The sequence below is a fragment of the Schistocerca gregaria genome, chromosome X, assembly GCF_023897955.1.
Source record: "Schistocerca gregaria isolate iqSchGreg1 chromosome X, iqSchGreg1.2, whole genome shotgun sequence".
Taxonomy (NCBI): domain Eukaryota; kingdom Metazoa; phylum Arthropoda; class Insecta; order Orthoptera; family Acrididae; genus Schistocerca; species Schistocerca gregaria.
Genome location: NC_064931.1, coordinates 744,173,060 through 744,317,238, shown reverse-complemented (window position 1 = coordinate 744,317,238; position 144,179 = coordinate 744,173,060). Strand labels below are relative to the sequence as shown.

General features: G+C 40.0%; 1 protein-coding gene across 4 annotated transcripts; it reads left to right on the top strand.

Annotated features, from left to right (window-relative positions):
• The first annotated feature begins 66,230 nt into the window (after positions 1–66,230).
• On the top strand, positions 66,231–143,880 carry LOC126297548 (dnaJ homolog subfamily C member 5). Of its 4 annotated transcripts, none has more exons than XM_049988472.1 (9): positions 66,316–66,455; positions 66,559–66,661; positions 76,624–76,762; positions 91,558–91,710; positions 93,829–93,960; positions 115,278–115,343; positions 138,539–138,680; positions 139,061–139,155; positions 142,348–143,880. In XM_049988472.1, the coding sequence occupies exons 2-8, from the start codon at positions 66,642–66,644 to the stop codon at positions 139,129–139,131; spliced, it is 723 nt and encodes a 240-aa protein (XP_049844429.1). In that variant the 5' UTR covers positions 66,316–66,455; positions 66,559–66,641; the 3' UTR covers positions 139,132–139,155; positions 142,348–143,880. The 4 variants fall into 4 exon arrangements, with proteins under 4 accessions (XP_049844431.1, XP_049844429.1, XP_049844430.1 ...); XM_049988473.1 differs by having other exon boundaries at positions 66,325–66,455; positions 139,070–139,155; XM_049988474.1 differs by lacking the exon at positions 115,278–115,343 and having other exon boundaries at positions 66,231–66,455.
• Positions 143,881–144,179: the final 299 nt, after the last annotated feature.

Sequence of the window (144,179 nt, the reverse complement as noted above, 5' to 3'; positions counted from 1 at the left end):
ATAACACTTACGTTTTGTTCGAACTTACCACTAACAAATCTAGCACTCTATGTAAAATCGGACTGGGATTCCATCTGGACCTAGTTATTTATTTACTTTCAAATGCTTCAGTTGTTTCTCTACGTCAGGTACACTTATTACTATGACGTTCGTACGGGAGTCTGCCCGACAGTCAAACAACGGTATGTTTGTACGATTCTCCTATGTGAACGATTTCTCTAAATGTAAAATTTAAAACTTCAGCTTTCGTTATTTTGTCGTATTTGTGTATTTATTTAATGAACAGTTTGCTATTATTGCCAGTTACTTCATTCAAATGTTGATGGTAAGTGCTAGTGAAAAACTGTGCTAATCTGAAAGTGGCTAATCGCACCGCAATTGAAAAGAAAATCAAAGGCGCTCTTGTTAAGAAGGCATAAATAATTCATGTACATCTTTAAGTTTTCGCGACGCAAAGACTGTTCCATAAAATTTCGGGCGTGCAGCCGCATAAATTCAGCTTCTTCTTCCAACATTTCGCCTGAATACTGTGGTGTCACTGCCAGACACCACACGTGCTAGGTGGTAGCCATTAAATCGGCCGCGGTCCGTTAGTATACGTCGGACCTGCGTGTCGCGACTGTCAGCGCCGAGCGCCGCCACACGGCAAGTCTAGTCTAGAGATACTCCCTAGCACTCGTTCCCAGTTGTACAGCCGACTTTGCTAGCGATGGTTCACTGTCTACATACACTCTCATTTGTAGAGACGACACTTTAGCATAGCCTTCAGCTACGTCATTTGCTACGACCTAGCAAGGCGCCATATTCAGTTACTATAAGTACTATCTGAATAAATAATATTGTGTCTCGTGTACCGTCAAGAGCGACGTTCATCATTAATGAATTAAAGTTAAGTATCAAATTAATTACGTCCGCTTTCTGAATTCTAATTCCTAGTGATGTTCCAGACCTCACGCCAGCTCTTCCCTAGTCACGCCAGCCTAGGTGAGTTAAACGCGTGCATCTCGGCATCCTCTCGTAACACGGTGTTGGCTCTTCTGCCAACACAACAAATACCGTTCAGTCATCTTCAGAGTGAGCCGAGGTGACTATCGCTCCAGCACTTGCTCCGTCCTTTTAAGCCCGAGGACAGGACCAAGATCTTTGGCCGCATACACAGTGGTTCGGTCCTCGGGTTTAAAAGGACGGAACAAGTGCTGGAGCGATAGTCACCTCGGCTCACTCTGACGATAGCTCGACGGTATTCAGTCGACGTATTAGAAGAAGCTGAATTTATGCGGCTGCACGTCCGAAATTTTATGGAACAGGCATAAATAATTGTTTAAATAATATTTAGCGCTAGTCTGTAGTCATTTAACGTGCGCGCACTTGTGCAAGAATACTGACTTATTTATTTATGAACCAACTGTTACTTATATATTACTGGCCATTAAAATTGCTACACCACGAAGATGACGTGCTACAGACGCAAAATTTAAACGACACGAAGAAGATGCTGTGATATGCATATCATTAGCTTTTCAGAGCATTCACACAAGGTTGGCGCCGGTGGCGACACCTACAACGTGCTGCAATGAACACAGTTTCCAACCGATTTCTCATACACAAAGAGCAGTTGACCGCCGTTGCCTGGTGAAACGTTGCTGTGATACCTCGTGTAAGGAGGAGAAATGCATACCATCACGTTTCCGACTTTGATAAAGGTCGGATTGTAGCCTATCGTGATTGCGGTTTCTCGTATCTCGAGATTGCCGCTTGCGTTGGTCGAGCTCCAATGACTGTTACCAGAATATGGAATCGGTGGGTTCAGGAGGGTAATACGGAACGCGTGCTGGACCCCAACCGCCTCGTATCACTAGCAGTCGAGATGACAGGCACCATCATGGCTGTAACGGATCGTGCAGCCACGTTTCGATCCCTGAGTCAATAGATGGGGACTTTTCAAGACAAAAACCATCTGCACTAACAGTCAAGACAACAACCATCTGCACGAACAGTTCGACGACGTTTGCAGCAGCATGGACTATCAGCTTGGAGACCATGGCTGCGGTTACCCTTGACGCTGAATTACAGACAGGAGGGCCTGCAAGGGTTTACTCAACGCCGAACCTGGGTGCACGAATGCCAAAACGTCATTTATTTCGGACGAGCCCAGTTCTGTTTACAGCATCATGATGGTCGCATCAGTGTTTGGCGACATTGCGGTGAACGCACATTGAAAGCGTGTATTCGTCATCGCCATACTGGCGTATCACCTGGCGTGATGGTATGGGGTGCCATTGGTTATACGTCTCGGTCACCTCTTGTTCGCATTGGCGGCACTTTGAGCAGTGGACGTTACATTTCAGATGTGTTACGACCCGTGGACCTACCCTTCATTCGATCCCTGCGAAACCCAACTTTGCAGCAGGATAATGCACAACCGCATGTTGCAGGTCCTGCACGGGCCTTTCTGGATACAGAAAATGTTCGACTGTTGCCCTGGCCAGCACATTCTCCAGATCTCTCACCAACTGAAAACGTCTGGTCAGTGGTGGCCGAGCAACTGGCTCGTCACAATAGGCCAGTCACTACTCTTGATGAACTGTGGCATCGTGTTGAAGCTGCATGGGCAGCTGTACCTGTACACGCCATCCAAGCTCTGTTTGACTCAATGCCCAGGCGTATCAAGGCCAGAAGTGGTTGTACTGGGTACTAATTTCTCAGGATCTATGCACCCAAATTGCGTGAAAATGTAATCACACGTCAGTTCTAGTATAATATTTGTCCAATGAATACCCGTTTATCATCTGCATTTCTTCTTGGTGTAGCAAGTTTAATGGCTACTAGTGTATTTCTTGTAAATGATCGTAGTGTGACCGATAGTTTAGACATTTCTTTATTTAAATACAGTTATAATATTCTAGTTTAGTCGAAGAAGTGGTTTTGCTGAACCAAATCATGTCTGTAGAGCTTCAGAACGATGTATTGGATAAGCAGCTGCAGCAGCAAGTCGTATACCCCTAGCTTACTTATTTGTTACATAGTTTAATTCTTAATTTCTTTGCGTGTTTTTGGTACCTGCATTGTTCAATTCATAAATTTCGGGCGTATTTTAGTATTTGAGAGTTGTAGCATCGCGATTTAGTGTTTACTTCGTAGATTCTTACTTAAATTGCGTGTGAGTTTCGTATAGGAGGTGTAATTTCGAGTTTTAGTTACTGTAATCGTAAATTCAGGCAGATTGTAGCGTAGTCGTTAGGCATTTGTACAGGTTAGTTGATACATTCTTTGCGTGTTTCGCTTGCGTTGTCTAGGCACGAACTCGTGTTTCAGTAACTGTTGTTCAACATCGATTAGAATGGACAGGCACTGCGATTGCTGTGTTCGGATGAGGGCTGAGTTGGCATCCCTTCGCTCGCAGCTGCAAGTGGCCCTGACTTTGGTCGCGCAGCTGGAGGCTGTTGCGAATGGGCACCACTGTGGGGAGCCGGACTTGGGTATCACGGGGATGTCAACCTCGTCCCGTCTGTCCCCAGACCGGTCTGCCGCTGTGGTTGCCCCGGTTGTTGCCCGCAGTGGGGCGGAGCCCTCGCCTGTGGTTGATTGGGAGGTCGTTCCAAGGCGTGGCAGGCAGCGAAAGACGTCCCCGGAGGCTGATCAGAAAGCCTCCCCGGTGCGTCTGACAAACAGGTTTCAGTCACTGTCTCTGGCTGAGCCAGATGCAGCTGCCTGCCCTGTTTCAGAGGATCATTCTCAGCCTTCAAGGTCTGGGCAATCGCAGAGGGTGGGCTTATTGGTAGTTGGGAGCTCCAATGTTAGGCTCGTAATGGGGCCCCTTAGGGATATGGCGGCTAAGGGGGGGGGGGGGGGGGAAGAAATCCAGTGTGCACTCTGTGTGCATTCCGGGAGGAGTCATTCCTGATGTGGAAAGAGTCCTTCCGGATACCATGAAGAGCACAGGGTGCAGCCAGCTGCAGGTGGTGGCACATGTCGGCACTAATGACGTGTGTCGCTTTGGATCTGAGGAAATTCTCTCTGGATTCCAGCGGCTATCTGATTTGGTGAAGGCTGACGGGCTTGCTTACGAGATGAAGGCAGAGCTCACCATATGCAGCATCGTCGACAGAACCGACTGCGGACCTTTGGTGCAGAGCCGGGTGGAGGTCCTGAATCAGAGGCTCAGACGGTTTTGCGACCGTGTTGGCTGCAGATTCCTTGACCTGCGCCATTGGGTGGTGGGGTTTCGGGTTCCGCTGAATAGATCAGGAGTTCACTACACTCAGCTGGCGGCTACACGGGTAGCGGAGGCTGTGTGGCTTGGACTGGGCGGTTTTTTAGGTTAGAAGGCCTCAGTAAAGTACGGGATGGGCTGCAATCTCAAAGGGTGCATGGTAAATACAGGACGTGCTTGGACCAAGGAACAGTCGGAATTGTAGTTGTAAATTGTTGTAGTTGTGCTGGGAAAGTCCCTGAGCTTCAAGCGCTAATAGAAAGCGCAGAAGCTGAAATCTTTATAGGTACAGAAAGCTGGCTAAAGCCTGAAATAAGTTCTGCAGAAATTGTTACGAAGTCTCAGACGGTGTTCAGGAAAGATAGATTAGGCAGAATTGGTGGTGGAGTGCTTGTGTCTGTCAGTAGTGGTTTATCTTGTAGTGAAGTAGAAGTAGATACTCCGTGCGAATTGGTATGGGTGGAGGTTATACTTAACAGCCGAACTAAGTTAATAATTGGCTCCTTCTACCGACCCCCAGACTCCGATGATGTAGTTGCGGAACAGTTCAGAGAAAATTTGAGTCTCGTAACAAATAAATACCCACTCATACGGTTATAATTGGTGGGAACTTCAATCTTCCCTCGAAATGTTGGCAAAAATACTTGTTCATAACCGGTGGTAGGCAGAAAACATCTTCCGAGATTGTCCTAAATGCTTTCTCCGAAAATTATTTCGAGCAGTTAGTCCACGAACCCACGCGAATTGTAAATGGTTGCGAAAACATACTTGACCTCTTAACCACAAACAATCCAGAGCTGATAGAGAGCATCATGACTGATACAGGGAATAGTGATCACAAGGTCGTTGTAGCTAGGCTCAATACCGTTTCTTCCAAATCCACCAGAAACAAACGCAAAATAATTTTATTTAAAAAAGCGGATAAAGTGTCACTAGAAGCCTTCCTAAGAGACAATCTCCATTCCTTCCGAACTGACTATGCAAATGGAGACGAGATGTGGCTCAAATTCAAAGATATACACTCCTGGAAATGGAAAAAAGAACACATTGACACCGGTGTGTCAGACCCACCATACTTGCTCCGACACTGCGAGAGGGCTGTACAAGCAATGATCACACGCACGGCACAGCGGACACACTAGGAACCGCGGTGTTGGCCGTCGAATGGCGCTAGCTGCGCAGCATTTGTGCACCGCCGCCGTCAGTGTCACCCAGTTTGCCGTGGCATACGGAGCTCCATCGCGGTCTTTAACACTGGTAGCATGCCGCGACAGTGTGGACGTGAACCGTATGTGCAGTTGACGGACTTTGAGCGAGGGCGTATAGTGGGCATGCGGGAGGCCGGGTGGACGTACCGCCGAATTGCTCAACACGTGGGGCGTGAGGTCTCCACAGTACATCGATGTTGTCGCCAGTGGTCGGCGGAAGGTGCACGTGCCCGTCGACCTGGGACCGGACCGCAGCGACGCAAGGATGCACGCCAAGACCGTAGGATCCTACGCAGTGCCGTAGGGGACCGCACCGCCACTTCCCAGCAAATTAGGGACACTGTTGCTCCTGGGGTATCGGCAAGGACCATTCGCAACCGTCTCCATGAAGCTGGGCTACGGTCCCGTACACCGTTAGGCCGTCTTCCGCTCACGCCCCAACATCGTGCAGCCCGCCTCCAGTGGTGTCGCGACAGGCGTGAATGGAGGGACGAATGGAGACGTGTCGTCTTCAGCGATGAGAGTCGCTTCTGCCTTGGTGCCAATGATGGTCGTATGCGTGTTTGGCGCCGTGCAGGTGAGCGCCACAATCAGGACTGCATACGACCGAGGCACACAGGACCAACACCCGGCATCATGGTGTGGGGAGCGATCTCCTACACTGGCCGTACACCTCTGGTGATCGTCGAGGGGACACTGAATAGTGCACGGTACATCCAAACCGTCATCGAACCCATCGTTCTACCATTCCTAGACCGGCAAGGGAACTTGCTGTTCCAACAGGACAATGCTCGTCCGCGTGTATCCCGTGCCACCCAACGTGCTCTAGAAGGTTTAAGTCAACTACCCTGGCCAGCAAGATGTCCGGATCTGTCCCCCATTGAGCATGTTTGGGACTGGATGAAGCGTCGTCTCACGCGGTCTGCACGTCCAGCACGAACGCTGGTCCAACTGAGGCGCCAGGTGGAAATGGCATGCAAGCCGTTCCACAGGACTACATCCAGCATCTCTACGATCGTCTCCATGGGAGAATAGCAGCCTGCATTGCTGCGAAAGGTGGATGTACACTGTACTAGTGCCGACATTGTGCATGCTCTGTTGCCTGTGTCTATGTGCCTGTGGTTCTGTCAGTGTGATCATGTGATGTATCTGACCCCAGGAATGTGTCAATAAAGTTTCCCCTTCCTGTGACAATGAATTCACGGTGTTCTTATTTCAATTTCCAGGAGTGTAGTAGCAACAGCAATTGAGAGATTCATACCCCATAAATTGGTAAGAGATGGAACGGATCCCCCGTGGTACACATAACAGATCCGAACGCTGTTGCAGGGGCAACGGAATAAGCGTGCGAAGTTCAGAAGAACGCGAAATCCCGAAGATTGGCTAAAATTTACAGACGCGCGAAATTTGGCACGGACTTCAATGCGAGATGCCTTTAATAGGTTCCACAATGAAACATTGTCTCGAAATTTGGTAGAAAATCCGAAGAAATTCTGGTCGTATGTACACAAGCGGCAAGACCCAGTCAATACCTTCTCTGCGCAGTGCCGATGGTACTGTTACCGACGACTGTGCCGCTAAAGCGGAGTTATTGAACGCAGTTTTCCGAAATTCCTTCAGCAAGGAAGACGAATGGAATATTCCAGAATTTGAAACACGAACAGCTGCTAGCATGAGTTTCTTAGAAGTAGATACCTTAGGGGTTGCGAAGCAACTCAAATCGCTTGATACGGACAAGTCCTCAGGTCCAGATTGTATACAGATTAGGTTCCTTTCAGATTACGCTGATACAATAGCTCCCTACTTAGCACTCATATACAACCGCTCGCTCACCGATAGATCTGTACCCACAGATTGGAAAATTGCGCAGGTCGCACCAGTGTTTAAGAAGGGTGGTAGGAGTAATCCATCTAACTACAGACCTATATCATTGACGTCGGTTTGCAGTAGGATTTTGGAGCATATACTGTATTCAAACATTATGAATCACCTCGAAGGAAACGATCTATTGATTTGTAATCAGCATGGTTTCAGAAAACATCGCTCTTGTGCAACGCAGCTACCTCTTTATTCGCATGAAGTAATGGCCGCTATCGACAGGGGACCTCAAGTTGAATCCGTATTTCTAGATTTACGGAAAGCTTTTCACACCGTTCCTCACTAGCGACTTCTAATCAAGCTGCGGGCCTATGGGGTATCGTCTCAGTTGTGCGACTGGATTCGTGATTTCTGTCGGGAAGGTCGCTGTTCGTAGTAATAGACGGCAAATCATCGAGTAAAACTGAAGTGATATCAGGTGTTCCCCAGGGAAGCGTCCTGGGACCTCTGCTGTTCCTGACCTACATAAATGACCTGGGTGACAATCTGAGCAGTTCTCTTAGGTTGTTCGCAGATGATGCTGTAACTTACCGTCTAGTAAGGTCATCCGAAGACCAGTATCAGTTGCAAATCGATTTAGAAAAGATTGCTGTATGGTGTGGCAGGTGGCAGTTGACGCTAAATAACGAAAAGTGTGAGGTGATCCACATGCGTTCCAAAAGTAATCCGTTGGAATTCGATTACTCGATAAATAGTACAATTCTCAAGGCTGTCAATTCAACTAAGTACCTGGGTGTTAAAATTACGAACAACCTCAGTTGGAAAGACCACATAGATAATATTGTGGGGAAGGCGAGCCAAAGGTTGCGTTTCATTGGCAGGACACTTAGAAGATGCAACAAGTCCACTAAAGATACAGCTTACACTACACTCGTTCGTCCTCTGTTAGAATATTGCTGCGAGGTGTGGGATCCTTACCAGGTGGGATTGACGGAGGACATCGAAAGGGTGTAAAAAATGGCAGCTCGTTTTGTATTATCACGTAATAGGGGAGAGATTGTGGCAGATATGATACGCGAATTGGGATGGAAGTCATTAGAGCAAAGTCGTTTTCGTCGCGGCGAGGTCTTTTTACGAAATTTCAGTCACCAACTTTCTCTTCCGAATGCGTAAATATTTTGTTGAGCCCAACCTACATAGGTAGGAATGATCATCAAAATAAAATAAGAGAAATCAGAGCTCGAACAGAAAGGTTTAGGTGTTCGTTTTTCCCGCTCGCTGTTAGAGAGTGGAATGGTAGAGAGATAGTATGATTGTGGTTCGATGAACCCTCTGCCAAGCACTTAAATGTGAATTGCAGAGTAGTCATGTAGATGTAGATGTAGATGTAGATGGAGATGGAGAAGCAGACAGCAGAGGAACACTATGGGAGTTAAGTGGAGACTGGCAATTTTCGAGCGAAGAGGTCAAAGGGGCTATTCTGGACACTTCATGTCGAGTTCTACATCTACATCTACATACATACTCCGCAATCGGAGGGTGCTTCGTACCACAACTAGCATCTTCTCTCCCAGTTCCACTCCCAAACAGAACGAGGGAAAAATGACTGCCTATACTCCTCTGTACGGGCCCTAATCTCTCTTATCTTATCTTTGTGGTCTTTCCGCGAAATATAAGTTGGCGGCAGTAAAATTGTACTGCAGTCAGCCTCAAATGCAGGTTTTCTGAATTTCATCAGTAGCAATTCACGAAGAGAACGCCTCCTTTCCTCCAGAGACTCCCACCCGAATTCCTGAAGCATTTCCGTAACACTCGCATGATGATCAAACCTACCAGTAACAAATCTAGCAGCTCGCCTCTGAATTGCTTCTATTTCCTCCCTCAATCCGACCTGACAGGGATCCCAAACGATCAAGTAGTACTCAAGAATAGGTCGTATTAGTGTTTTATAAGCGGTCTCCTTTTCAGATGAACCACATCTTCCCAAAATTCTACCAATGAACCGAAGACGACTTCTTGAATAAGGCAAACCTGCCTGCAGCAACGTGCATGATTCGGTCTTAAGTGATTGATTCTGGGCTGTGAACGGCCACTGGCATATTTTAACTACTGAAGGGACTTATATTTCGAGAGGTTTGAATGTGCTCCAGAGTAGGAATCCACCTTTTGGCGCTTGATTTACAGAACTGAGAATTGACGAAGTATGAGAGTCTATTCTTCGTATCATACCTGATAATTTGTGAATTATCACGTTGAACTCTGAACTATTTTGAGCTGGTGTATGTTAACGTATTGTGATTACGAAATGAGCTTAATTTTCCCGAGACTTTGGTGACTATTTAGTTTGGTGGTTTTGCTACCATTCTTGTAACGCTCTCAACGTAACTTTACTGCATGTGATAAGGGTATTCTCTGTCTGTATATTAACTGAATATCGTAGAACCACTTTCCATTTATTCGAGATGTCATTTCTTCAATAAACAATATTCAACATAATTCCCAGTCGTCTGCGTCAATAATAGATGTGAGAACACAACGCTTTTTATTAAATTATTCATTTATCTTTTATTTTATATTTCTGTGTACTTTATTAGCTCGCAGTTGTAGCGAGTGCATGGACTGTTTGACTGCTGGATCGCAGCTATAGGTTATTTACTTACAGCGAATTAGCTGCGCGGCATTAAAGCAGACGTGCAGCGCTCGACCATATCGAGCTGTTCTTTTTAAACAGAACCGTGCATAGGGCAAGTACCTAAATTACGAGTAACCACAGGTAAACATGCAGCTGGTTTGCTTGTATCGGATGCTGTTTGAAAGAGCAATTACTCAGCAGCAACCATTAGGTAACGTCGCAAACTGTCAGTATTCACTGAACCTGTGGTTTTGAACAGAATTGTTGCCGAACTGAAGTAAGACTTCGTATTGTGTATAAAGTACATCTCGTTACAAATATGGAAGATGCCAACTGTTAACTCAGTTTGTATTTGCCGAATACTAAATGGTCATTCCAACTGTGTGGAATTCCATGAGAGGTCTATTAATTTGCTGGAAGTAAAACTGAAAGACTCCATTGCCGCACTGACAGCATGGATGGATATCCGACTATTATGAAACAAGGTAATTGACTATGGTTTGATGGATCGGAGCTCCCTTATATAGCAATGATTGATGATGATTGTCTATCTGATTTTGAAACACAGGAGTCTTTCACCTCAGGCAATGCCCTTGCTTCAGAAATCGAATTAAATTTGCCCTTTCTTCAGAAATCGAATTAAATTTCGGCTGTAAGAAATCTGTGGTTGTGGTTTCATCAGTGCAGCATAAGTATCACGAAGTTGCGTCAGAGAAACAGATTTATCACTGGAAAAAGTATGTTCTTCATGATGGCTGAAAACGTGATAAGATGAAGGTAACATACTGCTGACTTTACAGGAAGTGCGACAGGCGACGGACCATCTACTGGCTGTCCGTGATACTGAGCTTCAAAACTGGGGCTTGCAAATGAGCAAGGAAGTAAAGTTACATAATTTGGCAAGCCCCAAAAGGATTTTGAATTTTAAAAAAGAGCACGGAATTGTTTCTCACAAAACAACGTATTTTATAACTTGATACTACAGAAATGATATGCCGGCCGCGGTGGCCGTGCGGTTCTGGCGCTGCAGTCCGGAACCGCGAGGCTGCTACGGTCGCAGGTTCGAATCCTGCCTCGGGCATGGGTGTGTGTGATGTCCTTAGGTTAGTTAGGTTTAAGTAGTTCTAAGTTCTAGGGGACTTATGACCTAAGATGTTGAGTCCCATAGTGCTCTGAGTGTAAGTTGAGGAGGACATCAGCGTTTTGGGCCTGGAAATGTATACAGCTCTGATCAGAGCGGATTCGACCTGGAGTTGCACTCTGGGCGTACTTTGTTCAAAACGGTGCAAAGAAAGTGGAATCCATGATGCAGTCATGGTCATTAGTTACTCACAGTTACTCGGTTCAACCTGGAATCTCTGCAGCTGCCAAACTGCTTACCCGCCTTTTCATAGTATTTGAAGGAACTAATGGGGAGTTTGGACCGACAATTAGAAAATCTCCTTTTGAAGCCCCAAATGTTGTAGTGATGGCATCGAAATATGGTAAAAGAACGTCTGACCACGTCAGAAGATATTTGACAGAAGTTTTCTTTCCCAGTTTGGGACAAAAATCCGTATTATGCTGTTCATTTTTGGAACACAACCTACGGCCAGCTTAGAGACAGAAGTGATGACACTTTCTGCAGGACCTGACCATCATTTTGCAGGACAATGCTCAAGCACGTACAGTGCAAGCTGTTACTGATTTGTTTGACTGATGGGGCTGCTAAGTGTTATACCACCTACTGCATTCCCATGACTTAAGCCCTCGTAAGTTCAACTCGATTTCTAAAGTGAAGGAAACACTTCACGGCATTCGCTTCAGAACTGCTACAAATTCGTCGGACAATAGATCGCGCCGCTCGATCTGTCAACACAACTACCACTGCTAAGAGTATCCTACGACTTCCACATCGCTGGTAACGGGTTATACACAATGCTGGTGTCTACTTTGAAGACCAGTAAAACTTTGAAACACATATGTATTTTGTACGAGCTGTAAATAAATAGTTGCCACTATTAAAGTTCCAACCCTCGTATTTTCAATTAACAGAATACACATATGTGAAACAGTGAACTAGAAAAGAAAAAAAAACCATGTACTGAAAACGTAAAATAACAATTTATATATTGCAACAAACATATGTACATCAAATAATTAGAATAATAATCAACGTCTAAATATGTTAATTGGATATGTTGCACATACACTGACAGCACATTTTAGTAAACTTATTTTATAAAAATGGTATTACAGAAACCAGCTTTATTACGCATGGCTATATGTGGCGCAAAAGCTTGTTTAATTTATGTTGTACAAAGGTTTACATTTTGTAAAATTAATTAATTGTAATGGAATAATTTGCTAATTTTCAATTTTTTTCGAAAATTGATTATACATTTTTCCCGAACGTTAGTTACATTTCTACTTTTATGACACACATTTTTTATATTTCATCATTGCGAAGCTACACCCGCCAAATTACATCACGATCTTTCATTGACACTTGGGAAGTTTCCCTTGTGAATCACAATCAATATCAACTGTACGAGGGGATACTGAAACGTCCAAGTAGATCACTGCGCTCCTGGTCAAGAAACGCTAGTGTTACGACTTCTGCACCACTTATTAGCAGCAGCACAGTGGCTGCCACAAAGACTGAGACGGCGTGGAGTTTTACAATTATTATTATTATTATTTATTGAACTTTCTCTACAATTCCCCCCCCCCCCCCCCCCTCCCCGTCGTCACTGCCCAGCCCTGCGGATCCCTCCGCCTGGCTGCTGCTGTGTAGATTCTCCGACAATGCGCGCAACGCGCCCGCTGATCGCACTCTGGAGCCTCAGGCCACCAGTGCTCCGCAAAAGCCAGGATGCCCTGTGGTTGAGATGAACTCGTCGCCAATCGGCGCGCCCCAGTACGGGCACTCTCACGGAGAAGCGTCGCCCTGAGGACAGCTGCCGACGCCTGCTGCACCGGCAGCTGGGAAGCCGTCAGTCGCGATGTCCGCGAGGTCCCGTCATGGACGGACCACGCGCCTTGGGGCCGGCTTGCCGTGGAGTCTGGGCGTCAGTCCCCGGCGGCGCCTGTGACCGAGACCGCGCTGCGGCCGTTCCTGCTGGTAGTTCTCGCTGTAGTTAGTCAGCCATGGTGCCGATCGAACTCGGGTCGACCTCCAGAGCTGAAGTTGACATCTGGCGGCGAACGGATGACTCCTGCGAGCTGGAACAGACTTCCGGAATCGTCACCTACGAAGATTGAACATTCGGACACGGACCACGTCCGTCCTCAGATGCGAACTGCTTCCTAATGGCTTCTGTCTGTTGCTGCCTGCACTCCACTATTTATATCCGGCAGGAGGACGTTTTTTACCCTCCGTGGTAGCTTTTTGTTATTGCTCCCGCAGTATAGTAAAGCGTAACTTAGCGTGCTGGCCTCACGTCCCCTTAGTCAGCACTCTCCAGGCTTCGCTTGGCTCTCGGTCTGTGTGCATCCTTGCGTCAATCTGTTGGTAGACTGCTGCTGTCAGCAAGGCTATCTGTGCCTGGCTACTTCGCAACGCCTCGGACGCCGGCGTGTCTCTGTTTTGCCATTCTCCACTGTGTGAAGCAACGATTACTACATGTAGCCACAACAATGCCTCCTCCTAAAAATTAAATTTGTCCCCAAATTTACCCTATACGTTAATTCTAGTTCTGTCCTATATTCTACTTCTTCCCTATATACATCCAGGTTGCCCTGACTCATGCCCAACTGGTAATCTATTCTACAGGAATCTCATCGAGCGTTATTGCATTAACATGCTGAATCCTCCGTTTTAATAAGACATATACCACTTCCATAATACAATCAACACAGTAATAGTACTGGTTGATGTACCAATGGTCACTATGCTACGTTTCCACCTGGTATCATACTCCTCCACATGCCTTAATAATTGCTGCATTGAAATTTGACCTTTCTCCGAATCTACTAGTTTATCTAACGTATGCAATAGTGTAGCATCCAAGGTGTTGTTAATATATCCAGAATGAGAGTTTCACTCAGCAGTGGAGTGTGCGCTGATATGAAACTTCCTGGCAGCTTAAAACTGTGTGCCGGACTGAGACTCGAACTCGGGACCTTTGCCTTTCGCGGGCAAGTGCTCTACCAATTGAGCTACCCAAGCACGACTCACTACCCGTCCTCACAGCTTCACTTCTGCCAGTACCTCGTCTCCTACCTTCCAAACTTACAGAAGCTCTCCTGCGAAACTTGCACTAGTGAAGCTGTGAGGACGGGTCGTGAGTCGTGCTTGGGTACCTCAGTTCGTAGAGCACTTGCCCGCGAAAGGCAAAGGTCCCGAGTTCGAGTCTCGGTCCGGCACACAGTTTTAATCTGCCAGGAAGTTTCATATCAGCGCACACTCCGCTGCAGAGTGAAAACCTCATTCTGGAAACATCCCCTGGCTGTGGCTCAGCCATGTCTCCACAATATCCTTTCTTTCAGGAGTGGTAGTTCTGCAAGTTTCGCAGGAGAGCTTCTGTAAGTTTGGAAGGTAGGAGACGAGGTACTAGCAGAAGTGAAGCTGTGAGGACGGGTCGTGAGTCGTGCTAGGGTAGCTCAGTTGGTAGAGCACTTGCCCGCGGAAGGCAAAGGTCTCGAGTTCGAGTCTCGGTCCGGCACACTGTTTTAATCTGCCAGGAAGTTGTTAATATATGTCAAATTTTCTCCTGGAGCGATGCTGAATGACCCATCTGGCCAGTACAACGTCAGATTAGTGTAACCTTGGTGACTCCCGTGACTGTCGCTGGTAAGCTGAAACGATCCCCTACTATTTCACAATTTGTCCCATTGATTAGCAACCCACTGTCCCATAATTTCATCTCCTTGGTTGCTGTCCAATTCCCATTGTCATAACACTTGGCTGATATCCTCTCAGTAACGAATACTGAATACAACCATTGCCTCCCAATTTGCTGAAAATGTGGCATAGGCCTCACAATTATTCTCCGACGCTCCGAAGCTGCTGCTTCTGCCCTAAATAACTGGATCTCACATGACCCCTTGCCCGTGAAAACAACCCTTGTTGGACAAATGGAAACTGACTCCGTTAGACATCTACTCAACTCTAAACTCGACATAGTAACATTATTATCCCCCTCCTTAGAAATTAATAAAACCTCCTGTGTCCTGAACTGTACTCCCTTCCCCATGCGCTCCCATCTGACTGGATAAGGATGCACTGTGTAACAGTGATACTGTCTCCCCACACTAGTTACTGGAAATACAATCTCTATATACATCTTAACTAGATCCGTTGTTACCCTTATCCTAGACATATGATAAAAAAGTGACACTCTCTCTTCAATTATCGGCACTACGTGCTCTACCCCCTCTGGTAATTCTCCCTCTGCCTGCTTCAGACTCTGTCTGAATTTTTCTGGGGACATCAAAGTCCTCAATATCGTCTCTATCCGCTGTTCCAAAAATTGTTTTCAGCGACTTCCCACGTGCATTCAACCAACCCCTCTTTACTCTCTTTCTCCTTCCTGGAACCATGCTCACGACTTGGCGCAGTTGTTCCCTTATTTTCTTACATGACCTATCCAAATCTTCGTACTCTTCTTGCATGTCCCGTAATATTCCGTTCTTAGATGCAACCATTTCCACACTCGGTACCGCCTCCTGTAGCTGCCGCATCTCGTTCCTTACCTGCAGGACGTTGAGTGTCAGCCGAAGCGTCCACTCGTGACTCGTGAGGACCATATCCAGTTGTTTCCTGAACCACACCCCACTTTGCAACGGCATATCCTGTACCTTGCCAGCTTGTGTCAGCTGCCAGAGGACTACGCCCTGTAGTATCCACTTGTACCCCATTCTGCATCACCTACAGAATGGAGAGAGAAGGAAAAAACTCCCATCACTACTCCTTAATACACATAAAATAACCCTAGCCCGTGCACAAAATTAATACACACATGATAATTACTGCTAACTACGCAACCCTCGAACGCAACTTATACTTAATAACCGGCTTACTGTCTGCTTCTGGCACTTATTTTCGCTTTCTGACAGAAGAGAAGTACATACACGCGGATGTACTACCCCCTGGAATGGCTTAACTCTACTAACGTGAACCACCATTGTCTTGGTAGGCAATTGTAATTTTGCATCGACAGGTGATGTCATTTCCACTACCTGGTACGGTTCCTGGAGCTTGTTTGTGAACTTCATGGTTCTCCCTTTTGGAACATACGGATTTGATAGTAGCACCCATTGGCCTACTGTGTACTGTGGGAACTTCCTCATTGTACCTCCCATCCATTCTTGTCGTTCCAACGCTTTCGTGTTAGCTCATCTAACTCTCTGCCATACTTCCTTAATGGTTTTCGCAAATTGCCTTACATGCTCGCCCTCCGCTCCCAGCCTTGGACGAAGCATGTCAAAAGGTGATGGCATCTTCCGCCAATACACCACTTCGTACGGCGATAATCATGTCGACGTATTTACTTTACTATTATATGCACTGGTTACGAATTGCAAGTACACATCCCAGTCGGTGTGTTGACTATTTACATAGTGACTCAACATCTTAGCGATCGTCCATTTGCTTGCGGATGGAATGGACTAGTCCGTAGCTTCTTTATCTTCAGTAACTTACACAGCTGCTTCATCAGATCAGACGTGAAATTAGTACCTTGATCCGAGATTAAGGACTGAGGTATCCTATACCTGAGTAACCAGTTCTTAACTAAAGCTCCTGCCACCGTACTTGCTTTCTGATCTGGTAACGCGCCCATGACTAAATACCTAGAAAAGTGGTCAATCACTGTTAACACATACTTATTCCCTGCTGCAATCCTATTAAATGGGCCTAATACATCAATTCCGATTTGTTGGAAAGGTCTGTCTGCCTCTGGTAATCTTTGAAGTTGAATCTTTTGATGGCTCAAGTCCGCACACTGTGAGCATGGCACACAATTCCTGACGTACTCGTCCACGTCTTGACGTCGTGTCCTCCACCAAAACTTCACTGCTATCCGTCTATCCGTAGCCCTTCTCCCGCCATGTCCTGAAAGAAAATGGTCATGCGCCTGTTGCAAAACTTCAAATCTTAATGCTGCTAGAACGACGACGCGCGGGCCGCATTTCGTCGAGCTGCAAAGTAACCCGTCCAGTACTAGGAACTGCAGTTACTTTCTGAACAATCGGCAATCACTATCCATGGCTTGTGCCTGTTTCCACTCATCTTCAGTCACCCCTGTTACTTGTAATACTGCCACTTTCCTGCTCAATGCGTCAGCATTGGCATGTTTCACACCTGGCTTGTGTATCACCTCATAATCGAACTCACTGAGTTTCAGCGCCCATCTCACTAGCCTCCTCGCTGGGTCTTTCAGACCTAATAACCATTTCAGAGCTGAATGATCGATCACAACCTTAAACCTTCTACCGTACAGATAACATCGAAAGTACGAAATCTCGTATATTACCGCTAACAATTCCTCCTCCGTCATGGAGTAATTTTGTTCCGCCTTATTAAGTTGATGAGACACAAACGCAGTCGGATGTTCTTTGCCATCAATTCCTTGTCCAAGTACAACCCCAAGAGCGTGATTAGAAGCTTCATATTCTAGTATAAACTCCTTCGAAAAGCCTGGAAACTTCAAAACTGGATCTGATGTCAGTATCCGTTTCAACTCTTGAAATGCTTTCTCACACTCTGACGTCCACTGGAAGGTAACACCTTTTCTTACCAACTTAGTAAGTGGCCTCGCTGTTTCTGCGAAACCCTGTACGAATTTTCGATAACAGCTCGCAAGACCAGTATACGATTGCAGTTGTTTAACCGTTTGCGGAACCGGAAAATCTCGTACTGCAGAAATGAGACGAGGATCTGTCCGTACCCCGTCCTGACTGATAACATGCCCGAGATAATTTCCTTGTGCTTACGCAAAATGGTATTTGTCCAAACTTAATGTTAGCCATGCTGTCTCTAATCTTTTAAACACCTCCTCTAACCATTCCACATGCTGCTCTATATCTCTTGAAAAATTTATAATGTCATCCAGATACACCATGCATTTTTTCGGTTTCAACCCCAAAGGACTCCATCCAACAGCCTCTGAAATATTGCTGGAGCGTTTTTTAGTCCAAACGGCATTCTTTTATACTCGAAGTGACCATAATGAGTCGTAAATGCTGTTTTCGGCCTATCCTCCAGACATACTTCAATCTGGTGATAACCGCTTTGCAAATCCATAGTGGCGAAAAATTTAAACTGCCCTAGGTTGTCTAACGTTTCTGTGATATTCGGAATCGGATATACGTCCGCCACTGTCTGTTCATTCAAATGTCTGTAATCGCAAGAAAAGCGAAATTTTTTCGACCCGTCCGTTGTCTTCTTCGGAACTAGGACCACGCTACTAGACCAAGTATTATTTCTGTGCTGGATTATTCCATCTTCCAGTTGTTGCTCTGTTAATTGCTCTACTACTGGTTGTAATTGTTTCGGTAGTCTGTATGGCTTACAATACACCGGAGCGTGTTTCCCTGTCGGAATATGATGCTGTGTTATCGGTTTAGCAGGTACGTACCCTGTGCTTCAAACAATGCTTTATGCTTTAGTAATAATGCTTCCATACTCGAACGATCATTTCCTCTCAACTGATTTACCTTGTCACAAAGTGCAGGCGTGCTGACGGTTTGCTTTACATCATAGTCTAGCCTCGAACTATCGATGTCCTCTTCATCCATCAACTCTACTGTGGCTATTACTAATCCCTTCGGCAGATCGACATCATCCCGCCCGAAGTTATCTAAACTCACTGGAACCATAAACTGCCTGTTTATGTCCGTTACCAGTGATACACTCCTAGGAATAAAGCAATGCTTTTCGTCTAATACCTCATTACTCGGTAGTGGCTCTACCAAGAATAACCCCTGCTGTGGCACATCGACATCCACCGGCACCCAGATCAACTTCCCTGTAGCTGTTCGTACTTTGTCACTCGAAATCACCTTTAATGCGCTTATACGCAGTTTAGTTGGCATCACCTTAGCTATCGGTGCACCTTGCGACTCTGAACATTTGCAACGGCTGTACCCATTGAGAACAAGTTCCCATCGAGTTTCAGCGTATGTTGCGAGAGATCAATTTTGGCGTGATGTTTAATCAGAACGTCCAACCCAAGTATCACTGAAAATCTCTGTCCCACAGTTGACAACACCCCGGTTTGCTCCCGGAACCACACATTCCCTATCTTAAACATGAGCTGTGCTGTCCCTAGTGCATCTAATTTTTTATCACCTACTGCGCGCAATCTGTTCTCAGAGCTTCCAATCCTTTCTTGCCCACGAGGTCCACACTGACAACTGATACATGCGCTCCAGTATCCACTAAAACTCTTCGCCACTTATCTTTTATCCAGACCATGAAACTACAATCTGCCTCTTCGTGCACACTCTGAGTACCTCTTTTTACTGGGAATGCCTCCCGACAGCTGCAACACTCCCTTTTTCGTTTAACAGTTTTTTACCTGCTGTATCATTAACCCGTTTCTTGGCTTTTCACTGCCGTGCCTTATGCCCTATTTTCTGACAATTGAAACACTGCGGTTCCCGACAATCTCCTTTAAAATGACCTTGCTTGCCACAACGGTAACACTCTTTGGAAGACGAAAAAATTTTCTTGTCATTGCGCCTTCTACTGGCGCTATCCACTTCATGCAAATGTGTAGCTACGCGCAATGCTGCTGCTAAGTCACTTGGATTTTCCATCCGTATCTGGCGTGAAAAATCCGGCGAGACCCCGCGCAAAAATGCGTCTAAAGCTCTATTCTCAGCTTCTTTCAATAGAACTTAATTTGCAATCGCATCTTGCGTTAACTCATACGTGTACGCATTCGTTCTCCTAATTCTGTCTGAAAATTCTTCTACCGTTTCACCCGTTTTTTTGTATCATCCTCCCCAATTTTTCTCTAAAAAATCTGGCACTGTTTTGTTTCCTAAACCTTTGCAACAATCCCTCAGCCAACTCTGTGAACGTAGTAGCATCCTTTAACCCTTCATGGTATGCCACATAAGTCTTTGCATCACCTACGAACCGTAACCTCGGCCATTTGCAAACACATATCATCCGACGAGCCACACAGTCTAGCTGTACTACGTACGTCACCAATGAAAACATTCACATCCTCTGATGTTTTACTCGAGAAGGAAGGTATCAAATTAGTCGCTGAGCAATCTGCCCCGCCAGAAAAGACAGTACCCTTGCATTCTACACTATCGCTTCCCGAGCTTGATTGAGTACTTTGTAACAATTGTTACTCCATCCTCTGCACGTGCTGCTTTTGCATCTTATTTCCTTCAGTCAGTTTCTTCACTTGCTCTGTCAATGCGACTACGGTATCACTTGTCCCGGTTGCACATGTCTCTGGCATTTTCCGTGTTGTATACCTCACCTCACAAAAATAAAATTGTATTACGAAATTGTTGTTGTTGTTGTTGTCTTCAGTCCTGAAACTGGTTTCATGCAGCTCTCCATGCTACTCTATCCTGTGCAAGCTTCTTCATCTCCCAGTACCTACCACAACCAACATCTTTCTGAATCTGCTTGGTGTATTCATCTCTTGGTCTCCCTCTACTATTTTTACCCTCCACACTGCCCTCCAATACTAAATTGGTGATCCCTTGATGCCTCAGAACATGTCCTACCAACCGATCTCTTCTTCTTGTCAAGTTGTGCCACAAACTTCTCTTCTCCCCAATCCTATTCAATACTTCCTCATTAGTTATGTGATCTACCCATCTAATCTTCAGCATTCTTCTATAGCACCACATTTCGAAAGCTTCTATTCTCTTCTTGTCCAAACTATTTATCGTCCATGTTTCACTTCCATACATGGCCACACTCCATACAAATACTTTCAGAAACGACTTCCTGACCCTTAAATCTATACTCGATGTTAACAAATTTCTCTTCTTCAGAAACGTTTTCCTTGCCATTGCCAGTCTACATTTTATATCCTCTCTACTTCGACCATCATCAGTTATTTTGCTCCCCAAATTGCAAAACTCCTTTTCTACTTTAAGTGTCTCATTTCCTAATCTAATTCCCTCAGCATCACGCGACTTAATTCGACTACATTCCATTATCCTTGTTTTGCTTTTGTTGATGTTCATCTTATATCCTCCTTTCAAGACACTGTCCATTCCATTCAACTGCTCTTCCAAGTCCTTTGCTGTCTCTGACAGAATTACAATGTCATCGGCGAACCTCAAAGTTTATATTTCTTCTCCATGGATTTTATAACCTACTCCAAATTTTTGTTTTGTTTCCTTTACTGCTTGCTCAATATACAGATTGAATAACATCGGGGAGAGGCTACAACCCTATCTCACTCCCTTCCCAACCACTGCTTCCCTTTCATGTCCCTCGACTCTTATAACTGCCATCTGGTTTCTGTACAAATTGTAAATAGCCTTTCGCTCCCTGCCACCTTTAGAATTTGAAAGAGAGTATTCCAGTCAACATTGTAAAAAGCTTTCTCTAAGTCTACAAATGCTAGAAACGTAGGTTTGCCTTTTCTTAATCTTTCTTCTAAGATAAGTCGTAAGGTCAGTAATGCCTCACGTGTTCCAGCGTTTCTACGGAATCCAAACTGATCTTCCCCGAGGTCGGCTTCTACTAGTTTTTCCATTCGTCTGTAAAGAATTCGTGTTAGTATTTTGCAGCTATGGCTTATTAAACTGATTGTTCGGTAATTTTCACGTCTGTCAACACCTGCTTTCTTTGGGATTGGAATAATTATATTCTTCTTGAAGTCTGAGGGTATTTCGCCTGTCTCATACATCTTACTCACCAGATGTTATTACCCAGAAGCAAGTTAATTCCTAGCACGTCTAATGGCAGGCCCATCTAGACTTACCACACTGCCCCGTTACATGATCATAGAAGCCACACACATCACAAGTGCTTGGTACAAATGTATCACAAGGAGCAACGTGACCTGTTAATCCACGCACTGCACATATAGATGGTACTAAGTTAACGTCACTATGATTCCCACGAAACTGCGATAAGTCTACAGGGCTGCTAGGCCTTTCAAATGACACTCTCACATCCCTTAACGTTACCCTCGACATGCCGAAGGCAGTTGCTGGAGTCACCCTATTCGGTGTTTCTCGGTTACTCTGAATGGTGCTAGTGACAGTCGGGGCGTTTCAATTTCTGCACCACTTGTTAGCAGCAGACACAGTGGGTGCCACAAAGACTGAGACGGCGTGGAGATTTACAATTATTATTATTATTATTTATTGAACTTCCCCCCCCCCCCCCCCCCCCCCCCCCCCCCCCCGTCGTCACTGCCCAGCCCTGCGGATCCCTCCGCCTGCTGCTGCTGTGTAGATTCTCCGACAATGCGCTCAACGCGCCCGCTGATCGCACTCGGGAGCCTCAGGCCACCAGTGCTCCGCAAAAGCCAGGATGCCCTGTGGTTGAGATGAACTCGTCTCCAATCGGCGCGCCCCAGTACGGGCACTCTCACGGAGAAGCGTCGCCGTGAGGTCAGCTGCCGACGCCTGCTGCACCGGCAGCTGGGAAGCCGTCAGTCGCGATGTCCGCGAGGTCCCGTCATGGACGGACCACGCGCCGTGGGGCCGGCTTGCCGTGGAGTCTGGGCGTCAGTCCCCGGCGGCGCCTGTGACCGAGACCGCGCTGCGGCCGTTCCTGCTGGTAGTTCTCGCTTTAGTTAGTCAGCCATGGTGCCGATCGAACTCGGGTCGACCTCCAGAGCTGAAGTTGACATCTGGCGGCGAACGGATGACTCCTGCGAGCTGGAACAGACTTCCGGTATCGTCACCTACGAAGATTGAACATTCGGACACGGACCACGTCCGTCCTCAGATGCGAACTGCTTCCTAATGGCTTCTGTCTGTTGCTGCCTGCACTCCACTATTTATATCCGGCAGGAGGAAAGCGTAACTTAGCGTGCTGGCCTCACGTCCCCTTAGTCAGCACTCTCCAGGCTTCGCTTGGCTCTCGGTCTGTGTGCATCCTTGCGTCAATCTGTTGGTAGACTGCTGCTGTCAGCAAGGCTATCTGTGCCTGGCTACTTCGCAACGCCTCGTTCGCCGGAGTGCCTCTGCTCTGCCATTCTCCACTGCGTGAAGCAGTGCTTACTATATGTGGCAGCAACACTAGTGATGCGTGGCGAGTGGCCAAAGGGCAGGCATGCAAAGTGAGAAATATGCACAGATATAATGTTGACCAAAGAATGAAATACTGAAAAAAAATAGAAGTGTGGGTGTGGAGAAATATCAGGGTACATGTAAAGAAAAGAATTAATATAATAAAATAAGATAAAATTATAAAGATGTTACTAAATGGGGAGTTAGAAAATTTAAATTTCACTTAGTATGTAGGCAATACTAATTATTTTATCTGTCAGTGTGGAAATTATAAGCGCAGAAATTACGAATGAAATCTCTACCTTTCATCTTGATTAGCTGGAAGCCGAACGCTAGTAAAATTGCTTAAGATATCTTCCATTTTTAATTTCAGTTTGTTCGTTGATAAGTTTATGTGACTGTTTTTTTAAAAGGACTATAACTATCAATCTCTACAAGAGTATCCATTTTCTTCCTATGTTTCTTCGAAGAAGGATACAGAATTCGACGAAAATGTTTCAGTGAATGTCTTGTTGTGTATTAGATATATGGCGAATGCGTTTTGTTTTTTTTTCCTTAGATTTCATGTGTTCTCTTAATCTAATCCGAAAATTCCTATCTGTCTGACCAATGTCACAGTCATCGAATCTAAACCGATATATTCCTGATTTATTTAATATTTCTGTTTTGTGGATGGTGTATCTTATTACCTTTTCAGTACTCTTTTCTGTGCTAAATTCAGTTTTGATTTTCATATCGTTAAAAATTCTGGCTATTATGTCTGAAACATTACCATAATATAGGATAAGTGCGAAATTACTCTTTTGTTTAGACATTTCTCTTTCCAGAGTTATGTCATTAATGACTGACTTCTGTACAGCTTTCATCGCTTGCTTGTACGTTCCTTTAATCATTTTTGGATCAAAATCATTCGCTACGGCAAAGTTTTCAAGCACTGTCATTTCTTAGTTTTATCTTCATCCACCTGAAAATTAATTATTCTCTCTAATATCTTTTGGAAGTATACATTCATGTGGGTTTCTGGATGGCATGGTCTGTTACTGATTAACTTGTCTGCAGCTGTTGGTTTTCGAAAAATTCCGAATTCATGCATTCAATCTATTTTGGTTATTGTTATATCTAAAATGTTAATATAATTGCTAACTTCTACCTCGCTCATCAGTTTTATATCATTATGCTCACTCCCTTGCCACTTTTTTGAGACTCGAACTCGGGACCTTTGCCTTTCGCGGGCAAGTGCTCTACCAACGCTTTTTTTTTTAAGGCGATGACCTTTATAAAATAAAATATTTCTGGGAAACGTAAATAAGTGGACTTTTTTTACATAATGGTGTAACAATAACAAACATAAACTGTTTCTAGCATTTTTTAAATATATAAGAAGATGACCTTTATAAAATAAAATATTTCTGGGAAACGTAAATAAGTGGACTTTTTTTTACATAATAGTGAAAAAATATCCTGCTTCTGTCAGTACAAAACAATAACGGACCACGTTCCTCTTCTTGGACGCGAACCTCGCTAATCCCGTTACGCGTCGCATTGGTGTCGGTACGTCTTCACGTGTGGTGGTGGATCCTCTCCACTGTCTTGGTCCTTTCTTGTTCTGATACGTATAGGCAATAATTACATTCTCCTACCCGGGACACCCCAACTGGGTGGGGGATCAAGCAAGGCACTCCCTAAAAAATTTGCGTAATATGTTCGATATCTCGGATGTCTCATAAGCTGTGAGTGATGTTCTTGTACACTCCTGGAAATTGAAATAAGAACACCATGAATTCATTGTCCCAGGAAGGGGAAACTTTATTGACACATTCCTGGGGTCAGATACATCACATGATCACACTGACAGAACCACAGGCACATAGACACAGGCAACAGAGCATGCACAATGTTGGCACTAGTACAGTGTATATCCACCTTTCGCAGCAATGCAGGCTGCTATTCTCCCATGGAGACGATCGTAGAGATGCTGGATGTAGTCCTGTGGAACGGCTTGCATGCCATTTCCACCTGGGGCCTCAGTTGGACCAGCGTTCGTGCTGGACGTGCAGACCGCGTGAGACGACGCTTCATCCAGTCCCAAACATGCTCAATGGGGGACAGATCCGGAGATCTTGCTGGCCAGGGTAGTTGACTTACACCTTCTAGAGCACGTTGGGTGGCACGGGATACATGTGGACGTGCATTGTACTGTTGGAACAGCAAGTTCCCTTGGCGGTCTAGGAATGGTAGAACGATGGTTCGATGACGGCTTGGATGTACCGTGCACTATTCAGTGTCCCTTCGACGATCACCAGAGGTGTACGGCCAGTGTAGGAGATCGCTCCCCACACCATGATGCCGGGTGTTGGCCCTGTGTGCCTCGGTCGTATGCAGTCCTGATTGTGGCGCTCACCTGCACGGCGCCAAACACGCATACGACCATCATTGGCACCAAGGCAGAAGCGACTCTCATCGCTGAAGACGACACGTCTCCATTCGTCCCTCCATTCACGCCTGTCGCGACACCACTGGAGGCGGGCTGCACGATGTTGGGGCGTGAGCGGAAGACGGCCTAACGGTGTGCGGGACCGTAGCCCAGCTTCATGGAGACGGTTGCGAATGGTCCTCGCCGATACCCCAGGAGCAACAGTGTCCCTAATTTGCTGGGAAGTGGCGGTGCGGTCCCCTACGGCACTGCGTAGGATCCTACGGTCTTGGCGTGCATCCGTGCGTCGCTGCGGTCTGGTCCCAGGTCGACGGGCACGTGCACCTTCCGCCGACCACTGGCGACAACATCGATGTACTGTGGAGACCTCACGTACCACGTGTTGAGCAATTCGGCGGTACGTCCACCCGGCCTCCCGCATGCCCACTATACGCCCTCGCTCAAAGTCCGTCAACTGCACATACGGTTCACGTCCACGCTCTCGCGGCATGCTACCAGTGTTAAAGACTGCGATGGAGCTCCGTATGCCACGGCAAACTGGCTGACACTGACGGCGGCGGTGCACAAATGCTGCGCAGCTAGCGCCATTCGACGGCCAACACCGAGGTTCCTGTTGTGTCCGCTGTGCCGTGCGTGTGATCATTGCTTGTACAGCCCTCTCGCAGTGTCCGGAGCAAGTATGGTGGGTCTGACACACCGGTGTCAATGTGTTCTTTTTTCCATTTCCAGGAGTGTAGTAAGGCCCAAAAGTCGAGTACATTCTTACTGCCGTCTCGGGAAAGATAACGCACAGTCAAACCTCGAATCCAGGTCACTGCGTTTGTCTTTGTTCGGGGATAATAGGTCATATCTGGGAGAAGTAGTATCCGTGGTTCTATTGCTTGCGGCCCCACCCGAAGGAGAAAGGCGATCATTTTTTTGGCCAAACACCATACGTCCGCTGAAGGCCCGCATATCAGGCGATGTTCCTCTGTGTCTATAACATTGCACTGCGGACACTGTGGCTCGTCCGCCATATGAATTGTATGCAACCTGGAACGAGTCACGTATTTCCCATTTACCACCTGATACCAGAGTGCACGCGTTCCCGTATCAAGGTGTGGGCGGTGCACTGTATGCCATACCACTGACCACGTAACTGTTGGTTGGCGGCGCTCTACGGCATTATTCGGCCGTCGTCGAGTCAAGATGTGATATATATCACGTGCCGTTGCCGTCCTGGTAGTCGGTAGTTCCATATGTACATAACTGTGTTCCACAAAAAAGGTTCGCATATGGGCAACCGATGGTGAGATGTGAGACACCACTACCGGAGCCGAACGAGAAGGTGGAGCGAGTTCATGTCGTGTCCATATATTTATCATCGTGGTTACATAAATAGCCACTGCTCGATCGCGTACGTGGACTAGTCCAAGACCTCCACGACCACGAGGAAGGGTGAGGGTTTCGTATCCGACCTTAAAAAGCAGACCTGTGCTCACAAAATATCACAATGCCGCCAGGATTCGGCGGGCCAACACCATCGGCATAGAAAGAACTTGTGCCAGATGGGGGATGCGAGAAGCTAGATAAGTGTTGGCAAAGGTGACCCGTTGTATCATATCCAGTGCCCTTAACCTGTGACTTCGGACACTCGCACGAATTGTTTGCAGATGATGCCTGTAGCTCAGTGCCACCGTGCGTCGAACGTCTGTAGTGAAGATAATTCCTAGGCATTTCATCTTGCTGAGTGGCTGTAATGGTGCTACACTTCCTGTCGGGAGTCCTCTCAAGATGTTCATCGCTCCCGACTTTGCCATGTTCAGGCGACTTCCCGTAGCCATACAACACAAATGAATCTAGTGCAGGGCCGCTCTTGCCTCGTCGCCTAACCGTGCTAAAAACACTAGGTCATCTGCGTATGTTCGGCATATAAACTTGTTGTACCTTGTGGTCATTCCTTGGAGTCGATTCCGGAGCCCGCAGAGCAGGGGCTCGACAGCGATGGCATACAATATCGTCGACAGCGGGTACCCTTGTCTGATCGATCGTGAGATGGTGATGGGCCCCACCAAGCGTCCATTGATGAGCACTCTGGATGCGGCTCCGTGGAGTACTCTCATAACGACGGTGACAAAACTTTCCGGAAACTTCATTTGCGTCATCACTTCCGTGAGATAAGCATGGCTCAGCTTGTCAAAGGCGCGATCGCAGTCTATCGATACCAATGCCCCCCGGAGACCACATGTTGATGCCAGTGCGATAAGATCGCGGTAGTCGCTGAGTGCCGTTTGTATAATGCTATCTCCTCCTAGCTGGTTTTGGTCGAGTGATATTACTTGGCGTATTACGCGTTTAAAGCGTGCTGCTAGTATCCTGGTGTAGATCTTGTAGTCGCAATTACGAAGGGTCAGTGGCCGCTAGGCCTGTATCCCTGTGCCGCCGGATGGTTTGTGGAAGGGGATGATCATTCCTTCCACGAAGGAGGGTGGAAGAGGCACGTTGGGAGACATCAATCCGCACTACATGGCAGTCCATTGTGGAGTCATGAGATATTTAAATGTACGATAAAACTCTAACGGAAACACGTCGGGCCCCGGCGATTTGTGCGACGCCCCCTTATTAAGCGCTTCCATTACGTCGTCAACTGTGACTTCCCCTGTTAACTCCCGGTTGGCCGTCTCGTCGAGACACGCGGAGAGCGTTCGTCGGACCTCATGAAAGGCTGCCTGATCGTGTTCCGCTTCTTCATAGAGATGACCGTAGTGTTCCACAAAAGCGTTTGCAATGTCTTTTTGCGTTGTCATACGGCGACTGTCTGGCAGTATGACCGTCTGTATTAAGGTTCTGCGGCTACGTTGTTTTTCTCTGATAACGTGTTACATCGACGGTGATTCTCCACGGACTCGTTCAAAGGCCCTCACACGGATTGCGACACCCTCAAGACGACGGCGCGTTATGGAAATTATTTGGGCCTGTGCTTGTTTTATACCGGCACTACGCTTTTCTGAAGGTGCTTGTACAGAAAGTTTGCGGAGCATCGTGAAATAAAATTCCGTCGTGTGTCGCCTCCACATCATCTGCTCTCTTCCGTATGTAATTAATGCTCGGCGCAATGCATGCTTAACGCACTACAGCCACCACTGCAACGTCGTCGTATATGTCGGGAGGCTTCGTTCACACACGTGCCAAGTGTATTCGATTAAGCGTCTGCACTCATGTTCCCTGAGGTGTGCTGTATTCAGTTTCCAAACACTGCGACTCCTCCACACTTGTTGACGACTCAGGGAGACCGTGCATATCCATATGTACAGGGTCATCAGAAAGTGGCCGGCCGCGGTGATCTAGCGGTTCTAGGAGCTCAGTCCGGAACCGCGCGACTGCTACGGTCGCAGGTTCGAATCCTGCCTCGGGTATGGATGTGTGTGATGTCCTTAGGTTAGTTAGGTTTAAGTAGTTCTAAGTTCTAGGGGACTGATGACCACAGATGTTAAGTCCCATAGTGCTCAGAGCCATTTGAACCATTTTGATCAAAAAGTCAGTATAAATTTGAAAACTTAATAAACCACGGAATAATGTAGGTAGAGAGGTAAAAATTGACACACATGCTTGGAATGACATGGGGTTTTATTAGAACAAAAAAAATGTTCACAAAATGTCCGACAGATGGCGCGTGAAAGGTCTCTTTCGCGCGTCGTTTGGTGATGATCGTGTGCTCAGCCGCCACTTTCGTCATGTTTGGCCTCCCAGGTCCCCAGACCTCTGTCCGTGCGATTGTTGACTTTGGAGTTACCTGAAGTCGCAAGTGTATCGTGATCGACCGACATCTCTAGGGATGCTGAAAGACAACATTCGACGCCAATGCCTCACCATAACTCCGGACGTGCTTCACAGTGCTGTTCACAACATTATTCTTCGACTACAGCTATTGTTGAGGAATGATGGTGGACATATTGAGCATTTCCTGTAAAGAACATCATCTTTGCTTTGTCTTACTTTGTTATGCTAATTATTGCTTTTTTTTGTTCTAATGAAACCCCATGTCATTCCAAGCACGGGTGTGAATTTGTACGTCTCTATCTACATTATTCCGTGATTTGTTCAGTTTTCAAATTTATACTGACTTTTTGATCACCCGGTATACGCTATGTGATCTGAAAAGGCGACAGGCCACAATTCCGCATCGAGGATCGCAGGTTCGAGACGACGTGTTATGTAAATGCTATCGAGACGACTTGCAGAGTGACTTCTGACGTATGTGTATCCGCGTCTGTGCCATGTAACGTCTCCCATGTATCAATGAGATTCATGTCCTGTATGAATTGCCGCAGCTCCGGGCATGAAGTATAACGTGGGTGTTGATCTCTTAGTGCGAGCACGCAGTTGAAGTCGCCTCAAAATAAGACATGTTCATGCCGACCTAAGAATAGTGTTGTAATCTCCTGTGTGTAAAATCGGGATCGATCGCGCCGTCTGTCGGACCCCGACGGTGCGTAAATGTTAACGATCCGTACTCCGAGCACTGTGAGCGCCAGTTTTCGCGCTGACGGCAGGTACACCACGTCCTCGGCTACTATGCCGCCACGTAGAAGTATCGCTGTTCCGCTGCCACCGTCGGTAGTAGGTGTAATGTACGTATCGTACTCATAGAGGTCGGAGAAGCTCTCAACACATACTTCCTGCAGCAGAACGATGTCGACGTCTGACGCATGCAACATGTCTCGTAATAATTGCAATTTGACAAGCGTTCTGATCGTATTAATATTAATAGAGGCTGTTCGATATGCCTGCCGCTGTTCCTCAGTACGTAAAGCGCACATGAACGCTTATGTTAATTTGTGTGCTACTGCTCGGCGACTTGCTGTCTGTGCGGCAGTCTGCATCTTCTGCGCGGTTAACATCCGGTGGACGCAGCACTCGCCATTGCGGGTGCGTCGTCGGTCTGTGGGTCAGTATCGGATTCGTCGGCCCAGTTCCTGTGCTGGAGGTCCAGCTCCCGTCGTGTTTCTCCGGCCTGGCTGACCGGAGGCGGTGACGTTGCTGCGGTGGGTGGAGGGACTCCTTCCGTCGTCTTTCCGTCCGGTGTCTGTATTCAACCCCTGTCTCGTATGATTCGCGTCGTACTGCTGTGTGGGAGGTAGAACCTCCCGTTGCGCATCCGGATGCACTCTATCGACGTTACACGCAGGTCCGTCTGGCGTGGACTGGCGGAAGTGACTCCCGGTGCTCAGGGACGAAAGCAGCTGTCGGCACAATCGTAGGATCAATTTCCATACTTCCTTTCCGCTCGGTTAAGTGCGTTGTCGGCGCCGGAGTGGCTGAAGTTCTCACAGGAGGCGGTCTCTGCTGCAGTCTGTTGCCGTAAACTGTCAGGATGTTGGAGTTGGTCATTCTTCGGGATGGGATCTGTTCGAAACGCGTCCGCATACGTTAGTGTCAGCGGCGTCAACGTGGACGGCGGCACGGGTTCGCCATTTGGAACTTGCACAATCTTCCTCTGCATACATTCGAAACGGACGTGGCCCTCTTTCCCGCAGCCTGAGCAGGTTTTTGGTTGTCCATTGTAGATGGCTATAGCTCTACATCCGCCGATGAATAAGTACGAGGGTACATGTTGTGTCAGTTCTATTCTGATTTGACGCACCCCAGTCGTGAAGTTGGACCATTTTTCCTCAACGTGGCTAAGCACTCTTCCATATGGGCGTAAGGCGTCAATGACCAAGTCAGACGGAACCTCGAAGGGAAGTTCGAAAATAAATATGTTTCGTAAGCTCAGTCCTTGCGTGATCAATAGTTACTTCTACAGCATGTCCATCAGAGTGACAAAATTTGAGTCCATGTTTAGTATCTCGAATGATTCTGTCACATACTGCATCGTTAATCAGTTTGACGTAAACGACACTGCTCACTATGGAGAGGTGTATTCCAATAAGTTCGTTGTAGTCAAGTTTAACTTCGTCTCGTAGGAACCTTTCGATTTCGTAGGCTTTCGGTCTCGCATATTCATTCGAAAAACTAATCTTGAGAGTCGACTTTCGGTATGCATGTGCCATTCTATATCGAGTCGTCTAAACGCGCGAGTACGCCGAAGAGGTAAACAACTGCGCCAGCGCGAACTTCCCCGGCAGGGACGTAAACAGACGTCCGTGCCGTAGCACCGCCGAAGACAGACTGAACTGAGCTACCCAAGCACGTCCCACGATCCGTCCTCACAGCCTTAATTCCGCCAGTACCTCGTCTCCTACCTTCCAAACTCCACAGAAGCTCTTCTGCGAACCTTGCAGAACTAGCACTCCTGGAAGCAAGGATATTGCGGAGACATGGCTTAGCCAAAGCATGGGGGATGTTTGCAAAATGAGATTTTCACTCTGCAGCGGAGTGTGCGCTGATATGAAACTTCCTGGCAGATTAAAACTGTGTGCCTCATTCTGGAAACTTCCCTAAGGCTGTGGCTAAGCCATGTCTCCGTAATATCCTTTCTTCCAGGAGCGCTAGTTCGGCAAGGTTCGCAGAAGAGTTTCTGTGAAGTTTGGGAGATATGAGACGAGGTACTGGCGGAATTAAGGCTGTGAGGACGGGTCGTGAGTCGTGCTTGTGTAGCTCAGTTGGTAGAGCACTTGCCCACGAAAGGCAAAGGTCCCGAGTTCGAGTCACGGTCCGTCACACAGTTTTAATTTGCCAGGAAGTTTCAGAACTAATATTTCATCGACATAGCGTTTGTAGTAAATAACTATTTCAGGTGTCTATTTAAATTCTTCAAAAATATTTGGTTTGGTGTTTCAGCTAAGGTTCTTGCCATGAAGTTCCCCATTGGTAAATCCTCTGGTTGTGAGTGTATTTCATTTTAACACCTAAAGAAGGAAAGAGCAAGTTGCAAAAGTTCAATGAGCTCACCCATTTCACCTGAACATAATTGAGTTAATTTCAATATTCATATGTGTGCAAAACTTAGCGAAAGTGAAACACTGAACAAGACTAAGCAAGACTAAACACGATTAAGCAAGACACAAGCAAAAGTTGAAATTTGGACAAAGTCAGCCATAAACGACATTACTCTTGAAAGAGAAATGTCTAAACAAAAGACTAATTGGAATTGTCCCACATTATGGTAATATTTCAGCCAAAAGCAGTGAGAATGTTTAAAAATATTGAAATCAGAATTGGATTTTGCACAGGAAACAACCTCAAAATTTATATAAGACACACTACCCACAAAACTGAACAAAAAATAAATCGGGAATACATAAAATTGTAAGTGACAACTGCCACGTTGGATTAGCCGAGCGGTCTTAGGCGCTGCTGTCATGGACTGTGCGGCTGGTCCAGGCGGAGGTTCGAGTCCTCCCTCGGGCATGGGTGTGTTTGTTTGTCCTTAGGGTAATTTAGGTTAAGTAGTGTGTAAGCTTAGGGACTGATGACCTTAGCAGTTAAGTCCTATAAGATTTCACACACATTTGAACATTTAAGTGATAACTGCAACATGATATACATGGGCCAAACAGTTAAGGATTTTTGTATTAGATTAAAAGAATAAACAATATCGAACGAAAATAATCATATTTCATTTTTTGTGCGTATAATGCAACAACACACACACACACACACACACACACACACACACACACACACACACACACGCCCTGAAAATTTTTAGATAAATTCGAAATCTTTCATCAAACAAAGAAAGGTAGAAAGTAGATATCTTGGAAGAGATCGAAAGTTTTAGTCATTTTAAAATTCAACCAGATAAACTTATCAACGAACGAACTGAAATGAAAAACAGAAGATAGCTCAGTAATTTTATTAGCATTCTGCTTGCAGCTAATGGAGCGAAAATAGCGATTCCATTCCTAATGCCCACACTACAAGATAAGATTATGAGGAACCTGGATTCCTTACTGTGCTTCCTGTCAGACATCAGCAAGCAGTTAATAGTCTGTGGTGATTTCAATGTAGATTTTCTAAGGGATTCTGATAGGAAAAATGATCTGGAGACTTTATTTGGATCCTACAATTTGCTGTCAGTAGTTAACTTTCCAACACAGTTCGATAGACACAGTAGGTCTCTAAATGATAATGTGTTCTTTGATGAGGCACAAAGCAAGAAAATAACTGTTTACCCAGTAACAAATGCTCTTTCTGATCGTGATGCACAGCTAGTCAGAATCAATGACATAGTGCCTTACAGTGTGGATACACCTCAGTGGAATTCATTTATAATCATTAATGACTACAGGGGAAATGTTTTTAAAAGTAGTTTACAAGAAACTGGGATGAAATTTGTACAGAACCAAATGCTAATACAAGATTGAATCTATTCCATGATAAATTCATATCAATATTTGAAAATAGCATCATAAAATAATCAAAAAGGACATTAAAAAGCCATGTAAAAACCATGGATCACTAAGGGATTAAAGTATCTTGCGGAAGGAAAAGGGAAATGTAACTTTTGACAAGGAAAAGTAGAGACCCTGCAGTAGTTGCACACTACAAAAACCACTCAAAATTACTAAGGAAGGTTATTAAAAAAAATCAAGAAACATGCTCATAATGTCAAGGGTCAGTACATCTGACAACAGAGTTAAGGCAATACGGAAAATAGTGAAGCAAGGGACAGGACAACCAACTACAGAAGAGGACAACAAGACTACTGAATTGAATGGAAGGGTTATAAATGACAAATCTGCGAGCTAACATTCCAAAGATGTTCGAGCTCATATGCGGTTCCTCTTCCTTGAAATTTGTTGGCTCAAACTCTTTATTTAAATTGTTTGGCTGATGGCAAGTTTGCGAAATGCACAGTTAACACAAAAGATAATAACCGTAATAATAATATCGGGAACTAAATTAACGACCCATAAGTGATGTAGGCCACACAGTTGCGATTTGGTTTGATAGTGTTTATCCAGAAAGGAAACTAATAGCGAAACTGGTAATATTTAGAATTACTGTTACACTCGAGTGCATATCCATTTGACACAGTTTGATCAGTCATGATCTCATCGCGAAACACAATACTCCACCTCGATATTTACACGGAAAGTTTGAGTTCACTCCAGGCGCGCGGCTGCTCACCGCTCAGAGTCCCGCGATACCACACAACGAGAAATTTTCTTTCTTTTCACTCCCTAGCTGCCTAAAGACCGACTGTACGCTTGCGCCTTTCAATCCGGCAGACGGCCTTGTGACCGAGCTGTTCTAGGCGCTTCAGTCCGGAACCGTGCTGCTGCTACGGTCTCAGATTCGAATCCTGCCTCGAACATTGATGTGTGTGATGTCCTTAGGTTAGTTAGGTTTAAGTAGTTCTAATTCTAGGGGACTGATGACCTCGATGACCTCTGATGTTAAGTCCCATAGAGCTTAGAGCCATTTGAACCATTTGTATCCTTTGGCGTCTCCAGCCTAACTGTATGGGACTGATGACCTCAGATGTTAAGTCCATAGTGCTTAGAGCCATATGAACCAGTTGAACCGAACTGTTCTCTTTGGTGTCTAGACCAGAACTGCACTCTGCCCATCTCCGACCGCGTTTCCCGCGCGCCGAAAGTCTTCGCTCATCTGACTAGTGCAGTTCCCTTTCCAGAAGCCGTCCATCTAATTGGCTACAGCTTATTCTACATTACTTTACATTTTAACATATTGTGGTAGGGTGGGCAAAGTGGTCATGCTAAGGAATATTTTTTAAATTGAAGAAAATAAGTAAGAAATAAACTATATATTAACATTCGATATCCTACATATTTCGCTACATAAGGCAAATTTTTATTTTGACTTTATCTCGGTCAATTTCTTATATATATAATTTTTACTCTATCCCTACCAAATGGCCACTTTGCCATTCGGGGTGGGGCACAGTGGCCATGAGGTGGCCAATTTGCCCAATATAAAATACAAAATTTAAACTGAGTTTGTATACTAAATGAAAGTGTATTTTCAAAATGAAAACATTATTACCATCGTAGAAAAAGAAAGTTTCACACTGAATTTATTTACAAACGCTACAAATAAAGTCATTGTCTTCTTCACACCCAGCACAAGCCTCATGTGCCCATCGTAAACAGCCCGAACTCCTTGTCCATCCTTCATTTCCCCTTGGCTTGGAATATAAGTCCTCGTAGAAAAAGTAATCAGTCATTCAAGTCACTGTCAGAGTCATTAAACAAAGCACTCTTCGGTTATTTTGATTTCGTTTTCTGCTTTCCGTTAACTTTTTCTTTGCTTCCTTCATTCATCTTCTTACTCTGTTTTTCTTTTTTCAGTTCCAGCTTTATTTTCTTAAGTGTTTCCTTTTCTTCTTTTTCTGCTTTTGCGGCTACTAGTTCCATCTTGAAAGGGCTTCAGGTCAAAACTGCAGCTGTTCCTTGTTCCTTTTTTCGTTTATTTCCTCGTTTCATAATATTTGCTTTAAGGATTGGAACAATATCCTATGGGCTTACAGCAAAAGTATAGGGCCTATTGGTCTTGGAGGTGCTGCTTAAATCACATGAATTACTGCAATGAGGCAGTGGGCTGAGTTGGCTGTTTGAAACCCTAAATAGTTTTGTAAACAATATACAGTACTATTATCTTTCAATGAAAATATATTTTACTTTATGTCGGGCAACATGGCCACAGTCAGGCATAGCGGCCACTGACGTGGCTAGTTTGCCCTCTTGGCCGTCATTACATAAATGTCACACTACCGGCTAAACGAATCGAGCCATGCGTTACACAGACACATCATTTTGTAGCCTAAATACACCTCTTTTGAGATGTTACTATCAGTTGCATGTATTGTGAGTGAAAATTTGGTTATAATAGTTACTTAAATACACATACCTTACATCACGACACTGAAAAACACGAAAATATTCAACAAGTGATCAGAACCGCTTCCACCTTCAACACATCTGAGATCGCGTACCAATGGAATAGTTGACACATCCGCTGCTGTGTAGCATCACCGTACAGTGCAGTAACAGCCAGTGGCTACTATGCCCGCAGTGGCCGCTATGCCCACCCTTCCCCTTTAAATAATCAAAGCTTGAACACTTTCATGTTCTAAATAAACTAACAATAATATCCATTACATAATAAACATTAAATTCTTTTACATAAAACTGATAAAATTTTCTACTTAATTTTGTATCACATGACCAGTAGCTTTCTGATAAATAAATAAAGAACAAAACTAACTACTATGCACTAAACTTTACAACAAATATTCTATTACCTAATGATTCAATAAGGTGTCATGCTGTTATCGTTCGATATGTTTTCTGCGGAGGAAACGATGATCTGATGATTAACTGAAAATACTGATAACTTAAATTTACTATATTTTTAAACAAATAAAGTTAAAGTGTTGATATTTACAACATTTGTCATTTTAATTCTGCGCTTCTATATGAAATGCCAATCGTTAAGATCGACCAAGGCGTTCAGATTTTAGCATTCAGGTCTTTGTTACAAAACTTATTAATTTCATTTTAACAATAAATCCTAAACTATAACAGATATGATCAATATTCAAGTTTTATTGGGATCACCATGAAAATTTATGGAGGATGTCAGATTAAAATTACTGTGGCTTCATTCCCTGCATTACTACAGAATTAAATAGTTTTCATAAATGTTTCCCTTTATAGCCGATCTCAGGTCCGCCATATTTAACACTGCTAGGTCTCCTTGGCCACAAAAGGCTTCTACTGGGTTTCCCTACGACGTAGGTTATCATCTGTCTCTCTTGCACACTACAGTGCTTAGGCCTGAATAGACAATAGATGCCTGTGAGTTTCCTCATCTCGAGGTGAATCTGCGCCTTATGTGCCATGCAGTCCTGGACGACAGGGTTCGTTTCACAATTCCTGAAGGATGACTCTTTCGACCATATATTTAAATGAGGGCGCAATGCTCGTTAACTCAAAAGTCACAAATAGCAAATGTATTTAATAATTATTTCTTAAACATGATAGAAAACATAGGGACCAACAGTTTAAGAGAAAGATCACAGCAATATGTTAAAGAAGTAACTCTCACAAAATTACATCATATGAATGTATCACCAACTTCTACTTCAGACATTAAGAGGGTCATACATTCTCTCAAGAATAAAAGCTCTTCTGATTTTGATGGTTTTTCTGATAGATTACTAAAGATTTGTTCCCATATAATAAGTCTGGTATTGTCATAAATATGCAATTCATCACTAACTCAAGGCATTTTACAGAGAAAATAAAATATACCATCGTTAAACCCCTCTTTAAGAAAGGCGATAAGGAAGACGTCAGTAACTACCGACCTATTTTACTGCTGACGCCATTTTCCAAAACTTTTTGAGAAGGTGGTGTATTCTAGAATATTATCTCACCTTGGCAACAATAATCTCCTCAGCAAATCAAAGTTTGGTTTTCAGATGTGTTGCTCTACTGATAATCTCATTTACATTTTCACACACCAGATATTAAAAGCATTAAATAACAAACTAGTACCGGTAAGTATTTTCAATTACTTATCCAAGGCATTTGACTGTGGAAATCATAGTATTCTCCAAGATAAATTGAAGTTTTGTGGGACTGATGGTATAGCCAACCAATGGCTCACGTAGGGTTACGATCGTATTCTTGCATAATTTTAGTGGTAAAATTTATAGAATCTCATTTAATTGCTCTGTTTCGTTCTTCATGTTATACGATAGTAGCTTTGTTTACATACAGTTGTGACTAGGCCTCATTTTTGTAAACGTGTTTTTCTTCTTTTTGTCCGTAATCTATTGTCATTAAAGTAAGTTTGCTTACATACGATTGAGACTAGACCTAATCTTTCGTAAACATGTTTTCTTGTTTTTCAGTAATTTCATATGACTTATTCTCGCTAAAGTAAGATTTTTACCATGAGTGAAAAGTGCCTGATGTGCCGTAGAATTGTTAGCTCCGGGGTTTAGTGTGATGGTTGCAGTAGTTTTTTCCATTGGGGTGACTGTAGCGGCGTGGGAAATCTGGAAGTGGATCAGACTCATCAGTGGTTCTGTAGGATATGCAGGAGAGATAGGAAAATAATGGAACTGGATGGGAAAATTGCTGCCCTTCAGGCACAGTGAGAGCAGGCTAGGGAAGATCTGAACAGGTTATGGAGGGAGAAGGATAAAGAGAGGTGGGAAGTGGCAACAGGTAACAGGGGAACAGACCTAGAACTTTTTCAGACAGCTTTGTGGTGAACGTGAAGAATACATTTGGCCTGTTGCTTCAGTTAGAAACTGATGAGCCTCAGACAGAGGTAAGTGTAGAGAGGGCACAACAAACTTTCAGTAGAAAATTGAATAATAATGTAGAGAAGTCAGCAAAGAGAAAGAAAGTTTTGTTGTTAGGTAGTTCACATGCCAGAGATGTAGGCCAAATTATTCAGATCCAGTTAGGATCAGAATACCAGGTCACAATTTTTTTTAAACCTAGTGCTGGTATGGGTCAGGTGACAGAGGATTTAGGTTCACTCTGTAATGATTTTGCCAAGGATGACACCATGGTTATTGTGGGTGGGCTGGGCAGTAGTATTGACAGAGATCCTGTGTACAATATGGATTGTGACCTGGTAAAGATTGCATCAGCAATGAGACATACCAGTGTTGAGTTTTTGTCTGATGTGAGACGCCATGACCGCTCTCATTTAAACTCTTCTGTCGGGAGAGTTAATTTGGAGTTGGAACGACTACTTGGGCCGGGTGTGGGGTCACATATTGGTTTGGTTCCTGTTGATTCTCTCAGTAGGTGGAATTATACTAGACATGGAGACATGGCCTACACCTCAGCAGGAAAGGGAAGGGTAAACTGGCTGGAATAATAGCAGGAAATATAAGTGGGGAGGCACTGCCATGAGTGGTAATATACCAATGGTCATAGGTGTTGGAGCAGCACCTGTTGTAGGCTAGGTAGGACAGAATGAAGTGCAGTTCTGAGAAAATGTAAAGATTCAAACCAACCTTCAGTTTGAGAAAGAAATCAAACAGCATAATCATGGCACATTGGATCAGTGAACACAGCTGTTGGTTAAAAATTTACAGCAATCAGCAGGAATTTTATTTCCACTGCATTTCATATCGGTAAATGTGAAATGCCAACTATCTTTAGCGCATCAAAATATTCGAGGGTTTAGAAGTAAAATTAATGAACTACTTATGTGCATTGATGACTTAGAGTCATTGAACCCAGCTGATATAATATTGCCTCGCTCACCATCATGTGACCACTGGTACAGATATGTTAAACCTTATAGAATTTAGCCTCTTACTTCTGTAGACAAAATATGGAGAAAGGAGGAGTTGCCACATTTGTTAAAAACACTTTTAAATTTAAGAATACTGACATTAATAAATTTCGCTTACAGCAACACTTAGAAGCATGTGCAACAGAGATAGAATTTCATAATAGGTTGTTTATAATAGTACCCATATACAGAGCACCTTCAGTAAATTTCACCCTGTTTATAAACAGTCTTGCATATTTATTGTCTCATCTAAAACTAAAAAACAAAAAAATAGTGGTTGCTGGTGATTTTAATATAGATATCCTGAAAAACACTGTGTGTGAACAGTTACTGAAATCAGTTACATTCTCATTCAATTTAATTTCTTCAGCAAATTTCCCAACTAGGGTATACAAATGTTCTAAAACTGCCATTGATAATATCTTTATAGACAATTCTAGGCAACTGTGCCACATTAGAAAACCAGTAGTAAATGGGCTATCTCACCATAACATGTGACACCTAAAATTAAATTTTGAAAACAGTCAGAGTGAAACATTTATCAGAACTGAGTGCAGAAGGTCAATAAAACAGTCAAAAACTGAGAAATTTAGGAGGTTTCTGAAAGAAATTAGTTGAATGGGTGTTTACAGCATCCAAGACACAAATGGAAAATACAAAACATTCATTCATAAAGTCAGCACCTTATTTGAAAATTGTTTTCCCCTGAAGGTAACTCACATTAAGCAGAAGTTTAATAAGAAACCATGGATCACACAAGGAATAAAGATATCATGTGAGACAAAAAGGAAACTCTGACTGGTATGTATAGCGTTATAGCTCATTACAAAAATTACTGCAAAATATTGAAGAAGGTTATCCAGAAATGTAAACACCTACATTATGAGAAGATAAATACATTCAGCAATAAAATAAATACAATATCGAATATAGTTAAGTCAGGGACAGGTAGGACCAGAAATGAGTAGGAACAAATAGCTCTAAAAATAAGTGAAACCCTGGTAACAAACACATGTTGTGTTGCAAACCATTTAAACAAGTGTTTTGTCTCTGTTACTAAAAGAATAAATAATGCAATGGAACATCTGAGACCAGTGCACTCGAGCAATCTCAGTAAAATGGAACTGACACTTACTTCACTCAACGAAATATAATCCATTATTAAGTCCTTGAAATAAAAGCATTCTAGTGGTTATGATAACATATCAATAAAGTTAATAAAAGAATGTTCACTTGAGCTTAGTCATATCTTAAGTTATTTGTGTAATCAATCACTTATCACAGGAACATTCCCGAGCTGGCTTAAATATGCTGAAGTTATACCTCTCCACAAGAAAGGGGACAAAGAAATGCCCTCAAATTACCGACCGATCTTACTCTTGCCAGCTTTTTCAAAAATCTTTCAAAAGGTTCAAATATCTACTTAAGCATCTTAGTGAAAATAACAACTGTCAAACTCACAGTTTGGGTTTCTTAAGGGTTCTGATATTGAGAAGGCTATTTACACTTAAAGTGAAAATGTCTTTCAATAATTAGACAACAAATTAGAGGCAACTGGTATATTCTGTGTCAAAGGCTTTTGACTGTGTGAATCACAGCATTCTTTTAAGTAAAATAAAGTGGCACCACTGGTAGTGCTGCAAAGCGGTTTCAGTCATATCTTACTAATAGAAAACAAAGGTTGTCATTACATAACACTACAGGAATAGACAATCAGACATCATCTGACTGGGAAGAAATCACATGTGGTGTTCCCCAAGGTTCCATACTAGATCCACTACCTTTTCTTGTGCATATTAATGACCTGTCATCTGTTACATTACCAGATGCCAAGATTTTCTTATTTGCAGATGATACAAACGTTGCAATAAATAGTAAATCAAACATAAATTTAGAAAGGGCAGCTAATCAAATTTTTACTGGCATCAATAAATGGTTAATAGCCAATTCACTGTCATTAAACTTTGAAGAGACCCATTATATGCAGTTCAGAACTTCCAAGAGATTTCCTTTTGGTGTGTTTATAAAGTATGATGACATGGAAACAGGAGAAGTTTAGAGTGTAAAATTCTTGGGATTACAATTTGATAACAAATTCAGTTGGGAGACACATACTAACGAACTGCTAAAGTACCTAAACAAGTCTGCGTTTTCAATGCGAATGATGGCAGACATATGAGATATAAATATTAAAAAACTGGCATATTTTGCTTATTTTCACTCCATTATGGCATATGGCATCATACTTGGGGTAACTCCACAAACCAAGAATAAATTTTTAGAGTACAGAGGTATATAATAAGAGTAATGTGTAGTGTAAATCCAAGAACATCATGTCAAAACCTATTCAAAGAATTGTGCATACTTACTACAGGTTCTCATTATATTTATTCCTTAATGAAGCTTGTTGTAAACAATACATCTCTTTTTCCAAATAACTGCTTAGTACACAGTATCAATACTAGGACCAAGAACAATATACATAAAGATTTAAAATCACTTACTTTTGCCCAGAAAGGATTCCAGTATTCAGCAATTCATATTTTCAATAGGTTACCAGCAACCATTAAGAGCTTAGTTTCAGATAAGGCACAATTTAAACATAATTTAAAAGAATGTTTGGTGGCCAACTCCTTCTATTCTATCTATGAATTTCTCAACAAGTGCAGTAGACCATTTTAATGAAAATTTATTATACTTTAATTTTTGACAATACTTGGTTTTAACAGCCAACTAACTACCTACTGTGTGAATGATGGATGTGTGGAAAGAAGATGATAGTCTTAAGTCTGTCAATAGTGGAAGTTTAAATTTAAATTTTGTACATAATTTGACTGTTCTTAACTGAGGATCTTTGAAATGAATTATTTACTTTAATTTTTGAGAATACTTGGTTGTAATAGCCAAGAAACTAGCTACTGTGTGAATGATGGATTTAATGAAAGCAGATGTAAGTATTAAACTTGTAAATATTAGAATTTTAATTTTAATTCATGTACATCATTTCACTGTTTATTGACTGAGGATCATTAAAATTAATGAAACTAAAGTTTTTCTAATTACATTTTTGGAATGTGTTTATCTGACATGTTCCACACTCAGGAGGATACCCTCTTTTGTGGGTCTATGGAATGAATAATTAATCTAATCTAATATAATCTACCATCATATCTAACCAAAAGAATGCAGAAAGTTATACTTAGTAGTAATTCAACCAACAGAATCCAGGGTCATAATCCTGACTGGGGAGAAATCATGTATGGGATTCCCCAAGGTTCAATCTTAGGTCCACTACTGTTTCTGCTATATGTAAATGATCCACTATCTAATGTACAACAAGCAGAATTAGTTCTTTTTGCAGATGACAGCAGTATTATAACCACTTCCAGTGTACATAGAGAAATGGAAGAAATTGTGAACAAAGTTCTCAAAGGCGTCAGTGACTGGTTTTCTGTGAATAGTCTCACTCTGAAACACACATCATATTCAGTTCTGCACCTATAGGGGTACAGCCCCCGTGATAAGTGTAACATATGGTGATGAAATAATACATACGGTGGAACCTTCAAAACTCTTATGTGTCCATATTGATGAGAATTTAAATAGGAAAAACACATTTTGGAACTTCTACAACAACTTAGTTCAGCCACATTAGCACTTAGAATCATAGCAAATTTTGGGGAGATAGAAATCATTAAGTTAACGTATTCTGGTTATTTTCATTCAGTAATGTCATATGCAATAATGTTCTGGAGCAATTCATCATTGTGAAAGAAGGTCTTTCTTGCTCAAAAATGTACTGTAAGAATAATATCTAATGCTCACTCTGAAATGTCCCCTTTAGAAAATTATAAATGAATGTGCTGGTAAACTTCTACGTTATTTGATTTTCAAACGGCTGAGCAAAACTGAACATACTCAGACATTTCTCTCTTTACTTATTCTGATCGTCATTAAACTGACACACAACACTTTTTTTTAGCGCAACTCAATCTGACTTTCAATAATCCCTACAAAAGAATGGCCCTGACTAAGAATAACCTATACCTTTCATGAATCACTTACCTTACAAAAATCTTCGTTACTTGAACTACTGCAATACAGCGAGCACCAATACTGCCAGCTAAATAAAAGATTCTAACTACTGAAGGCACTAACTACTGATAAGCATAGTTAGCAAATGAAAGATTTTGATAGAAAACAAGCAATGCATTTACCTGAATAATGTTCAAAAGTCGTTACACACACACACACACACACACACACACACACACACACACACACACATATATATATATATATATATATATATATATATATATATATATATATATATCAGTTCATGACATCCAGACGTACAAACAAATTTTTCATGCCATTTACTTTTGATGTCTTTCCAAACTGGATCTTTATCTTGTTCATGAGCAATGTCTTTAAGGATGTGGTGATGGAGTTTTCAAAGGGGACTTTCTGAATGTAAAGAATACTGAAATTTTTTTCGAGGTTGCCTTCTGTGTTAATTTCCTCAAGACCAGCCAGTGCATATGATAGAGTGTCCGCAACAATGTTCTCCTTACCGGGAATGAAGTGGAATTCTTGCAGAAACAATGGCCAACGTTTCAACCTGTCATGATTTAATTTCGAAGACGTAAGAAATTGTAATGCACGATGATCACTGTATACTTTTACGTGTTAACCTGGAAGAAAGAAAACGGAATTTTTTAAATGCCAAAACGACAGCTAAAGCTTCTAATTCGGTAATGGAATACTTTTTTTCAATTTTGTTAGCACGCGGCTAGCAAAAGCAATGGTTTCCTGGACAGTAGTGTCATTTTCTATGGCTTCTTGAAATAGATGCGCACCAAGACCGACTTTAGAAGAATCCGTGCTAACACAGAAATCCTGTGACAGATGTGGATGAGCTAATATTGGCGCGTTAAGTAGCGCTCCCTTCAAAGAATTGAAATCCAACTGTGCTTATTCGTCGCATTTCCAAATAGTATTTTGTCCAGTGAGAGAGCAAAGTTTTGATGTAACTAGAATTTGAATATTCAGAAAGCGACGGCAGAAATTTATGAGACCTAGAAAACTGTGGACTTGTTTTTTTGTGGATGGAACTGGAATGACTCTGATTGCTTTTAACTTTTCGGGATACGGCTGAATGCCTTCAGAAGTAATAATGTGTCCAAAAACTTCCCCTTTGTCCCACCGAATTCAGACTTTTCCTAGTTAATTGTAATTCCAGATTCTGCAAAAATACGTAACAGGATGCGATTATGTTGTTCCCATGAGCCTTCTGCTATTAGAATATCGTCCACATATAAGGTGGTGTGACGTCTTAAGAACTCATTTAAAACGGAATTTAGCCCACGAATGAATGCTGCCGAAGAAATGTTCAAACCAAAAGGAAGTTTCCGAAATTGATAACAAACGCCGAAACAAAAAAAAGCTGTGTATTTTCTACATTCTGGATGAAGTTCGATCTGATAAAAGCTGGATTTGAGATCGATAGAAGACAACACTTTTACACCATTAAAATTTTAAAGAAGTTCTTCCAACGTTTGCGGCCTGTCTGTTTCATGAATGATGATAGTATTGATTTGTCTCGAATCTAAGACAAGCCTGATCGATCCATTTTTCTTCTCAACAACATGTGATGGATTGTTGTATGAGCGTACTGCAGGCTCAATAATTCCCTCGTCAAGCATGGATTATATTTCAGTTCTAATACAGTCCCTATAATGTGCTGGAATTGCGTATGGTCTAACACAAAATTTAGTATGCTCATGAACACAAAATTGGTATTGAAATCCCTCGATTGTTCCTGTTTTGTGAGTAAAAACTGTGGAATTTGCTTGTAAAATCTCAAGAAGGGCCTGCCTATCAGTGTCATTACAATTGTAAACTGTTTGAATTTTATTCTGAATTAAGCCACTAGTATCAAATACTTCGTCGATATCATCCCTGTCAATACGTGCATAGTGACTGTTAGTGTCAAGTTCCGTCGAAAGTTCCGAACTGTTGTCTAACAAGAGGTAAAGCCGATTAATTTCCTCGTCATGGTTTGAGAGCCAATCTTCAAATTTCAAAGCTGTTGACTTACCTTCTTTCTCTAAACTTACTTCAGCATCCTGAAAGTTCAAACTTGCTTTGTATTCATTCAAAATGTCTACTCCCAATATAATTTATGTCGATAATAATGGAACGATAAGAAAGTTCATAGAGAATCTGTGGCTTTGGCAAAAGAATTCTAAGTTAGCTTGTTGGCGTACATTTACTGTTTTTCCAAAGATTGCACCTTGTAATTAAATCTTACGTAAAGGAAGTGTGGGGCCATTGTTCGATTTGTTGCATTTGCTAAAAGCTGTTTCATTAATTATTGAAATGGGACTGCCAGAGTCAAGTACTGCCGTAAATTTTACGTCATTTACTGTAGTGTGAATTACAGAATATGCAATGTTGTTATGTTTTACGTCGTGTTCCTGGAGTAAGATGTCCCTAATGTCTTTCATTTTTACGTAATTAATAGCCACGGCAGCTACGTCGTCAGCTTCATAAGTACATTCTGTGGCTGTCAGCGGTGTGAGTCATTGTCTACTGTCTATTTGTTGTCGTGCGTCGTTATTGGGATTAGGAGACCTAACTTCTACAAATTCACCTTGCTGAGAGGGCCCTGCCCTGTTTGAATCCCGCCAGTTCTGATGAAATTCAGGTCTGTCGTTACGATTATATCGTCTGTCGTCATATCGGTAGTTTCTGTAGTTTCTTTCTTGTCGGTTATGTGGTGGATAATTTCACTCAGAATCGTAACTGCGCGGTGGACCGTTGAGTCTGAAGTTATTCTGTCTCCCTTGATAATAATTATTTTGGTTCCCATATTGTCTGTTTCTCTGATTGTCTCTGTCATAGTCATTACCGCGGAGAGGTGATCTTTTCCTCTAATTATTATTACTCTGCCAACGGTTGTCATATGGGTGGTGTCTGTTTTGGTCACGATTTCTGCTGTAAGAATAGCCTTGTCGTGTCCAGTATTACTTCTGTCATCGCGGAAATGTGACAGGCGTGACCTGTAATGATTGTTTTCCTGTTTTCACATCCCGCAACTGTCTGTGTCAATTTTTAATTCTTCTAAAAGCCACTGAAAACTTTCGATGTCGTCTCTGCAAAGTCCTGCCAAAATAATATCTCTCAAATGTTCAGGCAATTGGATTAAGCAAATGCGGATGAGTTTGGACGGTCTGTATGGGTTTGACAGGTACTGATTTTTGTGCATCATATTTTGCCGGACTCAAAAATTCAGATTGTTCAAAATACTTCATCTTTATGATGCTATGTTCTACTCAGTCTTGAGTAGCTTGATACCAATATACTGAGAGGAAGGCATGATAAAATTCTCCTTCGCTGTGACAATCGCCAATGATCGAGCGCATTCTTACAGCAGGTTCATTTTCTAAATAGCCACACGTAAATTCCAGTCTTCGCTCTAATGACTAGTTGGGAGAAAAACAATGAGAGAATTGATGAAGCCAAGCTTGTGGATGAATGTCATTGCCGGAATTCTTAAATGTTCTGTATTTACATGTAGTAATAAACAGCTTATAATCAAAGTCATCACGACGGCGAGTCGCTTATCGGTCATTTTTACGTCGTGTCGGCGGCTCCATCTCAAAATTCGGTGCACCTTGCCAATTTCTTTCATAATTTCCGAAATGCCCTGTGTTATTGTTTTGTGGCTTTTCTGTATTTCTGTGTCCCTCTTCCCATATTGGAACGCGAGTGTCCTCTGAAATATGTAATTCTTGTATTACTTGTGCCAACTGATCTTATACTTCCCAGATTTCTCTTTTGTGTTGCGTAGTAATTTGATTTTGATTAAATTTCTTAATTTGTTCATACTCTTCTGTGTCAGTGAAGGCTACGGGTCTTGTGTCATTCAGATCGTCATCTACTTTTTTAGATAAGTTTGTGAACTGATCTGAACGTTCGGCTACTTTCTCCAATAATGAACTGATTTCCTCAGTGTGTTTTTCTGTACCAAGTTTTAGAGTGTCCATTTGTGTTGAAAGCGTATCTGCTCTGTCCTTTACGTTTTCCTGAGTTTTTGCAAGTTGTGTAACCGAATCGGTAGATGCAACTGAGTCAGTTTTAACTTGCAAGATGTCGTGATTTTCATGAACAATAGTTTGCAGGTCTCTTATGGCTGCTTCATGATTCTGTAATGCATTTTCATGACGCAAAATAATAGGTTGAAAATACTCACAAATTTGTGTTTTTACGTAATTACAGACTTCTTGACATTTAGATTCAATTTTGAGTAACTCTGCAATTAAATACAATTAAATCTTCACACGTTTGTTCAAGCGTTTGTTCCATTGAGTCTAACTTTTGAAGCTGTTGCTGTTTTTGTCTCTGATTTTGTTACATTGTGTCTAACTATTGTAGCTGTTGCTGTGTTCGTTCCTGATTTTGTTCCATTGCGTCTATATTTTGAAGCTGTTGTTCCATTTGTTGCATTAATTGTAATAAAAATGCACTGGTGTCTGAAACATGTTCCTCTGTACTTTTCGTCAGTACATTTGCACCGGCAACATTCGCATTTTGAAAAGCAGATGATGTGTCTTGACTTGACTGAGAAATGGGTATTCACGCAAAACCTGAATCTACGGTATTTGCAAGATTGTGTCCTGTCATTTCGGGTTCCTGGGGCGAGCTTTTGAAGACCGACCGACCGTTCGACAATACCACCCTGATCACTAGCTGTTTCACTGTCGACACCATTATTTATTGCCTGGTCCATTTCCCTATCCACAATTACCAAATTACTATGTTCAACACTAGTTAATTCATTACACAGTGGCGCTAACACACTATTCTCGTCTTCACTGTCATTTCACAGTTTACTTTGGAACCTAGTATTACGTTTTTCACACGTCATAATTGCCACAATATTACACACGATAACACAGGAAAGCACAATTTGAAGAACAAAATAAGAAAACACATCAAAATAGCACTGAAAATAATATCCAATTAATTGGAAGGGCGGCTGCGAAATACTTTGTGCAAATCTACATGCATGCCACAACTGTTTTACAGTACCACAAAGAAAAACTACAAAAACAAAGGAGATTCTTTCTAACATTACGCCCTAGCAATAAACAATAACTACACAAACTACAAGAAAAAAATCATAAGATTGCAGTGCTGTATCCTTGGCTAAGGGTAGACATATGAAACTCCCCCTTTAGAAAATTATAAATTACCCAGCTGGTAAACTTCAACGTTATTTGATTTTCAAACAGCTGAGCAGAACTGAACGTACTCAGACATTTCTCTCTTTACTTATTCTAATCATCACTAAACTGACACATAATATTTTTAGCGCAACGCATTCTGACTTTCAATAATCTCTACAAAAGAATGCCCTGACAAAAACAATAACCTATACCTTTCATGAATCACTTACTTCACAAAAATCTTCATTGCTCGAACTACTGCAATACAGCGAGCGCCAATACTGCCAGCTAAATAAAAGATTCTAACTACTGAAGGCACTAACTACTGATAAGCATAGTTAGCAAATGAAAGATTTTGATAGAGAACAAGTAATATATTTACCTTAATAATGCTCAAAAGTCATTACAAATTTCCTTTTTTCTGACGGACACCCATCCAGATCGTCCGCTCTCAAAACTTTGCTATCTCTCTCCCCACATCCACCAATGCTGGGGGCTCACCTCCAACTGCACAGCGCTTCGCGCTGTTCACATCCAACTGCCCAACACTACAATAATGAATATTCCAACAATGCCAACCAGCCACAGACTGCACACAGCACAGACAGTGATTTTTATACAGAGCGCCGTGTGGCGTTACCAACATAAATACCTAAACAGCCTACTTACAACTATCGATCATCTTGTGAACATCTGTTTAAGGAGCTGTGCAATCTGACTACTGCTCCACAGTATACTTATTCCCTCATGGAGTTTGTTGTAAATAACCCAAAATCGTTCAAAAGGAACAATGAGGTACATAATTACAGTACTAGAAAAAATAATGACCTTCATTACTTAACATTAAGGTTGTCTTTAGCACAGAAAGGGGTACACAACGATGTAACAAAAAATTTTGACCACTTATCCAGTGATGTAAAATGTCTAACAGACATCAAGGTAAAATTTGAAAATAAGTTGAAAACGTTTCTCCTTGACAACTCCTTCTGTTCCGTAGAAGAATTTCTAAGTTTGTAATGTGAAAAAGGTGGTGGGTAGGAATTGCTATCTCAATCTGTATGTCTTTCTTTCATTTGCGTAGGGGGGATAATTATATGGTGTTGTTTGGAGTGCAGGTACATGTACAAATTAATTTGCAATATGAATGTAAAATGACTCATTACACATAATGAAGATTTATTGTGCAAAATGATCCATGGAACATGAAATTAACTAACTAACTAATAGTGAATACTGACACTGTAGAAGTATACGATAACAGAAGCGGAAACATTCCAGTAAAGATGGTTCTGCAAACAAGCCATTTGCGAGATAATCACAAATGTGGACTTATGAGCCATCACTGAGGTCAATATGGAATATGATCCTAGTCAATACAGATGTATCTGACTTTGGAGTTAGAGCAACCATAGCCTGGATATAGTGGTGTTATCTATAAAGTTTTTGGTGTTCGTGCCATCTCTTTGGGCTCAAATTTCATCCATGGCCAATCTTCACTTGCACAGCATTAAGAAATGTGGCATGAATGTGTTGCTGCTGATATAAATTGACATCTAAAATACTAGAGTGCTCCAAGATTGTTAGGTCAGTCAGAATTTCTATCTTGGTTTCCAAGGTCACCTGATCTCAATCTTCTGGATTTTTCTGTATAGGCCCATCTCGACAATGAAATAAACATCTCCAATATTATGAAAAGGATAGATTACTTTTCACCATATAGAGAAGTTGTTGAGCTGCAGATAGGCACAACAAAAAGATTGCTAAACATGTGAGCTTCAGACAAAAGGCATTCTTCTAATGAAAGAAAAAACACACACATTTAGAAGCAAATCCAGGACACACTCAACCACTGTCTCTGCCCACTGAGTCCAAACACGCTGAGAGAGAGGATATGTGTGTGTTAGTTTTGCTTGCACAAATGTTTATATGTTTTCTACTTCAGAAGAACTCTTTTGTGCCAAATCTCACATGTTTAGCAATTTTCAACATTTCCTCTATACAGTGAGCCATAGTCTATCCTTTTTATAATATCTTCGTTAATCCATATTGGATTTTCCATTGTTTGATAGCTTATAGAGATCTCTCAACGATACGGCCAGAGAACTGAAGAAGTGAATTGTATTTGGGTTGTCAAGACTTACGAGGTAATCCTGGGATGTTTCAAAGATTTCGTAAGTCACTGCAGAGATGAGTGCGGTATTGCCTCCAAATGTGACTGACACCTGGAACACATCTATTAGAAGGTACAAGTGTGCTGTGATTTGTATTGAGTAATGTGCTGATATAGTATAGTATTTCTTGTGAAGATGGGGACATAATCGAAACCTTTACATTTCAAATACATTTGTACTAGAACAATATTTCACAGTGATTTTAATTTCCCTAAATCGCTTCAGGCAAATTCTTTTATGATTCCTTTGAAAGGGCGCTACCGACTTTCTTCCCCATCCCTCCCTAATCCATTGAGACCAATGACCTCCCTGTTTGGTCTCTTCCACCAAATCAGCCCTCATCAACGAACCAAATCCCGATGGTTTCTTGTACCCATACACTTACAGTTTTCTCACAAATAGCTCATGTTTAATAGATTTTTTGCTTCTAAGAGCATTACCGTATATTTTCACTTGTGTCAGGCTTCACTATGAAAATGTTGCACTCAGCTTGGGGTCACAAGTGGCCTCTTGTGTCTCTTGGGCCTTGAACCGGTACTGGACACAACAATGAGTAGCTCTGAGAGATGGAATAGTGAAGGAAGCAGAGGAAAAACTAGGCAAAAATACAAGGCCCAGGGTAAATCGTTGGATAACACACGGGATATTGAATAATTGACAAAAGGAGAAAACTAGAACGCAGCGATGTGAAGCAGACAAAGAGAATATAGACGCCAAAAAGTAGAGTGACAGAAAATATGAAATGACGAAGCAGGAATTGTTAGAAGAGAAAAGTAAAGCAGTAGAAACATGCATGACTATCGGGAAGATAAATGCCACCTGTAGAGAAATTAAAGAAACCTTCAGAGAACAGAGAAGCTGCTGTATGAATGTGAAGGTTTCAGATCATAAGCCAGTACTAAGCAGAGAAGGAAAGGATAAAAGATGAAAGATCTATCCAAAAGACCAATATAAAGAAAAGAAACTTGAAGACAATTTTACAGAAGATAAGAGCAAGTAGATGAAGACGGAATGGTAGATGTGATACTGCAAGAAGAATTTGACAGAGCACTGAAAGACCTAAATCAAAACGAGATACCTGCAGCAGATGACATTCATTCAGAGGTATTGAGACTTTTGGGAAAGCAAACCATGGCAAACTATTGCACCTATTATGCAATGGATAAGAGACAAGCCGTATGACTGCAAATCTCAAAAAGAATGCAATAATCCCAATTCCAGAGAAGGCAGGTGCTAATAGGTGTGGCTGAGCCATCGTTTTGGTAAGTCATTGTTGAAAAATACTAACACGAATTATCTACATAAGAACTGAAAGAAAGTCTATAGGAAGATGACTATGGGGAAGAATAGCTTGTTTGGCTTTGGAGAAATATAGGAACACATGAGACAATACTGGTCCTATGATTTGTCTTAGGAGATACACTAGCAACAACAGGAATGTGCAGGCAACCAACGTCAAATTAACAGAAGAGTACTACATGCTTGCATTTGCAAATGATACGCTTTTCAGCGAACCACGTAAACTAGGTAGGAATAAAGCTATCTTCATTCTGTGCAGTTTTTATAGAAAGATTAGAAGTGGACTTCTGATCATTAATCACATTTCAGTTTCGTTTGTTAGTGAGGAGATCCTGTTTTGGGGTAATTCATCACTGAGGAATAAAGTATTTATTGCACAAAAGCGTGTAATCAGAATAATAGCTGGAGTCAACCCAAGATCATCCTGCAGACATTTATTTAAGGATTTAGGGATATTCACAGTAGCTGCTCAGTATATATACTCTCATATGAAATTTGTTATTAACAACCAAACCAAATAAAAAGTAATAGCAGTGTGCATAACTACAATACTAGGAGAAAGTATGGTCTTCACTATTTAAGAGAAAATTTTAACTTTGGCACAGAAAGGGGTGAATTATACTGCCACTAAAGTCTTCGGTCACTTACCAAATAGTATCAAAAGTCTGACAGATAACCAACAAGTATTTAAGAAGAAATTAAAAGAATTTCTACTCCATAGAGGAAGTTTTAGATATAAATTAAGAAAATAAAGAAAAAATAAAAAAAAATTATTTAAAAAATTAAAGAAAAAACAAAAAAAATAAAAAAGTTGTTATATTAATTTAATTATGTTGTTAAATTAACTTAATTATGTCATGTATTGGAAAATTTGACTTGTTCCATATCATTACGAAATATCGTATTCATGATCCATGGAACTAGTATTAATCTAATCTAATACCTCATATAAGATGGAGAAATGTATACCAGCATATATCATGAGTCACAGATTTGGTTCTTGTGGTTGAGGAAGTCACACTTTCTTACTGTGTTGTGTCCCCCCCCCTCCCCATACTCAAAACGTAACTTGCTGCGCCTTCACTTTCAATGTCCCACAAATGACTATGATATTCGTACACTGCCTGACAAAAAAAATGAAGCACCCAGAAAGGGAGCAGGAAATGAAATGAAACTACTTAGATTGAGAGGGTATGTGATGCTATTTCAGTGATTACAAAATAGTCTCAAACTGTCAATATAAACTCACCTATCAATATAACAAAGCACGCTTTCTGGCTCGAAAGCAAGCACTGATTCGGTTGAGAAGGCTGGCATTAAGCTGTTGTATGCTTCCCTGAGGCAAGCTAGTCCACAACTGTTGTAATGGTACTTGATAGTCTGGATACAGTCACTAGGACAGAGGTGACATCCAAGCTGGTCCCTCACATGTTCTGTCAGGGACAAATCTGGCAATCTTTCTGAGCGCAAGAGCACTTTAATGTCATGCAGACATTTCATACAGATATGAGACAAGAGTGGATAAGCGTTGTCCTGTTGAAAAATGGCATCACAAGACTATCACATGACAGGTAACACATGAATATGCAGGCTGTCCGTGATGTACTGTTGTGCTGTCAGGCTTCCTCAATCATTACCAGTCAACACCTGAAGTCATATCTGATGGCTCTTCACACCATACACCAAGAGTAACATCACAGTGCTTCTCCTAAACAGTGGAAAAGTGGAACCTCTCTGCAGGTCGCCACCATACTCACCAACATTGGCCACCCAAGTTAGTCAGAACTTCGATTCAACCCTGAACACAATGTGATACTATTCATCAGCAGTCCATGCCTTCTGGTCATGCATCACTCCAAAAATAGCCTTTTGTGTTGTTAATGGCAGCCCACACACAGGACAGTGATTCCCTAGTTGGACTGGTGCTAGTCTCCGGTCGACGGGGATGTCATAAAGTGTTGCAGGGAGTCTATTACTTGCTCTCAGATGACAGGTGCAGATGTGAACGGGCTACAATGTGCTTGGTGCACAACATGGCGATCCTTCCTTGTGGTCGTCAGACATGGTCTACCACAAGCTTGACGATGGGCATTGCTGCCCTCACTTTCCCATGCAGCTCAACATTGGACCCTGTCAAACCTGAATGCCCTACAAATCTACATGTTACTGAATTAGACTGCCCTGCCATGAAGATTAGCAACTAAATACTCGGAATTTGGCTCAAAGAGACTGATTAAATATGGCGCAAATGTAAACATTAGGCTGAGCTGTAGGCTATGCTGCAGGCTGTGGTGTAGGTCATTTTGTTACTACAGCCTTTATTTGACATTCACATTCGATGGCTTTGCCAACTCACAACCAGTTCATCACATATCAACCTAATTTAGACTGCAGGCTACGCTATAGATCATTTGTCACCACTACTATTTACGGATGTCAGCCAATCGCCAGTCGTACCATGCTCGTTTTAGCAAGTCATCATATGGAGACTAACAATGAGGCTCCTTTGAAACTCTTGTCAGGTGCTGATAACAGTGTCTCACCTGAGTACATTGCATCCTTCATAGTGATCATTCAACACATGAAGCTTAGAGTGAAATCACGTAGAGCATAGAAATTCACTTCGAAAACTTAGGTACAAAAATTTAACGCAAAATGTAAACAAGTTTTTCGTGCTGTGTAGTCATATGTAAACTTAGCCTGAGCTCTTCGGGAACGTGTTATATCGTGTACTGTTATCTCGTCTGGTATAAGGTTAACTGTTCTTTTCAAAACTATGGGCCATAGTATCCTCGTTCACAATCAACAGTTCGCCGATTTTTTTTTATACCAGGTGTCTCTCCTAAGAGTCTCTGGTGCTTCGGCAGATACTTGCAATTTCGTTTTTGGTACCTGGAATCAGCCCAAACAATTACTTCTCGTCACATCCTTCATGTGACATCCAGTGTCAACAGGAAGTGTCGGTTTGTTTCCTGTTAAAAACAAAATGATTTTTAAACTGGAATTTTACATGTACATTTGATAGAGTGCTCCCAAATTAGTCTAGTGGGATATTCGACTCATCGATATGTATTAAGAAGGAAAGAAAAACCCGAAAAATAAACAGTTATCCAGCAGCGACTCAGTACCGCTGGATGCTAGGCAGTAGCAGTCAGTGCAGGCCAGAGCTGTGCTTTCGCTGCTGGAGTAACGGCTATTCTTCGTATTTTACTGCTTCAGTTGCTACAGATCGATAAATCGAATATCGGACAAGACAAATCTGGGACCACTCTATCTATTGGGAAGGTAAAAATCCGCTTTAAAAATAATTTAGTTTGTAACTGGAAACTAACCGATCCTTTCCGTCGGCACTGGGCGTCGCATAGACAACTTGAAGAACATTATTTGAGCTGACTCCAACTACACAATGCAAAAACTAAATTGCAGGCATCTGCCGAAACACTAGAAAAATGCGCCTGACGACACGTAGGACAGACACCCTGTATATTTACGTGGAAAATGTATACTTTGAGCAGGTGTGAGGTAACGGGCGAGTTGTGGCGCCCCGAAGATATTCCCAAGTTCAGAGCTGGCGTGGCCTTGCTGGGCCTCTCGGCGGCCGCATGGTGCCGAACGTTAAGGCACGTCCACACGCAACAATCTGTCTGCGCAAATGTCTGCGCACATCACATCTGCGCAGACAGATCGTTGCGTGTGGACAGAAGATTTGCACCAACCTGAGGTGTGTGTAAACCTGCAAGTTGGAGTTGGAGGTTTGAGCGAAACCTCTCAAATCTGTGGGTTCAAACCACATCTGCACAGACAAGTTGGAGCGTGTGGACAGGAGATCGCCGCAAATCTGGCGCGAAACAGCTGTTTGCTCAGTCTACTGTTTGTATTTGTGTGCACAGAGCATTAAAATGGCTGATACTCATCAGTGTTCTCGAGAGTTTGTAAGTGAATTCCTTGAAATATATAGAAACCACCCATGTTTGTGGAAGATTAAAAGTAAAGAATATAGTGACCGAGACAAAAAGACAGCAGCATACAATGCTCTAATTGAAAAATTGCGGGCAGTTAACGCCTCAGCAAACAGAGAAACGGTAATTAAAAAAATAAATTCGTTGCGAACTGGAGAAATTATTTGCGGATCAATGTCGAAACTTATAATTATCTCTTAAAGATTGTAACCCCTCCTATTATGAGAAAAAATACTTGTATGAGAAGGGCAATTTCTCCTCATGAACGGCTGGCGGTAACATTAAGATTCCTAGCAAGAGGAAGAAGCTACAAGGATTTGGAATTTTCAACTGCAATATCGAAACAAGCGTTGAGTAAAATAATACCCAACACATGAAGCTATTTACGCTGTCCTGAAGGATGAGTTCATAGAGGCAAGTCAAGTAAATTAAGTCTGTCAGCGAACTGTTTACCGAAAGGAGTTATCCAAAGTTCAGAAATCTAGAAGATCTGGTGTAAGAGTAGATCAAGTATACCAGCCAACGTTATGGTATTTTGATCTGCTTGGCTTTCTTAGTGATCAAGAAACGCCAAGACCAAACAGGAGTACAATTGAAGATGAAATTGGAGTGTCAATGGGCCAGGAAATGGAACACGGGGTAATGTAAAACAAAACAGGTTCACCCTGCAACTCTCGCAGTAAATGTACGTGAGAAAACTGCTTTCGCTTTAGCAGCCACTGTCTACACCATTTTGACAGCCTTCGCTGTTTCCTGCGGTTGGTCTGAATGTTTTTTGCAACACAAGTTGGGAACACAGATCACAACAGAACTGCCTCCATTTCTATATTTCAAAATAACTGAATTAAATTTTTGACGTTTACGGGGAGGGTAGTCGCTTGCCACTGATATTTCTTTTCTACACCGACAAATGGCGGGCTAGCAGTAGATTGGAGTTTGTGTCTTGTGAACACACCACATTTGCAGCGATCTTTTGCATGTACAGACATCTGCGCCGATGTCTGCGCGGACAGATCGTTGCGTGTTGACCGGGCTTTAGCCAGGTTCGAGGGACCACGTGGCTGGGAATTCCATTGTGACGCTATGTCGATGCCGGGAGTGCCAAAGATGGCGGACTTTGTCAAACCTTAATGGCAGACATTTCACAGTTCGTATAGAAATTAATAGTAGCCAGATGAATCATCATACCTCAAAAAGAAACATGTACATTACCATTATTTGCACGACGATTCTGATGGTGTAATAAAATTTTCGATATCTTTATTAGTTTAAAGTTTAGTATCTAACGATAAATTATACAAGTAACACAAGGGCGGGAGCGCTCTAGCCTATCACAGCGATCATTCCAAAAAGGACACATGAAGAGACTGTGTAAATCTAAACGGTTCATCCGATTTTGTGGATCGACGTGTCTTTAGAAAGCTATTAGTGTAAACCTAAATTGGTATATATTAAAGGCATGAGACTTGAATAATACGTGAGTTATTGGAGGTCAAAGTGGCTGATTACTATCGATCGCATCAGGCCATAAGTACTCCACAGTTGCACGAAAAACCCGTAGCAGGATGCTTATAAATATATTTATTCACCTATGTCTTTGTTTATATTCGATATATACTATTCATGAAGAAATTGGTCAATTATTTACTGTGTTGTAGAAAGCACAGAGACATTAGGCTACAGGCTTACTTCTGTTCTATTCGTTTGACATTGTTTATTTCATTTGTTTATGTATTTAATAATGTGTGTTAGAGCGTGTTTATGGTCCAGCCGTAGGAATATTCATTTAATTTCATGTTATTTAAATGTAAATCCAGTTTTCAAATATGTTTGTGAGTGTGTGTTGGCTTGGAGACAGGGCGGGAGCGCTCTAGCCAATCACAGCTATCATTCCAAAAAGGACACATGAAGAGACTGTATGGAGGGGGGGAGAAGCATCGTTTCGACAGAGGACAGGCAGTTCTGGGGAGTATGGCGCGAGGGATAATAAAGGACAGAAGGTCCTGGACGGTACGGCACGACGGACAGGCGGTCGGGGGAAAGACTTGGAGTGAGCAGTTTGTGCGTGGTTGCGAGAGATAGAAATATTTCGTAGTGCCGACTTGTGCACTTGTGAGATTTCCATGGCTTCTACAGTGAAGACATAGTACACATTTGGAAGTGAGCTATGTTGTTGCTCATAACTAATTAAGTGAAGTAGGAATCTATTGTTTCCCTGTTATTCAACTTATATTTTATTTAATTGCTGGACCATCAACACCGATATGTGTTTAATAGTAATAAAGAGCATTCTTAAAGATACTTCTGCTATCCTACTCATCATTTAAAATCGTTGAGATAGTATCTGCAGATTTTATTTAATTGCAATTTTTCATTTACAAATTACTATGTTGCATTTAAAATTCGCAATTTCCGTGTGATAGGAACTTTCAACCATTCGAATCATTTGTTTATTCATATTGTATACTGTAGACTCAGCAGTATTTGGCTTTTAATGCGGCAACTACGTACAAGCCCGTACACAACGAAACTAGCCAAAAGTTTTAATATTTCAGCTGAGTTGGAGGGTACGTAGTTGAGGGCCACCACACCACATTTCATTTTTATTTGAAAGCCCGCAAATTTTTCGACGCTTGACAGATTTTCGCAAATTTACAAGAGTTATGTATAATCTATTTCGTAATAAATCGGTGTTTGCGATTTACAGTTATTGTGAATAAATAACACATCGGGTCATATTAGTTCTCTCTTTTAGTAGGACTGCGTATTGTCTACATTTATTGTAAAATAACGCTACTGTCAAACTTGCACCAAGTTTTCTGTAGTCGTAATTGATATCCCATGTTTGTCTGTAAATTATTTAAATTCCAAAAGATTACTGTTAATATTTGTAGCATATTAAACTCATAAATTAAAAGAGAATCAACAAGATCATACAATTTAAGCTTTCACCATTGGTACTGATATCATTTAAAACTTCCGTGCTAATAGGCCATGGTCGATGGATAACACTTTCTCCTAACGTTTCCTCTCCGATTGCAAGGGATATCTTCATAGGTTAAGTTCAGAATGGTTATTCTGACAAGGAGAGAGATAGAGCATTCGCCGTAGAGACAGAACCATGACCAATGAGGTATGACAGCCACCCAAAGGGAAAGTTTTCCTTCTGTTCATGAGTTCGTTTATGGATTGCGTTGGCAAAGTGTTGAGCAAGTATGGTATGGAAGCTACATTCAAAACCACCAGGAAGATAAAAGGATGTTTAAGTTCAGCAAAAGGTGTAAGACATCCTTCGGCTACACAGGGTGTGTATAAGATTCCTTGTAGTTGTGGACTGGTTTATATTGGCACCACAAAAAGAGCCGTTAACACCCGTCTCGTTTAACAAAAGAGGAGTTGCCGCCTAGAACATACGGATAAATCAGCTGTAGCAAAACACCGCTACCAAGAGGGTGATCATGAAATAAAATTCACTGACACGAGCGTCATATCGAGAACGTCGCATTCCATGTGCATATCTATAGAGAGGCTATTGAGATCTATAAACACCATAATAAGTTTAACAGAAAAGAGGTAGGTTTTTAATTGGGCAAAATTTGGATGGCAACATTGAAACGTAAGAATGATGATTGATTACGTTCAATCGAGACTGTTGGCAATACCTGCGATAATCTCGTAGCCGACGTCACGTGATAGACTGTGGTGTCCTCTACATTGCGTATATAATCGGCATGAGTTCTGGTTGCAGTTAGCCGTTTTACATTTGAACATGTCTCTAGAAGTCAGAGAGGAAACTTTAGGAGAAAGTTTTATGCGCTGGCCATGGCCCAATAGCTCGGAAGTTTTTAGTGATGCCAATACCAGCCGCGAACCCTCATATCATGTGATCAAACGCCTCTACAAGGAGGATATGTCAGCAACGGCTCGATGATTTGAGGGACTGCTCAAGAAGAAGGCGCAATATCTTAAGTATTGTGTTGCGCTGCAGGGACACTGCGACTGTACCGAAATGCCTGAAGGTGAATAGGGTGTTTCACTCGGCACAGGTTCATCGTATTTACAATCGTATGCAATTAGCAATGCTACAAGAGAGGATTCAGCAGATGCGACGAACACTGTAAGTAAGCTATTACAGCTACTCTTATTTATTAGAAATACTATGCAGTGTTGTGCCTGGAACAAGGTTGACGGTTTAATGCTCAGGACAATGGAAATTAGAACAAAGATAGCAGTTAATAGACAGAAGATTAAGTTCACAGGTCTACAGAAGAACATGCTGGTAGCTTCGATTGAGGATATTTCTCCCATTGTTATCAACCTGTCTAATAAAGTTTTGACTCAAATTGAAATTTCTGTTCTGGCCAAAGGAGACAATTTTGCTGTGACCCTTTTGAAAGTACTCACAGAAGATATTATATCGAGTATTGAGGCAGGGGTCCATGAGTATCCACAGCAGTCAGCTGGTATAATTAGGATGGAAACAGCTAGAATTTTACGTACATGTAATCCACCTAACAGTAATTTGTCACAGGCACAAATGATGACACTGAGGGATATCAATGCAGATAAAAACATTATTGTTCTTTCCCCAGACAAGGGCAATGCCATGGTCCTGATGAGGATTAAGGACTATCATGATAAAACCAAAAATATTTTGGATCCCACCAATTATAAAAAAAACTTCAGAAGAATCCGACTACAAAGATTTTAAAAGTTGCTAATCGATTGGTGAAATCGTCTTCACTCTCCTTTGACAATAAGAAGCTACTCTGAAAAATATAAGCATACCTGCCCCTGTGCACAAACTACAGTTTCCTTAGAGGCCTACTGTGAGTGCTATAGGGTCTCCCATGCACGAATTAGCTAGATGCCTTGCCTCATTGCTCCACCCTTATGTTGGTGGAATGGATAGTCATATTAAAAAATTCGTATCAGTTCATTGACAATTAAAAAGAAATGCACATGGGCCAAGCTGATGTCCTTTTCAGTCTTGATGTCGTGTCAATGTTTACCATGGTTCCAGTGAACAAAGATTAGATTAGATTAGTAATTGTTCCATAGATCATAAATACGACACTTCGTAATGATGTGGGACGTGTTAGATTAATAAAAGGTGTATATACAAGGTATTACATTGCACAAAATATTACATAACATTTTTTTGTGGGGTTGGGGAAATTACCCACTTACCATATCCAAAAATTCATCTGCCAGCTATAGCTCAAGTATAGCTGATGCTGTTGCAAACGGACGTTACACCATGACACAGACACAAATGTGAATAAAGCGGGGAAAAAGATATGAGGGAGGCCGAACACGCCTCGCCCGCTTGGCAGTCTAGCACCATAACCACTTTTTTAAAATCTCATTTTGTATGTTATTATTCGTTGCATTTGTTCAGGGTGGATATCCTATGACATCTGTTCAGGTTCATTGTTGATCCGTTCACTGAGTTTTTTTCATTGCAACCGAACATGCTGGGCTACCGTGCTGGAGTTAACCATGACGCCACTTCTCTTTCTGGCTACTCTATACTGCACTTCTAATTCTTCGACCATTCACTGCTTCTATTTTGCTTTTTTTTCACAGTCCAGGACATTTTATTCCTGTTTTCATGCTTTCATCCTGTTCAGTTTAAGACGGGCTGTACACTTGGCACTCTTACCAGTAAATCTGAGAGGGGTACGATGGCGAGTTTCCCTTGTCAGTATAAAGGTAAGTATAAAGGATGGGCAAAAAAATTACGAAAAGGTCCTTCTATCGTTTACCAGATGCTCCTCCTGATGAGACTGAAAATTTTACAGGAAACCTCTGTTTACTTGCATGTAACTTCCTTAATGGTACTGTATCATCCAACAATCAGTTGGGATAATTATAGTTCTCTTAGTGGTGGGCATTACAAGATATCCTGTGAAACGTGACTAAATACCTTCTCTGGAAATTATCTCCAACAGGTAGTTCAGAACCCCACTCTTGATGGAAACATATTAGGTCCAATGGCAATAAACAGACATGACGTCTTTAAGAAAGTCCATATCGAGATTGGTATCAGTGACTGTGAGGCAGTTATAGCAACAATGAATACCAGAACACAAAGGGCAAATAAAACAAGCAGAAATGTTTATGTGTTCATCAGAGAAACTATAGTGCCATAAACTCACTGAAGAACCTGACACTTTTAGGTCAGAATAGGAGCATGAAAAGAATAGTTGACTATGCAGTGGACAGACAAGTAGCCAGTAGGATAGTTTATAATGGGGGAGATCCTCGGTGGTATGCAGTCACTGTAAGGAAACTTATGAAGAAACGGAGGCTGCTGCATAATAGGTATAAAACAAAACATAGCGCTATAGATAGAGAGATTTGGAATGAAGCACATTTGGCGGTCAAGAGAGCAATGTGTGAACCCTTCAATGATCACCATAGCAGAACACTGTCCAATGATATTTCACAAAACACAAGGATATTCTGCTCATACGTAAAGGCTTTTAGTGGCACCAAAGTTAGTGTCCAGTTACTCATGGATGAGACGAACTGAAATTGAGAGAAGCAAAGCAAAAGCAAAAATGCTTAATTCTGTTCTCAAATGTCCTTCACTAAGAAAAACGTAGGAGTATTGCCCCAGTTTAAGTCTTGTCCCACTGAAAAAATGAGTGAAATAGATATTAGTATCAATGGCTGTGAGAAACAGCTGAAATCTTTAAAACGGAACAAAGTCCCAGTACCTAATGGAATCGCTACCGGATTCTGTACCCAATTTGCAATTGAGTTAGCCCCTATGTCAACTATAATCTATCGTAGAACAAAAAACTGTTCCCAGTAGTAGGAAGAAAGCACAGATCACACTTGTATACCAGAAGGGTAGCAGAAGTCATCCACAAAACTACTGTTCGGTATCTTTGTATTCCATTTGTTGTAGGATCTTAGAACGTATTCTGAGCTCAGACATAATGAGGTATCTTGAACAGAACGACCACATCCATGCCAACCACCGTGGATTTCGAAAACATACATGATGTGAAACACAAGCTGCACTTTTCTCACGTGACACCCTGAAAGCCATGGATCAAGGCACTCAGGTAGCTGCAGTATTTCTCATCTTCCGAAAAGCATTTGACTTGGTCTACGCCTACACTTATTATCAAAAGTACGATCATAGGAAGTTTCAGACGAAATATGTGACTGGACTGAGGATTTCTTGGTAGGGAGGGTACAGCATATTATCTTGGATGGAGAGTCATCGACAGATATAGAAGTAATTTTGGGTGTACCCCAGGAAAGTGTGTTGGGTCACTTTTTGTTCATGTATATTAATAATCTTGCAGGCAATATTATTAGTAACTTAATTTTTCGCAGATGATGCAGTTATCTACAACAAAGTTCAGATTGAACGAAAGTGCACAGATGTTCAGTCAGACCAAGATAATATTTCAAAGTGGTGCAACGATTGACAGATTGCTTTAAATGTTCAAAAATGTAAAACTGTGCACTTCACAAAATGAAAAAACTTAGGACCTCATGAATACAAAATTAGTGAGTCATACAAATATTTGGGCGTAGCTCTTAAGAGGGACATGAGTGACTTGAAATGGGACGATCACATATTTCCAGTTGTGGGTAAAGCAGATAGCAGATGTCAGATTAGTGATAGAATACTAGGGAAATGCAACCAGTCTACAAAGGAAATTGCTTACAAATCACTCATGCAATCCATCCTAGAATATTGCTCAAACGTGTGGGACCCATGCCAAATAGGATTAGCAGGGGATATTAAAGATATTGAACACATGGACAGAAGGGTAACACAAATGGTCACAGGCTTTTTTGACATGCGAGAGAGTGTTACTGAGATGTTGAAAGAACTGAACTGGCACACTCTTGAAGATAGATGGAAATTATCCCAAGTAAGTCTTCTAACAAAGTTTCAAGAACCAGCTTTAAATGATGACTCTATAAATATACTACAACCCCTACATATTGCTCCCTTAGGGATCATGAACATAAAATTAGATTAAGTACAGCATGCTAGAGGCATTTAAACAATCTTTTTTTTTTTCCTCGGTCCATATGTGAATGGAGCTAACTGGCGCAGTGGTACGTACCCTCTGCCATGCACTTCACAAAGGTTCATCGAGTATAGATGTACTGGACTGCACTGCGCTGCACTAACGAGAGTGGCGGGAGGTAAGCAGCCTAGCTGCCGTTCTTGCTTGATTTTCTCTGGTGATGAGTATGCAGGGTGATTCACGAAGATATACAAATATTTTAATATGTTATTCTACAAAGAAAACTAAAGAAAAAAGTGCATATAAACATAGAGCCTCAAATGTTTGCTTGCGATGTTACGGCTAATAAAAGATTTTGCCTGAAATTTAGCAACTTAGCTAGTACAAAGCCATCCCAAAACTGTACGACGTTAAAGTAAAGCACGAATTCCTTATATTCTGTTGTTAATGGTCTGGTGAATCTAATAAAACATGTCCCAAACGTGTATCTGCAGTAGTTTTCCAGAACATCCTGAGAAGAAACGATTATTATTCAAGTAAATTTGTTTACTTTCCACTAAGAATGTAGAAACGTTTATGTCATTGTTGGTAACCTTTAGTGAGTTGTTTCAATCGTTTCCTAACCCTGAAACGAGTTAGCCCACCCAAATGTAACAGTGCAACGTAATTTCCAGCAGCGATGTTCTGGAAAACTACTGCAGATACACGTCTGGGACATGTTTTATTCGATTCACCAGATCGATAACAACAAAATAAATGGAAATCGTGCTTTACTTTAGCCTTGTACAGTTATGCGATGGCTTCATATTAGTGAAGTTGCTAAATTACAGGAAAAATCTTTTACTAGCCGTAACTCCGTAACTAAACATGTGCGGACCTATGTTTATAAGAACTTTTTTCTGTAGTTTTACTTGTAGAATAACATATTAAAATATTTACATATCTTCGTAGATCACCCTGTAGATATAGATTTTCAAGCTCCTTATGTACCTCACTACGCCTGATAACACCACTAATATACTGTGGCTGCCTTCTACTGGTCACAGGGAATTGAAACTCTAATAATTTACTTACACATTGATAGTGTGTGCAAAGTGACGTTGACACCCGACAATGCCTTCTGAGTGCTTCACATTTTTTAGACAGTAAACTGTGTACCGCTATTTGCAAAAGTCACAAATAAAAATTCACATATGAGTTTGTGACAGGTAAGGTACACCTTTTGAGTATCATTTCTTACAGTTCTTTTGGAGTCGTCCTTAGTTGTTCATGTTACAGACTGTAATACGCTGCCATCGTGTTAACTGCGTCACACATTATTTTCACCTTGATTTCTGTGTGAAAGTAGTAAAATACTGTCTTAGAATGTCTAGAAGCGTATGTGTGTATTGCAAAATGTTATGATATCTTGAGGCGGTAAGATATAATAATGTTAATTTGGTTTTATTAAATGTTATAAGACAAGCAGTTATGCCACTATGTACACAATAGTGTATGGCAAACGCCGGACCTTCGAAAATTAGCGTGAACCTACTGACGTTCTTTGGACGATTTTACGTATTTGTAATCATTTAGTTTGTTGTAAGTAATATTGCAAAATTTCTTGTATGGATATATTCAGTGTTTTTCTCGTACATGTTTCTAAATACTTTCATAATGTATATTAGTGCTGTATGTTGTTAGTAAATAAGTCATCAATACAACTACTCGTTGACGAAACCTATACAATCTGAGTGTCTGAATAGGTATTGGAAAGACTTGTTTAAGGGAAAGTAATCCGTAACATTTATACAACTGTTCTTTACAAGTCATTAACAAAGCAACAATAAACGGTAAAAACTTTTGATTAAGATTGTTGTCTACAGCTGAAGAACGACGGTATTGCATGGAGGAATCATGTTCTGACTTCTGATCATATTGTAAGACAATATCTTAGAGAAATAACATGGCGGAAATTATCTGTTGTAGTAATGTCTTTGATGCGCACGTATATATTATCAAGGTACTGGTCAATAGGAGTCCGGGGCTGGGTGTTTGGCGAAGCAGGAAGCTCGACGGCAGTGTGTTATATTATATGTAGTAAGGCGTTTTGTCCTCACTGAAGGTACTGATCAAATGCTAATGAGAATATGTGAGTAATATGTAATATACTCTTCTTGATTTAAGCAGTAATGAGAACTGAAATGCAACGTTCTGTTGAACTGTAGCTCTATGAACGGCGAGCGTAATCAATTCTACTGAGTGGCCGATTTATTGAAAGACATTTACGCGGAGAGAAGTGAACGGCACGATGGACAGGCGAAAATTATCGTAAGTCGTAATTTTTGTTATGGTCTGATTGATTTTCTTTTTATTTTACCTAATAAATGTCACAATGGTTGACAGTTGCCTATAGTGTTATGCCTATGTATGACGCTCACAATAAAATTAAGTTCTACGTCGTGTTGTGGCTGCATCTTTCAGTGCGTATCAGAAAAAGTGTAGTGTTTAAGAGACTTGTAAAACGTGTTTTAAATTGTGCTAAGAGCATGATTCATGATAACGCGCTACTCGTATCCTTGTTTTAAACTGACAAAAGTTCGTTTTGCACTCGTTTCAATGTGACGCTCGTTTTAATAGAGTTGTTTTACTGTAAAATTTACGAATTATTAATTCATGTTGTAATTTTTTATTACAAACACTACTATCGAAAAATTTTCAGTCTCAATGAAAAGCATATAGTGCTTTCATCAATATGATAGGTAAAATTATGTGTGTTTTCTTTTTAAATAATTGAATATGGCCACAGATGTCTTGTTGAATGAAAAGAGGGAGATACTTTGCCTTGCACTCTTGCAATACTGAGAACGAGGGTGCTTTATTTATGTGAAGCCTGTTAGAAATTTTGTCACTCATGGAAACGAAAATGTAGTAGTACTCATTAAGCTTGAAGATTGGTTAGTTGATTGAATGCAAGCTCCAATTGCATTTTGAATTTGAGGAACAAGAAAGGGAAAAATCTTGAGACATCATGTCACACATGTAGTTGCTCCTGGAAAGGGGGGGGGGGGTGGGGGATGGAATTGAAAATACCCTTCAAATTCCAGATTTGTGGTGTTGGTAGAGTCATCTGGAATGCAAAGGCCAAGCACAAATGACAAATAGCCAGTTGTAGAATTTACAGCAATTTCAAAATATTTGTACAGGAGCTCTTTTGGATTCAGCAATAATAACATAAAGATATTAATAAAGCATGTTTGGAAATGGAAAAAATGTTCCTCTGGAAATCCTGTTCCTCACCACTGTCACACTCTCTGCCAGTTTAACACTACTGCATTTACCATGAAATCCATCTGTAGTGAAGATTTTGATAGGTGTCTGTGGAATGCAAGCCCCTGCTTCATCTCATCTTGTTAAAAAATGCTGTTGTAGGCCCTACTTGTTGAACCTCTAACAATTTGTAACAGATGGGTTGTCTGCTGGCTTTAAAACACAGTAACATTGATGTGGTGCATTTTAAGTCAGAAATGGCAAATTCAGCCAAGGAAGCAATTGTCTAGACAATAAAGTATATAAAAGGTGCCATCATATGTCACCAGAAACATGCATTAAAACACACATGTAATTCTTGTGATGAACAGGCAGTGTCAGGTGGAAACCTTCAGAATAGTATCAGTTATATCAACAATTACTTAACTACCAGCAAGCTTACTACACTGTTAAAAAGAATTAGGGGAACATGGGCATCACCTGATTTGTTAAATATATTTTGAGACAGGCTGTACATGTGGTCTTACTACATAGATTGAGATCTTAGCTTTCAGTGTATCCAATGATTAAAATAACTCGCCATCTGTTGGCTGTGTTATGCATTAGTGTAAGGTGGCGCCTCAGAAGGGAGCGACTAGTGTTCCAAATGTTTTCTATTGAGGTACACAGATGTCATTTGTCATTGGTGGATGTTGTCTTCAACCAAGCACATGCAATGCAACATCTTAGTACGGTGTAAGTTGCAGGATGATCTGTTTGATGAAGAAAGGATGTGTTGCTTCAGATGACAATGCCTCTCTGTGTGTCACCCCTCAGTTGTGGACATGCTACAGAGATGTCAGTACACAAGGCGGGTTGAAAAAGGTCATAAATGCATTACAATTTCCCATGAGGCTGATATTGGGCCATCCCTGCATTGCAGCATTGTATGGATACTGCCAGAGCACTGAAAGATGATCTCATAAGGGCCACTGGAGCTGCTGTGTTCTATGGGATTGTAATGAACAGGTTATGGGAAAGGACTTTGAGGTACAGGCGTCCTATTCAGTGTACCCCACTTGATTCGACATTTTGCAGCTCACCTTCAGTTCTGCTGTTCCCATGTCAACTATCGGCTTCTTCACTGGCAAAACGTGTTACTCGTAGGCAAGTGTTGGTATCCTCTGAAGCAAGGTAGGGGCCATTTTGTGTGCAGTACCTATGGTGAGCAGTACCTGCCAATTGTTGTAGAGGAAATACAGTTTTCCAAGGTTTTGTAATGTGGGGGAGACTTCGTTGTTTATAACCTTATGGATCGTGTCATTGTCCATGGTCATCTTACTGCCAGGCAGTACACTGAACGGATTCTGTTGGGCCATATGGAGGCTGCTGCTTATAGTGGTGGCCCTGAATTTCTTCTAATGTCAGGGCTTATGTGGCAGGTATCAGCAGCGATGTCAAGTGAAGCCAGGACATTGAAGTAATGGAGTGGTTGGCAGCGAGTTGTGACCTAAACAATATTGTCCATATGTGGGACTTGTTTGACGGATTTTTCGTCATTGTCCTGTTCCACCACTCTCTAGAAGAACTCTAATGGGCTCTCATTAAAGAACGGGTGATGATGTTTGGATTTATGGGGCGCTCGACTCTGTGGTCACTACTACCCAGAAGAATGGAAGTGGATACCACAGGGTAACCTTCATAGGCTTACAAGGAGCATGTCAGATACGTGTCTGCCAGTGATTAATGCTCACCTATTGAAGCTCTAAGTCCAATGGAAAAACACCCAGGATGATGGGATGAATGATTGTTTGCACTTTGTTTTCGAGACCTGTCACACATTTAAGTTATTTTTATGCAAATGATTGAGAATGTAATGGTTTATTGTGTATTTACCTTTTGAAAGGTAAAGATGTAATTTGGTAACATACCCAGTTATCAATTATTGCTTAGTGGAGTATGGCAGATGCCCAAAATCGTGCACAAAGCTGTTAACACGTTGACTGCTGCACACATAGTGATGGATGTTCTATTGCCAGGCAACGACTTAAGACGTGAGGCTTTGCTGCGGCTGGTGGCAGCCGGTGTGTTAAATATCCAGAACTGACAGAGCCTGTAGGAGTGTGCCAAGTTACAATATTGTATTAAATAGTTTGTCTGTCTGAAGCAGTATGCTGCTGTGGCCATTTCCAGTATTGTGCATAAAGGTGGTACAAGAAACCCAGGAAGAGCAGTCTTGGTGTAAACAATGTTATCTTTGGGGTTTTGCTGATCTTAGAATAAATTAGGAGTTGGGGGTTTGAGCCTAACTCCACACCCTAAGATATGTTATATATTTTCTGTCACTTATTGTTGTTTTCACCTCTTGTGATGCTTTTTATATGTGCTGGGTAATGTGGCTGTAAGAGTTTAATATTTTTTCCATGATCAAAGGTGTACTACCTCCCTTAGTACATTAAGTACACAGATGTGAAGGGCTAACCAACCATGAAACCAATGTTTACATCACTTTACTTTCATTACACTGTTTTCTACTATAAATGATACTGTTATGTTAGTGTGTGATGATAACAGCAATGAAAAGGAAAAAGCTTGCCATTGCTTTGATAGTCACATTGTAAAAGAGTAAGATCGCTCATCATACAATTACATATGGTAGTGTCTTTATTTTAAAAAAAAATTTGGATGTTTAGATGTATATGCACTTGTTTATTCTCTGCTACAGGTGGAGCAGATTGTACCTTAGCAACAAAAATGTTTTCTGCATGACTTGCACAACTACTGCTGTAAAGTCGGCGCAATCTTCCATGTGATCGTAATTCTGAAGCATTGATAGGTGTGCTTAGTAAGAAAGCTGTTCCTATTGCACCTCAGAGTATGGTTTGCAGGCCGATTAATAATTTTAATGTGCCGTAGTCACACTTTTGATTTTTTTTTAAACTCTGTTGGTTGATCTGCATAACTTGTTGGACTGGCACCAACAGAAGTGTCTTAATTTCACTTCAATTGCGAATGTAATAGTGAACCTCTGTAAGAGGTATGTACTAAATGTCATTGCGTAAGTGATTTTGCTTTCACAGTCGGTTCTTCATTTTTTAAGTAACTAGTCATGGAGCTTAAGTGACTGTTTATGGTCTTTTATCTTTTATGACACAATCGCAAAAGCATTTTACAGTGCTATAACTGGTTTTGACCAATCTGTGTTAGTGTTGTTGTTGTTGTTGTTGTTGTCTTCAGTCCTGAGACTGGTTTGATGCAGCTCTCCATGCTACTCTATCCTGTGTAAGCTGCTTCATCTCCCAGTACCTACTGCAACCTACATCCTTCTGAATCTGCTTAGTGTACTCATCTCTCGGTCTCCCTCTACGATTTTTACCCTCCACGCTGCCCTCCAATGCTAAATTTGTGATCCCTTGATGCCTCAAAACATGTCCTACCAACCGATCCCTTCTTCTAGTCAAGTTGTGCCACAAACTTCTCTTCTCCCCAATCCTATTCAATACCTCCTCATTAGTTACGTGCTCTATCCACCTTATCTTCAGTATTCTTCTGTAGCACCACATTTCGAAAGCTTCTATTCTCTTCTTGTCCAAACTAGTTATCGTCCATGTTTCACTTCCATACATGGCTACACTCCAAACAAATACTTTCAGAAACGACTTCCTGATACATAAATCGATATTCGATGTTAACAAATTTCTCTTCTTCAGAAACGCTTTCCTTGCCATTGCCAGTCTACATTTTATATCCTCTCTACTTCGACCATCATCAGTTATTTTACTTCCTAAATAGCAGAACTCCTTTACTACTTTAAGTGTCTCATTTCCTAATCTAATTCCCTCAGCATCACCCGATTTAATTTGACTACATTCCATTATCCTCGTTTTGCTTTTGTTGATGTTCATCTCATATAATCCTCTCAAGACACTGTCCATTCCGTTCAACTGCTCTTCCAAGTCCTTTGCCGTCTCTGACAGAATTACAATGTCATCGGCGAACCTCAAAGTTTTTACTTCGTCTCCATGAATTTTAATACCTACTCCAAATTTTTCTTTTGTTTCCTTTACTGCTTGCTCAATATACAGATTGAATAACATCGGGGAGAGGCTACAACCCTGTCTCACTCCTTTCCCAACCACTGCTTCCCTTTCATGCCCCTCGACACTTATGACTGCCATCTGGTTTCTGTACAAATTATAAATAGCCTTTCGCTCCCTGTATTTTACCCCTGCCACCTTTAGAATTTGAAAAAGAGTATTCCAGTCAACATTGTCAAAAGCTTTCTCTAAGTCTACAAATGCTAGAAACGTAGGTTTACCTTTTCTTAATCTTTCTTCTAAGATAAGTCGTAAGGTCAGTGTTGCCTCACGTGTTCCAACATTTCGACGGAATCCAAACTGATCCTCCCCGAGGTCTGCATCTACCAGTTTTTCCATTCGTCTGTACAGAATTCGCGTTAGTATTTTGCAGCCGTGGCTTATTAAACTGATAGTTCGGTAATTTTCACATCTGTCAGCACCTGCTTTCTTTGGGATTGGAATTATTATATTCTTCTTGAAGTCTGAGGGTATTTCGCCTGTCTCATACATCTTGCTCACCAGCTGATAGAGTTTTGTCAGGACTGGTTGTTCCAAGGCCGTCAGTAGTTCTAATGGAATGTTGTCTACTCCGGGGGCCTTGTTTCGACTCAGGTCTTTCAGTGCTCTGTCAAACTCTTCACGCAGTATCGTATCTCCCATTTCGTCTTCATCTACATCCTCTTCCATTTCCATAATATTGTCCTCAAGTACATCGCCCTTGTATAAACCTTCTATATACTCTTTCCACCTTTCTGCCTTCCCTTCTTTGCTTAGAACTGGGCTGCCATCTGAGCTCTTGATATTCATACACGTGGTTCTCTTCTCTCCAAAGGTCTCTCTAATTTTCCTGTAGGCAGTATCTATCTTACCCCTAGTGAGATAAGCTTCTACATCCTTACATTTGTCCTCTAGCCATCCCTGTTTAGCCATTTTGCACTTCCTGTCGATCTCATTTTTGAGACGTTTGTATTCCTTTTTGCCTGCTTCATTTACTGCATTTTTATATTTTCTCCTTTCATCAATTAAATTCAATATTTCTTCTGTTACCCAAGGATTTCTAGCAGCCCTCGTCTTTGTACCTACTTTATCCTCTGCTGCCTTCACTACTACATTCCTCAGAGCTACCCATTCTTCTTCTACTGTATTTTTTTCCCCTATTCCTGTCAATTGTTCCCTTATGCTCTCCCTGAAACTCTGAACAACCTCTGGTTCTTTCAGTTTATCCAGGTCCCATCTCCTTAATTTCCCACATTTTTGCAGTTTTTTCAGTTTTAATCTACAGGTCATAACCAATAGATTGTGGTCAGAGTCCACATCTGCCCCTGGAAATGTCTTACAACTTAAAACCTGGTTCCTAAATCTCTCTCTTACCATTATATAATCTATCTGATACCTTTTAGTATCTCCAGGGTTCTTCCACGTATACAACCTTCTTTCATGATTCTTAAACCAAGTGTTAGCTATGATTAAGTTGTGCTCTGTGCAAAATTCTACTAGGCGGCTTCCTCTTTCATTTCTTAGCCCCAATCCATATTCCCCTACTATGTTTCCTTCTCTCCCTTTTCCTACACTCGAATTCCAGTCACCCATTACTATTAAATTTTCGTCTCCCTTCACTATCTGAATAATTTCTTTTATTTCATCGTACATTTCTTCAATTTCTTCATCATCTGCAGATCTAGTTGGCATATAAACTTGTACTACTGTAGTAGGTGTGGGCTTCGTATCTATCTTGGCCACAATAATGCGTTCACTATGCTGTTTGTAGTAGCTTACCCGCATTCCTATTTTCCTATTCATTATTAAACCTACTCCTGCATTACCCCTATTTGATTTTGTGTTTATAACCCTGTAGTCACCTGACCAGAAGTCTTGTTCCTCCTGCCACCGAACTTCACTAATTCCCACTATATCTAACTTTAACCTATCCATTTCCCTTTTTAAATTTTCTAACCTACCTGCCCGATTAAGGGATCTGACATTCCACGCTCCGATCCGTAGAACGCCAGTTTTCTTTCTCCTGATAACTACATCCTCCTGAGTAGTCCCCGCCCGGAGATCCGAATGGGGGACTATTTTACCTCCGGAATATTTTACCCAAGAGGATGCCATCATCATTTAATCATACAGTAAAGCTGCATGTCCTCGGGAAAAATTACGGCTGTAGTTTCCCCTTGCTTTCAGCCGTTCGCAGTACCAGCACAGCAAGGCCGTTTTGGTTAATGTTGCAAGGCCAGATCAGTCAATCATCCAGACTGTTGCCCCTGCAACTACTGAAAAGGCTGCTGCCCCTCTTCAGGAACCACACGTTTGTCTGGCCTCTCAACAGATACCCCTCCGTTGTGGTTGCACCTACGGTACAGACATCTGTATCGCTGAGGCACGCAAGCCTCCCCACCAACGGCAAGGTCCATGGTTCATGGGGGGTAGTAGACTGCCTAAAAGCACTTGTTACCTTTGCATTGTCCTCATACCTTGTTTTAATTGCGTTGACGAAACAAGGGGAACTTTGTCAGCACTTGCAGTATAACCATGTAATCTGATGGTGGTGATTGGCTGATATAAATCCATTATATACTTATCAAATGCTTTTTTGATTGTGTTGTAAAAAGAAAAAAAAAACACTGTGTGCTATGTCAGGCCCAGAGTGCTGCTCACAGAATGTGAAGATTGAAATTAATTCTTCATTAAGCAGTGCTTGTCTGTGAGGTAAGGTTACTTCATTAAGTAATGTTCTTCTGAATTATAGTTTCATTCTGGACATTTGATAATTTGGCTTCATCTCAAGCCCAATACTTTATTCAGCTAAATTTTGTTTGTGTTTGGGAAGACGAGGCTGACTTAATGGGTGCTCATTTCTTCATAGGCATTATTCTGTTTACTGCCAAGCAAAACATGGTTGTCAAACTCAAATTAGTCACTCCACTCTCTTTCCTCGTTATTTTGAACTGTTTAATTCAGTTGTGGCACGTAACAAAATACCTGCTATACAATACTGATCCCTAAAGTAAGAGATACGTGAACTAAGTTGTGATAAATTTGTTGTAAAGTTTTGCAAACAAATTTTTCTCTCACTACTACTACCACCACCACCACGAAATAACTTTGAATTCTAAAGTAAATAAAATTATCTGGAAACCATATGTCTGCTAACTGTGCTATATCTCGCAGCCTTCCGCATATTGGACTAGGTGGGCTGAAGAAGGCTAATATTTTTCTCCATCATCACAAAGTAATTGAGTTACATATAAAAGCAACAGAGCTCCTTATGTTGTTTTTCATACTACCCATTCTTACATGGTAACTACTTAAACTGGCCATTAATGCAGGCATTTCATTTAGGTTTCCTATGTTGGGTATAGTTTGATGTAGTCTAAAGGCTGATTTTAAAGATTTTTCTCGGCATCTGTAAATAAACATGCAGTCTGTTTAAAAGTTGACAGCCCCATTACAAAACTATTGGTGCTGTACATTTATACATCTACATCTACATGACTGCTCTGCAATTCACATTTAAGTGCTTGGCAGAGGGTTCATCGAACCACATACTATCTCTCTACTATTCCACTCCCGAACAGCGAGCGGGGAAAAACGAACACCTAAACCTTTCTGTTCGAGCTCTGATTTCTCTTATTTTATTTTGATGATCATTCCTACCTATGTAGGTTGGGCTCAACAAAATATTTTCGCATTCGGAAGAGAAAGTTGGTGACTGAAATTTCGTAAAAAGGTCTCGCCGCGACGAAAAACGTCTATGCTGTAATGACTTCCATCCCAACTCGTGTATCATATCTGCCACACTCTCTCCCCTATAACGCGATAATACAAAACGAGCTGCCCTTTTTTTTTGCACCCTTTCGATGCACACACATTATCATGTAGTAGTGAAGAATTAAGTTATTGGTAAAAATGGAAAATAATTGTTAGGTAGCTCACAAAATTGTTGCTGGTAGGTTATTGTTCAGTGTCGAGAGATTTTGCGAGACATATAGGGCTTTCTGTAAACGTATTCAAAGTGGGTAACTGATAGTAAGCTGACCAGATACTTGAAAGGCATTGAGTAAAGTGCTAGGAAAATGGTTTGATTGTTCAGTGAACTCGGAGGGAAGATTGAAGGTAAAATAACTGAACAGGAAATGGTGCATTAAGAAATTGTTATGTAAAATCTTTTAAGTGATTGAGTTATGTGGACACAGTTCTATTATAATGGTTTCTTCATAAAAATACAAGACAGATGGATTTGCAGTTGCATATACACTCGTTTTGCTGATGTACATTTCAGTTTTCTACTCAGCCCACATCATTTTTGTTTGGGTATGTAATCTGTATCTAATCATACATTCAATTTACACTTTTGCTAACACTGTACTTTACACTAAATGCAAACTCCAGTCCGGGACTGTGTGAAATATGTGGAGGTATGTAGGTGTAATTTTTCAGGTGAAAGCAAACTACGTATGTTGAAAGGTAGTGTGTTCATCTTTTCCATGCATTTATCTTCCCATCTTTTTCTGTAAAGAGGTGCTCAGTTAGGTTCTTCAGTTGGTCAGACTAATGCTTATTACGTTAGAAAGCAGCAAAACCTCTTTGAGAAGCCTGTGCACAAACTTTTGAGATTTTGACCTCATTAAAGTTTGTTTGCTCTTGTAAATTCTGAGAGATCATCTCATATTTGTCACCGTAAATGCAATATTCTTTCTCAGATGCAAATGGAAAAAGTGAGTAAATTGCCTTTATCTTCCATTGCAAGACAGTGCGTGCCTATTTAATATAGTTGCATAATGGACTTTTAAGTTGTAATATTTTTTTTCCCCTCAAAATTTGTGTGTGTTAGCTAAGTTCAAATATTACAGTACATAAAATTTTGAAGTCTCTCTTAACTGTGTTAATTAATATGCCAAGTAGGCAATGTAATGAGAGCTGCAATGGACGTCGTTTGTTTCTTCTCATTTTGGACTTTTATAGGACATCTGGTGATACACTTTATGTAATTTTGGGTCTCCCGAAGACAGCTACAGCAGAAGATGTCAAAAAGACATATAGGAAACTTGCCTTAAAATACCATCCTGATAAGAATCCAAATAACCCAGAAGCTGCTGAACGGGTAAGTTACTTACATTTGTGTCTTCTTTTTTTATCTACAATTTGCCTCTGTTTCAGTTGCTAAGATGTTGGAAACTGTTAATTTATTCCAATCAGCTTATTTTTCTGTTGAGGTTCCCTGGAGACTGTCTCCAGGGAATGATTATATATATATATATATATATATATATATATATATATATATGAAAATACTGTGCAGTAGGTAGTTCTAAGGCTGAGAAACTGTGTTGAAACCAATCGCACACTGCAATGTACGTACCACTTTTAACATTAAGGTTTTATGCTACGGGAAACTTTCAGTTGGCGATTTGTTTAGAGCAGATGTAGCAACAGCTCAGAGCTGTCTGCAAGGTATCAGCCTACATTGCCTCACTGAAGAAAGAATGCGTCAAAGCGCCTTTGGAAGGAAGCAACATGAGGAAAACCCAGTGTGATTTTTTAAATCAAATAACAAGGTGCTGAGGAGTGTGCTCATCTCCACCAAATCTCCTGGTGGTGAAAGAGCAGAGAAATTTAGGAATCATGGGCAGTTTTCATTAAATGTAGTATAAGCAATCTGACTCTAAGCTTAACCAGAACATATTACAGTGTGTACAAAGCACTACATATAACTTTGGGGTGAAATTCGGTGTCTGAAGAAATTCCAGTACCAAAAGAAAATGAAACTACCAGGGGTGCAATGCAGTCAAAGTGGGAATAATTAAGAATGCGTTTATATAAAATGACACCTTTTCCTTGTTGGCCATAGCAACTTTTACTTTTTATTTTTTCTTCATTGTATTGTCTTTATATTGGCCCAGTATGCATTTCCGGAAACAGTCTGTTTTGTAAGGGGGAGAAGTTTGGAGATCACTCCTTTTCTGTTTAGCGTCCTCCTCCTTTACACCACAACTCCTTCTATAATAAATGCTGTGTATCCATGGAATAGTAGTAATATCTACAAAGTGTGATAATTGGGTCAATATCCGATTTTAAGTGTTGGCAAGCATCTTTCATGTTAACTTAGATTGACACTGAAACTCCTTTGGTGCATCCATGTTTAGTGGTGTACAACAAGGCTGAGTCCTGAACAGAGTGTAGTTTCTGAACTAACATCAAAACTTACCTCTGGTCACAGTGTACACAATCTGTCCTTAGTGCTGATTTTACGTTAGTGTAGTGTGGTGAAGATATGTAGCTCTTGTAATGATTCTTTCAAGTTACATAAATGAAAACAGAACATGTGAAGAGTGGAAATGTCAAATGTTCAAAGCACCATTTTCTGTCACAAAACACATTTCAGAGCTATTGTTTTCTCAGTACTCTGTGGTGTGTCCCTAGGCTTGAACCAAGTGCAAAATTATGGAGAAAAATGTTCTAAACAATCAGTAGTAGATGGTGCATGGTCTTTGTGCCAAGCAGTGTCTCCCCATGCAGGTCAAAGTGCAATGCATCGTCTCCTCTGTGGTTTGAACATGTAACACACAAGGTTGTGGTAAATGGGGGAACCTTTTGGCTAGGCCAGATTTTGCGTTTAGAGAAATGAAGAAAGGCAAGCACGATCTTTATTCTGCAAGGTTTACATAAGACTGTTGTCAGCTAAAGCTATGAACCCATTCCATGTAGTTCCAATGCATGCAACTGACTACTTTGATTTTAAAAATGTTGTTGAAATATTGCTGTCAATGCGGGCATTTAAGGTCTCCAAATGCACTGTGGTCAAAGTCTCTCGTGCTCGTTCATCTCAAATAGCTATTGAAGACTCTATGAAACATAAGAATGAAAAAATTTCAATTTATCTAAGAGGAAAGACCTTGACTGATGCAAGCAATACCATAATTCATCTGAAAGAGTGGCCATGTTTCTCAGCTACAAAACAGAAAGACCTATTGATGATATTGATATTTCTTCCTCAACAGCACAGAGAGAGCTGCAGTAAACTTTGCAACATATGACCCCAAGAATAAAATTTTGTAACAAGTTGTTACTGAAAGATTTTTTTCCTTCAGCTAAATTTTGTTTTTTGCTTGTGAAAAAAATTTAAAAATAATGAGAAGTGATTTTTGTTGACTACAATTCAATTTTAGTTAAAACATTACTGCTAGAGAGAGAGAGAGAGAGAGAGAGAGAGAGAGAGAGAGAGGAGACTTGCAGTGGAAGCTCCACTTGTTGAGTAGATTAGAAAATGAGTTTGAATAAGCTGCTAGGAGCAACAAGTTTTAGATGAAAAGACAAAATTGTAATTGGCTATATCATACTTATATATATATATATATATATATATATATATATATATATATATATATATATATATATATATATATATATATATATATATATATATATATATATATATATATTACTAATTTCCCCCCCCCCCCCCCCCCCCCGAGGAAAGTTTCTTCACAAATTTGTTCAGATTCCATCCTATTTCATTGTTTAATATTTTTTCCCTTCCTCTTGTGAAAATATTGTCTTCTTACACAGTAATAAAATACTTGTAACAACTCTTGTAAGTATTGGCTTGATGTGTAAGATTGTATGATTTTTGTTTCAGATGCTGGTATTTTAGTTTCTATGTCTTTATTTGTGCTTCATAATTTTTTGTTTGTAGTTAACTGTTGTTATCTGAGCTTACATATTGTCATTTGGAGATAGTAAGTGGAGCTGTGGACACTAGAAAATGAAGTATCAAGTTGAAAAATCAGAACTTTTCCAACATTCTTCTGTTTATATTCAGTAGAGTGGCAGCAGCAGCAGAGGCACCCAGAAACAGTTGCACCTTGTATGGGAATAATGCCATTGGGCAGAGCATTGCAAGAAAATAGTACAGTCATTTTGTGGAGGATTGTTTTGACATGTTCAGGAAGATCTTTGCAGTTTGATGAACAATAATTCATGTCATTGTACTCAAGAAGCAGCAAATGTGATGAACTGCTATCATTCCACCATTGTGAGGCACTTGCATATGATGAAGGTTAAAAAATCATCTGTATGGTTACCACATGCTCTAAGCCAGAATCACAAAAATAAATGAGTAGTCATATATGTATCTCTGCTTGCTCATCAATTGGCTCATGAACACCACCAACCATTTCTATCCTGTATCATTACTGGTGATGAGAAATGGTGTCTTCATGCTATCATGAGGAAAAGAAAGGAATGGTTTAGCCAAAACAAAGCAGCAACTCCCAAAACATGCTTGCTTCCACAAAAGATAAGGTTATGGTCTGATGGAACAGCAATGGTGTGGTGTGCTACAAATGGCTTCCCTCAGGTTTAACCATCACTGTTTGCATTTATTGTCAATAGGAGAGATGTCTTGCAGACGACAACAGCAACAAGGAAGCCTGTGTTAAATGATGCTACTCCATGATAATGCCCACCTGCATTGTGCTGTACTGACAAAAATCGCTATACAGGAGTTGTGTTGGGAAGTCATTCTACACCTACTTTATTTGCTTGATTTTGCACCCTCAGATTTTTGCTTTTCCCGCTCTCTATTGTACAAGCTTCAATGAATTTCCTTTTTGGTTGGAAAATGCACTCTGAACGTGGCTGAATGAGTTCTTCGCCCCAAAACCACGTGATTTCTACATTTGCAAAATTGAAAACTTACACCAACATTAGCAGGCTGTTGTAACTAGTGAAGGAGAATATATTATTGATGACTAGTCTCTCGTGTGTGTGTATCTGTTGAGTTTAGTAAACTTGCAGAAAAATGGTACAAACTTGTGCACCAACCCAACATTTACATCAAATATGCAGACTGAAAGTTACCCATATGAAATAAGTCTCACGGCGAGATGAGCTAATCAGTTTCATTTGAAACTGTTGTGATAACATGCTGTAAGATTTCAAATTGGAATAATGTAGTTGTTTGGTTGCAAATGATTTTATATCTGACTTATCCACCTAATTGATAGAAACAGTGCTACTTTAGTGGAGAGCTCTCTCTCTCTCTCTCTCTCTCTCTCTCTCTCTCTCTCTCTCTCTCTCTCTCTCTCGACTAGTGTGTATGTTAGTGAATGTGCTGCATATTCATGTCCCTTCGGGACCATTTCTTCTCTCCAAATGAGTACTTGGAATAGAAAAGATTGGTGTGCTCTGACTAAAAGGAAAGTAATTGATATCACAGATTAGAGTGGAGAGCAAGATCAAATGCAAAACACTTGTCAATCTCTTTGAAACTCTGAATGGTACTTTTGTTAAAGTTAAACTAGTTTTCCAGATTTCACCCTGTTCAGGACTTTAAAGAAAGACAGTTAATTCAATTGTCTGCTTCACAAATTCTGTACTAGATGTATTGCACCAGTAAGAATCGGTTACTAACTAGCATAGCCTAAGATTTTGGTAGCGAGACGAGGTGGAGCAATTTCAGCAAGGGGGCACTTTGAATTCGTCACTGGAACTTCTGTTTGATTTGCCAACAAATAAAGTTCCACTACAGGAGAAAAGCTGCAATGGATACTTATCCATGTTATCCATAAGAAGATTGATATTAAGTAAATACTATTTTGTGGTGTCCAAAGTCAAAGCTGAGTTATTTTTTTCAATAGTGTATTTGTCATTTAATATTAAATCAGATTTATTGACCCAATTAAGAGACTCTGCTTCTTGATACGCTATAAACCATTTGCAACACTGTTCTAAAAGGAGTAACAGTGCTTTAACATTAGTGGTTGCTTACAGGACAGATTTCAATGAAATCTTTATAGGTAGATCTCAACACAGTTGAAATGTTCCTCTAGCGCATATAAATAAGTTGTTTCGGCAATCAAGTAATAGTATATTTGAGTTGGCAAAAGTCAGTTTGAAAGCTGGCGCCGGCACTAAAAATTGCAGTGGCCAGGATGCCCTGTCTCTTAGAACAGCAGCAGATCTATATGGGATGTACTATTCTGCTGTATTTGACAGATTAGAGTTCTGCAGTTGATATTGAGTGACAGCAGTTGGACACCATCACCAAATTCTTACCACTCAAAGTATACAAGTCGACAAATTTTCACTGCGGATAAAGTATGTTAGGTTTATGATTCCACTATTTAAAGTTAAAAATATTAGCTATGGACTGACAAATCAGATTGCATACAAATATCCAAAACTGGTTAAGCTCTGTAATTAAAATAGCTGGAATTGATGCGGTTTCATGAGCTGATAACAGCTCAGCTTAGGGACACCTGGGAACATTCTCTTATCAAGAGAAACAGTTTTTAATAAACCAAATACAGCAAATTTTTTGGCTTTCATGAACAAGCTGTTCATTCAAGTGGTTTAACAGGAGACTGAATATTCAGCCTAGATGTTGTAATTGGTTTTTTGCTTGCTGAAGTGAACTGCACAATTTGGTAAAGTGTTCTGTTTATTAAAAAAAAGTCAGTAATTTTGCTGCATTTGCACCTATCATATATTGTAAGCCTGTTATATCAATAAAATTTGTTTATTCTGGTAAAAAAATCTGGTGTTATTTAAATGTTGGATAGTACCCAGCCTCTTGTTGAAAAGTGCTCCATGTTAGGGGTACATTTCAACTAAAAGTATGCTTCTACTTAGATGTAAAAATTGTTTATTACTAAGAATTGTGATAAAAATTTAAAAGTTCCCCCAAAATTCTGTTGTATCTAATAGTGATAATTACAAAAGTGTGTTACTTATGAAAAGTTTAAGGTGTTGGTCTGTATCCCCTTGTGCCCTACATACCAATAAAAATAAGAAACATAGTCTCACTCAGGGAAAATTTCTTGTTTCAGAAACTTTTCTACTTGGGCACAAAAAGAGTTGTAAAACACAGGTTAAAACAATATGTAAATGAGTTGGACTTAATGATAAGCTCCAGAAAACAATGCTGGGAATCAATTTTTTCTTATTGCATATTCTGACAATTTTGATTGTGTGAATGTTAAAACTGATTTTTTTGTGTTTTGAGGTCATAACCTCAAGTATACTGACTTATAAGAAATACAAATTTCACAGCAGCAAGAGTACATAACCTGTCAAGAAAGAGTATTTGGAGACTTTCAAAGAGACGGAGATACTTCCATTACATACTTAGATTACCTCCAAATTATGGGAATGAAATTAAGTATTTTTTCCCCCTTTCACACAGTGTTTGTCCTTTCTCTATAGAATCTCGCTAGTGATGCGAGGGTTGGTTTCCTGGAAATGTTTCCTAAGGTTTGTGCATCCTAGTGATAATGTTGACTGGAACATCTTAGAGTAAAACCACTGAGTAAAAAAGTCTGATCTCCTCAGATACATGCCTGTTGGTATTTAAGTTCAATGCCAGTATTTACTACTAGTGCTCAATTTGAACCAAATACAGGAGGTGAACTGTTTTAGCCACACAATGTAAGAGAATCTTCAGTTTGTGATACAGTACTTCACACTACTGCTTATTCTTAACTGTTTTACTTACAGAAAATTTATCTGCCCCTCTCTTCCTCCCCTTCCTCCCCCCCCCCCCTCTCTCTCTCTCTCTCTCTCTCTCTCTCTCTCTCTCTCTCTCTCTCTCTCTCTCTCTCTCTCTCTCTCTCTCTCTCCCTCCTCACCCCCCCCCCCTTCCCTCTCTCCCCCCATCTCCTACCCTCCCCCAATGTCTTGTATGTGATCATAATAGTCTAGCTTCCTCATTTGTGTTGAATCCAGTCCCTACTAGCACCTGTGACAGTAAATATTTTTCTATGTACAAGACGAAGGTGTATCAACAACGTAGATTCAGTTTCAGACAGTTGCTTTGAAAGTCTCTTACTGCATCAGTGATACTTATTTATCTGCAAACCCTGTAGATCTCTACTGGAGGCCACGGAGTATGGCCTGTCGGATTTGGCCTTTGCCTTCTCCTTTGTTAGTAGAGATGGTGCACTGTGATGTGAAGTTGCATTTTGGGAAGTTGTTTGTGTAGTGAAACGCCATATGGGTAGGTGATCAGTAATGAACACTGCTAATGTTGTGCGATTTGTTGAAATGAAGTAATGATGAACTCTTCTTCATAAGGTGATGTTGGTGTAGGGTGTAGATGATGAATGAAAGTGATGTTGGTGTAGATGATGAATGATTTGCATATTTTCTGGTTTCTACTGCAGTGCAAAAAATATTATCAGTTAAACAGTTCATTATTGGCACTTATAACATTGTTCATTTAATGTAGCTAGAAAGCTTGTGTGTACAAACTTTACATCACTGCTGGGATTTCAGTAACTTGAAAAAGGATTGTCGTCCAGAGTGATTGTAGTTGCAGCTGTGAGCGGTAGGATGATGAGACGTTTGAAAACATTTATTCTGTCAGTTGGGAATACACAGTTGCCAACCAAGTCACTAGTACTGTGCGACTCCTGCCAGAAAGATGAACAGGTACTACTGATGTCTGGATGTGTGTTTCTTCAGACAGGATAAAATACACTGAAACTGGTAGGCATGCTTATTCAAGTACAGAGATATGTAGACAGGCATAGTACGACTCTGCGGCCGGTAGTGCCTATGTAAGGTGACAAGTATCTGGTGCAGTTGTTAGATTGGTTACTGCTGCTACAACGGCAGGTTATAAAGATTTGAGTGTGGTGTTATAGTCGGCGCATGAGTGATGGTACACACCACCTCTGAGGTAACAACGTGAGGGTTTTTCTATAAGACCATTGCATGAGTGTACTGTGAAAATCAGGAATCCGGTAAATTATCAAATCTTTGACATAGCTGGGACCAGAAAGAGATCCTGCAAGAGCAAGACCAACGACGACTGAAGAGAATTGTTCAGTGTGACAGCAGTTCAACCCTTCCACAAATTGCTGCATATTTCAATGCTGGGCTTGCAAACCACTCAACGAAACATCATCGATAGGAACTTTTGGAACCGAAGGCCCACTCGTGTACCCTTGATGACTGCTTGACACAAAGCTTTACTCTTTGCCTGGGCTCATGAATAGAAACATTGGACTGTTAATGACCGGAACCATGTTGCCTGGTTGGACGAGTCTCATTTCGGATTCATCCATGGATCCTGCATGTCAGTAGGGGACTGTTCTAGCTGGTAGAGGCTCTGTAATTGTGTGGTGTGTTTGCAGTTGGAGTGGTATGGGACCCCTGATACGTGTAGATAAGACTCTTCCAGATGACACGTACATAAGCATCCTGTCTGGTCACCTTCATCCATTGGTGTCCGTTGTGCATTCCAACAGACTTGGACAATTCCAGGAGGATAATGTGACACTCTACATGTCCAGAATTTCTACAGAGTGGCTCCAGGAACACTCTTCTGAGTTGAAACACTTGTGCTGCCCACCAAACTCCCCAGACATGAACATTATTGAACGTAGCTGGGATGCCTTGCAACTTGCTGTTCAGAAGAGATCTCTACCCCCTAGTACTCTTATGGATTTATGGACAGCCCTGTGGGATTCATGGTGTCAGTTCCCTACAACACTACTTCAGACCGTAATAGAGTCCACGTCACGTTGTGGCACTTCTGTGTGCTCATGGGGCCCTACATGATATTAGGCAGGTGTACCAGTTTCTTTGGCTCTTCATTAAATATCCCAAGAGAATAAGACTTTCTTAAACTACATTCCAGGAACATACAGCTAAAATTGAGACAGATTATTTATCATGAAAATGCATTCTGCCATATACAAACGATATCTGCAGAAGTATATATGCCAATGCCCCGTTATACACAGCAAAATGCTGGCTATGATGTTGGTGAACCTGTGGTCAACTTCCAAACTGAAGTGTCCTTGTCATGGAGTTCAGCACTGATATTATAGAACGTGCAGCTATGGCGTGTGATGAACTTGCTTTTCTTCACTATGCATTTTGTAGTAATTCACATTACTTTGAGCATTGTATCGAAAGCCCTCGCTTTCATTTATAGTTAAGATATCTGTGTTTTGTGTTTGGTTTCTATAATGACATTTGCAGTGACATGTAGAGCATGTTTGCGGAGATAACACTCACCAGCAGCACATTGAGACATACGTAATGGTCCTGCAACCAAAATTTCATACAGACATGTTTGTTCGAATGTAAATACTTTCCTTGTTAGTATTTTGGATAGTACAGTGTGTTGAAAGCACTGGGTAATGTAATGTGCCTGTTTTGAAAGGTTTACAAAAAAGTTCCCCTCCCCCCCCCCTCCCCCCCCCCCCACTTCCGTTAAACCCGTGAGAAAATACTTTGAACAAATCATCATGTACAGTTAATTGTAAAGCAGTGTAGAAACAATGAATCATGGTGTAGCTTACTTTATTCTCACAAAGTACACCTGCGACTTCGAGAAAATTATGAATTTTTGCTAGTGCAGTAGACAATTTTGGTACAGTGTAGAAGAAAAGCTGTGGTGTTAACGCAGAGGGGTATTTGAAATAGTTCATTAAGACTTACTCAATCTGGAGTGTGTTGCTGTGGTTATAAACACAGTGCCTCAACACTGAAACAGACAAAAAAAAATTTGTGCAACTGAGTTCTGATTTATCTTGTAAAATTCTGTTTTACAAGCAACTTATCTTAGAAGAATGATTAAGGAAAGGCAAACCAACATTTCTAGTGTTTGTAGACTTAGAGAAAGCTTTTGACAATGTTGACTGGAATACTCTCTCCCAAATTCTAAAGGTGACAGGGGTAAAATACAGGGAGCGAAAGGCTATTTACAATTTGTATAGAAACCAAATGGCTGTTATAAGAGTTGAGGGACATGAAAGGGAAGCAGTGGTTGGGAAGGGAGTGAGACAGGGTTGTAGCCTATCCCCGATGTTATATAATCTGTATATTGAGCAAGCAGTAAAGGAAACAAAACAAAAATTCGGAGTAGGAATTAAAATCCATGGAGAAGAAATAAAAACTTTGAGGTTTACCGATAACATTGTAATTCTGTCAGAGACAGCAAAGGACTTGGAAGAGCAGTTGAATGGAATGGACAGTGTCTTGACAGGAGGATATAAGATGAAAATCAACGAAAGCAAAATGAGGATAATGGAATGTAGTCGAATTAAATCTGGTGATTCTGAGGAAATTAGATTAGGAAATGAGATACTTAAAGTACTAAAGATGTTTTGCTATTTGGGAAGCAAAATAACTGATGATGGTCGAAGTAGAGGATATAAAATGTAGACTGACAATGGCAAGGAAATCGTTTCTGAAGAAGAGTATAGATTTAAGTGTCAGGAAGTTGTTTATGAAAGTATTTGTATGGAGTGTAGTGATGTATGGAAGTGAAACATGGACGATAAATAGTTTGGACAGGAAGAGAATAGAAGCTTTCGAAATGTGGTGCTACAGAAGAATGCTGAAGATTAGATAGGTAGATCACATAACTAATGAGGAGGCATTGAATAGAATTGTGGCACAACTTCACAAGAAGAAGGGACCGGTTGGTAGGACATGTTCTGAGGTATCAAGGGATCACAAATTTAGCATTGGAGGGTAAAAATCGTAGAGGGAGAGAGACCAAGAGATGAATACACTAAGCAGATTCAGAAGGATGTAGGTTGCAGTAAGTTGTGGGAGATGAAGCAGCTTGCACAGGATAGAGTAGCATGGAGAGCTGCATCAAACCATTCTCGACGGCGGCGACGACGACGACGTGAATTTTATGTTGGCAGTAGTAGAATCATTCTGCAGTACCTGCAAATGCACGTTATCTGTATTGCCTCAGTATTGTTTCATGAAAAGAACGTCATCATCCCTTCAGGGATTCCCATTTGAGTTCACGAAGCATCTACATAACACTCGCATGTTGATTGAAACTACTGGCAAGAAACGTAGCTGGATACTTCCGAATTGCTTAAATATCTTCCTTTAATCCGACCTGGTGGGGATCCCTAACGCTCCGACAATACTCAAGAATGGGTATCACAAGTCTTCTAATATGTGGTCCATTTTGTAGATGAGCTACACTTTCCTTAAACCCTCTCGTTAAACCAAAATTGACAGATCTTTTCCCTACTGTTGTCCTTACAAGAATGAGACGGAAATTACGTAATATAATTCCCTCTGTACAGGTCCAATTTTAGGCCATGTTTATTTTAATGCAATGCCTTTCAAATTGACATTATTGTTGATCACTGTGATGATTCCTTGGTTTGACAAACAATTCCAGGAGCACAGTGGTAATTGGTGGCTAGGAGTGGCCAGGTAGAGGCAACCTAACAGATCTGAAGTTTTCTCTGAACTCATTTGTAGGATGTAAATAGGTTTTTATTGGAAACATGGCCTAAGGTGTCAGTAGAAAATACACTGTTCAGCCACATTGTGACCCCTGTCGGAAGCCTGAACAATCTCCTTTTGTCCTGTGGCCCATGAGTTATGTGACACATTGCATTGTACTGCTGCTAGAAGCCACTGTGCCAAAGAAAAAGAAACTGCATGTAGGGATGCATGTGGTTCCAAGGATAAGTGCATACTCGTGTTGATCCATTGTGCCTTCCAGAATGACAAGATCACCCAGGGAATGCCACAGAGATATTCCCCACACTGTAATGCTCCCTCCTCTGGCCAGGACCCTTCCAAATATTGTTGAATAGTGTTTGCTTTTTGTCCTGATTATGGTGCATAAAACTAGATTCATTTAAAAGAACCACCTGTTGCTGTATTGGCCTGCAAATTCCAGCCTTCATCACCAATGGGCTGCAGTTAGCATGGGTGCATTAACCAGGTGCCTGTTGCAGAGGCCCGACACAACATTCGGTGGATGGTCGATGAAGAGTCACTATTGGCAGACCATTGGTTCATCTGAGCAGTCAGTTGCTCAATTGTTGCGTGTCTCTTCAGCCGTTGTTCACCATTGTCATATATGGCCTGTGGTGTACCACAGTTGCCTCACCACTGGTTTTAGGTAGCAGTGTTCTTCATGCACTCTATACTTCAACCATGGTGGTACGCAAACAGTTTACAAACATAGCCATTTCGCAAATCCTTGCACTCTTGGCCTCTAAGCCAAAGATTGTGCCATTTTGGTCATGTGATAAAGTGCTCAGTTTCTACGTTACAACAATGACTGCATTGTTTGTCCATGTCCCCCAACATGCATTATACACTCTTCACTGCTAGTGCTGCCACCTGCTGTCTGTTACTGCTTGTTGCATTTTCACATCTAACATAAGTGGTTGTCAAATTAATGTGGTTAGACCGTGTAGTCTCTACCCTGACAGAGTATGGTTTTCTTGTGGAGCCCAAGTTTTTAAATAGGATCCTGCAGGGTCACTCAGCTTCACTTTCGTTGGTGGCTTGGAATAATCAACATCTAGTATCCATTTAATGTCCATCACAGAGGATTTTGTGATGTGGTAGGTGCCATGTTAGTAAAAGTCTGGCTCTAAGGTCTCTCACACTTGGGGGATTAGTGACAACTTTTGAAGATTGAGTATGATGATTACTTTGCGTGAAACATAAATGGTCTTTGTGATTCATGTTATTGGAGTAAAATTGCAGCTGCTGTCAGTGTAACACTTTCAGATTCTGTGCCATACAAGTTAGGTCACCTGCCATCATGCTCCACTACTGCTCCTTATTGTTAGTATTTCTCCCTCTCACTTGTCTCAACCCTAGTAGTGGGTTCCTTGACATCATTATGCAACTTTAATTTTTAATTGATGCTTGATCACATGTGAAACCTGACATTGAACACTAGTGCACTCTTTCTTCCCGATTTCAGTGCTTAATGTGTGTTTTTCTGTAAATTCCAAATGCAGAAAACATTTCAATTATATACATCAAATCTTGGAATCTCCTATTACTGTGACTTGGGGTACAACTTTCCCTGTTTACCTACATCCTCATGACATGCAGTGTGGCTGAGCGGTTTTAGGCACTTCAGCCTGGAACCGCGCGACCGCAGGTTCGAATCCATGCCTCGGGCATGGATGTGTGTGATATCCTTAGGTTAGTTAGGTTTAAGTAGTTCTAAGTTCTAGGGGACTGATGACCTCGGATGTTAAGCCCCATAGTGCTCAAATCCATTTGAACCATTTTAGAACCCATGATATGCTTTGATTAATCAGTGTTCAGATTGACTGCTTGGTCCCTGCCTGTAAGTAGGATCGAGTAAGATGCTCACAAGACCTCAGAAATGGGAGGCAAGGAAGGTGAATCACCACAATATGTAAAAATTAATTGTCTGCAAAAAAAATTGAGTTAGATATTCATGCAATCAAAAAGTGAAATGCTGTGCATCGAAGCATAAATCCTTAGTGTGTGTGTGTGTGTGTGTGTGTGTGTGTGTGTGTGTGTGTGTACAGGCATAATAGTCCATGCAAGTAATTTTTAATTGTCAGCTGGAAAGAAAGGACATAGATTTACTTTTTATGTATATTTCCTGACTTCTTTTCTTCTTTAAAAGTATGTGATAGCCTCCAGGACACTACTTTGGGTTTTCCACTTCAGGTAAGAGAGTGGCCTCAGGTCAAATGAAGTGGGGCTGGGGGAAGAGAGAGAGAGAGAGAGAGAGAGAGAGAGAGAGAGAGAGAGAGAGAGAGAGAGAAATTTTCCATAAGTGAAACAGTTAAGCAACTGTTCAAAAGGCTTAGTTATCATTGCCCATCAATTGGTGAACAAAAGGAGAGCAAAACAATTGGACAAGTCACTCTAATTTCACTACACAGTGCATGGTCACTGCAAATAGGCAGAATTTCTTAGTGCCAGTGTGGTGTAGATTAATTGAGATTATATCTAAAAGAGTGATCTCCAGCTCTTCAGCAGTTGTGTGAGGTGCTATGTACTTGGGTTGAAGTGAGCACTAGTAGTAAATACTGATATCTTGAGTTTTAATACTAGTAGTCATGTATTTGAGCAGGTCCAATTTTTTTCCCCCCCTCTAAGGTGTTCCAGTCAACACTACCCCATGATGCACAAGCATTAGCAGACATCCCCAGGAAACCAGACCTTATATCACTAGTGAGATTTTACTGACAAAGGAATAAACAGTGTGTGAAAAAATTACTTTGTTTTTGTTCCCATCATTTGCTGGTAATCTTGACATACATAGTGGAAGTAATCTCAGTGCTTGTATGCTTTTTGAAAGTTTCCAGGTAATATTTCTTACCAGGTTATGTACACTTGCTGCTGTTAAATTTGCGATTTGCGTAGGTCAGTATACTTGATCTTATGATCTCAAAAAACTCAGAAAATTCAGTTTTAACAGTCAGACACCCAAAATTATCAGAATATGCAATGAAAGAAGGAAAAAATGACTTCTGAAGTTGTCTCCTGGAGCTTATCATGGAGCCCGACTTGTTTGTGTTGTTCAGACGTGTGTAATACCTTTCTCCCCTATCTGTGTCCAAAGTAGAAAACATTTCTGGCAGAAGTATCTGAAATGTCATTTTACTGAAGCCACAATGTGATTCTTAAAATTCAGGTACTCATAAATTTGTTGATGTATTTGTGGACCAGAAAATTGAAGTAACTGTTTTTCAGGATTGAGAATTCACTATGATGCTTCTTTTAGTGATGGCATTCCTCCACTGTATTTTCCATTGCCGATTTTTATCTCACCTTCATATATTTCTGTATGAAATACCACCATGTGGTACAAAATTTTGTGATCAGCTTATATTCAGTGGCTTTTATAATATTGTGAGATTAGAATTTGTAAAGTCGGCTAGACATGTTAGAGAGAGAGAGAGAGAGAGAGAGAGAGAGAGAGAGAGAGAGAGAGAGAGAGATAATTGAAAATACCTAAAAGTGGTGGTAGTTACTTTAATTTGGGTTGTGTTATGACCCATTGTCTTTAGCCAGTGTGATTATTAGAATATACCTTATTAATCTTGCATTAATTAAATGTGTGACTAAATATTTCTCTGCAAAACATTAATGTGCTTGTTCGTTTTAAAGTTCAAGGAAGTAAATCGAGCACACAGCATTTTGAGTGATTTGACAAAAAGGAATATATATGACAATTATGGCTCTTTGGGCTTGTATATAGCAGAACAGTTTGGAGAAGAAAATGTGAATGCCTACTTCCTAGTTACATCTGGATGGTGCAAGGTAAGTAACATTATTAGAAAGTGAAAGAAAATCTCTTGTTGGCAGTATGACTGACTCTGGGGGCATTAGGTGTCGTGGGAAATGTACGGTATTATGCCAACCCAGCAGGGCGCCATTTTTTTTCCCACAGTAACTCTTATTTCACTGGAATAATGCACTAGTTTTACACAGAATTTCCAGGTCTTGCAAATATGGAATTAAATGCCTGCAAAAACTATGTAGCTTAGCAATAATAATTTATTAAACATCTCTTAAAATTCACAAAACAATGCAATTTCAAGACACCGTACAGGTTATTATTTCACAAATGTAGAAGAAAAGTTTCTGAATCAGCCAGACCAGGTTACATAAGTTCTTCGCAAATATGGAATGCTTTTGAGTTGTGAATACATTTTACATACAGCATGTTTTTGAGATTTCAGTATATTCTACCAATATTAATAACCAATTACCGTGTTACAGTTTATGGTTTTTGGTTGCTCTTAAAACCTGTTTCAAATTAATAATCATCATACTTAATGCTAGGAAATTATAGTTAAAATAAAAAAAAAGTTACGTAGTTACCTCTTTCTTGTAGATTCAGGACAAATTTCTGTTTATTTTATGTGAAGTTGGGCATTTTTAATGTGTGTGTAAAACCTGAAAGAAATGATCAGTAACAAATTCTAGGACTGACAGAACTGAACCACAGACTTTTAAATTTGTGGTGTGGTATTTACACACAGAACCAGCAAGCAGCTGATACTGTCTAGTCTCGTATTCTATCCACACAAGTACTGAGCCACATACCCAGTATACACACACATATATACATAATGGCAACAATATAAAGTTTAGGAAACAAATTACAGCACAGATCTGGCTTTAGCACCACAAATTATTCAGGCAACTGTTTCCTCTGCCATGTCAGTGGCATGTTTGAATAAATGCAGAAAGTGATCACCATTCATCTCTTGACACTTCTTGGCAGTGGTCAGCAAGTTGCTGATGGCGGATCAAACGAGACAGCTGCAATCTCATATGAAGTATTCTGCTGCAGTTCTTGAAGACTAGGAGAGTTATTGCAATAAATACACCTTAGAATTTAGGGTTCCCCACACAAAGTAATCGCACTGACAGATCAAGTGACCTAGGTGGCCATCTAGGGCTGCAAACAGGCTGATCTCTGGCAACAACTCTGTCATGCATGAAGATTGTGTAAATGTGCTCAGAGTTTTGGCCAACTGTATAGGCAGTTGCTCCATCCTGTTGGAAGTAACTGTAGGTCATGGGTATGGTTATATGCATACATTTATGTCGAGTCGTATCCACTCGTCCGGACCACTTTTATTTGCCTTGCCCTGTATTAGAAGGTCTACTTGTAAATATCTCTGATCTGATATAGTGAATATAGTGCTCACAATTTATAGTGGCAAATTAGCATCCTCTAGTAGACATTATGTACCAAAAATATGATGCTAATTTTGGACATGGCAGGGACGGCAACAAAGTTGTCTTTTAAAAATGAGAGCAGCAAAAATGATGTTTGTTTAGAACATTTTTTTAAAATCTTGCCGTTAATGCTCAGCATGGTGAATACTCTGCAAAGACTAAAAACATCCATTCTAGTATATGTTTCATGGTCTTCTGTGAAATTGAATTACGTAAAGGGAAGGAATTACATGGACAGGAATAATGGCAAAACATAGATGAAGGAGAAGAGATATTTATCTAAATCACCTCATAATGAGAAACTTTGTAACTATTGTTAAAATATAGTATAGCAGTCAGAATACAAAGTGTATTGGTGTGGTGTAAAAAGGAAAACCAAAAAATATAGTAAAAGGATTTTTTCATTCATAATATCAGTTAAATTAATTTTTCGTGTCTCATCCTTTGGCAACTTGTTAATGATTGAAGTAATCTGTCAGTGAAAGTATGATATAAAGATTACATCAAACAAAACCTTAATTTTATCAATGAGTATTAATTCTGTAGTTTCAAAGTAGAACAGAAAAACCTGTGTCAAGGAGCACTGTGTATTATGCTAAATAGAAGTAGCATTCTTACATCGAATAATTTTTGTAAACAGGAATTTCATATTACGAATAATCACACCATACTATGTTTTAATTTCAGGCTTTGATAATTTTCTGTGGCATCATAACTGGTTGTTACCTATGCTGTTGCTTTTGTTGTTGCTGTAACTTCTGCTGTGGAAAATGTAAACCACCTCCACCTGAAGATAGTGGAGAGTATCACACATTGCACGTATGTATTAATTTAGTTTTGCAACCACATATAAACTGTTGTTTAAAACTGTAAGTCAGAAAGCTTGCAGTGCTGCAGCCCATTTTGCCTAAATCGGACAGTGATGCAGCTTTCAACTTATAGCTATATTTAAGGAAAGTAAGGTGAGTTGTTTGTAATACAAAATGTAAATGGTGCAAGCCTCGAAGGATGTTTGTATAACCATTTCATATGACACCTCATTTAATAAACCTGCTGCTGGTGAAACATCACTGATGATAGGTAAGTTGAATACATGATACACACATTAAATAAGTTTAGATTAACTTTGATATGAGGCTGGATCATTTGTAGTTGTGATGATTTATTACACTAGGTAGTGACTTGACATCTCTTGTCAGTATCCATCAGTTCTGAACTAATTGGGTAACCAGTCATTGTGATCTAACTTTTACACGTTACACTGCTTTTCCTTCAGTTATTTACACTTGTAATGTCTCATCATGTCCATAGTTCTGTCACAGTCAGTGGTGCCACTTTTTCAGCAGATTAGTTTTAATGACATGAAAAAATATTGTTTCTGTATGCTCTATTTTCTAGTGGTACTATGATTATCAGATGAGAGCAGCATACTGTTTTGATCTGTATACAGATGTTAACCCCACAAGCCAAAAGGTGTTGCCTGCCATTTATCAGTTTTTCCCTCTATATCATTCATTCATTAATACGTTTGTTATGGATGGATGGACGATATGAGTAAGGGAGTAGTAAAAGAGTCCCAATTTTATGGACAGCTCATTGCATGCCTAACGGTATTGCTATAGGCTATCCCAGTGGAATGGCCTGAGCAAGTCGGTAACATTCTAGTAGTAGTAGTAGTAGTAGTAGTACACCCTCTGCGAAACTCCACAATGAATTGATCTGTTGCGTGATTTTTTTTTGCCCCCCTCATTAAGAGTCTGCTTTTGTCCCATTTTATGTCTATACAAATTACACTGTTTGACATGGGTTCTATTTCTGATATTAAAGTATATAATTCATGGCAAACACAGAGACGTTATAGAGAAATACGGGTATGTTGCCACATCGAGTAGTGATAGAACGTGATAATTTATTGTGCAACAGCAGGTGGGAAGAATCAGACATCATTAGTTTATCCCCCGCCACAACTATGTCATTAAGACCACCTGAAACATCTCATTAACTCGGAACGGCGACAGCCGGTCGCTGCCTCGGCAGTAAAGCTTCACGCCTTCTAGGGGCAGGTGCATAGAGTTAAAACAGTGGTGTTAGCCACAATTAGTGTCAGTCTTAACAAGTGGGTCTTTTGGCTGACAATTAACTGTCTGTCATATTTCCGAGCACGGTTGAATTTTTTAGTTCCTGTGTGTAAACTGATTGAGCCTGGTGCTGAAGATAAAACGACTGCTTGTTGTTACACATCAGCGTTCCTCTAGGAGTGGTGCTGTTGTTCGACATGAAGAAATATATTGACTCAGTGTTTTGAATGTGGACTCTATCGGTAGGAGTTGTGTGTACAACCACCACATCAATATTGATAACAAAAGGAGGGTCAGCCATTGGTCGTTGAAGTAGAAATATTTATTACTGTAGCAGATCAGTTTCAATCATTGCGTGACCATCATCAATTCGTACCTTCAGTCTGACGAGTACTGTTCACTGATACGTGCAGATATTGTAGTTTGAGTGCTTGTATGTAGAAGTCCACAGGGCTTTTAATACTAGCTCTAATGATGGTCACGCAATGATTGAAATTGATTTGCAACAGTAATAAAGATTTCTATTTCAGCGACCAATGCCGACCCTCCTTTTGTTAATAGTTGAATCATTGTGTTATGAAACACTGAGCTTCTGATATGGGAACAGTTGGGTGTGACATACTGTAAAGAATGGTTAAGAATTGCACTGAATTGTCTTAATGTTCATAGTTCAATTGCGACCACCTCGAGGTCACTGGCAGACCTTGTGAGACTTTGCATTTGTTTGTGGCATCATGCACTCGTTGTCCATTTCCCATTGCACAGTTATGAATGTGATATGAATTTGTCACATAGCTGTGAATTTGTCATTTGCACAAGAGTAGAAGTGGGATTTTTATTTAAATAATAATAATAAATATAGATGTGTCTTTGAACACACGATTTGCAGATCAGCATTGAATATTTGGGCATCATTTTTTATGTTTTTCTCTGTCACCATGTTGTGCTTCATTTCAACAATGACCGTAGTGTTCAGTTGAAACTTGCTGTGCCGTTGCTATAAAAATCTATTGATATTGTATTTGAAACATATACTTAAGAGGGTTTCTCATACGCTGTTCCTGAGTTTATCACATAACAACATACTTTTGTCTCAAGTACAGATAGTGTTGAGGATCAGTGGACAAAGTAGAAAACCATCGTACAATATGCGTTAGATGAGTATGTGCCAAGCAAGATCGTAAGAGATGTAAAAGAGCCACCGTGGTACAACAACAGAGTTAGAAAACTGCTGCAGAAGCAAAGGGAACGTCTCAGCAAACATAAACATAGCCAAAGCCTTGCCAACAAACAAAAATTACGCGAAGCGAAATGTAGTGTGAGGAGGGCTATGCGAGAGGCGTTCAATGAATTCGAAAGTAAAGTTCTATGTACTGACTTGGCAGAAAATCCTAAGAAATTTTGGTCTTATGTCAAAGCAGTAGGTGGATCAAAACAAAATAGCCAGACACTCTGTGACCAAAATGGTACTGAAACAACGGATAACAGACTAGAGGCAGAAATACTAAATGTCTTTTTCCAAAGCTATTTCACAGAGGAAGACTGCACTGTAGTTCCTTCTCTAGATTCTTGTACAGATGACAAAATGGTAGATATCGAAGTAGACGACAGAAGGATAGAGAAACAATTAAGATCGCTCAAAAGAGGAAAGGCCGCTGGTCCTAATGGAATACCAGTTCGATTTTACACAGAGTACGCGAAGGAACTTGCCCCCCCTTCTTGCAGCGGTGTACCGTAGGTCTCTAGAAGATCGTAGTGTTCCAAAGGATTGGAAAAGGGCACAGGTCATCCCCGTTTTCAAGAAGGGAGGTCGCACAGATGTGCAGAACTATAGACCTATATCTCTATAATAACGTCGATCAGTTGTAGAATTTTGGAACACGTATTATGTTAGAGGATAATGACTTTTCTGGAGACTAGAAATCTACTCTGTAGGAATCAGCATGGGTTTCGAAAAAGACAGTCGTGAGAAACCCAGCTCGCGCTATTCGTCCATGAGACTGAGGGCCATAGACACGGGTTCACAGGTAGATGCCGTGTTTCTTGACTTCCAAAAGGTGTTAGATACAGTTCTCCACAGTTGTTTAATGAACAAAGTAAGAGCATATGGACTATCAGACCAATTTTGTGATTTGATTGAAGAGTTCCTAGATAACAGAATGCAGCATGTCATTCTCAATGGAGAGAAGTCTTCCGAAGTAAGAGTGATTTCAGGTGTGCCGCAGGGAAGTGTCATAAGACCGTTGCTATTCACAATATACATAAATGACGTGGTGGATGACATCGGAAGTTCACTGAGGACTTTGCAGATGATGCTGTGGTGTATCGAGAGGTTGTAACAATGTAAAATTGCACTGAAATGCAGGAGGATCTGCAGCAAATTGACACTTGGTGCAGGGAATGGCAATTGAATCTCAATGTAGACAAGTGTAATGCACTGTGAATACATAGAAAGATAGGTCCCTTATCATTTAGCTACAAAATAGCAGGTCAGCAACTGGAAGCAGTTAATTCCATAAATTATCTGGGAGTACGCATTAGGAGTGATTTAAAATGGAATGACCGTATAAAGTTGATCGTCGGTAAAGCAGATGCCAGGCTGAGATTCATTGGAAGAATCCTAAGGAAATTCAATTCGAAAACAAAGGAAGTAGGTTACAGTACGCTTGTTTGCCCACTGCTTGAATAATGCTCAGCAGTGTGGGATCCGCACCAGGTAGGGTTGATAGAAGAGATAGAGAAGATCCAACGGAGAGCAGCGCGCTTCATTACAGGATCATTTAGTAATCGCGAAAGCGCTACGGAGATGATAGATAAACTGCAGTGGAAGACTCTGCAGGAGAGACGCTCAGTAGCTCAGTACGGGCTTTTGCTGAAGTTTCGAGAACATACGTTCACCGAAGAGTCAAGCAGTATATTGCTCTCCCTCCTATGTATATCTCACGAAGAGACCATGAGGATAAAATCAGAGAGATTAGAGCCCCCACAGAAGCATACCGACAATCCTTCTTTCCACGAACAATACGAGACTGGAATAGAAGGGAAAACCGATAGAGGTACTCAGGATACCCTCCGCCACACACCGTCAGGTGGCCTGTGGAGTATGGATGTAGATGTAGATGTAGATGTAGTGTGGCAAGGTATAGTGATCTACAATGAGAACAGTGAGATTTCTGGTTTCCAGTTATAACTTACAGAAATGTTGATAAAACTAATTAAAGTGTTCTTACACTGTTTTGTTGTTTAGTGAATGACTTAGGCAGAAGTCTCTCTCTCTCTCTCTCTCTCTCTCTCTCTCTCTCTCTCTCTCTCTCTCTCTCTCTCTCTCTCTCTCTCTCTCTCTGTTTCTGTAATGTTATTAGTTTTTTCAATCGGACTTAAAAAGTCGTACGGTAGAATTAGGAACAGCCACTAGGTTATTTTGAAAGCCATATCTAGCGTGGCTTTGTTTGTCATTGTTGCTGCTTGTTTCCAAGTGCTTATGCCGTTATGTAGACTCTAGAATGTATTTCATTTATAATTGCATATTGTATTTTATTTGGCTGTTGGTGTGCTATCAGCATGAATATTTGTTTGATTTTCTTCTACTGTAGACTTACCTATAGGTAAATTTGTCAGTATATTTGCTTTTTCTTAATTTGATATTGTAACGTGAGAGAAATACACATTGAATCTAGAATTCATAGTTATTGCTGTGAATTACACAAGTATCTTGAAACAATTACAACTGGGTTAGGATCCTTGTGGCTGCTTCGTTTAAAAAATTGCAATGGGAAACTGAAGATCGTTATTGGGAATATAGCCTGGGACACAGATGTTTCTCATCTAGTGTGCTTCTATGTGGACAGTCGAAACAATTATTTTGCTGATGTAACTGTGGTGCAAAGTATTATGACTGAACTTTATTTCTTGAAGAACAACAACAATAAAATTGTCAATTTTATCCAATCTTGTTTCCAATCCTGCTTGGAATAATCCTGAACTTGGCATGATCATTAGTAAGCTATGTGACAGCTTGAAAATTAAGTAAAACTCGTTGTCACCTGTAACAGAACATGGTTCAAGGAAACCAGCAATTCAAATAAGGAAAAACCTGGAATTCTAAGGGAAATCTTTAGATGGATTGAAGTCTCCACCCTACACTAAGGATCTAACAGCAGCTGACAAAAAGAATACATTTTGCCTTATTGATTGGCATTTGCACTGATGTGAAATGTGCATTCTTTGTGTTTTGCTTGCTTGAGAAATTACAGATGATGTGTGCCTGATTCCTGAAAGATTTTTTTTTTATTTATATGTCTAAAAATTGAGCTAATTTGGAGGACATGTCAGAAGAATATCCATAGATTGCTAACCAAAATCTAGTGTGTAATGCCAAGTCACTTTTTCCCAATTGAAAATTTTTCAAACAACATTGTTTAAATTGTTCAGTTAGATAAGTTGTAGGTCCTGTCAATATTTAAGTGTGTAAGCTTAAGGACTGAATATGTTCAGTAATTCACAAATATGATAAATTCCAGGAGGCTTATTGTATTTTTATTTTTATGCAATACTGTCTAAAATTTCAGTTTCTCATCTGATATGTCATAAATAAATTTTCAGAAATGCATGTACTTAAATTAAGTGTTTGTACATAGTTTTGATTTTTCTGTAAGGCATCATGTTTACTGGTAAGTAATTAGTATTATTTCCTGCATATTAATTGATAGTATAATATGAGAAGTTATCTTGAACATTGAGTACACATTCGAAGTTGTTTTGTTGTCAGATGTAATATAATATTCCATGAAAAGGCTCCATGGTGTTTTTATGTATGTATTTTATTATTGCTATTATTTGTATCATGTAGTAGTAGTAGTAGTAGTAGTAGTAGTAATGGAAGGACTAAAAAAACCTCTGCAATTCTTATTGGGAAAGGAAGTTTTGAGCTATCTAAATAAAAAAATTAGAGCCTTGTTTAACATGTTTCGCATTATCTTTTCTTTATAATGAGAACGAAATAGGAAAGTGTAAATTCAGTAAAAATGTGAGGGTAGTATGAATTTCATTCAGAAGGCTTCACTTTCTTTCATTTGTATTTTGTAGTAATTAATTATTGTAATCTAAAAGTGTACTGGGAAACTGAAATGTCCAAGATTATGGGAAATGAAAGTTGAAATTTTGATGATTTTAACACTTGGAGTCATACTTTTACTTTGAAAGATGATGATGCTCTCTCTTCCTTCCCCCCCTCCTCCCGATGACATGCTCCTTTCCCCTCTACCCACTTTTCTACCAACCATCATCACTCCCCCGTTCACAATCACCCCCTGTCAACTACCCCAGCATGTATATTCAGTGGGAATCTTCAGGACATCTGCCATGTTTGTTTTAAGAAAAAGCTAAAGAACAATTATGTATTAAATAAATGTCATGACAAATTGTCTCTTATTAATGTGAGTAGCTCTATTTCTTTTGTGTCAATGTAGTATTCCGCTTCCCCATAATTGACTTAATTTAGGAGCTTCTCATTTCCAATCTGCACTGAAGTGTAAGAAAGATGTCCTTTCTTAACTGAGTACATCTTCAATGTCTTCAGTGGCTATTTTTGTCTCACAAAGCTGTATTAACTGCAACATTGGGTGAATAATGTTTGTCGGCTTGGTAACATAGATCGCCATTATCAGGTTTCTTAAACAAGAATGTAACTTATGTGATGAGTAGTTCCAAATGAAGCATTAATCATTATTGTGGTACAGCAAGTACTTTAGTGAGTGCTCAGAGGAGACAGGGCCAGACACTGAGTGACTCCTTTGTAGATAACAAAAAATTATATTAGAAGAAATGAAAGAGTGTTATGGAATTTTCTTAGGGCTGATGTAAACACAGCACTGCGTGTCATATTACTTAGGAAAGCCCATTGTGTGTCACTTGGTAGGAGTGCATTTGCTGTGATGGACCATTATAAGGCTGCTATTGCTGATTTCAGACGAATCAAAGTATTGATATCTCCATCTCTTCCCCCCACCCCCCCAATGTGCATGCATGTTCTGCCAAGAAGCTGTGTAAGGAGAAGGTTCGGCCAAACCACTGGTGATGGCATTAAGGTATAAATGGATGAACGTATATTAACTTCCATAGGGGAAAAAGTTTTGGTCTGCGCCATTGCTAAAATATTCTTACCTAATATTTAACACTTCATTGTCAAAGCTGACCTCTAGGGAAGGTAGAGGTAGGTTACTAAGGTAATCAGCCAAGACTTGCCTGTTTATGAATGGTATATCCTGCAGATTTTAATTTAAAACATTAGTGTAGGATTGCTTTGTCATTCGTAGATGGATTGGTTGCTAGAGGAGCATGCGCAGAAACATGTCTGTTTATAGCTGCCATTTGAATGTCTGTTAATGTTGTGATGGAAGGTAAATGGGCCACAAACATGTCGGAGTGTGTTTCCCAGTAAATATTATGTATTTACTTAGTAATTAAAAGTACTTCTATCAATATGCAGTGTTTGAAGAAACTACAAATGGACTGGATATATTTCTAAACTACTGTCTCCGTTAAATCTACAATTTAAGTATTGCACATAGTTCATGGTTTCAATTGTTGTTTTTGATGGGTGTTTGTCTTCTCTTCTAAGAATGGGATAGCTCTTAAAAATCTGTCAGTACAGGTTTCACAAGTTTTTATAACAGTATTTGTTGTTGAAAACTCAGGAAGGGATATGCCATAACTCAAGCCAGTTTTGAGGCGGCTTTGTGAGAATATAATTAGTCGTACCCTATATGTAGAATGTAAAAGAAAATGCACATAATTAAAAAATGTCTGGGCATGTTGTTCTGTTTGCATGATGAGCATGCTTTACTGGGAAGTAAGACTTACTTATCTATGTAACAGAGCATGCATAGAACACACTTAACAAACATATGTTGTTATTAATACATTTAAGAATGTGTGTTCATTTACAGGAATAGCCATCAGAATCTGGTTTTTATTCATATTTTTGAATGTTGGTGTTCATAAATTTTGCTTCTTAAGAGCCATTGGTCTTGAAGACTTGCTGTTTCCATATGTATTTGTAATTTCTGTGTTTCTTTACAGAATCAAAGGTCACATTTCCTCCTTATTTTTCTAACTTTCCTCATGATCTATGCCACTAATAGGTATGAATATGGTATTATGGATAATGGAAGGAATAAAAGTAACAATTCACAATGTAGTTCAGGCAGTGGACAGTTGACACTCGCATAAACAAGTTCGAAAATGTTGCTGTGGTTTCAGACAGTGTTCTCTTTCAGGATACAAATGGCTTTGGTTGTGAAGCACACATTGAAGTCACATGTTGTGCTTAGTACAGTATTCTGCCACTGGGTGTTAAGTTTTGGCTCTTGGCCACAGTTTGGCAGTTGCCATTCATTCAGATAGGCAGGCAGTTTGTGGCCATGCCCACTGTCACAAGAGGCCTTACAAGGGTGAAGACCACCCTGTTTCCCACACAGCATCAGGAATGAAAGTACTAAGAGGCTCATAGTGATTCTCCAGGTTGGTTGCTGAGTTTTGAGTTAGATTTGGAACCTTTCTGGATTCTGTTGTGTTTGGAGAGTAGGTAGCTCTTGTGTATTTGTGTCCATAACTGAAAAAGAGCTACCTGTCTTCTTATTTGAGGTGAATAAGTGTAGGCAGATGTGTACCAGAAACAGTGCACATGGCTTGCCAAAGCTGAACATCCACAGGGTGTGGGTGCGGAAATTGTACAGTCGTAAGACTGAAAAGTACTCGGCTAAAGAATTAACCCAGGCCGAGGCTGTTCTAAAAGTGTTTGCATCAGCTCCCTGTTACCCTTTGCAATAAGGTATTATGACATTTCACTTTTGCAGACGTTTCTCAAATACGGTGTGTAGGTAAGTGAGATGTCCAAGGTGATACCCATATACTTTGGAATTCTGTTGCACTGTAATGTATTATTTCTGACACAGTAGTTTACATATGTGTTGCTCAGACGGAATACTGTGACTTCTGGTATGAGCTTCCCCCTCATGAAATACTTATCCAATACACACTGGTCTGCTGTCATAATTTCTTCTGCCTTTGAGAGATTGTTCCATTGAGCTTGATATCAGTGGTGTTTATAAATTTGAGACATACCGTTTCTGTAAGGTCATGAGTATATATGTTGAACAGTAGGGGGGAAGAGCTGAGTTGGAGGCAGGCCATTGTTTAGTTTGTAGAGTTTAGTCAGCATGTAATCAGAGTAAACTTGAAACAGGCAGTGATTCAGCTTATTGTTCAGTAAGTAGTTGATAGTCATGCAGGGAACTGCCTTTATCAATTTTATTCTTTTGTTTTTGTTGCTGTAAGAGCAACTGTGTGTGCAGAGCCAAATATGGGAATTGGGGCTACTTGTTTATGCACAGAATCTTCTTATATTAGTTTTTGTACCCAAACATATTGCAGTCCATGTGTACTGTCACAGTGGGGTATTATGTTGAAAAAGTTTGGACAAGAAGAGCAATATTAGAAGATCTTGTGGTTTACATAAACTGGGGGAACCCAGTTACTAAACTTTATTAAGATTATCTCTCTGCAGACTGTGTTATTTCAGGTTAACATGTCGAGAAAGGCAACACTTTATTTCTTCTCAGTACCAGACTCATAAAAGGTTGATAAGAAGGAGCTCTTGTATATGCAGTTACAGTTGAGCCAAAATCAAACTTATTCTGCTTGGATTATTGCTTCAATTGTTAGTGCTGTTCTGTCTAAGGTCGACCATTCAAGTAATTTGTATATGAAAAAGAGCAGTATATTCATTATTGAGCTATGTGGAACATCTTGGGTCTTTTCCCAGTCTAAACACTGCAATAATTAGTCGTCTTGAAGTTCAGTGGTAGTGTGCTTGATCCAGGTAAGCATTTGAGCAAGGAGGCAGGGTAGCATTTAGTGGCAGAGCCACAGTATTTTAATACTTCTGTGTATATCTTATCAAATTTTGCAGCATACCCACATTGTAAGATTTTCTTCTTCTTCACACAGAATTCAATTTTGATTCTTCCACTGAATTTTTAATGACCTTTTGTCGTGGGAATAGAGTTGGGAGTTGGCTATGGTGACACAGAATCTGGTTTCTGAACAAAGAATAGGTTTATTTACTGTAGTGGATTAGATTCATACTATAAAGATCTTAAGATGGTGTCTTCAGATTCAGCAGCATGTCTGTCTCCTGAGTTTGTCCTCATATATATTTTTTATAGATACCTCACGCGGTGCATCTATTGGCTGTTGCTTTAATTACACCAGAAATCCTTCAATAGTTGCATTTAACCAGCTTATCCTATCTCATATTTGCATTATTGTATTGCCCATATGATTTTAGTTCACTTTCTTGAAATTTGAATGTACTGCAAAATTGGCATCTTGATTACAATTCTATAAGGAATAGGTGTGCAGGCCTGAGGAAAATTATTGCCCCAGAATGGGTGAAGATGATATCAGACTGGGAGAAGTGAAACAAAAGTCAGTCCTGCTTGCAGTGAGCAGAGTTAAATGGGAATTCATTTTCTGCATCATATGTAAGGCTACCCCCATCTGACAATTTAATTGCACACTTACCAGTTTCACTACAGCCCCAAAGAATGTGATGGCTGTAAAAGCGAGGTTTCCTTGTATAACTGATCCTCAAAAAGTAACACAGCTAAGTGTTACTTAGCTGGGATTACATTTGGGATTACAATGCTGTGTATTTATGGGAACACTGGAAAGAAGTCCAGCATATCTGATGATAAGCCTGACAGTATAGTCAAACAATGGAAAATCTGGGATGAAATAACGATAATTTGAAAAGGATAGGCTGCTACTCACCACATAGAGGAGGCACTGATTGGCAGTCAGATCTAGCAGTCTCTCTTTCATTCCACATGTGTGCCACTTGCCACGTCTTCTATGTGGTGAGTAGCACACTATCCTTCTCGTATTGTTGACAGTGTAGTCATCATTCTTGACACATGTGGCTCTTCCATGTTTGACATGGTGTTCTGCTATTGCCATTATACATCCAGCCACTTTTCTCCTATAGCTAAGAGCTGTTTCTCATCACTAGTGTGTTTCTTGTGATACCAGGATATTGACAGATATTCAGTATGTAATTATTGTTTATTCCGGTTATGACTTAAGAGATTAGTTGGTAAACAGTTCATTACTAGCTCACTATAAATCTGTCAAACTAGATTCCTGACAAAGGTAGATGAAGAACTGTGATAGTCATAGTTTTGGATCCGTGGAAACCAATGTGGCTGTGCCAGTTCACTGTTGCTATATTGCCACAAACAGTAAGACACTTTTTAGGGTATTTTAAAGTTTAACACGGGGACAATGAGCAATTTTGTTCCCCCACTATAATACTTATTAGCTTTAACAATAGAGAAATCAGTTTTATAAATGACATCTGTAATATCTACCTAAACAGTTGGCTTAGGTGAAAAATTTGCTACAGAGGCATGCCCTTATTACACTTTCTTATTACATTAACCAGGAGGAATTTAAATGTGATCTAGCATTGGATATCTGAACAAATGTGGTAATTGAATATAACTGTTCTTGTGCTGACTGGAAAGTTTATCATCTTCTGCTTTTAAAGGAAGACCTCGGTGGCCTTACATTATTTTGTAAAATGGGTTTATAGATACTCTGTTATTTCCACCTTGTCCAATGGAACTGTACACACTGCAGCATTGTATAAGAATAGTCAGTATAGATTTATAAATACAACCATTAATTTCCTGCCATGACTGTACATTGAGGTTCATTAGTAAAAAAACATATATTTAATAAGTTTTTTTCAGCTTCCACATTTTTACATTTTTATTCTTTAAATACTTTCTCATTCACACACTTCACCCAACAGTATTTCCATTTCCATTTGCAATTCTAGGAAGCCTATTTTGGAATACTCATCATTCAGTACATGTGGTGAATCGTCCTTAATGTACTCAGTTATTTCAAAGTGCCAGTCTCAGTACTGATGGCAAGTTTGGCAACAGGAAAGTCATTTATAGTGGGGTCTGGTGAGATGTGTAGGTGGTGGAGGGCAGTAGTCTGTCAATTGGAAAGTTTCATGACAAAAATCAGTGCTGAATGCATAAGCATGTTGCCACAGTGACAGAACCAGGAGTTAGTTTGCTACAACTGTGGACTGGCTCAGTGAATTTACTCTCACTACCTGTACCAAATTCTGGCAACCTTTTTTTTCCCAATTTCTGTGACATGAATATTCTGAACACCAGTTGAGGACAAAAGTCCTCTCATTTGAAGGAAGGTCTAAGTTTAACAGTCCTTCACCAATGAGGATGTGAGAAACGAGCTCAGATGGGGGAAGGATATTGGCGCTGCTCTCCTTTTTTTTACATAAGGAACCATTCCAGCTTTCATCTTCTGTAGGGAAATTACAGAAAACTTACATTTGAATAGCTGGACAGGGATTTCAGCCACCTCCCTCACAAATAAGATTTCATTGTCTGCACCATTGTGCTTGGCTTCCAATTTGAGGGTTGTATTCAAATAACACTGCTCAACCTTGAGTGTTGCTTCCAAAAACAAACACACACTCTCCCTCCCTCCCCCCTCCCCCCTCCCATCCCTCCCCCTTACCTCCTGCCCCTTCCCCTCATTTTGGCACTGCATCTTTCCTCCCATAAACTGAACACTACAAAAATGGCCATGTGCAATGACTAACTTTAGCTCAAATAACACAAGTTCAGAAACTAAACAAAAGTCTGTAATTTGGAACAATGTGGTTACCTGGGAAAGATGGATACCATGCTAATAATGAGACTACACCAAGATTACTTGTTGCCTTCATATTAAAAAAAAAAAAAGTTTGGCTCAAATGAGTCTTTCATATTCCAGAGGACGTCTTCTGTGTAATGGGACATTTAGTTGAAAAATTCCTGACTGATGGACATGTGTGCAGGACTGGCACTCTTACACAGAACCTCGTCTTTCAAGGGTAATTCTCTTACCAACTAGATAACCAAGTCAGTATGAGCATTTTTCGCAGAATGTTGAATACTGGATTTGAATTGTGGTCTTGCATGCAGTTTTAATTTGGCAAGAAGTTTCAAATTTGCTTATGCAAAGGAATGTTCACATGGCATGTTGCTTTAAAAAACCACCTTGGGTTTCTTGTCGCATCAATTCAGTTTGCCCATGACTTTTGGAAGATGTGTGCTGCTGTTGGCAGAAAATGGAAGGAGTACCATTGCTACACCAGTCCCATTGCTGTTTCTGCTTCCACAAGCAGTCTCAGTATGCCTCTTGCTGGATCGCGTGAAGTGCCATCTGCAAATTTATGTCATCTGTTGTTGCAAATTTTCATTCCTTGAATGGGGTATTCAACTTTGGAAATAAAAAGTGTCTGCATGGGCCAGGTCTGGAGAGTGCGACGGATGAGGCAGCATCGTGATTTCTTTGCATAGTAGTCGTACACCAACAGGAGTGAATGTGCAGGTGTGTTATCATTATGCAAGAGCCATGAATTCTCTCTCCACATTTTAGGCCATTTCCTTCTCACATTTTCTTGCAGGTGTCACGCAACACATCCCAATAGGACCATCAATTAACAGTTTGTCCCGTGGCATGGTTTTGTGATGAGTTAATCTTTCAAAGTCAAAGAAAACTATCGGCATGGCTCTGAAATTTGACCTGCCTTCCCTTTCCATTGTGAAGACTGAACCTTCGTCTTGACATCATAACCATACACCCATGTCTCATCACCAGTTATGATTCCTTTAAGGAATGTCTCCGTCTCATTTGTGTGATCCAAAAGCTCTTCAGATTGTGAGGCGAAGGTCTTTCTGGTCTTCACTCATGAGCCATGGGGCAAACTTGGCAGCAACACTGTGCATTCCAATAAGTTGTCAGGATTTCATGACACGATCCAACTGAAATATTACATTCTTCTGCAACCTCTCAAACAGTTAATCTTTAGTTGGCACGAACAATTTCTTTGATGTTCATGATAAGAGTGTTATTGGTAGACATTGAAGGACACCCTGAAGAATGTGAGGGTCATCCTTAACTTTCATCCAGCCATTTTAAACTGTGTGAACCATTGGTAACACCAAGTACGCCTGAAACACTCATCACCATAGGCTTTCTGCATCGTTTGGTGTCTCTCTGTAAAGGTTTTCTCAAGTTTCATGCAGAAGCATCTGCCATCTCGAAATTCACGAACTGTGTGACACAACGTTGTACTCATTATAGTACTGAACAATAAATAACAGAAATAAAACAATGAAACTTCTAGCAGTTGCACATTAAACACAGGTGTGTGCAGGGATGCCAACCGCATTTCACTCCCACACCATTGATGCAAAATTACGAATGTTCCGGAATTTTTTTAATAGACCTCATACACACGAAATCTAGCTGCATGAGACACAGAGCTGACGTCATGCGGTACTTGCTGGTTAATGGGATTTGTGAATGCTGTGCAGTCCAATGGCAACTGTCTGATGTATCTGGCTCGTTAACCACACAGTTTGTGTACAACAATGGAGACACACTGGACTCTTACATTAGCTCAATTAAAACACGCATTTCTTCTGTTGTCCACATGCTGATTGTGTTCTACCAGAAGCATACAAAACTAAAAACTTTAGCAAAAGGCAAAAGGTAAGTTCCATGTCAAATTAGTAAGGACATTAGCTTATAAAAGTTTACAAAATGAAAGAAAGTCGCTACTAAGAGAGAGTACACTTTGTTTACATAGCTCTAGATATTACAGAAAACATTTCTATTGAATTAATAAGAAAACTGCACACTATTATACAAAACACGAAGGTAAATTAGAATTCTTTTGGCTACAGCAAGAGGTGAATCAGCCACACAGTACATCATAACTTGATGCCACTACCCACTACGCACTACATTACACTGAACTCCTGTAACATAGGAACATATATTATACAGGATGTTTGGAAATTCCTGTTACATACTTCTAGGACTTGTAGAAGGGAGTGAGTAAATAATATTTTGAATAGGAAAATCATGTCCAAAAACTTAGTTTCTGTTCTATGTTGGTTTCAGTTCAGATGTGTAACCTGTCCAGATCTGCTGAGGGAAAGAGAAAAGTCTCTAGAGTTGCTTGTCCTGATATGAAATATGGTAGATAGAATGATGTGTACTATGCCAGATGGTCACCTAATGTCACTTAATGTCTATCTTGCTGTGAGACATGTTCAATGCCTATGCATCTCCAATCCAGTGAAGCTGATTCAGTACGCTATTGAGCTGTATCACAAACATTTTCTGCAATCTAGCATGCCATCGCTTAAGTTACGCAGGAGCTTTGAGAAACAGGTACCTTCACTGTGAGGAGGCAGTACTGTGATGCTCCATGACAATGCCATGTGCCCGAATTTGAAGATGCACTGCATCACATTGAAAAGAATCCATTGGTGAGTACTCAAAGAATTGCACATGTAGTGGGTGATGGTCACAGTATCATCTGGGATGTTCTGTGTTACCAACAATTGCATCTCTCTCTCTCTCTCTCTCTCTCTCTCTCTCTCTCTCTCCCCCCCACAGTGTGTTGTGTACTGCATGTGCACAGCTGCATTGACACACCCTTGTTTCTACATAGATTTCTGTTAACAGACAAATGTAAATTCACTAGTGACTGTGTTCTGAATTCGTAAAATAGCCATGTGCGAGTAGACGAAAACCCTTGTGCCACGCATGTTGAGGGGTTTCAGTACTGCTTTGCTATTAATGTGTGGGTAAGTATTCTGGACGGTCATGTAACTAGGATGTACCTCCTTCCATTCAAGCTAACTGATCCTGCATACTGAGTCTTCCTACAAAATGTATTGGGCCTGTTCTTATAAGCTGTGCCACTGAATGTCCATCAGGAAATGTGGTTTCAGCATGAGTGTGCACCACATCACTTCTCATGTGACACATCTCACATCTCAACAGATGATACGGTGAAAGATGGATAGGCCAAAGTGGTCCACCTGCGTGGACTGGATTTAACTCTTATTGACTACTTCTTGTGGGGTCATATGCAAAGTTTAATTTACAAGACTCGTGTAGAAACAGGGAGAGATCTACTAACACGAGTTCTGGCCACTGCACCAGTTGGGATGGAGAGTGTGTACCAGAACAGGCTTCGTGGGTACAATCTCTACGACAACATTGGTGCTCGCCACATTGAGCTGTTGTTGTAGTGCATCAGTACTGTTCTGTGCATACAGTATGCTGGGTTCTTTTTTGTTTTGGAAGAATGTAAACACACAATGTTAAAGTGTTAATACAAAAAATGTGCTTAAGTGATACATGGATATTTCGTTAAGTTTCCTATCGAGTTGTTACCAAATAATTGTACTGCATCACGTCTAATTAAATTCCTTATGCAGAAGTGGACGAGTTAAACATCTGAACTGAAACGGTTGTGAAACTGAAATAGTATGTTTCTGGACGTGGGATGCCATTTGAAATATTATGTACTCATACCCCTCTGCAAGCCCTAGAAGTTTGTAATGGGAATTTCCAAACACACTATATGTACGATCTTCTAAAGTTTGACATTTCTTTAATAAATCCTACCAAGAACACATTTTTGTTAAATCTCCAGTGCGCTATTCCCTTAAAATGACGTATTTTCACAGCACACAAGTTACAATATGCAAATAACTAAATACGAAAATTCTTTAACCACCAATATGACATTTTCTATCATTTTATTACAACAAATTGTATAAATGATGATGCATTTTTGAGAGATCCCCAATATGCTGGTGCTTTGAAATTGCATATATTCATAGGACATTAGTTATAATGTAAAACACACCAAATTTGGGCTTCAATTGGAAAAATATGAAATCCAGTATGGTGTCTCCCAAATTCTACTTGTGATCTACAGTGCGTTCATGCCTCTAATTGGTTCATTGTTTTGTAACACATTGCCAAAATATTGCATAAATTATTCTGTGCTTTACGCTTGGCAATATTTTCTCAATGTGAAGTAACACGAAATGACATCACAAACTTGTCCAGCTCCATGCAAACATCAGTTAACTCATTCCATGTGAGAATTGCTTTAAAGAAATTTCATAGATAGCTCACATTGTATCACAAGGTTTGTGTAAGAACTTTGTAAATTTAGTACTCTTTCTATACCCTGGTGATCAGATATGAGTTGTGCTCCAGGATTCTGAGAACATTGTAAATGGGTATGAGAACTGGGAGTTCTGGGATAAAATTAACTGCATGCTTTGCAACAGCTGATTTGATTTTGACAGGGAAGCTAAAACAGCTCAGGTCTAACCCACCACTGCTTGCACCGAAACAGTTTATTGTGCGGTATCGCTCCCTTTATATCTAGTAAAGCCAACCAATGCCCTTAAATAGTGAAAGGAGTCACTTTACCAGTTTTTTTGTTAGACACAATTTCTTCAGGTCTAGTTGTCTCGAAGGTTCTATATCTTTTGCCCTCCAGTGCCATGAATTCGAAGATTAGGTGCAGTTTCTTGACATTCGTCACAGATCGTACATTTAGGGTCTTCTTCCATTTAACCCATTGTGTGTAAGTGTTCTTTGAAATTCCCATGGCAGGTGAGTTTGACCTCTTTCCTGTTCAATCCCAGGATTACAGAGCTCCTTTTAAAGAATGGTATGGGCATCATTACGTTACCATGTTTTTGTTTACGGACCTTGCTCCAATATTCTATGTGCTGTTTCCTAAGCCATTTCCATAGTTTTAGTTCGATCATAGCCTTGGTGATTGTCAGGACAGGTGGAGTCGTTGCCCCCATCCTGACCAGTCTGTTGACTTGTTCATCGCCGCAGATCCCTGAGTGGCCAGGGACCCACACCAGGTTTATCCTGTCCCTTCCTCCTAGCTCCACCAGAGCCCTGTGGCATTCTGTAACAATCTTAGATCTCGTTGGAGGAGGTGCCAGTGATTTCAGGGCTGCCTGACTGTCTGAATAGATGTAGATGCTATGGTTCCTGTAGCACCTATGCATATTCTCCTCCACACATACCCCGATTGCAGTAATTTCAATTTCAAATACCGAGGCCAGTTTTCTTAGAGAGATGATGCCCTCCAGTCTTGGCTGAACCCTGTACACCCCTGCCCCAATGCCTTATTCTGATTTCAACCCATCAATGAACCAAACAATGTCCCCCGTATGGTGTCGAACTGTTTTTTCCTCACTGCCCCCTGCTTCCAATTATTGTATTGTAAAAGGCTTGTTGAAGCAGTTGGAAGTTATTGTATAGTTGGCTGACATTTCCCCAGCCATTCCTATATTTACATCACTCACTATCTTAGTGCGTGATTCTGGATATCCCAATGAGATTCAGTTTTTACCAGTTTTAAGTCTGTATGCCCCAACTGCTGCCTCCATTTTGACCCAAAGGTTTAGTGGAGGCATGTCCAGTAGGGCTTCCATCCCAGCAGTTGGTGTGCTGCTAATTCTACCTGTTATGGCTAAGCAGGCCAGCCTCTGCACCTTAGCAAGCTCCTTAGCTGCAACCCGCTGTTCTACCTTCTTGCACCACACTACGGCCCCAGTTTTTACCACAAGCCCTTCTGGTACTCAGTATAGTACCTTTTGCCTCGGAGCAGATGCTCTTCAGCTGTTACTTTATCTACAGTGAAAGGTACTGAGTCACAGAATCCCTTTTGCATCACAAAAAATGTTGCTTGTAAACTCTGCCAAATGCTGTTTCATTTTTGCTAAGAAGTGGTTAATCCCTGTGTCTTCCACAATAAGAAATCGGCACAATAGATCAGTTGCATTATCTGTAGATGGTCCAAAGACTGTTGAGAAAAATTACTTTCGTATTTGCTTGTATCTGCTTACCAATAAATGTGAATTATGTCTTTCAATAGCACTCGTGTAGCCAGTTCATGTAAGATGTCCTGTACTCTTTCTCCTGATATGCCTGCTGTCCCATATGTTAATTTCATGTACTGGCTCATTGACCATGGAGATTTGCTCCTCAGTTTCATCCTATCTTACTAGACGTGTGAAATAAAATAATACACTTGGCATTTGCTGAACATTCACTTCCTTTTTATGCACTTTCGTAATGTTTTCAACTTAGTTTGATATTTTGGAATGCGCTTCAAATGGTCCATCTTAAAAATATGTCTGCACCCATGACTACTTCATACAGTTGCATAAACAAAACTATCATGTAGTTTGGGTCTACACTATAATTATGTTGTTACACAATTTCATTGATATTAATATTTGTCTGTCCCAGGTCTAATTTTTTTTTCTGTCTCCTAACTAACTGGTGACAGATTACAATGTACCTGTCATGGGCCAAGGGTATGGTAAATTTAATGAAATCAGTAATTATAGAATTGATTTTCTGTGTTAAATCAATAGCCGAGATGTGTGATGAATCTTCCCAAGTTGAAACAAGGGTGCCGTCTTCTGTTTGTATGCATCAGTAAACATTTACATGATGTTGCTGTACACTTCACCTACTATGCTAATTGTATCAAGTTCAAGACGACTTGCACCTCTTGGAGTCAGTGTTGGTGGAGTCTTAAATGTAAATTATTATGTTTCACTTTTATAACAACTACAGATTGTTTTCATATATATCTGGACTTATACTCCACAATTCTAATATTGACATGGCAGGGCTAAATTTTAGACTTTGAAATTACTGATCTGTAATAAGGTTTGACATAATAAAATCATACAGTTACGCCTATTGTAAGAATATGTTGTTAGTCATCAAGGTGTAATAAAGTGCAGTTATGTCTGCTTTTGGTGACACAACACGCAGTATTAACTGATAGTGTGTGGCTTCAGAACAGTTCTCCATGAAGCCGAGTATTAGCAATGAGGGATATTTTGTATGTGATTCTTAATTTATGAATAAAAGAATATCAGTCTTCCACATTTCCTTTCCATTTTCAGGAAATGGTGATCAGCAACTGTACTGTAATGTTAGTCACACAACAAATCAAAGGTTTTTAGCTCTGAGCCAGGTTAATAAGTAAAATTATCTTTTGTGTTAATATGTGCATGAGCACATCTTGTTCAAATGCTTTCTTCCTGTGATACTGGAATGCAGTTATCCATAATGGATAGAACTTACAGTGAATGTACAATTTATGCATGCAATGAACATTTGTGATTGTCTGTTTTCTGTTGGTAACTGCATGAAAAGATCATTTGCTGCAAATGATCTAGAGTGTTTGGTCACTGTAAGGAGATTCTGTGAACTTCTCTGAACAGCTTTTTCTAGGTTTTTATGTGACACATTTAAAATGAGGATTGAGATTATATTCTTATTAGCTTTTGCTCTTCCCTTTGATTTGTAGACTCATCAGAGAAATTGTGTGTATGGAAACAGAATTTTTCCAGCAGCAGCTCCAACACCTTTATATGTTCAAGAAATACTAACAACTTACTAAATGAATAGAAGTTCAACATATTTTTGATCATTTGTAGATATATTATCCTTAATAAAACTGACCTCTTGTTCCCTGACTTTACTTCCACTGAACAAGTAACAAACTAAAAATTCTGAGAGCTCAATGTTTAGGCCCTTCTTTCAGAACAACAATTGTTGTTTTTAAAGGCATGTATAAAGTTCACGCATTTTTTCCAACGAAGCTTATCACCAAAATCTGCAGTTAAGTATTGTAGGGTGTCTTACCCTTCCTGTTTTTTTTACCCTGCATTATTATTGTTGTTATTATTATTATTATTATTATTTCCTTCATTTTGCCTTAAACCAGTCTTTGTCATCATATACAGCAGTGTGAGTAGTACATTACCTTCATTATTCCTCTTCAGTCCCTTCGACTTGCTCTAGTGAATGTTGCCAGTGACTTTCTTTCTTTCTTTCTTTCTTTCTTTTCTTTTCTTTTCTTTTCTTTTCTTTTCTTTTTTTTCTTTTCCCACAGTATTTGACAATGTTTTGACAAGTTGTACATTTCTGTATTTCTGTGGATATCCTGCATGACTGCATTAATTTAGATTTGGTTTATTTAGTAGTTTTCTTTTTTTTTTTGTTGGGACTGAGCTTGGTCGCTTGCTCTATTTGTAGAGGAATGCTGGATCCGGAGCAGCTGATGGTGTCGTATCGGAGCAGCCTCATTCATCAAAGAAACAGGTGCGGCACATGTAATACTCTTTTTAATTTGTTTGTTCCCACAGATGGACCACAACACACTCTTTAGGTAAATATAGTACTTATCATTCAATAATGTTGCTTTCACGTTGCAAAATATTTTGCTATTAGTTGTTAAAAAAAGGTTTGGATGTTGCAAACTGCAACTTAATTCATTCTTTTTTTCACTCAAGAGCAGGATACCAGTTTTAACATTTATTCTTAAAAGCATGAATATCTGTTTCAAAAAAAATTGTTTTTTACTTGGAAGGTTTTAAAGTTTTGTATTTTATACTGTGAGATGATTAATCTTTAAGTAGAAATACCCTGCCATAGTTTGACAGCAAAAGAAAAGTTGTTCTCTTGTATCGAATGTACTGGCTGAATTTCGTAGTCGAAGTACAGTATGTTTGACTCTCAGCTCTGTCAGATGTGCAGGATAACAGCTCTTTTGAGTCTTAGCATGAAACATGAAATTGAAAACCATTTTTTAGAATGTGTATACTACAAAAAAATTTCTGCATGTTCTAGAAAACTTTTGTTTTTGTTGCTGTTCATACATAATATATTCACTGAAGTCCAGCAGAGTCATGGAACTCAAATTATAGTGATGTCAAACACATTAATACAAAGTTACTCTTCAGTAGTGATACACAAGTAATGCTCTAGTAGGGTGCACGATTTTGACCATCAAATGTTCCTGTAACTGCTAAATGTCGGGCGAGCAGTGCTTACTTGTGATTGAAAATTGCAGAAGCTGTTGTGCAATTTTATAAACTCTTGGCTGGCCATGTTACAACAGTTGGTGGTGGTGGTGGTGGTGGTGGTGGTGGTTGTGGTGGTGTTCAGTCTGGAAACTGGTTTGATGCAGTCCTCCACACTAGTCTATCCTATGCAAGCCTCATCATCTCTAAATAACTACTTCAACCTACATCCATATCACCTTACTTACTGTATTCGTCTCTTCGGTCTACCTCTAAAACTTTTGCTGCCCCCCCCCCCCCCCCCCCACCCGCAGTCTTCAACTAAATTGGTGGTCTCTTGATGTCTCAGAATGTCCCCTGTCACCTGATCACATATTTTAATCAAGTTATGCCACAAATTTCTTTCCTCCCCAATTCAATTCAGTACTCCCTCATTAGTCACACGATCTACGCATCTAATCTTCAGCATTCTTTTGTAGCACCACATTTCAAAAATGTCTGTTTTCTTCTTATCTGAAATGCTTATTGTCCATGTTTCACTTCTGTTAACACTATGTTCCAGCAAAGTAACTTTGGAAAAGACTTCCTGTCACTTAAATTTATTAACACAGAATATAAATTTATCTTCTTCTTAACCGCTTTTCGTGGTATGTCTAAATTTTATGTCATTTCTCTTTGGCGATCATCAGTTATTTTTCTGCTCAAATAGCCAAACTCTTGTAGTGTGTCATTTCATAATCAAATTCCCTCAGTATCACCTGATTTAACTCAGCTACATGCATTACCCTTGTTTTACTTTTTTGATGTTCTTACTTCTTCTAGATTGTTCTGTCAATTCCTTTGCTGTCTGAGAGAATTAGTGTCATCGGCAAATCTCAAAAGTTTTAATTTTTATTCTCCTACATTCCTTTCTCACTCCCTTCTCAACCACTGCTTCCCTTTCATGACCCTCCACTGTTATTAACTGTCATTTGGTTTCTGTACAAGTTGTCTATAAGCTTTTGCTCCCTGTATTTTATCCATGCTACTAACAGAATTTCAAAGACTGTAATCCAGTTTATATTGTCAAAAACTTTCTCTAAGTTTGTAAATATTATAAACATAGGTATGCCTTTCCATAACCTATCTTTTAAAAAAGTCTTGCTGTCAGTATTGCCTCACATGTTCCTACATGTCTACCGAACACACTGATCTCACTCGAGGTCAGCTTCTACCAGTCCTCCCACCCTCCTGTAAATAATTCATGTCAGTATTTTGCAACCATGGCTTCTTAAACTGACAGTAAGTAATATTCCCACTTGTCTGTACCTGCTTTCTTTGGAATTGGATTTATTATATTCTTCTTGAATTCTGAGGGTATTTCGCCTGGCTCGTACATCTAGCACACATGGTGGAATAGTTTTGTCACAGCTGTCTCTCCCAAGGTTGTCAGTAGTTATGAGCAAATGTCATCTATTCCGGGAGCCTTGTCTCAACTTAGGTCTTTCTATACTCTGTCAAATTGTCCTTAGAGTATCATATCTCCCATCTCATCTCCATCTGTGGAGGTATGATGGAAAGTAATGTCTCAGAACTTTTATGTGAAAACTCACAATGCTTTTTAAATGAAACAAATTTTATTAACTTTCTTTATCTTAATTCTTTATGCCTGCATATTTTTTTCTCAATGTAAGCACCTTGTAACAAACACATTTCACCTAATGTGAGACTATTTTGTTGGGACTGTCATGTAGAAAGTTTGATTTTATTCACGGAACACAATGTCACCTCTTCTTACACCACTACATCACTATCAAAGTGATGTCCTCAAAGGTATTCTTTAAGTTTTGGAAAAAGATGAAAATTGGATGGGGCTAAGTTGAGACAATATGAAGGATGATTGAAGTTAGTGAGCCCAAATTGTTGGATTGTTGCAGATGCTGCAGCGACTGTATGTGGACTGGCATTGTCATGCACTATGTGTTAACAAATTCTTTGATGAGCCCTCTTAGTGCCAGACGATTGCAACTTGCATCAGCAAAGGGGCAAAGTCGACAGTGATATGCATGACATATAATATCTCGACTGATACTGAGAACATAAAAAAAAAATAAATTTGGAGGCATTACTTTTCAGTATGCCTTTCTACTTCCTCGTCCCTTTCTATAACATTGCCTTGAAGTTCATTCCCTTGTATAGCTCTTCTACATGTTCCTTCCAGCTTTCCCTTCTTTGCTTAGTACTGGTTTTCCATCTGAGCTCTTCATATTCTTACAGCTACTCCCCTTTTCTCCAAAAGTCTCTTCAGTTTTCCAATAGGTTGTATTTATCTTTCCCTTCATATGTGTTTCTATAGCCTTGGATTTATCCTGTAGCCATTCTTGCTGGGCCATTTTGCTCTTTCTGTCAGTCTTGTTTTGTAGGTGTGTCTCTTCCCTTTTGCCTGCATCATTTGCTGCATTTTCATATTTTCTGCTTTAATCAGGTAAATTCGTTATCTCCTGTGATATCCAAGGATATCTGCTAGCCCATATCCTCGTTCCTTTGTGATCCTCTCTTGCCTTTCCTCTGTAATTTCTCAAAGCTTCCCCTTCATCTGCTACTGTATTCATATTCCCCGTTTCAGTCAGTCATTGCCTAATGCCCATTCTGAAATTCTCGGCAGCCTCTGGTTCTTTTAACATAACCAGGTCCCCTCTCCTTAATTTCCTGCCCTTTTGCAGTTTCATCAGTTTCATTCTATAATTGATAACCAGTAAATTATGGTCAGAGTTTGCAGCTGCCACTGGAAATGTCTTAAAGTTTAAAATCTGATTTCAGAATTTTTGCCTTACCATTACATATTAAGTCTAAAACCTTCCAGTGTCTCCAGGTCTGTTCCACACACAGTGCTGCCACCGAACTACACTAATTCACATATCTTAATTTCAACCTATCCATTTTCCTTTAAGTTCTGTAATTAATCCCATTAAGGGATCTAGCATTCCACACCCCGACCTTTAGAATAACAGTCTCATTCATCATGATGCTGACAGCCTCCCGAATAGTCACTGCATAGAGATCTGACTGAGGAAACTAGTTTCCCCTTACTTTGTCATTCGCAGTACCAGCACAGCAAGGCCTTGTTGGCTGATGTTACATGGGTAGATCAGTCCCTGCAACTAGTGAAAAGGCTGCTGCCCCTCTTCAGGAACCCCCTGTCGTCTTTCCTCACCATTGATACCCCATAAATGTGCCTCCACATAAGGTACAGCTGTCTGTATCGTTGAGGCATGCAAGCAACCTTTGCAGGGTCCATGGTTGACAGGAGGCACTTATTATTTCATAATGATAATGCCTCCATTTACAAAGGAAAAACCCGTAACATAATGAACTGATAAATAAAATAGGAGGAAATTAAACTATTCTGTTCCAAGTGGAATGTGTGATAGTGCTGGTGGGGCACTGAGTGTGCTCAAAAACAGTTAAGGTAGTGGTTTGGTCCCTTTTTAGGATGAGTGAAAGAAAATTCCTGCAGCATCTACTGCAATGCGATGATGATGATGATGATGATGATGATGATGATGATGATGATGATGATGATGATGATGATGGTAACATGTTTACTGCAAAGTAGAGGGTAGAGAGACCAAATAACTGCAAGGTTTGGGCCCATGCCATAACATGACCACATTAGCAGCTTCTTACAAATATGTGACGGCTCATTCTAATATATCTCCCTAACAAAACTTGCTATATTTTTAACAAGATTTGTGGCTTTGGTGTGTTGCTAACAAAGCGGGCTAGTAAGTGGAGACATTGCCAATTTGAATATTAAATATTTTGCTCTCCTCTCTTCCCCCGTCTCCCTCATGGGAGCTACAAAAGGATGCCTGCAAAGAAGTTATAGCTGCTGTAGCTGTAGCTGTAGAGGGTAGATAGTGAGCTTGAGGTAAAGAATTATGTTTATACTTTGTTTCAGCACTTCGGTGTCACCATAACATATAAGGGCATACCACTCTTTCTGGGCCTAGGAGGAGCGGGGATGAATGCTTGCTGCACCCATAGCATTTGTTAAACTATATGTGCTGTCTTTGTAGTAATAGATGGGGAAACACCTCGAACAACTCGTAGTTAGTGAAACCTGTAATCAGTCAGTGATGCCAGTCCTCTATAGCTGTAAGTGCTGTACATGTTTGATGGTGCTGGTGAACCATTTACTGTTGTGGGAATCTTGGCTTAACTGCCAGGACGGTACAAGTATTTTCACTAAAATTTGAGCTGCTTGTTGATGTGGTGTACAGTGGTCAGTGTGAAACATCTATTGGAAGACAGCGCCTAACTCTTAAGTTGTATTTGGTTTGAGCAAGTATGATGGGCTACACCTGAGTTGACTTGCATTTGCCTTTTTTGTCTCTGGGAACAGAACGATCCTTAGTTAATAAACCATCACTACCAACATGATGAGTCTCTTGTTGGGGAACAGAAACGCCTTCTCAACAGCTCACAAAGTGTGACAGCTTCAAAATGTCAGTCATCTTTGTAATTTAATTTTCATTAGCAAGAGAACGTGTAGCGATACTGACCTGTTCTTCGTAGCCTCTTGTCATCTGTAGTTGCTCTTCTTGGTCATCTCTGCACTGAAAGTTTAAATTGATGTGGAATGGTGTCTGTTTCAAAATGTACACACCACCAACAGTTTCGTTGAAATTAACTTGCACACTACATTCCTGTTGGATTTTGAATGTTAGACAGTGGCTGATACAGTTGTTATGAATATTATTTAGCACAAGTTTACAGGCCAGTACCCACTGTAACAGTGGTGAAGTTTTCAATTGTGCACAAACTAAACAATTCACTTTTGCATTAAATAGTCAAAGTTCACAATTATCACAGTCCTCTTTCAATTCATCTTCTGTGGTTCGTTTAAATGAGTCTCATCACACGAAATATTGAGTCCAACAATAATTGGTTTCGATGACAATAACACTCTATACTCCTGACAATCGCAACATGGTACAGAAAGAATGTTCATTAATTTAAGTTGCAAAGACCACTTGAAACTAACTATTATGTAGTGATGGTGTTAAGATACCTCAGTGCAGATGCACATTAGTATCTGAACCATTGCGAGAATACAGGTAAGCTGCAAGCAAGTAGATTAATGGGCATTGCTCTGTAGCGTGCGACATGTGGAATTTGGGTCAGATAAGAGACATGCTGTGGTGGTTAGGGAGACTGCTCATGAAAAGTACAACCAAAATGTGCCACACCTCTGGCATTTTTATGATGTAAAACTTTACTGTAGGCTTGAACCTATTTGATTTTCATTGGAATGCGCCACGTGCCATAATGGGGACACCGCGCAATGTTTTTAAAGCTTTTCCAAAGGGTGTTTACCTGCTGCAAAATTATATGGGCAGTATCCCATGTACCCATCACTACCAAATATCAGCCAGTGAAAAGATGCCTAAATAATGATTAAATGCATCATTGGGAAATAATTAAAAAAAATTAACTCTGCAACCAAGACTGCTTGTTCCTTCATATCATAAGAATGTAATTGGTAAAAAGTTTAGTTTAATAAATACTGGGTTCATATTTGAGATTTTTAGGTACTGTGCACATGTTACATAAATGACAGTATTGAAGATATTGCAAAATTTGTTGTTGTTGTTCTTATTATTATTATTATTTTGGGGAAAGGAAAACATAGTGGGTGGAAAGAATCTACCTGCTTTGTGACAAGAGGAAGTATTGTTTGAAAAGTTTTCCCCACTTTATGTAAACAAAGGCTTGCAATACGTTGTAGTAACAGTGAAAAATTTGTGCAGCTGTTAGGAAAATCGGACACTTCTGGTGGAAAGTTACTCCTCACCAAAGACAACAGTTATGTTAAGCTGAACATCTTGGAGAATCCCTGACAGTAACAGAACCACACTTAGTTGTTATAAAGATTTTGTATCTTGCAGGGATTTAATGATGACATGCAAGAACTTAAATAAAACAGAAAAGCTGAAGGAGCAATTGGCATGGAAAAATATTATTAAAAGAGTGAATTCTTATTGATCTAATTAGACAGAGTTGCAATGCCAGGATACATTCACATCATTTGTTGTTTTATGTACCAGTGCTCTAGGTACACGACCTTACACTGTAAGGTAGGCTGTTCCAGCTCCAGCAGCATTAGAACAGCCTACTCTAAGATTGGTTGGCTCATTTGGGGGAGGGGACCAAACAGCGAGGTCATTGGCCCCATCGGATGGGGGAAGGGTGCGGACGGAAGTCAGCTGTGCCCTTTCAGAGGAACCATCCCAGCAATTGTGTGAAAGGATTTAGGGAAGTCAGGTAAAACCTAAATCAAGTTGGCCAGATGCGGGTTTGAACTGCTGTCCTCAGAGATGCGAGTCCAGTCGCTAACGACTGCACCACCTCACGCAGTACTCTAAGGGGTATGAAAACTGTGGGAAATACAGATAACCAGAACAGGAGCATGGAGTCCAGTACTCAACACCTCAATTCTGTGAGAACTGTAGAGACAGTCATATATAAGAAGCTATATATGGCTGAGAGATTGCCATCATTTATCAGTGACCACAACTACATTTCAGAAAAAAGGTTACTGTACACAGACTTCAGCAGCTGAAGCTGTTTGAATTTATATTTGTAAGTACATAAGCAATGGTAGACTTACTACTATATTAGTACTTCATACTAATGTTCTCCATAGACCACGAGTTTATCCCTTCAGGCATACTGTGAACAATGGAACAATGTGCCCTGAATAATGAACTCACCGCCTCCTTTATTGAAAGAGAAACAGGTGATAAAACCTCTTACAATAAATAAATAAATAAATAAATAAATAAATTTGAAACCCTCTGATCATGAATATCTGGTCCTGTTGTCAAATTGAATGATGACTCAAGCACAGATGTCTTTAGCTTGGAAGTATGCGTGAGAGAACTAGCAAGCTTCTGCTACTACCAAAACTATTGCACTATCTTAACTTTAATGGGAAGATGGCATGATGAAAAATAAAGTAAACCCTCACTGATAACATTAGTTCCATTTTACAATAATATGTGAGTGTGTTTGGGCTATATGTGGAGGAATTCATAAGTCATTCTTCACACTTACTCTAACAAAGGTCATTAACCAAGGAGAATGTGAAAGTACCCATTTCTGCATGTGGGAAAGTTTTACAAAGGGAAGCTGCAGTAATGGATGCTTCACAGAGAAAACTGAATGCTGTACAACCAACTGGCTATTTTTGAAAACCACATCATCATTAGTGATTGGGCTGATTAAATTTAAAGTATGATCCTCCGCATTGCTGACACATTCTCACAAAGTCCTCAGGCCAACATCAAAGCCAGTTATGATCACTTCCATTCTGCAGTAAGGTATGGCATGCAGTGTTAAGAAATCGTAGTAGCCTTTAGAGTCGTGAGGTCAAAGTAGTAAGCAATCAATGAGAAGATGAAAAGAGGGTCAACTGTTCTGCCTTATTTAAATGGTGACCCCAAAAATGTCACCTTAGGGATAGTGTAAGCCCCATGACTCATATTGTTGACTGATCTCCAATTGGAGAGAGAAAGTGCTGATGATTTCAGTAAATGCTGCTCCAGGATAACATGTAACTGTATATTCCATTACTATGAAGTCCTTTGATTTGGTATGCATAGTCTAAATGTTAATCAGTTTCATGACAGCATTAAACTAAGTAGGTGAACAGGTTATGTGGCCTAATATCAAAACCATAAATGCAATTTTATTGCAGTCACAGATAGAATTGGGAATAAAATTGTGATACATACTTGCATACATCCTGCAATGCATTTCATTGTTATAATTTTGATGTAGGTATGTACTGTACTGTTATAGCAAGTCCATAGGCCCATTGGCAGTAATGCAGGTCATAAAACTGCTTAGAAAAGGAATGTCACCTGGAGAATAGTTTATATAGTTCCAGATAAATTATACAGTGTAATTACGTTAATGCAAGTATAACACAGTGACGGCCAAGTAAGTTATCTCACATGCGACAATCTGGCTGATATCTCAAACTGTGGTTTAATTGTTACATACCAAATTCTACATAAAGTTAGGGAAAGAAAACCTTGTAGCAAATATTTGTGATTTACAGGTCATGGTCATCAGAGACAGGTGTAGTAAACCGTTAAACAGAATATTTATTTTCATATTGGGAATGAAGTAACTTAAAAGTACATACAAATCGTATGTTATTAGACATAACATATGCATTGTATTAAAAGTGGTAAAAATGAAGTTCCTGTTATTGCTAATAGATTTTGAAGCATTATTCTATACCAGCAGCTTGTTTTGCTTCACAAAATGGATGATTGTTGCATAATTCATGACCTTTTTTTTGCATTGAGTGCATGTGTAGCATGGCTTTGTTGACAGACATGGCCTCTAAATAACAAAAGATGCCTGATGTTCTAGTATTTTTTTTTCTTCCTCCCTTCTATATGGGTAACATCTTAACCCCTACCACAGCCTGAATTTTTCTCTAAAATCTAGAGACCTAATAGTTTCCAGTTGCGCGTGCACACACACACACACACACACACACACACAAAAGATTAAAAGTACTGACCATTGCTGGGTGCTACTTTCCCTTACCTTTCAGGCAGCATACAAATGTGACAAAAGAGCTGGGCATCTTATGAGATCCAGGAATTGATCACATTTTGCAGTTTTTCATATGACCAAAAGTGCTGGTCAGCCACACCGTGTGCCATTGCTGGGAAAAGGTTTGTCAGAGGGAGAAATGTGAGGAGAATATGGTGGGTGGGGTAGGACTTTCCATTTCAACTTTTCCAAGTATATTTTGGCAGGTTTTGTGGCATTGGTTTAAGCATTGTCATTTCCAAAATCGCCATTTTATTTCTATCACTGTATATGCAGTATATTCTTTCACTGCTTGGCTCAAAAGCATCAAATCACTGTTGTTGAAATGTTGAAACAATTCTCCACTCTTTCTTCCACTCTTTCTTCCACTAGTAGGTTATGCAGTATTTTATAAGCCTCAGCCACAGATTTCTCCATGCTTAAGCAGAAAATTAAAACTTCCCATAAAACACAAGAATTGGGCTTTTAAGTTGATGTATTCAATTAAGAATGACTTTGACACAACCACAAATATACTAACATTCTGATGGCATTATGTTTACAAATGCCTAAGCTTATTGTATGACGCTTATGACCTATCAACTGCACCACCACTTGCAACTACTGGCACCTACTGCAAAATGGCAGAAGCAATAGTTGTAGACCTAACAAGGGAGCAAACTTTTCACACTTTGTAGTTATTCCTCACAAGCATGGTACTGTTTGATCATACTGCTTAGTGTCTGGCGTGCCATTAGTGTACAGAGGTGTGAAAATTATTGGACTCTAAGCAAAATTTTAGAATTATTGCTTTCCTTCACTCTAACGCAGTAATTCATTAGACATTATACACTTTTTACTTCCTAAAATGAGTGTAACATATTTGAATTTCATTAGCTTGACAAATTTATTACTTCCATTTATGAGACAGGGTTTATCTGAGGAATTCAGTTGTTTATCATGTGATCCTCTGTACATTTTAGTAACTTATGAAAATTTCTTACATAAAAAAAATGTAATCAGCATTAGTTTAAAGATTTATGTACTCTTAAAGAACAACATAAATATGGTTATATCAGAATTTTGTTTAGATATTAATTTTGTAGTTTTGTTTCATGTTAGATTTTTGAAGTTGTGAACAGAAAAAGTGGTTAGTCAAATTGGAAAAATTGCTGTTTCAAAAATAGTTTTGCAAGAAAATAGTATTCAAAGAGAGAATAGCCAAAGGCTAGAAATTTCATAAAAATTTCTAAACATTAAACATTAAACATTAAACATTAAACATTAAACATTAAACATTAAACATTAAACATTAAACATTAAACATTAAACATTAAACATTAAACATTAAACAATAGGCATCACTGATAACCTCAATGTTGAGCACATGTAAGCTCGAAGTAATAGGCATGACTATCATTCCGCTCAGTAGGAAAGAGGTAGATGAAAGAGTAAATTGAGTCTACGAATTCAGTGCAAACTTGTCTAAATTGCCAAAGCAATAGGAGAATCACTAGGCGATAATTAAAGGATCACCTGGAAGGGTACGGACTATCTATTTGTACCTCCACTGTTTGAAGAAAACTCCTTAATTGTTAAAACAGAAAACCCAATTAATGCAGTTCAGTGGCTAGGAAAAGTCTGTATTTCCCTAATAATGTTAAAAATCATTTTGAGATTGGTTTGGAACAAGATAAAGGAATCTATTTTAGACCTTAAAGTTCTCTAATCTTTTCCCCTAAGGAAAATATGCGTTTCCTCCAGGAGACACCATTAGAGAAAAGTGAATTCTAGCATCTGTTCAGACAACTGTTAAAACCTGAAACTTAACTTTTTTGTGTTATTGCAAGTTTACTTTTCAGATGAGTTCATATATTGCATGTGTTAAGGTGAACAGTTTTTTGTTGTGTGTGACTCAAATTGTGAAGCACCCAACTTCTATTATGGAGTGAGCACAGTTCCGAAATTGACACACTCATTTTCTCTATTATTGAAGGGTCAATGAATGAACACCAATGAAAAAGAGTCCTGGGAGAAACTTCTGCCTCAGTTGTAGTGTTGATGGTGACTGTTTTCATACCCTGTGGATCACCATATAATAAAGTCATCAGGCACAATCGACTTTATTTACAAAGGATCCAAATTTTATGAACTTTTAGTATTACCTGGCAAAGCGAACTGGTTATCTGCCCAGGGTGGCAGCACCATCAAGTTTATGCCTGTGAAACAGGTAAAGGAAACAGGAAAAGTGTACACTTGCATACCCTCAAAAGTGGTATGCTGTCTTTAAGTGTCGCTGAATGAAGTGACCATGTTGAAAAAGAACAGCAACTGAACATAAAGTATATCTCACAGCAGGAGGCTTTACTGGCAGTATCTGATAAACTACTTTCCACAGCAGTGTCTGTTGATTTTTGTTTGCCATTTCACTTGTGGATGATAATGCTGTCTCTTTGTTAGACTCTTTTTCCAACCATTTTTATTGTATTTTCAGTTTGCTCGTCCGTCAAAGTATCTCTTGACACACACATTTTTCCTGTGAGACATAATCTTTCTCAAGTTTTCCAATACCACATCAGTAAAAGCTAATATTAAAACAACGAAGATAACCTGACCACAAGGTGTAGCGGTTAGCATTTTTGGCTAGTGTCACCTAGGTTCAATGTTTGGTTCCCAATGACCACTTAAAATTGTTAGTTGGGTAGGCTGGGAACGGGATCCATTCAGCCTTGATAGGGCAACTGAAAAACTACCTGAATATAAAAGCAGCAAAATTGACACTCAAGTCACCAAAATAGTTTTACATTGAAAGGCTTGCAGCAGGCAACGTGTCGCACGGCATTTATTTATTAGCAGCAGAAATATCACCTGTTATTTTTCTGGGTTAGAGAGTGAGATATTTGACACACACTATGGGTCTTATGCTTGGCATGGGTCCATACCAATTGTGTAGGATTTAGGTCTAGGTGATGTAGTGGCAGCAGTTAGGGAACCATCTTTTTGCAAGATTTTGTCAGTGAAATAGAGGAGAAGGTAGGTGGTCCTTAAAGAATGCCAACAGTTCATCTTTCCTTGTCTCTCTTTATTCTTTATCTGTCCATTTCTACACGATAATCCAAAGTGTTTCTGGTATAGGCCTACTCATATAGAAGTGGCCACGAAAGAAAACTTTGCATTCACAATGATTAAATGTTGCTGGGGATTTTTGGTTGACAAGACTTGTTGGGCACTGTCATTTTGCAACATTTATCCACAGTATGTGAGGAATCGTAAACTGCAAAATTTTGCGACACTTTAACTTTTTCTGTAATTTTTTCCGTGCATCATGTGAGAAGAAAAGCCTCAAATCTTTCATGTAGAGTGCAAAATTTTCTACACTCCGCACTGGACAAACTGACTTTTACACCATGTACTTACCAAGAGATGCAGCTCTGAAGGAATGGCAAGATTCTCAGATTATGAAAAAAATTACAAAAAGGACTGGTTTTTGCATTATAATGTTAATGTTCAACTTTTAAAAAAGGGTAATGTATGTCTCTCTAATGGTCAACTCTTGACATCAAGAAACTCCCATCCCTACCGTGAGCAGCATCCTTATTTCTCGTAAGGCTGCACAAAAGTGGCAAAAAAATGCAGGTGTTTCATGGTAGGTGCTTGGTAACTGTGAAAATTTAAAAACACTAAGAACACACCACAGTCCCATCCGAATACAATGTCATTTCCTAAATATATATTTAAAAAATAAAAATGGCTGAGAACAAAAAATATATAACAGAACGCAGATTCAGGCAAATAAGTTAATTCCTTGACCACTTCGATCCCTGTGACAAGTCAGATTGGGGAATCGGCTTCTTCCTCCTCGACTGTAATGTCATTAGTTAGTTTTCCCTGTCATCGTAATCAGTAAGGGGTCTGGAGCTGCATTTTTCGTTGTTGTTATAGGGAGTGAATACTTGGTGAGTGTGACCTAACAGGGACATGGCTTCTTCCACGTGACCAAGAGAACAAGGCAACTAGCTACATCACAACACATCATGAGGTCTATGGAAGAGCATCAAGCTTGTGCAAACTGCACCCTCATCACCTATGTGCATCCACATGATTCCCATAGGGCTATGCAAACTGCTCAAATGGCTGTGTCATTAGGCAAGGTAGTTTGTCATTTTTGGCATCTTCCACCAAACTGTGCGAGATGTATTTGCCATCGTCCTCACACATCACACTTGAGTGAATTCCATGCGGATTAGGCACACTGTCAAAGATGCCATTAAGGGGTGTCGGGAGGGGGGGGGGGGAGTAGTTTTCTTGGGATTGATAAACTTTGGACACCTGAAAACATAATGGTCAACCAGTTGTGGTCATTTACATAACACAAGTTTTTGACAAAGTACCTTGCTCTCATCCTCAAGTGATATCTGTAGAATGAGCATCTACGCAACATCGCTCCCCACCCCACCCCACCCCACCCTTTCCTTTCCCTTCCCTTGCTACCTGGCCATACCCTGTGTTGGGTAGGTAGAGGAGGGGTGCAATTGTCAAATGCTGGGCCCAAATTCTGGTCCCTCAGTGCTTCTTTCGCCCCTCCTGCCTGGTATTTGCTCTCATCCGATGTTGAACTCCAGTTGGTTGGCACTATGTCCCACACTTTACTGAGAGTGAAACCCCTGTCTCTCTTGATCAGCCCATCAGCCATTCATATTTCGTTGAGTCCCCTATACGTGCATAATTTCCTACAACAACAGATTTTGGTGATACCTGGAGTTTGGTGTCTCCTATGCTCCTGGCATCTTTCTTTGACTGCCTACACAGTCTGTCCAGTGTATGCCTTACACCATTTGTAAGCAATATGGTAGACACCTAGTTTATCAAGCCCCAAATCATCTTTCAGATATCTGATATTACATGCATTTCATAGGTGAACGTAAAACACATTTAGTGTTATGTCGAGCCAAGAATTTGCTAATTTTCTTAGGGACTTTGCTGGTGTACTCAGATGTGCTTATTTCTTATCCTGTTTGTCATGTTTCATTTGCTGGGGTTGTACCCTTGAAAGCACACCATATGTCTCCCACTGAATCCATTCTACCTGAATACATTGCTTAAGGTGGTTGAGCTCACTTCATCCAATATTGCATGGTCCCTGTGCACCAGTGTACATAGCACACCCTCACACTCTGAAGGATGACGACAGCTGGACATTTGGATATAAAAATCAGTATAGGTGGCTTTCCTTACACACAGTGTCCCATAGTGTCATCCGCTTTGCACTTGTCCAGGACATCCAAACAGTAAAGTCACCATTTTCTTCCACATCCATAGTGAATTTGATGCTGAGTTGAAGAAATCAGCAAGCAGCAGTCTGGTGAAGAGGGAGAATACATAAAAGCTCACCATTAGGTCTTGGGTATGAAAGTGTATTTCTTGCAGCCATTGAATGAAATGTATATGGTTACTGATATGCTGACATTTGTGTTTTTGAATTTTTCCTAAGCTGTGCTTAGGCTAGGCTCCAGAAATCAGCATGCCTCTGTTATCAGTTGTTCAAGATTGTGTGCAAGCAGAAAATGCAACAGTGACATGAAGGGCAGCCTGAGAGGTGATCCCAGCATACAGCTGCTCAAGAGTGGCAGCACAGGTGCCAAATGTAATGTATCACAGATAGGCAGATAAGTTCTTCATCCGTGGAAGATTGGCCTGCCCCTCATATGCAGCTTGCAGAGTTGAGGTTCCCACTTCAGCCGGTCAACTGCGTACTCATAGCAGTGGATTCCAAGCTGGTGGTGCTCTGCACTGTTGTCCAAGTGCCGAATCAGGTGTTCCTGACATTTTCTCTCACACAGTCTAATGCAGTGGGCCTCCAGCTTGTTTGTACTTCAGTTCTTCTGAGTGTTGATGTTTGTAACATGATCACTGCGCAATCAACCGATGTGCAACTCTTGGCATCATCCCAGCAAGTTCCACAAAATTTTATTGCTGAATTTAATTACTATTGTGCTGTGGAACACAAGGGAACACAACTACTTTAAGGGTGTGTTCAAGAAGAACAGATACTGCGGAAGACAAATCCTACCTGCTGTCTGGCAGAATGTACTGACCCAGGAAACAGAATATGACAAGGTGGGTAAGATGATGCTGTATGCTGAGAAAGTATCAAACAAAATAAGAAGAATCTTTGGCTCAACATAACATTAAATGCATTTTCTGTCCACCTCTGAAAATTCGAGCACTATGAGGTATGTTGAAAGATGACTCGAGGCTCCATGAACCAGGTCTCTACCGTATTCCTTGCAAATGTGGTGAGGCACACATCAGGAAGACTATGTGGACAATTGAAGAATGGTTCCAGAACCACGGGAGACAGTAAACTCAAGCAGCCAATGAAATCTGTTGTTTTGGAACATTGTATTGCTACAGGGTTCTCAAGGAAATATGAACAAACTGCTCAGATGGACCTCATTTTGGGAGTGTGTTCTAAAGGAGGCTATTGAAAAGAGTGGCCAATAGCTTCATAGTGCAGACAAGGGCTTCACTCCCAGTAAACTGTTGGGCCCAGCACTTGGCCAGATGGAGTTACAATGTTGTCAGAGTGCGAATTCTGCTTCTGACTGGGACCCACTGAAGCACAAATGGCTGGAGTTTTTGCTCAGTATTTGACAGTCGCAGCACCACTACTGATGCAGTGCACAGCCAGATAGTGAGGGATGGGGTGTGGAGCATTAAGATTATAAAGGAGGTACAATGTAGCAAAGATGCTAATTTCAAAGGTATCACCTGAAGATGACAGCAAGATACGCTGTTGTAATATTGTGTTACATAAACAACTGCACTTGGCTGGATACCTGAGGGCAGTACAAACACTGACCATTGTGTTTCTAATAATGCTGCAAAATTAAAGCTATAATGTCAAAAAGTATACATTTTCCAGTTTTTTTATGATTAAGACACATTTCTGTTCCTTTGGAACTCTGTATCTTGGTAAATATTTCACATGAAAAGACATTTAACCAGTGTAAATTAAAGGAAAAGTAACTCTCTACAAGAAAGGCTAAATGTCTTTTTGTTGTGGTATGCAAAGGGGGAAGTTATACACAAAATATGGAAAAAGTGGCAAAATTTCACAATTCTTCAGATCCTCCTCCCCCCCTTGAAAGTTAGCACAGGGCTCGTGAGGTCAAAAACTTGGATTCTGAACTACACACAACATACTAAAAGTTTAGAAAAATTTGAATCCAGTAGTGAGTCTTTGAGCAGAAGAGCAGTAGTAGTAGTGTTGTTGTTGTTGTTGTTGTTGTTGTTGTTGTTGGTGGTGGTGGTGGTGGTGGTGGTGGTGGTGGTGGTGGTCTTCAGTCCAGAGACTGGTTTGATGCAGTTCTCCATGCTACTCTATCCTGTGCAAGCTTCATCTCCCGGTACCTACTGCAACCTACATCCTTCTGAATCTCCTTGGTCTCCCTCTACGATTTTTACCATTCGCGCTGCCCTTCAATGCTAAATTGGCGATCCCTACCAACCAATCCCTTCTTCTAATCAAGTTGTGCCACAAATTTCTTTTGTCCCCAATTCTGTTCAGTACCTCTTCATTAGTTATGTGATCTACCCATCTAATCTTTAGTATTCTTCTGTAGCACAACATTTTGAAAGCTTTGATTCTATTCTTGTCTAAACTATTTATTGTGCACATTTCACTTCCATACATGGCTACACTCCATACAAATACTTTCAGAAACGACTTCCTGATGCTTAAATCTATAATCAATGCTAACAAACTTCTCTTCTTCAGAAATGCTTTCCGTGCCATTGCCAGTCTACATTTTATGTCCTCTCTACTTCAACCATCATCAGTTATTTTGCTCCCTAAATAGCAAAACTCATTTACTACTTTGTCTCATTTCCTTATCTAATTTCCTCAGAATCACCCGATTTAATTTGACTACATTCCATTATCCTCGTTTAGCTTTTGTTGATGTTCATCTTATACCCTCCTTTCAAGACACTGTCCATTCTGTTCAACTGCTCTTTCAGGTCTTTTGCTGTCTCAGACAGAATTGCAATATCAATGGCAAACCTCAATGTTTTTTATTTCTTATCCGTGGATTTTAATTCCTACTCCGAATTATTGTTTTGTTTCCTTTACTGCTTGCTCAATATACAGATTGTATAACATCGGGGATAGGCTACAACCCTGTCTCACTCCCTTCCCAACCACTGCTTCCCTTTCATGTCCCTCAACTCTTATAACTGCCATTTGGTTTCTGTACAAATTGTAAATAGCCTTTCACTCCCCGTATTTTACCCCTGCCACCTTAAGAATTTGAAAGAGGGTATTCCAGTCAAAATTGTCAAAAGCTTTTTATAAGTCTACAGATGCTAGAAACGTAGATTTGACTTTGCTTAATCTGTCTTCTAAGGTAAGTCGTAGCGTCAGTATTGCCTCACGTGTTCAAACATTTCTGCGGAATCCAAACTGATCTTCTCCGAGGTTGGCTTCTACCAGTTTTTACATTCGTATGTAAAAAATTCGTGTTAGTATTTTGCAGCTGTGGCTTATTAAATTGATAGTTCAGTAATTTTCACATCTGTCAACACCTGCTTTCTTTGAGATTGGAATTATTGTATTCTTCTTGAAGTCTGAGGGTATTTCACCTGTCTCGTACATCTTGCTCACCAGATGGTAAAGTTTTGTCAGGGTTGGCTCTCCCAAGGCCGTCAGTAGTTCCAATGGAATGTTGTCTACTCCCGGGGCCTTGTTTCGACTCAGGTCTTTCAGTGCTCTGTCAAACTCTTCATGCAGTATCATATCTCCCATTTCATCTTCATCTACATCCTCTTCTATTTCCATAATATTGTCCTCGAGTACATCGCCCTTGTATGTACTCCTTCCACCTTTCTGCTTTCCCTTCTTTGCTTAGAACTGGGTTTTCATCTGATCTCTTGTATGAATATCAAGTGGTTCTCTTTTCTCTAAAGGTCTCTCATTTTCCTGTAGGCAGTACCTATCTTACCCCTTGTGAGATAAGTCTCTACATCCTTACATTTGTCCTCAAGCCATCCCTACTTAGCCATTTTGCTCTTCCTGTCGATCTCATTTTGACATGTTTGTGTTCCTTTCTCCCTGCTTCATTTACTGCATTTTTATATTTTCTCCTCTCATAAATTAAATTCAATATATCTTCTGCTACCCAGGGATTTCTACCAGCCCTCGTTTTTTTTTTACCTGCTTGATCCTCTGCTGCCTTCACTATTTCATCATTCAAATCTACCCATTCTTCTTCTACTGTATTTCTTTCTCCCATTCTTGTCAATCGTTCCCTAATGCTCTGCCTGAAAGTCTGTACAACCTCTGGTTTAGTCAGTTTATCCAGGTCCCATCTCCTTAAATTGCCACCTTTTGCAGTTTCTTTAGTTTTAATCTACAGTTCATAACCAATAGATTGTAGTCAGAGTCCACTTCTGCCCCTGGAAATTTCTTAAGTTAAAGTTAAAACCTGGTTCCTAAATCTGTCTTACCATTATATAATCTATCTGAAACCTTCCAGTATCTCCGGGCCTCTTCCATGTGTACAACCTTTTTTCATGCTTCTTTAACCAAGTGTTAGCTGTGATTAAGTTGCGCTCTGTGCAAAATTCTGCCAGGCGACTTCCTCTTTCATTCCTTGCCCACATTTCATATCCATCTACTACGTTACCTTCTCTTCCTTTTCCTACTATCAAATTCCAATCATCCATGACTATTAAATTTTTGTCTACCTTCACTATCTGAATAATTCCTTTTATCTCAGCATACATTTCACGAATGTCTTTGTCATCTGTGGAGCTATTTGGCATATAAACTTGTACTACTGTGGTAGGTGTGGGCTTCGTATCTACCTTGGCGGCAATAATGCATTCACTACGCTGTTTGTAGTAGCTTACCGCATTCCTATTTTCGTATCCATTATTAAACCAAGAAATCGAGATGAAGAAAAGCTCAACCATTACAAGAAATATTGTAATATATTAAGGAAAGTTATAAAAAAATCCAGAAATATGTGTATCAAGTCTGAGATTAGCACCTCTGATGACAAAGTTAAAACAATATGGAATATAGTTAAAAGGGAAACAGGGCAACCAAGGTCACAGGACAACAGTATTACTGTTAAGCACAATGAAAAGCTTATAAATGAAAAATCACAGGTAAAGAGGGACAAAAACTACCCTTACCACAAAGGTAAAAATTATAGAGGGACTTATCAAACTATGGCAGTACGATGCTGAAATTGAAATTATTTACTCATTTGCAATAGAAAGCATATGTAGGAGAAATGTGTTGTTGTTAAAGTTGAAAGGCACACATACGAAATATTGGTGTAACATTGACCTGTTAAATAAGCAGGTACATAAAAACACAAAAGTGCTCTTTTCTGTGAAATATTGGGTCGTAATAATTGTCACACATCTGTAGTTAATGACTGCATAGGCTCCTTGCCATTTGAGCACAGTGCATTTTGAAATGGTGAGTACTTTCCATTCATCTTTACACTTACATCTGTCATTTTTTCCCCAGTTTCCATTTTAAAAAAAAGTCTATATAAAGCAAATACCCTTTTTCAAGTAGGGTCTCATCACATATAAAACAACTCCAGGTGTATAACCTATCTATGACACCCTGTCCTAGATTTTTATATGGAGAAGAATATTTTGCGATTCACAGAATTCATAAAGTAGCCCTCTATAATTGCCTTTCTTTTCTGATATTCTGCGTGAAAAACAGATGACCAAGTCACAAACTGTTGATTTGTCAGTGCAAAGCTGCTTCTTTTAAAAATTTCCAAGTAAATTGAACGTTCAAAGAAATTTTGGGTTTGCAAGAAATCTTTAACTACACTCCATGATATTTCATCTACAGACCTGTCGGTCATTCTCAAGAGAGCCATTTAAGACTGCAATGATGTCCTCTGTTATGCAGTTTGTTAGCGCACTGAGAGTGTGATGATAATGCCCAGTGGCAGTGCCTCCACTGGTTGAACTGCGGAATTCGGCTGTCCTTGGGAGTCGCCACTCACTAAGACTGTCTGCTCTAATATAAGACACCAGAGAACACAAACTGTGGAGATGATATGGTTCCATGCATTATCTAACTGCTAGACGCTATAATGGTCTGTCAGATTTTCTGCCACTTGTATTTTCATGTCTTCTTTATCAATGGAGACTCAAGAAGTTTGTTTCTGTGCCCAAAATTATTGTTCTATCATACTCCATTGACTGTCCAGTCTAGATACAATGTTCGGCAACAGCTGACTTGGTTTGCACCAAATGGTGAGTGCAGCATTGATGTTCAGTACTGTGTTCTTCCACTGTGCATGTGGTTTGGCCCATGTACGGCTTAACACGTTGGCAGGATATTTTCAAAATATCAGCCTTCCACAATAACAAATTACCCGTCACTGACCCAAGAAGTTCAGCAATATTAGATGGTGAGTGGGAAACCACTTTCATCTGTAAATAGTTAAGGATTCGTGCTGTCTTGAATCAAATATCCCAAAAAAGTGAAAAAAAACCTGAAGATTCTGCTGATGCGATCTCCTCTTTATTCACTTCCTGATTTCTTAGCTTTATTTGTTTCTACCCTGTTTAATTTGCTTTCAAGTGAAAGTGGTTTTCTGCCCGTCATCTAAGATGGCCAAATTTCTGGGATTAGTGAAGGACAATTTGTTAATGTGGAAGGCTGGGATTTGTAAAATACCTTGCCATTGTGGTAAGGTTCATGTTGGCCACACCACATGCACCATGAGAGAATGCTGCCCCGAATAATACTCTCTGCACTCACCTTTTGCACCCAAACAAGTCTGAAACTGAAGCTTCCTGGCAGATTAAAACTGTGTGCCCGACCGAGACTCGAACTCGGGACCTTTGCCTTTCGCGGGCAAGTGCTCTACCATCTGAGCTACCGAAGCACGACTCACGCCCGGTACTCACAGCTTCACTTCTACCAGTATCCGTCTCCTAACTTCCAAACTTTACAGAAGCTCTCCTGTGAAACTTGCAGAACTAGCACTCCTGAAAGAAAGGATATTGCGGAGACATGGCTTAGCCACAGCGTGGGGGATGTTTCCAGAATGAGATTTTCACTCTGCAGCGGAGTGTGCGCTGATATGAAACTTCCTGTCATACATTTTATCTCCAATAGGCATTCAATAGATGTGATAAAACAGTAATTCTGGGTACAGCAACATCTTTTTGGAGCTCCATTATTAAAGAATCTGCAAAAATATGCATCATGAAAAATCTGATGAACCGTGGTGTCGACTATCGGGTAGACGATGCATGAATCGCTGCCGTCGTCTCAATTTGTTCTAATCAAAGATGATGGAGTTGACCGATGGTCACACGAAGCAGCAATCCTAAGGACAGCTGAATTTTGCAATTCCACCAGAGAGGGACTACTTCTTTGTAGTTTGGTCTGTCCGTCGCTACAATATAGACACATGTACCGAAGACTCGCAATGCACTAGTCAACTGTTGAATAGAAAACACCTTCTTCAGGCTTAATGGCTCACCTGAGGATTACTGGCAGGTGTTCAGTCAAAATATAGTTGACAATGAGTGGCTGCAAGCCTCAAATTTCTTTGAATATGAAATGTAATTGTTGATGATGCTGTGAAATTGATCTAATTTTGTTGGCCATTGGATTGCAGAGTTGTCTGAGCAGTGAAGCTATCTCAATAACAGTTGAAATCTATTCCTACTCATGATAATCTGCTAAATGTAACACTGTAAAATGAACTTGTGGTTTAATAATCTTCTTTTGATGAAAATGGACTAAATGCTCTAAATGCTTAATGTTGCTTATAGGAGCAGTTTGTTCATTTTGGCAGTGGAAATCTGTGTTCATAAGCTTTTGACCATTGTTAGCAGTAAGACCAACTATATTAAAAATAGTCTGCTTTTGCTCGAGGAGAAGACATGACACCTACTTTAAAGTCTGAACATAATCTGAACTAACACAGTAGATAATGAATAACTACTGTAGTTGAAATTCAGCTTGGACTGCAGTTTGAGAATTTCCTTGTAAAACATAAAATAATTTTAACATGTATTATTTCTTTTGCGCTTATCCATATGTAACAAATGCATTTCATATCAGTTCACTGTAATTGAATGCTGTTGAACCGTAATAGTAAATCCTTAAACAATTAATATAATGCACAAAACTGTACTTTTTGCTGGTTTGGAGCCAGATGCCTGTCCTATTGCTAACCTGCAGTTATGTCAATAATAGTCTCGGCTATTTGATATATCCTTCTTGCAGTAACACTTTGTACAGCATGTTGACAAAATGAGATCTTACCCAGTAATGTCTGATAAGTGTTAAATACTAATTATTTTCATTAAATCACACTATACCACCTAATATGCTCTCATCCTTCTCCAACCATCTCATCTCTCAAAATTGAATAGTGTAATTTCTGTCTCTAGTTGGCTTCATAACAAGTATCATGTTGTGTTCTGCCTCTCAAATAATACAAATTTCAGCTGTCATGTCCCTATAAAATTTAATTGGAAAGAGAAGCTGTTTAAGAGCTTTATCAGATGAACGTAAGTAAGTATCCATCATAGCAGTGAAGCTCCATAACAGAAAACTTATAGTTGTAGTCAGCACCAGTTGTATAAATACCAGGTTCATTTGCACTGTACTCATATTTTGCATAATTGAAGTACATAAAAAAAATTGAAAACCATGAGATCCAAAATGTATTTATGAAAATACATAGACCATATTGTGAGGTATTTAAACACTGATTAACTTCTTGTTGTTGTTCATGTTTGTTTATTTCAGATGTTAAGTTTCTGTAAAATATTGCTAACCAACTTTTTATCTAAAGATTTCAAGGTGATACTCAAATTTCATTTGATTTGTAGGAAGATTTAAGCGATGATGAAGCTGGACCAGCTGTAACTTCTCAGCCTACTGGTGCAAGTGCTGTGTTTGTTGCGTCTGCCCCTGATAATGCAACGGAGAATACATCACTGAACCCAGCAGAAAAAGTGACATATACACCTGGTATGTGCATAGTTTTAACTGAAATTTTTTATCCGTCATTTTAAGGAAAGTACGAGACCTGACATGGATCTGTGTCACTTAATGTAATTCCACATAACATAAATTTATTTCTCAAAGCATACATGGCAAAGTAAATGTGAGAACCTGATAAATTCTTTATTTAAACCTGCACTTGCAACTCTTGAGAGTATGTTCACATCTGGGGATATATTCTCTCTCTCTCTCTCTCTCTCTCTCTCTCTCTCTCTCTCTCTCTCTCTCTCTGTGTGTGTGTGTGTGTGTGTGTGTGTGTGTGTGTGTGTGTGTCTGGTGAATTACTTACTTTAATTTTTGTTGATTTATTTTGTGTAAACACAGTACAGTTGTGCATTATATTTTAGGGTTGTCAGAGAAGGGGTCTCCATCACACATAGCACAAACAGCACAGCCTCAACAACAGTCAAAATGGTAATGGGGGAGTACCCTAGTTCTGCAGGTATGTGGCATCACAGTTGTAGAGTGATATTACTTTTTGCTCATGTATGTACATTTTATGAAAGCCATTTAGGAGCAAATAAATTTTGCGTACATAGCTTTAACCATTTAAAAGAAGTATCATCTGTTCCTGGCTGTAACGTCTTTACTGCAGTGAGCTGTTGGCACAGACATATGATAAAGCGAAATACAATGCATTACAACATTGATAAAGAATTAGTCAGAAGCTAACAATAGTTTATTTACATTAATATCTACACTTTGCAAGCAACTGCAGGGTGCACAGTGGAGGATACTTTGTACCAGTATTATGGATTTTGTGTCCCATTTTGTTTGCATATTGAGTGAGAGTATAATGCCTGTGTTGTTGCTGTCTTCAGTCCAAAGATTGTTTTGATCTAGCTCTCTAGGTATTTTGTGCAACTAGCTCTCTAGGTATCTTGTGCGAGCCAACTTAAAGATGGCAGGAGGTGGAATCCCTCCCACACTTGTAGGAAGGTGGCATACTTGATTGTTCGCCACAGTCACGTCACATGGCAATATATCTAAAACAGAATAATTAGGACAACATGTGGGAAATAAGAACAATCATTTACTAAAATAATGTGCATCAAAATGTACTTTGGTTTTGCTCGAGGAGAAGACACACTTATGTAAAAGTTTGAATCTTACCTAACCTAACACAGTCAATGATGACTAAATACTCTAGTTGAAGTTCAGTTAGGAGTGCTGTTCGAGAGTTTATAAGTTCAGCCTCTCAACAGATAATCTTAGACACTTGGCATTAACTGCCCAATGACTGGAACTGGGCAGTAACTGTAGAGAATTGTCCAATCACCATAGGCAGCTGGGTGATAACTGGTTGTGCGTTGGTGTACGGTCACTTAAATCTTGTGCTCGGCATATGAACCTGCGAACCTGGACTATTTGGCAGATGGATCGAATAGCTCTGGGTTTCAGACATAACTATTTGTGTAAGAATGGACTATTTGAATGTCTTGGACTGTAAGCATGAGGTAGTTCCTGACATGTGTGCTATCGAGGATGTGGCTGGCCATTCTGTGTGTGGTACTGTCTAAAGTCTAGTCCTGTGTACTGCATCTGACGGAGACACAACAGATCCTGCAACTTGATCTTTCAGTCAAGTAATACCATCAGAATTTTTTTCTCCCCCAATTCAGTTTTGTGTCTCCTGATTAATTAACCAAACAACAAATTAAACCTTTTTGTGTAGCACAACGTTTCAGAAGCTTCTATTCTTTTCTTATCTGAGTTTTTTATCATGTATATTTCATTTTGGTAAAAGACTACACACCAGACAAATGTCTTCACAAAATTCTTCCTAACACAAACTTATATTGAGTATTGACAAGTTTTCTTCATCAGAAACACTTTCCTTGCTAATGTCAGTTTTCATTTTATATCTTCACTACTACAGCCATTGTCAGTTATTTTGCTGCATAAATAAAAAGAATTTGTCTTCTGCTTTTAGGGCCAATTGTTTAAGCTTTACTGACTGACTTTAGTTCAGATACTGAATGCCGTTCACAGATTCACTATACTGTATAATATAATGCTAATCTTGGACCAACAGAAAATAGTTAAGTTTTGATCTAAATCAGAAAGAGAAACATTAGCTGACACTGACAGTACAGTGTTTAATGTGTCATTCTAAAGTAAAACTGTCATTCAGTCTATAATATTCAGGAGAGCTCAAAGGACTTCTACCCATGACAATTTCACAACAATCATTGCTAATACTATGTTTATAAAAGTGAAATGTTCTCATGAATAAACTGTTCAGTTTGCAGTATACTTATGACAGAAATAAGACTGAAATAGCAACAAGAGTAATCATCTTGTGGTGCTGCAATTCTTCTTGTTATGTCCGTGCTTGCTGCAAAAATAGGCCAAGGAATTCAATGTTATGAAAAAGATCTTTCTTTTTCTATTTTGTTTCACCCAGACATGTTTCAGTACTTTTTGTGCAATCTTCAGTGGATTATTTTTTATTTTCTAACTGTAAAATTGTAATTACATATTAACATTTAGCAAAACTTTTGGTACATAATGTTTACAGTTGTGAATGAATATTTTTTTGTAAAATATTATACATCATTTGTTTATAGTTCATAGTTGAGATATGTATTAACGACGTGATGCTGTGTGTGTTGTTTATAAGATTATGTCCAAGTTCTATTTATAGCTTAATTTGAAAACAGTGTATGTATGCATTAATTTACATACCTTACATCATGCTATTGGACATTTATTTTGGTAACTATTCTGCTACACAATCTACAACTCTTTGCTTATACCGAAATACTAGGAAAATATTCCTGAACAGAGTTCGAAATTAGGATGGTGGAGTTGGGTTTCACTCTATACACGGTGATTCTTATTAATGCTTAAAAACGTGTAAAGCAACATGGATAATGCTGAGACAAATAATTTAATGTAAGACACATGGAGCTGCAAATGTCAGGAAATGTGTCAAAAGTGGGCTACAGATGTTGAACATGTGACTTCACCAGATGACATACCTTACCACATGAGCTGCTATTGGGCTTATTGATCCTAGCCTTGCCGGTAGGGGGCAGCGCTATGTATTGCTCCACTCGGTTAGTCTGTTTTCATTCTTGCATTATCCAGTGTGATATGGTAGTGGTAATATAAGACTACAATGAATCTGTTTACATTCATGAAAACAGAGTAGCCTTCTGGAGCGATATATAGCACTGCCCCTACCAGCCAGAGTTAAGATCGACAATCTCAACTGCTGCATGTGCAGCAAGGTACGTCAATTGGTGATGTCACATGTTCAGTGTTCGTCACCCACTTTTTGGGGTATTTCCCGACATTTGTGGCCCCATGTGTCTTGTATATAATAACTTCTTTTAGCATCATCTACGTCACTTTGTGTGTTTTTAAACATTAAGAGGAATTGCTGTGTACAATGAGGTTTGTTGTGCTTACATATAGTGTAATGATGGTATACTCTCTCTTTACTAGATGCTAAAGGTGAAACAGCAGCGAAGTGAGATGCAAAATAATAATAAGAATATATACTGAAGCTAAATGGCATCCCTTGGCTCACAAATATTGTTTCTAAAAACTGTTTCCACCTTAATTTAATTTGTAATTTAGTAGTTAACCTTTTGAGTTAGATTTAATAAATTTGTCTTAATTTCAGGTAGACGTGTACAAGAAACTGAGGAAAGTAAGTTGACGTACAGTGGCAGTGTCTGATAAACTTTGTACTTATAAGAACTACAGCCCTTCATTCCTGTTATAATATAATTATTATCATCATCAAGAGTTGAAGTGTTATTTCATTTAACTACATGCTTGTGATTGATTTATCTTTAGTGGCACCAGACATTAGTCACAATGAGAAGTAAGCATTTTTTAAATCTGGGAAATAGCTATTTTTACTTCCACCCTCAAAATAATGATGTACATTCAGTGACATGCTTGCTTGTTGCTATGCTCACTTAATTTTACTCTAGTCACATGCAGTGTGGAAATGTATAGGGGAATCTCACAAATTTAACACTACCCCTGTTAATCAAGTAAGTAACTTCTGTGGTTGTATCTGGGTGCATCTGTAATTAACTATTACATGGAGTGTGTAAGAGAGAATAGGATTGAACGTTGAGAGGGCCAAAATTGCCTGTTGTTTAGAATTATTAGTTTGTATGTGAATGTAGCAGTTGTATTGTTATGCCTGAAAAGAAACATGAATGCAACAAGAACATCTGTTGGAAGTAAATGCATTTGATTTTAGGATTAGTTATATCCTATAAGAAAGTGGGGGGAAAAAGTGTCACAGGTTTGAATGGTCTTCCAAGATTTCCAAATAAATTTACAGAAGACTTTGTTAAATTACCTACAGTTGAATTGTTGGCGACTATCAGTATGTTTGGAAGAATCAGTTTTACCGTTAGCTACTTAGTAGTAGTGTATAGACTGTAAGCTGCCAAATGAAATGCATATGTTCGAACTTGATTTCTGAAAATTCAGCAGAGACTGAAAATATTAACTCTGTAAAATTTACAATCAGAATTTGTTTGTTGCATACAACAAATTGAAACTGTCTTCAAAGTAATAATTATTGACAATTAGTGTTCTCGGTTTATTTTCTCTGAGACACAGTAAATTATTCACTTTCAGTCATTGTTCAAGGGCAGGATATGCTTCAGTCTTCTCTGGCTTTGCAGATAATTGTGATTGTATTTACATCAATTACCACTGTGAGTCATTTATCAGAAATGCTTGGATGTTAAAAATTAACAACACTTCGTTGTCAAGTATTACATGTTTATTTTGTGAGCAGATGTATATTACTGTGTATAAATTTTGGTATTGTAAAAACTGTAAATTTAACTTAACTAATAAATACACACTTTTTTAAATATGTGATACTATATAAAGCAGGTGTAAAAACCTATTTATGATATTGGGAATAGCCTGGCTAGAGTGTTTTAAGTTGTGTAGCTTGGTTTAAAAGCTCTAAGACTGCCACAATTGCATTCTAAACTTACTAAATGAAAGAGAGGGAGAGAACTGTGGTTTGTGAATGATAGTCATTCAGGAGGCTTGAATTCATTCAGTATGGCTTAAGTTGTGTGTCATTATATTTCCAGATTTGGAAAACATTATTAATATATGAGAAATGTAATGTTTTTTTTATTCAGTGCAGCATATAAAATAAGAATTTGTTCTACTGATTGTATTTTATTTAATTTGTTTCCATGAGGTGTCAGAAAAGTGTTTAGTATCAAATATATTGGTATATTAATCTGATATATGCACCATAGGGGAGTACTTAGAGAACAGACAGGAGGAAAATACTATGTGAAAGAAAGAAAATATTATATTATAGACTACATACTAATGGAAATTAACTGCAGTAGTAATAAAACTAATAATGATTTGCCTGCTAAGGATGCTGGAGGCAAAATATATTTTATCACCTGGAAATTAGGTGAAATTGTGTATTCTGCAATGTGCCTAACTGCAGAA

What these genes read in the sequence shown, in the direction of transcription:
- LOC126297548 (XM_049988472.1), top strand. Translation starts at nt 66,642, where the DNA reads ATGGACAGGCGAAAATTATC. An exon ending in ATGGACAGGCGAAAATTATC is followed by an intron (nt 66,662 to 76,623) that starts GTAAGTCGTAAT and finishes GGACTTTTATAG; the next exon opens with GACATCTGGTGATACACTTT. An exon ending in CTCATTCATCAAAGAAACAG is followed by an intron (nt 115,344 to 138,538) that starts GTGCGGCACATG and finishes TTTGATTTGTAG; the next exon opens with GAAGATTTAAGCGATGATGA.